The 144,179-nt window shown below is 42.8% G+C and overlaps 1 protein-coding gene and 1 long non-coding RNA gene across 4 annotated transcripts in view; one reads left to right on the plus strand and one right to left on the minus strand.

The window, feature by feature from the left end:
• LOC310744018 overlaps positions 1-11,075 on the plus strand; it is a 21,643-nt gene extending 10,568 nt beyond the window's left edge. For both annotated transcript variants that reach the window (XR_014539348.1, XR_014539349.1), the window contains one exon: positions 9,788-11,075. This is a non-coding gene — a long non-coding RNA (uncharacterized lncRNA). The remainder of the gene's footprint in view (positions 1-9,787) is intronic.
• Positions 11,076-35,006: 23,931 nt separating this feature from the next.
• Positions 35,007-91,350, minus strand: LRIG3 (leucine rich repeats and immunoglobulin like domains 3). Of its 2 annotated transcripts, XM_083574415.1 has the most exons (19): positions 90,906-91,350; positions 80,783-80,854; positions 80,369-80,443; positions 55,475-55,609; positions 54,839-54,982; positions 53,841-53,984; positions 53,444-53,587; positions 52,897-53,040; positions 52,258-52,338; positions 50,330-50,401; positions 49,117-49,188; positions 46,844-47,007; positions 42,331-42,651; positions 40,991-41,272; positions 39,686-40,138; positions 39,309-39,473; positions 37,262-37,405; positions 36,861-37,136; positions 35,007-36,390 (listed from the first exon to the last, which is right to left on the minus strand). In XM_083574415.1, exons 1-19 carry the CDS (start codon positions 91,211-91,213, stop codon positions 36,143-36,145), a joined length of 3,444 nt encoding a protein of 1,147 aa, XP_083430541.1. In that variant the 5' UTR covers positions 91,214-91,350; the 3' UTR covers positions 35,007-36,142. The 2 variants fall into 2 exon arrangements, with proteins under 2 accessions (XP_083430541.1, XP_083430542.1); XM_083574416.1 differs by lacking the exons at positions 80,369-80,443; positions 80,783-80,854; positions 90,906-91,350 and adding an exon at positions 76,888-77,045.
• Positions 91,351-144,179: the final 52,829 nt, after the last annotated feature.

A 144,179-nucleotide genomic window follows, 5' to 3' on the forward strand; every position in this document is an offset into this window, starting at 1 on the left:
CAAAAGGATTCAGGAATAACCCATGTGTGATATTTGCGTCTCATTTTCATTATTTGCTCCAGCCTGATGAAGGTCTTTGTTACTTTTTTCTATTAAAATCTGAGGGCTGGCTGGAAGTCTTTAGCACACACAGGCCATTCCTTCAGAGGCAAGAACAAAGACATTAAATGTGATTTTTTATTTTTGTTTTCACAAAATCGTTTCACTGTTTATTCTATCTCGGTGTTTTCAATGGAGCCACTCAGTCTACTGAAAGAAGGCTGCCAATTTCTTAACCATGAACTGACATTTGAAATGGTTTATTAGACGGGAAGGAGAAGGGGGGGCAGAATACTAAAAACATAGCGATTAATTTTCAGTATGTTTTAGTTAGTAGTACACCTCAGAGGATGTGCTAAAATGTTCAGCTCATAAATTTGGGAAAGGTTAATTAATATAAAGTGTCTAGGTTTGTGGACAATATAAACTTCATCAGCTAGCTGACGGTTAGCTGAAGAAAAGCTTCAGCACTAAGCCAGCACTGTCCCTTGCTTGGTGTAAAGGATACGTCTGGGGAGGTGGGGTAGAAATTAAGACACAAAGCACACCTTTCTTTTTCATTCTGTTGTTTTTAGTTTCCCTTCTCTTCCAGTTCCTTCATTTCCTTCCGGTTCCTCCACAGCAGAAATACAGTGCACCCTCTAAGCATGTAGAAAGACTCTCTGAATAGAATTTGGCTTGCTTTTTGGTGAGTTTGAACTCCTCAGTCTTTCCCCCCTGACAGCTGTAAGCAACAGTGATGAGCCTCTAGATCAGGGTTTCTCAAACTTGGGTCTCCGGCTTCTTTTTGGACTACAACTCCCATCATTCATAGTTAGCAAGAGTTAGCATCAGAGATGATGGGAGTTGTAGTCCAAAAACAGCTGGAGACTCAAGTTTTTTGGGGGAAAGGCTCTAGATCCAGGTGGCCAATGTGCTGCTCTCCAAATGTTGTTGGGCAATATCCCTCATCATCCCTGGCCAATGCTTAGGGTCACCTTGAGGGTACACTTTGTGCTATCCCTACCCTACTAGATACATGTTGCATTTTCTGGACAGGTTATTTTAGGACATCTAGAGTAGGGATGGGAAACTGGATCTAGCTAGCAGGCTAGATCCATTGGCTGGATCCCACCTGTCAACTACCTCATGTCACAATCATGTCAGGTGAGCCATTTTTGCCGACACAGCTTGAAATCAATCAGGCTAGGTTCGCAACCTCCCTTTTGGCCCAACCATAGCTTTACCTGCACCACACCCCATGTTGCATCTTGCCTCAGGTCAGTGGTGCCAGGTGTCCACTGGGACATGGGGGGGTGGAATGCATGAAGCCCAGCAGTAGGTGGAGTCAGAACCTACAGTGGGCGGAGCCAACTCTTTATCATTTTGTCCTCATTCTCCTCTGGCGAGTTTTAGAAGAGCAACGCTGAGGCTAAAGAGAAGGAAGCAGATGGCCAGAGCCAACCTCTGGACTGGTTATAAGTAAGAAAGCAGGTGGGCTTGGATGAATTAAGATGGAGGTTGGTGCAGTGGTGCCCCATTTGTCCCTTTGGACCAGCCCCCATTGCCTCAGGTTAAAGGCAGGTGGGCGTGGCTTGACAGAAACAGACTTGCAGCTTGAACAGGGAGGTCTGGCCTATAGACTGGAGGTTCCTCACTGCTGAGGTGGCAAGGCTGTCCTTTGCAGAAAACTCAATGGGAAGGCAGGGCTTTCTTCATAGCCAGGCACACATTGTACCACAAAGCCAATCTTGTAATGTTCAACACGCCTGCTTTCTAGCAGCAGATCTCATAGGAGGATAATTACAGCAAGACAGTTTGTGACTTCCTAAGCCAATGGCTTCGAGCTGTTTCAAGATTCTTTGCCAAAAGGCATTTTCACACATGAGGCTTAAAGTGGTGGTTGCCTAAACCAGTCGGTAATGCAAATGCTTAATCCTCATGTCTTTAGCTTTTTGTATTTTTTTGAAACCTACCTAAGGTTTGTTCCAAGTCGACACCACCCAAACACTTTCCACTTCTTTCTTCCCCACCCCTTTTCTTTGTCCTGGATCGATGCTTTTTCAAAGCTCACTGTATCTGAGCAAGTTAGAGCCCAAAGATAATATAATGGCATGATCCTGGCTTTGTGTCATATCTAAATGTTTCTGAAAGAGATCAAAGAAGAGTGAAGCAACTCGGCTCATTTGATCTACAGGTGATGGTGCTCTTAGAAATTAGAGCTTTCACTCTATTATCACGGTGCTTAGGGCAGCCTTCCACTTCAGGAAATCTTGGGAATTGTCTTAACACCAAAAAAACTATAACTGGTGGAAGGGTGGAGGAGACGTCAAGAGCTGGCAGGCTTCTCAGCATGCGGCTGCCCCATGTGGTGAATCACTGAACTGCAGATGGAAGGCTTCTCAGTGAAGACTCCAGAAGACTAACTCCACCCACCCAGACTGACCATTAGATCCTTCTAGGAGCGCTCCTACATCCTTGGTCATTCATTGGTCCTAACTTGTTTCAGAGCATCTGGTTCCAGCTCACAACTCATGTTAACCCACTTCTCCACCAGCAATGGAGGCAGAGGGTGGCTGCCTAAGGCTCAGCAACAGGGAGAGAGGGCTCAGTAGACTAGTCTCATTCCCTCCAACATTTTTCTAATGAAACTAGGGGTGTCGTATTCAATAACTACTACTACAACAATAGTTTCATTATTTGTACCCCACCCATCTGACTGGGTTGCCCCAGCCACTCTAGGTATCTTCTAACATATATAAAAACATAATAAACATTGAAAAACACCCATATACAGGGCTGCCTTCAAATGTCTTCTAAAGGTTGTATTGTTACTTATCTCCTTGGCTTAGGAGTCTTATAACCCCATACCCTCCAACATTTCTCCAATGAAAATAGGGATGTCTGGATAAAGGGGAAACAAGGAAACCATGGAGGGGTGAAGGGGAAGTAAAATACTGGGGGGAAACCAAATATATAATTAAATTTTGAAAATCAAAATAAAACTGTGAAAGGAAAGGAAAGGAAAGGAGGAAAGGAGGAAAGGAAAGGGAAAGTGGAACATTCTGGAATCAGATCAGAAACTGGGGCAGCTTCTGTAAATCTAGGACTGTTCCTGGAAAACAGGGATACTTGGAGGGTCTGCCTCTGGGGGGAGGGAGTCCCACAACTTAGGGGCTACCACAGAGAATGTCCTTGAGGAGGACATGGCCCATGTGCAGTTTGGGGTGTGCCCTGGGGAGCGGGCATTGACTATGGAGAATCCTGGAGGCCATATAGGGAGGCCCAGAAAGCTGCATTCATCCCTTGAGCCTGCGGCTCCCCTCCCTTGGCACAAACCCTATAGCTGCCATTGGCAAGGACACAGCGAATGGTGTTTTTGTCAAAGCATCTATATTTCTACACTGATCATTCAGTACTGGCCCTGGAGGCACCCAGCTCCTGGCACACATGATCTTTTACAAGGGGAGGGGGGAAGTATTTTGATTCATCTCCAGGTGCTGAACAAGGAGTTTGAGTTGGTTTGCTGCGTTGTCAGGCCTTTGTTTTAAAACTTCAGGTGTTTCCAGATGAATGTAGAGGCAAATCAACCAAAGGCTGGAAAAAAGAGGCTGGGGTGGGGGGGAAGCGTCAATCAAATATATAAAATATTATGATGAGCTTGGCAGACTTCTGAAGCTGAAGGCAATGAAATTTCACCACCAGAGAAATTGCATAGATCTCGATTAAAAAAATAAAATGGCTTGCAAATGGATGTGAATAAAATTATTGATTTGCTTATTTATTTAGTAATAGTTTTGCATTTGTGCCCTGCTTTTGCCATTACAGTGGTCTGTTCTTAACCTGAAACGGTTCTTAACCTGAGGAACCACTTTAGCTAATGGGGCCTCCCGCTGCCGCCGGCACGCAATTTCTGTTCTCATCCTGAGGTAAAGTAGTTAACCCAAGGTACTATTTCCAGGTTAACAGAGTCTGTAACCCAAAATGTTTGTAACCCGAGGTGTTTGTAACCCGAGGTGCCACTGTATTTCATCCTGCAAATGTAAATCACAAGCAGGTTGTTCGTTTGTTTTTATTGAATTTATATACCGCCCTAAACCCGGAGGCTGTACCAGGCCTGCTGTAAGTGGAGCAAGAGATCATATGTAGCAATGCAGGAATGAATTCTAAGAGGTTGTCCACACTAGAGTTTACTGTGTGGTTGCCCTCTCGGTTAATTTGCATAGTCCACATGACATTACCTTCAAACAATGCCAGTCTTGAAGCTTTCCCCTTGTAAATCTGAGTTTATCTGAATGGGGGTTATCCAATAAATTGAGGGAAATCAGTAGGGGAGGAATTTTGCTGCCTGAGGAGAAATGGGAAGGTGCTACCCTCGCCAAAGCCTTCCTTACCTGGGCCACGCATGGGAAATGATATAATGTGTAATGAATTGAAAATGATGTTGAAAATAATGTTTGTAAAAAAAAAAAATCAGAAGCTTTTCTTTTGGGAATTATAGGGACAGAACTACCTAAACTATATAGGAATTTATTTATGTACGCTATTACAGAGGCAAGAATGCTACTTGCCCCAAAATGGAAAGATGCAGAAGTCCCAGCAAAGGAAGAATGGATACAAAAACTGATGGGATATGCAGAAATGGCAAAACTTACAGGAAGAATAAGAAATCGAGCACTGGCAGGATTATTGTAATAACCTGCAGTTTTATAAGAGTATATATTTAAAGAAGGTGAATAAATGGGCAAATTAAGTTAATTTGGATATGCTGAAGATATTAAAAATAAATTTAAGGAACCGCAGAAGGAGGGGGAAGGAAGTCAAGCTTTGAAATGTTACAATGACTGTAAACTTAGTGAAACGTATAAAACTGAAAAGTATAAAAAAATAATTAAAATACCTGAGCCACGCAGAAGCAGAACCAGCAACAGAGGTAAAGGTGGGGTTCTTTCAGGAGTAACCCCTCTTGCAGTTCCCCTCTGCTGCCCTGGAAACCAGACTCCAAACTACTCCACTCAGGGTCACAGACAATTTTGGGGGTGGGTGGTTCACTTGTTACTTTCAGGTACTCCTCTTTCCTTGTCCACTATTTCTTCAGTTCTTTCATTTCTCCTCTGGCTGTGCTCATAACTATTTCCAGTAGACTCTTTAACTAATGTTCTCTTCTTCTTCTATCCCTTCAGATTCGCACTAATGCAAAAAACCTGCACATACAAACCAGTGGTGTAGCGCAGGTTGTTGGTGCCCGGGGCATACGTGTGTGCACAGCTCCAGCCCAAGTCTTTACCACTGACCAAGTCACAGTGGTCTGAGCCAGTGATGAGTGAGGCGAAGCAAGGGAAGGGAGAAAGAGGCTCAAAGCTGGCCCGCGGGGAAAAACTGTGTGTGTGTGTGTGTGTTGTGTTTTCTCAAACCTAATTAAAAGAAGTTTGCTAATTCCCATTTAACTATGAGCAACATTACCCCTCAACAACCACAAAAAGTGCTTTCAGGCAGTCGCCCCCTTTTAGGATATATAAAATTATAAAACAGGGTGGGCTGAACGCTGCAGTCAATTTAGACGGGTTGCTGATGCAGTCTTCCATTTGTACAAAGAGGGAATATGCAATAGGGGTGTGCTTTTGTCTGGTAATGAGTGGGACAATGAAACAATTGGGAACCATTCATTTCATTTATTGCTAGTAAAGAAATGAATGTAAGACTTTCAATATTCCATTCATTAGGAAACAAATGCCATATATTCATTTGGAACTTATTTGGAGTCACTTTAATTTTAATTTTCTTCTAGTCTCTGGAATAGCTCACAGGAGAGACAGGGGGTGGAGTGAGGGGAGATCTTTAAACCGGGATGGCAAAATTTGTGACCCTGTTGCTGGACAATAACTCTCCCCTTTCCCACTGGGAATGATGGGGGAAGTGTGATCCAGCCCAGGGGTGTCTTGCTCATAGAGGCAAATGGCGCGAGGCGCCGGGGCGCCAAGTTCTGGAGGGCACCAGGGAAGAGGCAGAGGCTGGGCCGCGGTGCCTTCCGGCATCAGCTCACCACCCTCGCCCGCCTCACTGAAGCAGCGCCTGGAGCCTCCGCCTCTTCCCCACCGGAGGAGCTGCCCTCCAGCTGCTGCCCGCCTCCTCCAGCCCTGCAAAGCTGCCGGCAGTGCCGTAAAATGTCGGCAACTGGGAAATGGGGGGGGCGGAGGGATCTTTGCACCACGGCGCCACATATACTTAAGACGACCCTGATCCAGCCCATTCTCCTTGACCTCTCAATAGTTTTCAGTACCATTGGCCACAATATCCTACTGGAGTGGCTCAGGGAGATGGGGCTGCAGGCACTGTACTTCAGTGATTGAGGGACGCGGGTGGCGCTGTGGTCTAAACCACAGAGCCTAGGGTCGGCAGTTCGAATCCCCGCAACAGGGTGAGCTCCCGTTGTTCAGTCCCAACTTTTTATCCCACTGTACCAGGAAATTGGACGCGGGTGGCACTGTGGGTTAAACCACAGAGCCTAGGACTTGCCGATGAGAAGGTTGGCGGTTCGAATCCCCGCGATGGGGTGAGCTCCTGTTGCTCGGTCCCAGCTCCTGCCCACCTAGCAGTTCGAAAGCACATCAAAGTGTAAGTAGATAAACAGGTACCGCTCCGGCAGGAAGGTCAACAGCGTTTCCGTGCACTGCTCTGGTTCACCAGAAGCAGCTTAGTCATGCTGGCCACATGACCCGGAAGCTGTCTGCGGAGAAACACCGACTCCCTCGGCCTATAGAGCGAGATGAGCACGCAACCTCAGAGTCATCTGCAACTGAACCTAACGGTCAGGGGTACCTTTACCTTTACCTTTTACTTCAGTGATTCTTCTCCTGCCTCCAGGGCCATTGTTAGGCACCATAGAAGTTGTTTGGTGACTTGCAGGATCCCACTTTCAGAGCTTCCATCTCAATCTGAAAATGTCTGAAGAGAAGCTGGTGTGAGGAACGATGTGGGGTGGGGTGGGGCTTGCATGTATGCCTCCACCCTGCTTTTAGTCCACATGCATCCAGGCAAACACTGGGTTTGTGAGTAACTTCAGAATAAATAGAATTATTTTTAGAGGCGCAATTCACAAAGACCTGGCTCTGAAAACAACAGCCACTGCCACTCATTTTCAGAAGATTTGAACATTCAGATACCCTCCCATGCATCCACCCCCACCCCTCCCAAAAAGACCTTGTCGTCCTACCCTTTTCACACTGGAGTAATAAAACATTTCAGTAGCCTTTTTTTCCAATGTAAGATTTCCAAACGCTGACTTTCCCTCCCAATCCAAGAAGAGAATGTGTGAGGCTAAAGGGTCAGACTTCCTCAGAGGACTGGAAATCCATTTCTTTGGCAGTCTTGCAAATGCTACAACCCTGTTTTCAAAAGGCTGCTTCTTCCCTTTTAGGTTGGTATTGGATTCCCCCTTTCTTTCTATTTTCTTTCTGTGCTTTCACACTCTGTTCTGTTTTTCATATTGCTAGAACCACTCGTCACTTCTCTGCATGATCTTTCTATTGGTCGTTAAGGGTAGGGCATCAATCAATCTTGAGGTCACTTCAAAAAAAAAACACACCACCCCAGCAGTCCTGTGTGGAGTTTGTATTTAATAAATCATTTACCGTAGCTGTGCCCTCAGCCACAGAGGTTCTATAGTTAGTTTACAAGCAGTAAAAAATAGTATAAAATAATCACAACAATTTTTTAATGGCTGTGTTAAAATAATTACAAATGTCTAAGGTCTCCTGCTTCTGAAAAGATGATGATGTAGATGTCATGTTCTCTTCCTGTTGAGAATATTTCAACATTTAGGTACTGCAGCTAAAAAGGTGGTCTCCGGTTGATAGCCTACTCACTTCCAATGGCAGAAGAGCCCCAGAAGATGCCCTTTGTGCAGGGATGAGAAACTGTGGCCCTTCATCTGTTGTTAGATTCCAACCCCTATCAGCCCAAGCTAACAAGGTCAACGGCCAGGAGTGATGCTCATCCAGCAGTGGTCCCCATAGTGAATGGAAAATCCACTAGTTCTGCACCTCTGCTGTAGATGCTGCAACTTTCTGGTGAGGAAGGAAGTAACCTGGGCTTTATTTTAGGTGGAGTTCATCAGGACAAACAGAGGGGAAGTTCCACTGAGGAGCCACTTCTCATGTAAATGTTTTGGGAAGAGAGCTAGCATTCTTCAGAGGGGTGTGTGTGTGTTTGTGTGTGTGTGTGAGAGAGAGAGAGAGAGAGAGAGAGAGTTCTCATTTTTATATTGCAATATACTTACAAGAAAGGGGATGCGGGTGGTGCTGTGGTTTAAACCACTGTGCCGCTTGGACTTGCCGATCAGAAGGTCGGCGGTTTGAATCCCCACAACGGGGTGAGTTCCTGTTGCTCGGTCCCTGCTCCTGCCAACCTAGCAGTTTGAAAGCATGCAGTGCAAGTAGATAAATAGGGACTGCTCCAGCAGGAAGGTAAACGGCGTTTCTGTGCGCTGCTCTGGCTTCGCCAGAAGCGGCTTAGTCATGCTGGCCACATGACCCGGGAAAACTGTCTGCGGAAGCAGACAAACGCCGGCTCCCTTGACCTGTAAAGTGAGATGAGTGCCACAACCCCAGAGTCGTTCACAACTGGACTTAACTGTCAGGGGTCCCTTTACCTTTACTATATTTACAAGAGACTTGGTGGGGGAGTATTTAATTTTTAACAATAGACCATGGGAAGCTCCAAAAAAGTAATAAATATAATTTGGATTATAATTTGGTCTTTCTTATTTTAGTTTTTTTTATTTTAATCGAAGTATTATGATTGGATATATTAATTGGATGATTCTTATAGGAAAATAAAAAAATGATTTAAAAAACAATAATTTTTAACAATAGAAGTGAAAGGAATGGTTCTGCTTCCCCCCTTAGTTATGACAATCGATTTGTATCAGTATCTGCAGCTCAGTAGAAACATTGGACCCTTTCTCTAGCTCTATTCCCATTTCTACTAAGCATGCAGGCCTTTACACCTGCATACCTGGGTAGCTGCTTAATGTGTAACAAATGGAAACCCTCAGTGGAAGTGAATGGAAGCAGGGCTTGGAGTATCTACCCATTACATTAAACAAAACACTGTTGAGAGAATTACTGTAATGTAATGGATCCTAAATAAAGCTACTGACATAATTCAGCCACTCTTTTCTCTTCCAGATTAAAAATAAACTAAAAAATAAACAACCCCTGTCCACACCTCGTATAAATGTCATTTAATTCTCACGAGGGGCACACGATGACATTGTTATTGTTTCTTTACTCTCAACAATATGCCTGGTGCTCACATCACTCAACTTGAGACATGGGCTCAGGAGTGCTGTTCTTTCCATGGGTGCAGCGTTCTCTGAAATTAACACCTTGCACTTGTCACATCAGGTTGGTAATCTGTTATTCTGGTGTCGCCTGTATAGGCACCGTTAATCACTCCCCTCCCCCTTCTTGGCCTCCATTCTATTCTTGAGAGTGACACCAAGGGAAAAGTAAGTTGTTATGGCATGACAATTCTGGGCAAAGATAAGTTATAGTGCCGTAAACAGAGCCGAGAAACGAGATTATGTTCCACACAGTGATGGATATTCTGCTCCATGTTTCACGCAGCAGGAATATCTGAAGTGCAACAAGGGTGGATGGAAAAGGCCTTTCTGTTTTGCTGACTTTAAATAACGTGCTATAAAACGTTTTCAGTGTTGTTGCTGTTGTGTTTAATTGCTCTCTCTTTGTTCCATTTGGGGCTTTAGAAAACGGGATCCCCATCTTCCTGTTTTGGGACAAGTCCAGTTTGAATGGGAGACTGATGTCAAGAATTCCTCTGTGAAAGTGTATTCCACAGAGAAAATGAAGCCATTACCTTAGCCCAATAATCACAGTACTTCAGTTGAAATACTTGTTGCATTTTCGTCCTTTCCATGGCTGATATTCAACTAAGTTTTATTCAGCTGCTAAAATTAATGGTCCTAATTTATGGTATCTTCACATTAGAAGATTGGAACTCTGTGAGGTCATTTCCTCCCGCTGTGTTTCTAAGCTGCTTTCTTCTGCCGCAGTTCACACCAGATCGGGGGCAGGGATGTCTTCACCCAGTGATTTCTTTCCCCACATCAAGCTCCAGTTCAGTGAAGATTTCATCTGTGCACGCGCCAACATCTGCACATGTGCAAAATCTTCCCAAACAGTTCACACCAAAAAGGAAATGTGGCTTCCATATTGGAAAGGAACGGAAACAGCTTTGAGCGGGGGGAAAGCACATCATACAGGCATATTTCTCTAAAAGCTATGGGATACAAACAGATTGCAACTACAGTGGTACCTCAGGTTAAGTACTTAATTCATTCCGGAGGTCCGTTCTTAACCTGAAACTGTTCTTAACCTGAGGCACCACTTTAGCTAATGGGGCCTCCCACTGCCGCCGCGCCGCCAGAGCACGATTTCTGTTCTCATCCTGAAGCAAAGTTCTTAACCCGAGGTACTATTTCTGGGTTAGCAGAGTCTGTAACCTGAAGCGTATGTAACCTGAAGCATATGTAACCCAAGGTACCACTGTAACATTGTTTGAACCCAGTTTAAAATACTGTGGTGGCAGCACACTGGAGCCACAGTATGCAGTAATGTGAACAACACCCTTAGTTATGTTCATTAATTTCAGTGGGTCTACTGTTCGTAACATTTAGTGGAATACCACTCCATGCTTTGGCATAGATCTCATTAATTTCAAGGAGAACTGCCCTGTGGATTGTACCCCTACTTTTGCAATCATGTTATTGCACAAAGCTAGCTAATATTAAGAGGGAATGGGCTGGTTCTTGTTCAACTATCCTGCTGCTTCTAGACAATTTCATTCAACTGCAGCTGTGTGCTAGTTGCCTGTAACTCAGATAACCAAGATGATTCTCTGCCACCTTTCTCAAAGCAGCTGCCACCCATCTTGCCCCTTCATGTGGCACGATGAAAACCTGTAAATTTACCCAGCTGGGAGGGGGGGTAAATGTGATTAAAAATCCTCTCAGAGACTTCAACCTCTTGAGGCAATTTGACTGCCCTTGAACAAACTGTCAGTAAGTTCTCGCTCAGAGATTACATTACACAGATAAATTACTTCACAACACATGCATCCTAGATTTTTTTTATTTTTATTTTTTGCTTGAAATAGCTTGAAAAGGGGGGCAGGAAATCAATCCTTTTCTATCTGGTTTTTTGAAAATAGCACTGGCCCACCTGAGCTCTGGAGCTGTTGTGAAAGAAGGGAAAGGAAGTGGGGGAATCAGATAACGCTCAGGCCTGCAGGTAGTGTCATTTAATTACTATTGATAGGAAAGAAAGGAGAACAGATTGCTGTGTCACACAATCAGATTTGTTCCCTCTCTGAACTGTTCTGTGGGCACCTCCCCATCCATTGGTCATGTGGAAACTGCATCCATCTGTTGGTCGTGTGTCTGAATGTTGAAGAACAACTTCCAGAGAGTGGAAATGGGACAAAATTGGATTCGGTTCTCACTTAAAGGCAAGCCTTCCTGATTCCCACTTCCCAAAACTGAAAAGCAGTGAAAACAGTGCTTTGAAATTCGCAGCCTAGTAATGTGTACAAAAATGCACACACTATGGCGACATGTACATATACATTCACATATTAGTGAAAATAACATACAAAATGCATTATATGAGGGGAAATTGATTTGCAAAAATGTATATATTAGGGGAAATTGCATACAGAATTTTGCATTAAAATGCTGGTGAATTTCCATTTTAAATTACAAAACAAAAAATTGAAACTGATACGGAGATGTGGAGAAATGAAGATGGGGAAAATGAGAAACAGAGAGAAACTGAAATTGACATATCCAATTGTCCCTCCTAAAGGGTAGTCTATGGCAGCAAGACTTTGTAGCACCATACAGAGTAACAGTGGAATTCTATAATCTCAACGCAGAAGTCCAGTGGTACCTTGGCTTTCGAACAGAATGCTCTCCCGGAGTCCATTCAACTCCCGGAACCGTTCAAAAACCAAAGTGCGGCTTCCAATTGGCTGCAGGAGTGTCTTGCAGCCAATCAGAAGCTGCGGAAGCCGTGCCAGATGTTTGGCTTCTGAAAATCGTTTGAAAACTGGAACATTCACTTCTGGGTTTCAATTGTTCAGGAGTCGATTTGTTTGGGAGCCAAGGCGTTCAGCTTCCAAGGTACGACTGTAAATCCCATTGGGTTCAGTGAGCTTTACTCCCAGCCAGCTGAGTGAGTATAAGAAGGCAACCTTAAACAACTGAAGCATAGAGTCCACCTCTCATTGGTAACTGACAGTATAATATTTACTGGCCCTAAAGGTTGTTCAGAAATCATTGCTGATATGAATAACATGAGCACTTGGCACTCATACAATAAGTTCCATACACAGATTTTTCAGAGTGTTTTATGAGTTACTTTAATTAATTCAGTGCTCCCAGCAAATAAAATGTATAGAACGAACAAATCCTGGAAAGCCATCAAAGCCGACAAAGCCAGGATTCTTTAGAATTAATTGGAACCTGTTGAAATTTGCAATTAGCCAGAAGGACTTGTAACAAAATGTTGCAGTATATTCTCATCCCTTAATAGTAGAGCTTCTTTCCACGGTCCCAGTCAGCTAGTCATGCCCATCTGCATGATACTCCATTTCATCGCTCCATGTTTTCTTTTCCCAATCTCTCTCTCTCTCTCTCTCTCTCTCTCTCTCTCTCTCTCGTATGTGTGTGTGTTTGTGTGTGTGTGTACTTCTGCAAACTTTGTGTTGTCCTGAGAACATACCCTCCAGCATTTCTCCAAATGAAAATAGGGATGTCCTACAATCATTCCATATTTTAGTTTGGATTGAGAACCTCAAGCCAAATTCTCATGAATTTTCAACTCTGCAACTGACTGTCATTTGCGGTACTAAAATCATGTTAAGGTCAAATATAGTATGTCCAAAACACTAAAAGGCCCCTCAAACCAACCATCTGCTCTTGTCTTTAATGTTCAGTCTTTTTTCATTCATCCATACTTTTGAAATATACATTTCCAATCTGACCATGCAAAAACAAAGGGTTAGTTGTGCTCCAAGAGTCCTGAACTGACCCTCATTCTGATGGGACTTTCCACGCAACTGGTTGAAGTGAGAACCAATTCCATGGATTTCCTACAGGAAATGCCACAGTACTTTGAGACTCAACTTACTCGGTTCAGGGTTCTCAAAAGAAAGAAATGGAGCAGATAAGATTTCAAACTTTGGAGCTCAAATCCAAACCACTTTGGTCTGGAACTTGAGACTAGAAATAACTCAAGCGGGATTTCTTGAAAGATTTCCAGGACTTTCTGGGGTTTGGCTTGTCCAGTAAATACTCCAGGAATAGCCTTTTGGAGGGATATTTTTCAGCAATGTTTGACTTCCTGTAGCATGCTGAACCAGAATATTCAATTTATTTTCTCTCCCTTTCTTTTCTTTTTCAAAGAAAGAACTTCCCATACTTATTTTAGAATTCTAGAGGTTCATGCTCAGTTCAGCTAGAGGTTAGGCCACAGATTCCTCTTTGGTCAAAGGAACTGGTCTGCTTGTATGTGCTGCGTGACCTGAAAGCAATTGAGAACATTGCTGAATAGTAATATTTCCAAGATTCGAGACAGGAACAGAAGTATGAGAAGGCAGCTCGGTGCACTTTTTGAATACTTTAAATATTTGGATCCACCACACAGAGTCATTGAGGGGGAGGAACCACATATCCATTTATAGAGCTGTAAAATACAGCTATATAAATAACCAGTTCATATAAACAACAACAGCATGGATTTCCTGCCCCTTAACTGTAATGATGACTCAGTCTCTAAAGCTTGTGTTATTCTGATGCAATGGGACAACTCCCACATATTACATGGTTGTAGTCCTACACCTCAGGACCGATATCTATAGGATCATCAAGGAACTTCCGCAGAAGCTTGAAGTGAAGCCCAGAACACCAATAAAGAGGACAGAAGCAGGGAATAACCAGAAGCATCCAAAATCTGAAACAGGACTACACAGTTTTGTGGCCCACCATACGCTCAGGAAAAGCCACTTCCGAGCTAGAGAGGAGGTGGGGTTGCGGGCTACACGCTGTCCCCACGTGCGTAGGGGCTGAATCACAGCTCCCACAAGACTGGGGGAATCCTCGGACGTGTAATCTCCCTGGCCAGCCAATTGGAGGCGTGGCCCGGGCTATTTAGGGCCAGCGCGGCCGAGGATTTCCCTCTCTTCTTCGCTCCAGCTGCTCCGGTTTCCCACCCCGCCCGCCCTTAGGTTTGGCTCTCTGACATTGCTATGGACTTCGGTTGGTCACTGTCAAGGGGCCTGGTAGGATTTTTTTCCACTTGGCAAATTGGCACCAGCCATTTGGTTTTTCGCCTACCTCATAGCAAATCGTCACAACTTCCTCGGCATTGGTGGTTAGGCATTGGTAAGGGTATTGTTATGCAGATGAGGGGGGGAGGAAGCGCCATCACCTTCCCCCAAATCGAAGGGTAGTCCGGTAAAGGATTCCGGGGGACATTGCCCTGTCCGAAGCCTATGGAGGTGTGGACCTAAGGCACACCCCCAAGTGCTGACCCCAGAGGAGCTCCTAGTTGATGTACATCAGCAGGACTCCCCCTGCTGGCGGTTAACGCTTGCCAGTCTTCAAGCAATCAGGCTGAAGCCCGTTAGTCGATAGGACCAATGCCTAAGCCAATACCGCTCAATTCCTGCAATCAATAAACTTGTGGCCTGTTTTCGCCCATTAACCTTAAATGCTGTCTCTTGTGTCTTTATTTTCCAAGGGGGGAGGCGGGTACTCGCCACACAACTTCCTGGATCTCATGTGCACGCAGAAGGTCCCAAGTTCAACAGCTGGTCTCTCCAGGCAGGGTTGAGAATGTTCTTTGTCTGAAGCCCTGGAGAAGTGCTGAAACTGCCAGTCAGTATCAACAATACTGAGCTGAATGGACCAATGATCTGACTCGGAATAGAGCAGCTACCTCCTTTTCTATTAGGAGGTTACAGGCAAGTGTATCGAGCTCTGTTTTCATCACTGTCACCTTTCAGGAAAATACCTTTAGGCAGCTTCCGACTTGGCTTGTTGCTTCTTCACCTGGGTTAAGCTTGTCCTCAAAGTTTGAGCAGGTCCTAGCAAAATACCTTCTGGTGGACCTAGTGATTGAGCCAAAGCATCACTGTGATCTGCTGTGGGCTGCTCAGATTATCCACAAGGCTCCTGGCTTAGTGTTGCTACCAGGGCGTTCTGGGAAATTTAACTTGCAGCCCCCTTTTGGAGGTTCTGTAGATGACTGAAATGGTGGGCAACTCACAGACTGAACTGCTTGGTGTAGATCAGGGATTGCCAATGTGGTACCCTCCAGATGTTGTGGACTCCCATCGTTTCTGACTGTTAGCTAGGATGGCTTGGGCTGATAGGTGTTGCAACCCAAAATATATGAAGGGCTATATTTGTAGCACGGGGAGCAACTCCTGTCCAAAGCTGATAGTTTGCAGTATTTCATCCATTTACGTTCAAAAAGCACCATCTTCTGCCTCTTGGGAATGCCCGTTCTCACAGAGACTTTTATTTGCACCTTGAACAACTCTTTTCTCCCATAGACTGCATCCTTCCTCCTTGTTTTAGTTTTGTACAAGAGAAGTGAAGTAGAAGCAGAAAAATTATTGCAGGTTGACATGCCTTTAGAACAGGAGGTCACCCTGCTTTTGAATATGTTCCACTGAAACCAACAGGTCTGCCTCTTGAAGGACATATATTTAAAATACCCCCAAGCAGGAAAAGCCACACACATGCATCTGAGGGCAGACTTTTTTCTTTTTCTTTTTTTAAAGCAACCCTTACCACATGAATTCTACAGCTGAGGTACCACTGAGTATTAGTCACAGGCTGACGCAATGTGTGGCATTACACATACACACACAATCACATATGTACAACCTTGGGGGTCGCTGATAGTACCCTTTCTAATTTCCAGGACAGGAACAAGAGTGAGAGAGGATGGGCTGTGCAGAGGTCTTCAGAATCAGAGCTGCTCTTTCTTGAAGTGAGCGAAGGATAATATTGGCACCAGGTTTCCTTTGACTTGAAGCTAATTAATACACCCACAGCCACACACAAAGCAAGCCTGGCAGCGGATGAGCTCATAAACCACACTCTGTAATCGACGTTGCTGGCAGCGCTTTGCTCTCGGGTTATGTTTGCAAACGGTTCTCTTGCTGACTTGGCTGAATCTTTCTGTGGCTGCCTTGGATAACATAGCGGGCCTAAACTGCTTTTATTAGCTATAGCTGCCAAAGGTCTGTTCTAAGGCTTCATACAAAGTGCATGTGTGTGTGTGTGTGTGTGTGCATATTTATTGTGTGTTTGTAATTAATTAATTTGTGTATCACCTTCTGCATTAGTGTTCAGGCAATTCCACAAAACAATGGAGTCTAATTCTAATACTATTTTAATTCTATTTGTATTTAATTGCATTTTAATGATGTATTTTCTATGTTTTTAGCTTGTTCTCTTTTATATATGCATACCGCCTGTTTTAGCTTGTTCTCTTTTATATGTGCATACCGCCTTGCGTCCAGACTGGGGAAAAGGTGGGAAAGAGGAAGAGGAAGAGGAAGAGGAAGAGGAAGAAGAAGAAGAAGAAGAAGAAGAAGAAGATCCTCCACCATAGGACAAGGAAAACTAGGTTTAAATACAATACAAAATGACCTTTCCAGCCCACTGGAAAATCATATTTATGTGCTTCTTGAGGTGATAAAGGCATAGCATTAGAAAACAGGCATGCTTTGTTGAAGATAGAGGAATAATCCAGATGTTGCTAAACCACAACGCCCATCAGCCCCATGCAAGTCTGGTGGGAATTGTAGTTCAGTGGCCAGAGGTGCTCCACACCCAATCTGTGGGATGATGAAGGAAGCAACTTTCAGGAGGCAATTGGTGGCCTTAGAAATGTCAGTGCTGTGGCAGCAAAGTATTATTTCCCCCGGCCCCCAAAGCAAACTGAAGAGGGATGTTCTCCAGGATCACAGCAGGGAAGGAAGGAGTAACTTCATGACCCATCCTTGCTGTTTATCAGTTTTCCCTCAGTGGATGCATCTTACATTTAAAATAAACACACACCCTGAACTTTAAATGCAAAACCCCACACACATTTAGCACCACATCTTTCCCCTAAAATACTTTTTTAGAAGTCCATTTGCTTTTAATGCGGCGGCGGGAGGGTGGGAGAGAGAGAGAGAAGCTTTCAGTTTTGCAGCCTTAGCAAGTAGATGAGGTGGAAAGATGAAATATTTGCTGCAGTGGCAACTTAGACTGGAGAAGGATTAAATCCAAGGTAAACCCTTTATCTAAACAGAACTGGTGTTTGATGCCATCTCCAGCAGTAGCTGGCCTAATCTGATGTGTGTGTGTGTGTGTGTGTGTGTGTGTGTTTCCTGAACTGTTTCCCTCACTGTTTCCCTCACTATCTGCTTTTGCCTCCAGAAGATTTAGTCAGTGGGTAAGTTTGGCTTTTCCAATTGCCTTTAATGACTTTTATCTTTATTTATACCCAAGAACAATCAATGGCCTCCATCCCCTCTGATTTTTCATTACAGTTTTGGAGCACTTATTATATGAGCAGTTAATGACACTTTGAAAAAGCCCCACCTGGGCCTTCAGTTCATACCAATAGAATTGCCCTAATAACAAAATATCAGCAGTGTCTGTCTAGATGCCAGGGCTAAATAGATGGCAGGCTGACTGGAGAGATAACAGGGTCAATGCTGAGGGAAGAGAGGCTTTGGAGATGACAACATAATTTGAAAAAAGTAAAACCCGTAATCCAGGATTTCTGCCCATTATTTTTCTTTCCCCTCCCAGAATGCAAGGACATTCAGCTGTCTCTCCCCTAGCTAACTTTGAAACACAGGATGACAAATAAGAATGGTGGCTGCAGAGATTTACATCGATCTCCTTACCATGTCATAAGGACACCAATCTCAAAATATAAGGGTGTCTTCTCTGCTGATCAATCGTTCCCTACTACATAGTGAGAATATGAACGTATCCCCTTACAGACATGTGTGTGAGCATGTCCAGGTCTGAGAAACACCACCCAAAATATTGCTGTGACTTTGCATACAAAAGCATGGGAGTGATGGGATCCATTGTTAAACTCCCTCTTTCTTTTTTGTTCTTCTCTTTATCTTTGTTCTGTTGCATCTCAGGTTCTTTTTATTTATTTTTAATTGTTTTTATTAGATTGGTCCAAGGTCTCATACACACCTTGTGTGTTGCTGCGGCGGAAGCCGCAAACTTCGTTTCCCACGGAAAGGTCAGCCCAAAGTAATACGCAAGTGAGCAGACCTGATGAATCTCTCGTATCATCGAACTGCAAATGAGAATTACAAATGGGGAACTGGATGTAATATAAAGCTAGCTGGCCAACCAGAGCTTTCTAATCACATATGGTTCCAACATGTTGCTCTGCGAAAGACATTTTTAAAATATAACTCATGGAGGAAATGTAATTTCCAAAGCAGAGTCCATTTTATCTACAAATCAGTGTGGCATCTCTCATGGACTACTATACAGTGGTACCTCGGGTTACATACGCTTCAGGTCACAGACTCCGCTAACCCAGAAATAGTATCTCAAGTTAAGGGCTTGAGAACAGTAATTGCGCGCCGGCAGCAGCAGGAGGCCCCATTAGCCAAAGTGGTGCTTCGGGTTAACAACAGTTTCAGGTTAAGAACGGACCTCTGGAATGAATTAAGTACTTAACCCGAGGTACCACTGTACTTAAGTGCTGGTTGACTTGAAAACATTCAGGTTATGTATCACAATTTGGACCAGGGAAACAATATTAAAACCCATTTCTATTGTTCCAGCCCCCTTCAACGTTCATGAAAAAATGAGAACTAAGCTCCATTAAGTTCCAAATGAAGATAGCATGCAAAAATAAGAGACTCGGGGCCAATGCAAGACCTTTTGCAGTCACTGACTTCACCCTACTCGTAGCCCCCTCTCCATTGACTTCCTCCCGCCTCCTTTTCTGGTCACTATCTGCAGGTGTCTTCTGGGGCCTTCCATTCAGCAATGGAAGCAGAGGATGTTTTGACTAAGGGCTCAACCACACTTACATATTGCCCCACACTTTCCAGACACAGGTCTGGGCTTTAAAGCTCTGTGTCCAAACCCCAGATCTTTCCCCATGAAACTCCACTCTTTAAAGCTGCAGTGCAACAAATGCCAATTTGGGCTTTTTGCAGATTGCAAAATTCAGCAGTAAAGAGGGGTTCAGTTCAGACTGAAACCAGGGACAATGTGTCTAATGGCTAAACTCTCAATGCCCATATGCACATAGGTCAACCTACTGGATCCTTAAGGAAGACATCAAGACCTATTCCTTTGCAGGAATCCCCACCACATTCCTTTGTTTACGGGCACAATTCAAAGTGTTGGTGCTGACCTTTAAAGCCCTAAGCGGCCTTGGTCCAATATACCTGAAGGAACGTCTCCACCTCCATCGTTCTACCCGGACACTGAGGTTCAGCGCCGAGGGCCTTCTGGCGGTTCCCTCACTGCGAGAAGCCAAGTTACAGGGAACCAGGCAGAGGGCCTTCTCGGTAGTAGTGCCCGCCCTGTGGAATGCCCTCCCACCGGATGTCAAAAGAACAACAACCAGACTTTTAGAAGACATCTGAAGGCAGCCCTGTTTAGGGAAGCTATTAATGTTTGATGTATTACAGTATTTTAATATTTTTTTGGAAGCCACCCAGAGTGGCTGGGGAGGCCCAGCCAGATGGGCAGGATATAAATAAATAAATAAATAAATAAATAAATAAATAAATAATAATAAATATTATTATTAATATTATTATTCCTGCCCATGCCTCTCTGTGCTTCTCTTCTCTGTGGCCCCAAAGCACAGGCCACATGCTTCTCAGATTCCATGCAGTCCCTGCCTGCTCCTTTCCTCGGGCCACCCTGGTCTATTTTTCTGCAAGCATTCAGGCATCTCGCTTTAGTTTGCACTCTCGACCACACATCTAGGAGGACGCCAGTTCAGGCACTAACTGCTCCTCGACATGCTGGACTGCACTCTTCCTACAGTGCGTGTAGAAATGCTAACTATGAAAAACAAGAGTTGCCCTCAGAGTGACATCACCCCTGGAAATCCAAGCCTAGCAGGACGCACCATCTGCGATTATGGGTTGCCCAGGCTTCGTGTGTATAATTATGTAACCCCGGGGTTTTCCACTGATTCGTTTTAGAATGAAAAATCCATTTTGTCACTTTCGTACCTCTAGCCAGTGTATAATTATGGGGGGTGGGGGGAGAGATAGTAGTGGAATCCACAAGCCCTACTCCCGACTTCCCTTAATTTTAGCCCTATTACGTTTCTAAAAACTCAGCAACAAGGGGGAGGGCAGCCCCCTCTGCCCCCACCTGTAATTTGAGCACTGCCACCAAGCAACTTTCTCTTTAGTCCAAAAATGTTGCATTAAAATAGGAAAGCACGCAGCCATCACTAGAAACAAATGCATGAATCTGATGGAATTGTCTAAGTTGCCATGTTCCCATACTACTATTTTATTTTTGCTATAACTGCACATATAAATAACTAAGGGCAGTGCTTTTTCTGGGGGGACGCAGGGGTATGCATGCCCCTAAACATTTTGTGAATCTAATGGGAGAAGAAACTAATATATATATATAAATTTTTAGTTTCTTCTCTAGCACAGTGAATCGTCAGTTACGTTGCTTCCCGCAATGGCGGCCTTATTTCCTGTCACAGTGTTTCCTGAGACTCACACGGAAGTGAGTGTTTAATGTGTCAGCTGTGTAATATGAGGTAATGCATGTTCTTTGTACTTTTGTCCATTTACTGTATTTATTTTTCCCGATTTGAACTATAAAATGGTGATTTTCTTCAGTCAAAATGAGAGTATCCCTAACATTTTTTTAAGAAAAAAAGCACTGATTAAGGGTATGCCACAAAATTATTGGATTAATTTTACTCTCTGCCTATAAGCTGCTGCCCATTACAAACTTAAGGTATACCAAGGAGAAGGGGGATTATTTGTAAGCTACCTTCTCTCATCCAGCAGGCACATAGCATGGTTAAAAATCTAGACGATTTATGGTCACAGAGAGACAATTGCTAGCTCAGAATGTATAATCTGGATGCCCTGTGGTATGCTTAAGGCCCATGCTTAATTTGTCGCAAGTTTATTGTAAGTAGCTTTTCCACTACCCTGCCCAATTTATCACATCCAACTACGCAGTCAGATAATGGGGAAGAGAAAAGGGGAGAAGGAAGAACATAAAGGAGTTGCAGCCCAATGGTAGTTTGCTATGTGTATGACAGTATTTGACAGCAAGGCCAATTATGTGCATTTGGTCAATTGAAAACACTGGGGGAAATATGAAAGATAATAGCAGATTTTAGTATTGTGCTAGACTCACACACACACCCCTTGCTCCACACACACTTTGTTAATTATGTACAAAATTAAAAATGGAAGACACTGCCAGAAAACATAGAGAAAATACAAAAGATGGTGTGTTCTGAAAAATGAAACTACCTTTAACGACAAAGGATATAAAAATTTAAATAAAATACTATCTTATGGAATATGGTTGTGTCAGCATGAAATATTTTATAACCAAAGAGAGAGGGAGAAATTGCCACATAAGCCAAAAGGGAGGATTTATATTTCAGCATTCAAGTCTCTTCATAAGTGATATGAAGTTGTACAAAAAGCTCTGTTAGCGACACGTGTTGATGACTTCCTCTTGGTTCCCATCATGCCCTGCTTTGCTGCCATGATGGGGTGAGAAAAATCACATGTGGGCTGGGATGGGTACAGTGGGATATCCTGCTGAGGCACTATGTAATATTGCTTGAAATTCGTTTTGGCATTTGAAATCAGATCTGGGGGCTGCACTTCAATTCAAATTAAGATATTGTTTCTAACAGCTTTGTGATGGTATCAGTTATTCCTGGTTGCTACTCAGCCTAGTGGGTCTGCTCGTGCAATAGGACCTTCCTTCCTTCCTTCCTTCCTTTTCCTCCCCACCTGCTACGAGCCTCATGTCCCAATCTGCCCCCGAGGGTTATGGGAGCAGAAATTCATTGCATTTGTGATGAACATGATTGGATGACACTGTCCTCATTGCCTTGGGAGGCATAATTAACTAACAGCTTTGTCACTGCTGTGTGTCAGAATTGCTTGAAGCAATGTATCAGTTGCTCCTGGTTGCTGATATCTAGGTCCTAACCCAAAGTCCTGCCACCTTCTTTGATAATCCAGCCCTGGCTAAAATGGCCTCAATCACCATTGAGTGAAAAATGAAACTAAGTGCAGAAACAAGTACAGTGGTACCTCGGGTTAAGTACTTAATTCGTTCTGGAGGTCCGTTCTGAAACTGTTCTTAACCCGAAGCACCACTTTAGCTAATGGGGCCTCCCACTGCCACCGCGCCGCCGGAGCACAATTTCTGTTCTCATCCTGAAGCAAAGTTCTTAACCCGAGGTACTATTTCTGGGTTAGCAGAGTCTGTAACCTGAAGCGTATGTAACCTGAAGCGTATGTAACCCGAGGTACCACTGTACAGATAATCTCAACTGCTCCTCAGCCTTCTACCTGGACAGAGAACATGGACCACCAGTGGCCCATCACCATGTGAAAATCTCTGGTCCAGAGGCATCGTTGTCATCATTGGTTGAAATCACAAACAAACCATGTCAGTGGGGAGAAAAAGCAGTGCATAAACAATAAAAAAATGAAGGCAGTATATGATGAAGTGCTAGCTTCAGAGAACAAAAAACAGGGATTGTTTCCTTCATGTCCTGCTTACAAGTTTCCCAGAAGCATCTGGCTTGCAACTGTGGGAAGCAGAATTCTGGACGAGGCAAACCTTTTCCCTAGCGCTGAGCTGAACATTCTCAGCCAAGAATTTCAGTTCTAAAGGAGAGGTGGGGGAGAGAAGAGAAGTGAAATGGCTCCCCTTTCTTCACCATTTTCATTGCAGCTAGTTTCACAGCAGCGGTTGTGACAAAGAGAGCTTTTCTTAGCACAGTGACCAGCTGGCAGCTGACATTTTCCCCACCAGAAGGACCTGAGAAGCATGTTAGGATATGATGTAGCCTCATTGCCAGTGTACTTTGGGAAAGTGTGTCTGCATGTGGTGAAATGGGCACTTTCCATCCAGTGATAATAATAACTTTCTTTTCAACCACCACCAAATCTGATATTTTAGTTGCATTTTCACCACCCACTTTGATGCCCATGAAACAATTATTTTCATAATGATTAGATTTGAAGTTGGTGGTGGTTCTTCAAGGTTTTCTTTATAGATTTGGATGCCAAATATTTGCCAGAAATTCTATGATATGACACACACACACATATACACACTGTTGTGTATATGGTGTATAATTTATAATTTAATAAGTTAATTTAATTTACCATTTAATGTTTTATTATGTTTTTATATATGTTGGAAGCTGCCCAGAGTGGCTGTGACAACCCAGTCAGATGCACAGGGTACAAATAACAACAATAACATTTTTTTATTATTAGCATTGAATATGTATTGTATATTGATTCCTGAAGTTCATATTGCAAATATTCATTTAGGGTGATATTCAATTCTGTATTCAGAATAGACCCATTTGAAATAAGTGGGACTATGTTACAAATCATTTTAATCCAATGATTTGTAAGCCATATAATTAAGCCATATAATTAAGCCATACCCTGAGTATGGCTATCATTGGCTATCATCTATGAGCTATAAGAACTGTCATTTCACAAACATTCCTTTGCCAACGTTTAGCACAGTTCTAACTTATTTAGCACATTTTTTTTAAAGGAAGGTGCATTGCTAAGCTCTGAGAAAAATATGGATTGCACCTGGAGCTTCTCCTATGAGATCAGCACACCACATACACAACAGTTTAAAGCAATCATTAAAGATTTTGACTGGAGTCATAAATACAGAGAAGTCAATCAATAATTCTAAAATATAGCGTCTTTTTCTTTTATCAGCCAAGGGTGAAACACAGGCACATCCACTGAGCATGGCTTTAATTGAATCACAGTTGCTTAAGTGTTCTCAGGAGGTGATAAATTAAAAAGTGTTATGCATGAAGGAAATAGGTTTCCACAAGGTGGAAAAAGCAATAAGGCCTGAACTTGGTAATAAATTGCTGGTTATCCACAAAAACCAAGTTGCTACCAATAAAAATTATCTGTGTACCTTTTTTCAAAAAAATGAAAAAAGAAGGCAAGAAGAACATGTTTGCTTCTGTTCTCAAATTAACAAGGTTATCTATAAAAGAGGCAGAATTATTTCCTGCAAACGAATGTTGCCTTTTCTTATCCTTTGTGTTGTTTACAAGAACACCATTTAAATCAAGCACAACAACACCATTTAAATCAAGCCATAATTCGATTCAACTGCTGTTCTTTTTCTGAAGCAATTCTTTGTTTAATGTTTGATGATGGCATTGCTGGCTAAATTGACTGGCATTTGCTATCCAAATAACGCAGTTGGTTACCAGAATCTTTTGACATAAAACAGTAAAACAAATACTAAACTATGTGTTTTTATGTTAAATTTCTGTTTGAGAAGGAAATCAGGACATACATTTCAAGATGAATCAATGCAATAACTAAAGGATCTTCCATGCTTTAGTTTGCCCTTCTACTTCCCCCAGGAATACCTGCAGTATAATACTGAATTGGAACAAACAGCAATGGGATTTTCTGTGGATTGCTGTTTGTTCCGATTAACACTAAAGAACAGGTTTTCCAGGGTAAAGTGGTGGGGCAAAGTCAAAACCACTTGAACCTGTGCCTAGAAAACCATTTGTACCCATGCTTTCTAGGTATGGGACAAGTGGAAGCGTGAATGAGCCCTTATACTGAGCAAAATTGTGTACCAAAATAAACCAATTAGGAGAAATGTACATGAAAATGAATATGAGATTTGGCTATCCTGAGGATAGAGGCAAGCTGCACTTCACTGTTATGAATAGCATCAGATCTTTCCTCACTTTACATATGGAATCTATGTACTATTTAATTGTTAAATTTGTATCCCACCTTTGAACCCAGAAGCCTACTTTTCCTCATGGTCAATGCAGGAGTTGCCTGTATGCTGGTGATTTGGAATGGAGTGAGCAGTTAAAAATTGCAGGAAAATGTCTCAAAACCGTTGCCTACTGTAGTGTGCCCCCTCCCCTTCTGGCTTAAAATACAGTGGTACCTCAGGTTACATATGCTTCAGGTTACATACGCTTCAGGTTACAGACTCCGCTAACCCAGAAATAGTACCTCAGGTTAAGAACTTTGCTTCAGGATGAGAATAGAAATCATGCTCCGGCGGCGCAGCAGCAGCAGGAGGCCCCATTAGCTAAAGTGGTGCTTCAGGTTAAGAACAGTTTCAGGATAAGAACAGAACTCCGGAACGAATGAAGTACATAACCAGAGGTACCACTGTAATCATAAGAAAAACCTGGCACTTGGAGTCTTAGGGAAGTTAAACAGAAAAAGGATCTATTTCACAATAAGAATGGTAAACAGAAATATTTTGGGAGTTAGAGACTTTCGAAGAATCAGCAAAGTGTACACACCAAACTCAGCAGATGTCACAGACTTTTCAATAAGATGGTAAGTGTACACCTTAGATTTACTTTGGTTACTTAAACTTATCACAGAGATGTTCCAGCTTAGGTTTCAATAACTTGTGGGTTCTGAAACAGGGTGGTACTTTCTGTCAGGCTAGTATTAATCTGCCTATTGTCCTTCTGATTCCCCACCTTTAGAAATCTCACACCTGAGCCTCCTCTATTTGACTCAGCAAGGTTTATTTCTTTTAGCTGGAATTCACCAGAACTCAGTTCCGACACTTCTCAGGTGGGCGGCATTGCCATTATAAGGAGAACAAGAGTGGCATTCATGGTGAGTTCCAGCACCTCTTTTTTCTAGAAAAATAGCACTGTGGCTTAGTATATTGGACCAGGGAGATCATTGCACACTCCCTTTCTAGCTGGTTTGGGATTCTTCTTCTCTCACTAGGAAATCTATCCCCTTCCTATGGAAGTGGGATTTAAGTAGAGTGTTCCCTCAGAACTCCACTTTTCTTCTCCCAGAATTCAGCTTTCTCATGTCTGTATACCCTTTGAAAGACAATAACCACTGTCTTTCAATCTAGCCCCCAGTTCAGAGACTGCCTTCTCTGGCTGCAAATATCCCCTTAGGGTGGATTTTCCACAGCTCAGAGGTTATACTGTTTTCCCAGCCCAATGCCATGAACAGAGTCCTGTCTCCACCCTCCTTCTGGCTAGCTGTACTTTCCGCCAATCAGAGTGAAGCTGTAGCTCAGCATATTCCACTCTGGTGGAATTCCACCTGCACTGCTTTTTCCTGGATATTCCATCACACCTACGCATTTGGAAACTAATGCAAACAACACCATTACCCATATGTGTTAACATGTTCAGACGTAGGAACAGAACAAACCATCTCCTTCTGTAAACGAAGAACAGTTAAAAAAAACCCATAAAAATGCATGAAAGGGTAAGTAGAGCGAACATCCCAGCTCCGCAGTAACACAACATATAGGCAACCCAAGGAACAGGGACAGCAACTTGTGGCATACTACAACTCTGGAAAACCACAAGACCACCCACAGTCATCAGCAGTGCTGAGCTTAGCACACATTTTTAAACTGGCAAGCCTCTCCTCATTTCTCAGATGGTAAGCTGGTAATTTGTATTCAGCCAATGCACCTCCCAAAATATTCTTTAAAATGCACATGATCGTATGAGCCTAGAGGAGGAATGGAAGGTGAGGGACTTTAGTTGTTTAAAAAGCAAACAGAAATTATTAAGGTTGTTGTTGATGTTGTTTTGCAATTGCCTTACCCAACTGAGGACATCTCAGTAGTTCGCTGGTAGTGTGACTGACTGGTTTGTTCTACTTTTATGTTTCCAGGTAAAGTTCAGAGAGGTGTGCATTTCTCATGTAGGGAAAAATATCTAATGCATGCATCTTTGTGGAATTGACTGAATGCCAATAATGGGGGCAAATTCACTGTTGGAACTCTTAGGTCCCATCCACATGGTACATTTGAAGCTGCATCATACCACTTGGCTTTTCCCAAAACATCTTGAGAACTGAGAATGTTGAGAGTTGTTCTGAGACACCTATTCCCCTCATGGAGCTACAGTTTTGACAGGGTTTAACAATCAATCCTCTTTTCCCAGAGAACTCTTAGAATTGTAGCTGACAAATCTCTCCACCTTTAATGAACAACAGTTCCTGGGATTCTTTAGGGGAACCCATTACAGTGGTACCTTGGGTTACAGATGCTTCAGGTTACAGACGCTTCAGGTTACAGACTCCGCTAACCCAGAAATAGTACCTCGGGTTAAGAACTTTGCTTCAGGTTGAGAACAGAAATTGTGCTCCGGCAGCGCGGCAGCAGCGGGAGGCCCCATCAGCTAGAGTGGTACCTCAGGTTAAGAACAGTTTCAGGTTAAGAACGGACCTCCAGAACGAATTAAGTTCTTAGCCAGAGGTACTACTGTACTGTTTAAAGTGGTCTGTTACTGCTTTAAATGTCTATATCAGCAACGTGACATCAGCCAACATGACATTCCTGAGCTAAGTTCAATGTATTAGTGTTAGTGTACAAAGCCCTGAATGACCTAGGATCAGGTTACTAGAAGGAGCACCTTGCCTCCTTATACACCAGTCAGGTCATTGTCATCATGCAGAGAAGCTCTCCTGAGTGTCCCACAGGTGTTTGTTTAGCAGTCAGTGGTGTAGCATGGGTTGCCTGTGTCCGGGGCATGCAGGGGGTGGATGGGAGAGAGAAAAATGGATGGAGTACGCATGCACATTCAACTGCCTAGCAGAGATTGCAGCCAGAGAGATACGAAGAGTCGTTCTGTTGTCTGAAGAGGTCACTTCCTGATTTGCAAGGAGAAGCCATTTTTAATGGAGCCCGATGACGGAAGCGCGCAACTGTATTGAGGCAGCACCGAGTGTTGAATTTTTGCACCCCCTAACAATTTTGTGCCTGGGGCAACCACCCCCTGCCCCCCCATGCCACTATTAGCAGCTTCTGCTGGAACTAAAGCTTTCAGAACAGTAGCACTAACCCTTTGGGATACACTTCCTGTTGAAATTAAACAGGCACTTGCAAATCCTAATCTGTTCCATTGTTTGCTGAAAACATTTTTGTTCTGTCAAGAGTGTTTAGAGAACGCACTTAATTGAATTCCTTGTTGGATCACTTGATCCTGTCCATTTGCAGAATGAAATGTGACTGTAGATTTTGCTTTAATTTGGGGAAACACTTCCACAATATTTTATTATAATGAGCTGCTGGTTTAGAAATGCCTTTATAAGTAAAAGTGAATATTCACATGTAATGGCGTCAAGGTAGCAGTCACCTTTCCTGTATTTGTGCATTTGGTTCTTCCTATCAAATTTCAAGTCACGTTGACACCACTTTGGATTCATAACCAGTTCAATATAAGCTTCAACATTTCTACACTACCACTACCTCCACAAGTCTTAAAAGCTTGAAAAACCTCTGATATGACAGCATGGGCACTGCCAAAACACGTCTTGTTTTAGTTATTCCATACCAGGACTAGATGTAGGTTTGATGAGGCCCTAAGCTACTGAAGGTAATGGGGCCCTTTATATGCCCAGCTGTCCTTTGTCAACAACAAATTGTCACTGTTTTTTGTGTTGAATATATGCTATATGGTAATTTATGGACCTAACAGGTATCTAAAGCCATTTGCACATAACAAAATATGTATTTTATCAAAGTAATAGTTGAACTGAAATACAATGAAGAAGTATATTAATAGTGAAATAATTATTAAGCTCTAACATAAAATGATTTTTTATTCATAACAAACTTAATAATGCAAACACATTGGCATTACATCATAGGAGCCTACACAGCACAAAACACTGTTGCTGTATGTAGGTTTTATTTTATTTGTTTTTTATTTTATATTTTGGAAATGTACATCCAGTTATTTTTCTTTAATTTTTTTTCAGGCCCACAAGAGAAGTAGGACCCTATGCCAGGCATCCTCATCCTCAGCCCTCCAGATGTTTTGAAACTACAATTCCCATCATCCCTGACCACTGGTCCTGCTAGCTTGGGATCATGGGAGTTGTAGGCCAAAAACATCAGGAGGGCCGAAGTTGAGGAAGCCTGCCCTAAGCTATAGCTTGTTTAGGTTATACGTAAATCTGGCACTGTTCGATACTACATGCACCAAATTCAAAACTTTACCCATTTCCTTCGTCCTGCAGTATACAATTCCCATAAAATGCTTGGCAGGTTAAACCAAGCTATTATTATCCTAGAATTATCAATGTCTCTTAGCACATTAAAGCCACAGACAATTGCAGAGTTTCCCCCCTTCCTTATCTGTTGGATCTGTCCCTCCTATCAAAATACACAAAGCTCTTGTTTATTTGTTATCAATAAGATTTTTTCCTGGGACACCAGTCTCCCCCAGTCTCTTTCCCATGCATGTATGTTTCTAAGCAGGGCAGTATGGATGCTCATCAGACGCCCAATATACATTGTAGACCATTTCTAACACAAAAAATGTAATTAAGATAATGCTAATGACTTTATCAGATTTTTTTCTTTTTAAGTAGTTGAATGAAGTCATGGAATTTGGCTCATAGCAAGAGATCTCTCTGCACACTTTTTATTTATGACTTGCTTTCCACCTACGCTGACACAGCTGGGAATTTACAACGGCACCAAAAGCATTACAAGTAGTAACCTCAGAAATTCCACATTTTTATCGGGCTGCATTATTATGGAACGTTTGTCATGCAGCCCAAACGCTGTCAGTTCTGTAAGTGATTTACGGCAACATCTGAAAGGAAAAAAAAAAACCGAAACAAAAAACACGGGGGAAGGGATAGGAACTCATCCCTGTATTGGACCCTACTGCTTCAGAAGATATTCCTGCCACATCACATTGAGGAACACACAGAACTAGAAAACGCAGCATGCTTACAAGTGCATATCAGGAAAATGTGGCTGAAGAGGTCTAAAAGCAAAGCCCAACTTTTTCTAAGCCATAGTCCTATGCCTGTCTACCCAACAAATTCATTGAGACTTACTCCAGAATCACAGGTTGTGGCTTTAGAAATGTCACACACTAGTCGTATAAAACATCTGTTGAGGGAAATATATTGATTTTAGGTCCTCCCTGAAAAGTACACACAAAAAAGATGCAGCCTAGGGTAATTAACAGGTGGGGCTCAATGAGCACACTGGTTTAATTTTTGATAATATACAGATGCACACAAATCAAAGCAGCAACAAAAAAAATGAAGCAGTGTCTAAGCAGTGTCCATTAAAGCTGGTGAAATTCTAGGTTGCATCCACCGAAGTATAATGTCCAGATCAAGGGAAGTAATAGTTCCACTCTTTGCTGCCCTAGTTAGACCTCACCTGAGTACTGTGTCCTGTTCTGGGTGCCACAATGTAAGATGTGTTAAGTTGTGGGTGAACATATCAGACGACACAGCGATTCTTCAAACAGCTCTTGTTTATTCACAGGCCCGAACAGAACTCAACTGAAGGGTTCAGTCAGCCTGCTTATATAGAGCTCCACTACAACGTAACTGTAACAATTTTCTAAAACTATCCGTTCACTGAACGTCACTTTCGATCCCTTATTTGCATAACTATCTACAGTACCCCCCTGCTGGCCCAGGGTGAGAACTTCAGTACATAACAAGAAGGATATTGAAAACCTGGAAAGTGTGCAGAGGAGGGCGAGGAAAATAATAAAAGGTCTGGAGACCAAACCTTATGAGGAATGATTGAGGAATGTTTAGCTGGGAGAAGACTGAGAGGTGATATTAAAACCATCTTCAAGTATCCGAAGGGGATTCAGATTGTAAGAAAAGAGCTTCTGACGAAACATTCTGTCGTTTCAAACTCATGTCCTATCACCTGCACTACACCTGTATGAATATCAAGCCACAGACTTTATTTGATATCTGCGTCAGAAGGAAAAATAGCGTAGCATAGCTCTGAGTTCCATGAGTGCAGAGTGTCAGGGTCAACTGTTTAGCCTCTTTCTAACTAATAAAACTCAGATGCCAGAAATTGTGTGTGGAAGCAAACTAAAAATATATTTTTGCAATTTTTCTACCTCCAAAAATGAATGTGTGACAACATGTACTCTGGAACTGGTTCCTACATACAGGCACATATCAGAATCAAGGGTGCCTTGTGAAGAAATCATAGTTCTTCCTTTCAAAATGTGCACAAACAGCGTATTTGTCCAGAGGCAGCCTTCACAGCCAACACAAGCGGTGAATGTTTTTTTACTCAGGAATTCCATCTGTAAGACATCTTAAGAGGTCCTCAGTGTCCAGCAATTGGGAGTTGACAATTGAAACTGGAGCTCCTCTATTAGCTGAAAAGTGTTGCAATATGCTTAACAGCATGATACACTTAACCATCATTAAGGCCCATTGATGTTAATAGGAGATTTAAGTACAGTATATGCCTATTTGCTCTACTTAAAATCCATGGAAATCAGAAGTGCCTAACTTTGGGTAGACTGGGCCTTCTGACAAGATGCAAAGCCATAATACAAAAAGCAGAATTTTACACTTGTTTGGGTCCCACCCTCCTCTATTTTGGCTTAGTGTCAATTCTTTCTCCCCTTTTCTGGAATTTCCCAGGACTGGAAAGCCAACTTGTTGAAAGCCTTCTTCTAGGAAGAAGAGGAAAAGAATCCAAAAGTCTGCCTATCTATGCACATCTCACCATGCAGATATTTAGCTCTTTAGTCTAACTCATGGGTAGGCAAACTAAGGCCCAATCGCCTTCTAAATCCGGCCCACGGATGGTCCAGGAATCAGCGTGTTTTTACATGAGTAGAATGTTCCTATTATTTAAAATGTGTCTCTGGGTTATTTGTGTGGCCTGCCTGGTGTTTTTACATGAGTAGAATGTGTCCTTTTATTTAAAATGCGTCTCTGGGTTATTTGTGGGGCATAGGAATTCATTCATCCCCCCCCCCAAAAAAATATAGCCCGGCCCCCCACAAGCTCTGAGGGACAGTGGACCGGCCCCCTGCTGAAAACGTTTGCTGACCCCTGGTCTAACTGTCTATAAAATTAAACTCTGATCTGTCATTAGTGTAATTCTAGACAGAAGTATTGAAAATTGTTGAGTATGAGCATCCAGTGAATAATGAGCTTACTCTTAGGAAAGTGAGTATAGGATCGCACCACGAGCAAGCAAATCTAATTTAGGGTTTCTTACATTACTGTCTCGGAGCAGTGTGTCTTAACCCTGGAAAAATTAATTTCTCTCAAAACACCGTTAATTATCCCCAAATGCTGATATCAGTGTCTGCCACCACATAACCACATCTGGCAACAATGAAGACAAATTAACAATAACAGTCAGAAAACCTGGCAATTTGATAAACAAAAGCATGAAAAATCCATTCTGTACAGTTAGACCACCGGTGACTGAAGATGGATTAGCTTCCTGTCTCCAATGCTAGGGCTGAAATTAAAGAGGGAAATTACACTGCAATCTGGATGCCAGGTTCCTGGATGGGGAGAAAAAGAGAGAGCTTTGACTTCACTGGGAGGGGCAATGGGGAGGGGAAAGGACCTTTTGCTCCAGACTTACTCTCTGAAAGATGCAGCCTACAGATTTCTGTTCCAACAGCTGCTTTCAATTAAGCTTTAAAAAGTCTGACAACTATATAAATTTGCACCTTCAAAGTGAAGGGATTTTTTAATATATTTTTTAAAAAGAGACTCATAATATTAGCCTACAGGGAGCCACATGGGTCTAAGCACATTGTTGAGATGAGGATTCACAACTTTCAGGAGCCCTCGAGTAATGAAAACAGATGAGGGTAAATTAGGCTTTCAATACCTTGATATACATTTCTTACCACTCCACCATTTTTGCTTAAAAATAGTGTGGTTCCCCCACTTTAAACCTGGTCTAGATGAATTGTACCATTTAACTGAAGAATACTTAAATATGTATCTTTAAGACAATAGGGAATTATGTGCTTCCTCCATAAGTTGGCCTCCAATTCCTATCAACTGCAGCTACCATGGTCAATGGTCAAAAATTGTAGTTCAGCAGTATCTGGTGGCCACAGGTTAGCCACCTCCGCTTTACTTTAGAGTAATACATGGATAACCTCCACTTAATATAGGGCTGCAAATACAATGGCTTCTCTGTAATATATGAACTTTGCACATGCAGGGAGAGTAGAGAACGTTTTCAAGTAAGCCCTCTACTGTGTGCATATTTGGAGGTGATGAAAATTGTATCACACACCCTGAAAAATATTTGAGTCCCCCTTAACGCATTATACACAGGGACGTGGGTGGCACTGTGGTCTAAACCACTGAGCCTAGGGCTTGCTGATCAGAAGGTCGGCAGTTCGAATCCCCGCCACGGGGTGAGCTCCCGTTGCTCGGTCCCAGCTTCTGCCAACCTAGCAGTTCGAAAGCATGTCAAAGTAGATAAATAGGTACCACTCCGGCGGGAAGGTAAACAGTTTCTGTGCGCTGCTCTGGTTTGCCTGAAGCGGCTTAGTCATGCTGGCCACATGACCTGGAAAAACTGTCTGTGGACAAACGTTGGCTCCCTCGGCCAGTAAAGCGAGATGAGCGCTGCAAGCCCAAAGTCGTTTGCGACTGGACTTAATTGTCAGGGGTCCTTTACCTTTACCGCATTATACCCAATCATTTTTAGCAATATACTGAGTGCGGGTGGTCAAATCCACAGGCATAGGATGTGGAATACCTGGCTTGGCAATGCTATATGAGCAAAGAACCTTGAGCTTGTAGTCTCAGGATGATCATGCCAGCAGTGTTAATGTGGCTGCAAAACACAATTTTAGGTTGCATTAACAGAACCATTGTTTCCAAGACTCAAAAAGTTATACTTCCAGCCAGACCTTGTCTGGAATACTGCATAAAGTTCTGGTCACAGCATTTTGAGGATATAGACAAATCGGAAAAGGTTCAGAGGAAGGCAACAATGCTAGTCAGTGGTTGTAGGAAGTAACTTAAGTCTCTAGAGTAGCACCGAGGAATCTCTGGCCTGCAGGCCAAATGAAGGCCTTGTTTGGTCCATGAGGTTGCTTAGGCCAAACCATGCTCACCTGTCCTGCATGATCTCAATGGGGGACAAGTAAAGATGCAGCTCCCTACCAAAAGGGACCAGCTGACCATCATCACCTTCAAAACCCTGTGCTTTTGCCCTTTCGGTTTGTGGAAAGGTACTTTCCCCAAAGGTATTGGGACCTGTGATTTTTAACTTGTAACCTGGAATGCACTGTGGACATCAAAACTGTTCTGGGTCTTCCCAAACTGGGAAGCATTGAAATGGCAAATGCAATTCAACATAAGCAAGTGCTAAGGGAAGTACATCAGGGCAAAACAGTCTAACTTTCCATATACAGTGGTACCTTGTGTTGCGTAACCTCCAGGTTCGGGTTACGGGTATACGTCCAGGTTTTGCCACTCATGCATGTGCAGAAGCACTCTATCGCGCTGTGCATGCGTGCAGAAGTGGCGCCTCTAGTTAAGGATTTTTCAGGGTGCGCATGGCACCCCGGAATGAATTAAATCTGTAACCAGAGGTACCACTGTACAGCTTTGGAGTCTGAACTGACAGTGACTGATGGCGAAAGTGTTAGGATATGTGCAGTGTAGCCCCACCACAAGTACTTTGCCCATCAGAGTGTTTTGGCTCAAACAGAGCAGGGTGGCTTTTGCTGTTTTCGAGTGAGGATACGTAAGAAGTAATGTTCCCAGTTACTTCTTTACAATTAGAAGACTTCATCAGCTGTAAGCTTTGTTCCGTTCCTAGGTAGGTAACCTTCTGAAAGTGTTATGAAAATACTTTATTGGGGTATGTTTTCATAAAGCAGGGTTAACAGACTGTTGAATTACTTGGTAAACAGGTTTTTAAACTATTTTTCGATCTTTGGCAAAAAAATAATAATTGGACATTGCTACATTTTGAGAGATGATTTTGTTTGGGAAACTGAAATGGTAAAATAACAAGCATAAAATGATTAACTCATATTCGTTTGGGAATGTTTTCCAGTGGCACGCAATCAAAGATTCAAACAAATCAAACATGTCTGCCTTAAGGAATGCATCACATGTGGATGGGCTGTTCCTTTGCATGTGCAAAGCTCTACATACAACTTGGAATTAGGCCAATGTATGGTGGGTTTGAATATGCTGTTGCTCATTTCGCTCTGCAGAACTGTGATGCACATTGGCGAAGCTGCCTAAATCAAAAGTAGCAGCTCAAGTAAAATAATGAACGCTATCTTGCAAAGGAGACTCACAAGTGCCTTTGTTCAGATGCCAAATATTCTGCTATGGGCGCTTATGCACTGTACTGCAGACAAATTGGTGAAAAGATGGTTGGAGGAGGGAAACGACTTTTTCATTTCTCTGAACATAAAAAGCCGGCTGTATTTTTCTTTTTATTACAGTGCACAAGGCAGCCCAATGTATTAAAAAGTGATATGAAAATATGACCATTTTACCTGCTTACAACTTTGGAATGACCATTAAATGCGTGCACACACACACACACACACACACACACACACACACCCCTTGGAAACAAAACATGTACATATGTTGGTATTCCTTTAGAACACTTTAGCACCCATTTCAACAAAATGAAATCTGTCTTAGTAACAAATGCATAGTTATTATTCACACCATTAATTTACAAAAAGGTACCATTCAGTTAAAACAAAGCTATAAAATTATTAGAAATATATTCTATAAGGAATGTATAATCTGCATAAAAATGTATAATGTTTTGGCAATAAAACTGCATCTGTATAAAAAAAATGTATTTCTTTCTTTCTTTTTGAATCATAGCCCTAATAAAAAACAAGTATGGAGTGTCTTCTTTCCTCTCCTTTTTTAAATAATGTCCACTTTGAGGTAGTATATTCCTTTGGTTCATAAATCAGCTTGCAGGGTAGAGAGGGAGCTATGTATCCAACTCAGAGAACCGAAAAGCAGAAGTCCTAAAATTTTCAGCAGCCTGTTTGTATATACAATTACCACTGTCCCCTTCATGAAACGTCCGGTCTTTTCTGTTATCATCCTCAGACTCTGAGTCAAAATTCAATGATTCACGAGGATGACTTTGAGAAGCTCTTGGCTGCCAAATTGAAGGCTGCCTACAACTTGAGAAGGAATCAAGCTGGTGTCTCCATATAGGTTTCCCAAACGTTCCTGAAAGACACACAAGAGAGAAAATATGTTTGTCAAATGCTCTCCATTAAGAAGGGACAAAAGGCCACCCCACAGACCAGTGAAATGTTCTTAAATCAGATTCACCTTTCTACCTCTGCCTTTTGACACAGTTAAATGTTGAAGTTAGTAACAAGATGCATTTTTAAAATAGTCAACTCCCTGAGTTTAGCCAGAGGCGGTATACATGTGGCTGCAGATTTTCATTCAACACTGTCGCCAGCTGGTTGGGGAATTCTGTGTGCAAATGGGTGCTGAATGCTGAATTTCCCAACCCAATGTTGAAATAATAATAATAATTTATTATTTGCACCCCGCCCATCTGGCGGGGTTTCCCCAGCCACTCTGGGCGGCTTCCACAAAGACCAAAAATACACTAATAATGGAGACTGCATGCCCATGGTTCACATTTATTTGCTTTTTCAAAGCTATTTTAACCACTGAAAGCATACCCATGAAAGTGCCGCTTGTAGTAAGAGGAGGAAGCTCTTGATTTCTGCTAAATTCACATGCATCCAAATTCAGATGCAAGCTTCTTGTTCCACTGTCTTCACGCTGAGTGTAAGCAGAGGGGAGCAATTTACTACTTGGAGGGTGTATTCCAGAAATGCTGATATACTGGTCAAAAGGATCTTCAGGCGGGTGGGGATAGGGGTAGCATTCCTTTTCCTTCAAGCAGCTTGAGTCATACAGGTCCGCACACACAGTCCTTTGCTCTGGATTGCAGCCTTAAACAAACACCATAAGCAAAAAAACAAGGTTGGGTTAGCTTCGCTAAGCAAAAGAGAGCCTTCAAAAAGAGACAATGAAATGCAGCAAACTATTTTATATATACATATGGAATGAAGATTACCTGCGTGGTATACATCAAACATATCTGGGCCACATATATTGCTTTTCAAATATATACTTCCTGAAGTTCCCAGATAATGACATAAGAATGGATCTGTTACAGCTTCCAAGTCATTTTCGCTGCAGTTATCTGTATGACAAATTCCTTCAAAAGAGAAATGGTGTATAGGTCAGGATCCCTTTAACAGTTATATATGAATACATATTATAAAAAAGCTATGCAGTGAATAATTTTTTATTGATTTCAAAGCAATATTATTTTGAGGTACAGTGGTACCTCGGGTTACATACGCTTTAGGTTACATACGCTTCAGGTTACAGACTCTGCTAACCCAGAAATAGTGCTTCAGGTTAAGAACTTTGCTTCAGGATGAGAACCGAAATTGTGCTCCGGTGGTGCGGCAGCAGCAGGAGGCCCCATTAGCTAAAGTGGTGCTTCAGGTTAAGAACAGTTTCAGGTTAAGTACGGACCTCCGGAACGAATTAAGTACTTAACCCGAGGTACCACTGTACTCGTTTATTTCTTTATTAAGTGTATTTAGAGTCCACCCTTCACCCAAAGGTCCCAGATATCATACTAATTTGAGAACTTAATGAGATTTTTCAGAGTTAGTGGTTTCCAGTGTTAAGAGTTGTGCACCCTTAACATCCAGTTCCCCAGAGTCTATTTAGATGGTGTAGCACTGACCACGCTGTGGGACATCTCAGCTTTCTGTAAAAATGCCCCTAAATTCTAGAAGCAGCTTGTCAAAGGTATGGAAAAGCTGCTGCTTGGGCAGCGTGGCAGCGGAGAGGATCTCCTAACAACATTCGTTATAAAGAACTGACTGTGCAGCCCTCTAGATCACAGTCATTGGCAGGGTCACTGTCATAATGTTCCTTGTCAAGTTAGGTGCACTTATTCTGGCACAAGATTTCCTCAACAGCGAGAGCTAGAACAAGGGTGGGGAATCTGTGGCCCACAAGCTGTTGTCCCATCATCTCTGATCATTAGTTGAGGCTGATGGGAGTTGCAAGATGATGATGATTATTATTTACAGTAATACCTCTGTGAATGTCCACCTTGTCTAGCGTCCATTCCAGTGTATGTCCGCAGCAAACCCGGATGTACCAGAATGGGTTACTTCCGGGTTTGCCGCTTGAGCATGTGCAGAAGCTCTAAATTGCGCTTCGCGCATGCGCAATAGCGCAAACCACACCATGCGTGCGCGCAGATGTGGCGCTTTGCCCTGTGTCCTTTTCGGTTAGCGGCCGGGGCTCCGGAACAGATCCCAGCTGCAAAACGAGGTACAACTGTATTGTTTATACCCTGCCCATCTGGCTGGGTTTCCCTGGCCATGCTGGGCAGCTCCCAACAGAATATTAAAAACACGATAAAACATTAAACATTAAAAACTTCCCTAAACAGGGTTGCCTTCAGATGCCTCTGGGGGGGCCACAGTCTCCCCACCTCTGATCTACAGCGTTAAGTAGGGCACAAAATACAGCTGCCACACCAAGTCCTTCTGTTGCATCTCACAGAAAGAACCAGTGGATACAGACTTTGCCTTCTGGATATGGAAGACTTGGGAAAGTACTAACTTGGAACAAAAGCACCTCTGCATGATGCTGGGGAATGGGGAAAAACTGAACTTATCCTGTCAAGACAGAAAGGTCTCAGCTGACTCTCTTGCTGAAGACGCTTGGTAGCATTCGGATCACTACTGTATTGATGTCCTTGGCCAGTGGTTGAAAAGCTTGGCTCCAGGTGGAAAATAAAATGAAAGAAAATGCACAAGAAAAATCTCCAAGCCATTTCCTGGAAGCACTCCTCAGCAAGATAAAAATGTATGAATTTGCATCTGTATACACCAATGATCTACTACTAAATGCTAAAAGATGGCAAGTGTTTTGATATTCCAATACCCTTTAAGGGACCATAGCCATTGTTGACAATTTTCTCATCAACAGAGTCTATCTGTCGAAGAAGCTACCCTCCATGAATTAAGGACAATAGTGATTGGATCTCTAGCTTTCGGATGGTACACTTCAACATTTTGAATGCTTACCGCCGCTGTCTCTTTGTTGTAAGAAATATCCTCCCATGGATGAGGATGAAGATACAAAATGATGTTGACTTCCATTCTCCAATGACCCATATCCATCTTGCCTTTCAGCTAGAGTTCCTTGGGATGACAGATAGCTTGGAATATCAGCAGGCAGATTTGTCTCATCTGCGATTTAAGCAAACACACGGAGCTATCAGCATCGAGATTCTTTGCTGCATTTTAAGGCTAATGAGCAACAGAGGGATGTATTTGAAAAGCTATTCGCTCTTCTGAATCGGAGTCAAGAGACACAAATAAGCCTGGAAGAAAAACCTCTGTAGGTTAACCACAAACATATTTCAGTCTGCTCTTCCAGTGCCAAGTTTCAGTTTACACACCTGTGTTTGTGATGCTGCAATCTTCATTTCTCCTTCTTGTGTGGTATATGATGACCACCCACACGAGGGAAGTGCCCACCACGCAGCACACCACAGCTATGATCACAACGCCCACAGTGGCCCATCCATCATCGTCCAAAGACGGGGCAGCATTCTGAGGAGAGTCACAGGTTGGCGTGGGAATTACGCTGAGGCGGATGTTGCCTCTCTCTGTCCCAAGAGTATTAGACATTTCGCACGTGTACTTCCCAGCGTCTTCAAAATCTGTGTCCACAATGATGAGCAACTGGTTTCCTGCTGCAAAGAAATGCCTCTCCGTCACCATCAGAGTGCTGTCGTCTTTGGTCCAGTTAAGCCGAGGCGGGGGGCTACCACCAGCGATGCACTGCAAGACAGCCGTTTCACCTTTCGTCACCGTCCGGTCCAGCAAAGGCCTCAAAAACGAGGGCGTTTCTGAAGGAGGGGACGGGACAAATATATAAATGTTACCAAGAATGAATCTTTATTTGCGTCAGCCATCAGTAATAAAACAACAATATGATATACAAAGAATAGAAAGAAAAAGTCAATTATATAAAATACATTTTAGGGTTTTGAATCAATAGCCAAATAGTGGATCTTATTCTGATTGCCCAGCTAAAAACCTTGCAACCTTTGCTGTCACCTGCTCATCTTGATCTGCCAAGAGAAAGGACACTGTGGCAGTGGTTGGGCGACCCGGAATGGACAATAAAAGAGGGGTGATAATCTCATTCCTCAAGTCTTTATAAAGAGTCAAGCCAGAAGGGCATGTACCACTGATTCGGTACTGCCATCTCCACAAGGACATAAGTGTTTTTCGTGTGGAATCTGTTGGAATCGTCCTTCAAGTACAGTCAAGGGCAATACATTCAATCTTGAGAGAGTAAAAACGTGTCTATATTTTAGAATTGCTAGGTTATGCAGATAGGGTGCCAGAGAGTCGAAATGGGAAGGTGGAGAATAGTCAAACCATGGGCAAAATTTCCTTATAGTGGCCAGGTTGTTCTGACACTCAATATCATTTGGGCGCTGACAAATTAGACTGTTTGCTTTACTAAAACCCAAAGTGAGTAGCTGTTGTGCTGATAAACCACAAGAGTGAAGTTTTTGACAGACAATTCTAGTCCAGGCGCTCTTGTGACAATCTTACAGCACTAGGGATATTAGACTGGGGGGGATTTGAGTCCAAGTCCTAAAATATCTCTAAAACTTTAATCATGTTACCAGCAAGCAAAGACAAAGGGGCACCCCCAGTGTTCAGTTGGCAATCACATTTTATCTTACCTAACACTGTTAACGTTGCATTAGCAGAGATGCTCCCAGCAGTGTTCTGAGCTGTGCAGCTGTAGACACCAGTATCTTCGATTTTGACATCCACTATAAAGAAGACATCGTCCTCGGGCATCACGTGCATGCGTCTCTTACGTGCTGCAGGAAAGTCAGTGCCGCCATCTTTCTGCCAAGCGATCTGGGGCACCGGGTGGCCAACTGCAGCACATTCCAGCCGTGCCATTGCCCCTGCACGGATGGTGAGATCCATGGGCATCTTGGTAAATGAAGGAAGCACTACAAAAAACACGAAAGATGCAAAGAGATACAAGTGAGTTTTCTTATTAGATAGCGTACAGACCACAGTTTTCAGTATGCCCATACAATGTAAGTGGAATCGGTGTCACCACTGATTCATGGACAATTGTTTCCCCTGCTCTCTACCAGCTCAACTGGGTCTAGATTTTTTAATGCCCTCCGAAGGAAACATCTGCAAGCTGCTTTTGAAATAAAGACTGATTTCAGGGAAGCACATACAGGGCAATCATTTCCTCACCCCAAGCACTAGCAGCATAACATTACGAAGTGGCTGCTTGCTATGCTATCAATTCCGTTGCTGATTCTCTAGTTTATTTGGGGACAGATGAACCTGTCAATATCAGTTTCTCTCGGTGTGCCTTGCTTCTTCATCAGATTTTTTTTTTATTAAAAAAAAATGTCTGCATGAATATCTGTATGCAATTCCTGCCGATATTCACATTTTGCATTCATACTGTGATTTGAGAAAGGCATCACAAAATTTGTAGATGTGCATATTTTGAATGATTGCTGCCTCCTGGTTTACGCATTAATTCTGGGAGTGTGAGTTGTGTGAATTTCTCCCCCATGATACTGTATTTCATTTTACATATTTGACTGAATGGTCTCTTTAACTGGGTATATCTTGGATGGCAATTCTTTGAATCTTTGATGAATCTTTGAATCTTTGATGAACCAAATGCAGTCTACTTTATATAAATAATTTCTAAAGAATCAAATGAGGTTTAACAGGTTGTGACGTACACAACTCGGGAAAACATATATATGAATTAATCTTATTTTAGACAGACCGTATTCATTTACATTTCACTCCAAGGTTAATTCTGGGACAACTTTGTTGGATATACTGAATCCGAGATATATATATGGTTTTGGTGCATTCAAATATAATGTACTTTCACATTTGTTCCCCATGTGTCCAGAGAAGGCCGCTAACAGCATCTCAACTTCCAGTATCCAAATATTTCGGGTGATGCCTTTTGGATTACATATCATATGATTTTTGTTTAATATACAGATAATCTCAAGATGCTTACTGTTCACTGTGAGTTTAGCTTTGACAGAGTAGGATGAGCCAAAGTGATTTGAAATAACACACTGATATTTCCCCTCGTTGCTGAATTCCACATTGCGCAGCCTAAGGATGGTGGTATATTCCATCACTTCGCCGCCCTGTGCCCTGAGATGTGCGTAATTCTCCATTTCAGCATCATGCAGCAATTCATTGTCCTTCTTCCAAGCAAAAGTCATCGGGGAATCGCTGCTGCTGGCGGCTGAACATATAAAACTTAAATTGGAACCTTTGATTGCTGACTGAGTTTCAGGCTGTACAGTTATCTGTGGCTTTGGAAAATCATCTGTGAATATAAGAGCAAAGGGGGGGGGGGAGAGAAACGAATTGCAATAAGCTCAGAGACGAAAGTGAGAGACCAGACTAGACCTTTAATTATAGGTATGGAAGAATCAAGTACTTAAAAGAGATATGATGCAGATTTCCAATCAGCAGTCTAAATCATGGGTGGTGAACCTTTGACTCCAACTCCCATCATCCCTGACCATTTGCTACAGTGGCTGGGGTCTGATGGGAGTTGCAATCCAACATCAACTGCAGGGCCACAGGGTCCCTCATCCCTGTTCTAAATGAGGGAGTACTCTTGAGGGAGGTTCTTTTACCAATAGCTGGGGAAGCAGGTGACACTAAACCACTGAGCCTCTTGGGCTTGCCAATCGGAAGATTGGCAGTTGAATCCCCGCGACAGGGTGAGCTCCCGTTGTTGCTCTGTCCCAGCTTCTGCCAACCTAGCAGTTCGAAAGCACACCAGTGCAAGCAGATAAATAGGTACCACTGTGATGAAGATAAACAGCGTTTCCGTGTGCTCTAGCTCCTGTCACGGTGTTCCGTTGCACCAGAAGCGGTTTAGTCATGCTGGCCACATGACCCAGAAAGCTGTCTGCGGACAAACGCCGGCCAACAGCGTCTGGTGGAACACTAGTTCCGCATCTCAGGTCTACAGAGTAACTTTGTTTGTACTTGAGTTCATCTCAGAAACTGTGTCCGCCAAAGGCACCACCGTTTCCCAAATAAGGAAGCAGCACACATACACAAATGGATCCTCTGTTTCTTGTCTACAGAAAGAGGACGTTGCTGGATTGGCTCGGGCAAGCAAGCTCAGGCCTCCCATTCCCTCTGATGTTTGGCCATGCTGCTTTCGCATGTGGTTGGGGGTAGGTGGGGCTAAGAGAAGATAAACAGGGCTCTACTGAATCCCATCAGGAAATTGTTGTACTCTGAAAACTATAACATTTTGACCAATCAACTCATGTTTAACATTTCACTCATGAAGCAGAAGTACATTCCAACTGCAATTCTCTATGCATTTATCTGGCAGCTGAGTCCTACTGAACTCAACAGAGCTTGTTTCTGAATAGCCTAAGATTGTGCTGCCAGTTTCCACCGCTTGTCAGCTATTGGCTTTGCCACTGTCAAGGGAGTAAGAGGTGGCATGTTAAAAATCAGGTTCCTGGCCTGGTGTAAAATTTCATTGCTTATAATCGCAGCAACTTCCATATTGCCTTTTCACCTTTTGGGTTGTGCAGCTTTGGCCCAGGGAATACCAGCTGACAACTATTGCATAATCAAACTATTGCATAATCATATGATGATCATACACAACAATGGATCACCAAGATTATTTTATATTTTAAATCTCATTTTCACCTTCTTCTTTTTTTGAAAAAAAATGCCTTTAGGTCTAAAATTTATCATCTTTTGATAGCTGGGAGAAGTACAAATTACATCAATTTCAAATTATAAGGACAAAGGAACCGGTAAGCACACAATTTCATTTTGTTAAAATGCCCCGTTTCTGTTTCCTCTGTTTCCTTTCTTCCCAGAACTTTAACCTGGCATGTTGAATTAGCTTCTAAAACCACATACACACAGAGAGAGTTGTTTTCATTAAATTTAGAAAGACATGTGGTATTTTTCTCCTGCTGAGCAATCATTTTAATGAATGCAAGGATGAATATTTAAATTACTGTCATTCAGCTGCAAGTTCTGAGAATTAAGGAGCACAATTCTTTTTGACTGAAAATATATCTTTAAGCAACATTTCCCACTGAAACATTAACGTGATAACTAGGCTATGGAGATCAAAAAGTGTTTATTCAATTCAATTAATGTGTTTAGTCCATTAAAGAAATTTTTGTCCAGTTCTTGGTATATGCTGCAAAGAAAGTTTAATTCAAACAGTAACTCTCTCAATTAGACATGAGGGATTTATTTTAAAAGTTATTAAGAAGCCGTATTGCAAAGATGCTATAGCATATATATTTGTAATGTACTGCATTTTGGGGCTTCCCAGTTGAATGCTTGTAACATTGGTTCAGCTGAAAGCATGTCTCTTTCTTGTAGAAGTGATTTTTGTGGCTTAATTTCCCATCTCTAATAATGGGGTCAATTATGCTTTTGGACCTACAGTTTCATTAGTTATATTTTACAGCTCTTCAGAGCAAGCCATGGTAGGTTTTTCTTTTTACAAAAGCTGCATTTCTGCTGCCCGTTATGCATTCATAAATCATTTTCTTTTAATGCCAGTGTTAACTGTGTACAAAACTCCAGCCCAAGTTTGCTTAGGGCCACCAACTATGGCCATTAACTGTGGCTATGAAAGAACACTTTTGACAGTGGTTCAATGAGCAGCACATTCATGAGCAGCACAAAAATAACAGAAATCCTAGACCTGAACCTTCCTGCTATTCAGTACTGGTGTGTTTTTCACTGTAAGAAAGATAAACCAGAGTTAACCCCTCAAAAATCCACAATGCATGGCAGAGTGTTTGCTCTTTCTGGTCAGTTCCTGTTACCACAGGCTCCCTGCTTCTTTAAAACATGCTCACATTTCATTGGCTGTCAGGGTTGGACAACCTCTCTCCCTTCCATTGTGAACCGAGAGATGCAAAGATATTCTCACTGTGAGTGAGGTGATGCAGCTGCCCTCCAATAGGGTCTAATGAGGAAAGTGCCCACATCATTAGGGCTGGGCGATATATCGTCCAAAATCAGTTTGAAGTCCATATTAGGATATCCGTTTCATAATTTTTGACCTGGTGATATATCGCGAATCATGATGTGTGTGCTATGCCAAAAACGTAACTTGAGAAAAACCATGAAGACAGCCAATGTCTCCACATAAAGGTAAAGGTAAAGGGACCCCTGACCATTAGGTCCAGTCGTGACCGACTCTGGGGTTGCGGCGCTCATCTCGCTATATTGGCCGAGGGAGCCGGCATACAGCTTCCAGGTCATGTGGCCAGCATGACTAAGCCGCTGCTGGCGAACCAGAGCAGCGCACGGAAACGCTGTTTACCTTCCTGCCAGGTATTTATCTACTTTATTTATCTATTTATCTACTTTATTTATCTACTTGCACTTTGACGTGCTTTCGAACTGCTAGGTTGGCAGGAGCAGGGACCGAGCAACGGGAGCTCAGCCCCTCGCGGGGATTCGAACCGCCAACCTTCTGATTGGCACGTCCTAGGCTCTGTGGTTTAACCCACAGCGCCACCCGCATAATTCCATCCTTATTTCAGACACTGTGCTATATCAGTATATTGTGAAGTTTAGCTGGTGATATATCAACAATGCTGAAAACGAGATACTGCCCAGCCCTACACATCGTTTTGTGGTCCAATCTCTTTCTACTCTCTTAGAAATGAAACTATGCCCAAACAAAATTGATCGTGGAAAAGACATTGGAATTCCCTAATTTTGGGGGGTGGGGTGGGTGGAATAATTGTGCTGAGTTGCAAACACAGAAAAGTGAGTCTGTGAGAAAATAATTCCCTAAAGATCGTGAGCTCAATAGAACTTTCTGGGCAGCTGCTAACATGCTGGTCAAAATAGAACGGATGCCTTTGTCCCACCTCTGACTCTTCTCTTTAGGAGGTGGGAGCCAGGAATGTGAGAGCTTTGCTTGAGCTCTCAAATGTTCTTAAATGTAGGAGTGCACAAAGGCCATAAAAATGAAATATTGTGCTTAAAGATGACTATGTGGATTTTGTATGTTAACAAAGCTACTGAAGAACATCTTAACCTCTGCACAATGAAGGTGCTATTTATATTATACATATTCCTGGATTTTTGCATTTAAGAACACTAAGCATGCATCTGTCTAAACATTTCACAGCATGCCAAAATATTTAGAACAATGCTTACCTAAGTGGCATTCACATTTTAAGCCTACCAGCATATATGCATTTGCCACCACAAACCACTGAGCCTTCTTTTGTACACAATATGCAACTATGCAGTACACAAAACCTAATCCTAAACTGTCATTCCCCATCTGAAATAAAGCCACAAACTTGAAATATCTGCAGTGCAGAGCTCATGAACAGTGGAGGGTGGGTGGGAGAGAGTATTTTAAACAAACAAGCAAAACTATTAACCCTCACAGTTCAGGTAATAAAGCTAAAGGTGTTTAAATCTGCCCTGAAACATCAATCTAGACGGCAATGAAAAAGGATTACAAAAAACAACAACCTTACCACACACAAAATCTTCTAGGCTGACAGCAAGCACATTCCTCCCTTTTAGTATCTGAGGGTGGGCACAAGTGGCATTGACGAAAGCCTGGAAATTGTTGTCCATCAGCCATTCGGGTAGCCATTTCAGCTGGCAGTCGCACAAAAGGCTAGATGTGTTTAGGTACCTATAAAACAAAACAGGAGCAGATTCCATTCATAGGAAGCAGAACTTCACAGCTTCCAGAGCAGGAAAGCAGTATTATATCAAACTCGAAGATAAGTTAAGCACCAAAACTGATCACAAAAATCAACGGCATTGCACTGATTTATTTATTTCGTTTGCAGCCTGGCCGGTCTCAACATCTCAGGGAAGGTTCATGGATAGGTGGGAATCATGGGCTATCAGGTGTGCATGTGTTGGAGGGAACATATTACAGGCTTCTTCCTCATTCTGGTCCAACACATACATAAGAACTGAGTGTGTCAGTGTGTACAAGCCTCCTGCCTCACTCCTAACCTACCCAGATGTGCTACAAAGCCAGCATAGAAGGATTAACTTTTTATACGAACATAGAAAGCTGCCTTATACAGAAGCAGACTATTGGTCGATCTAGTTTGTATACGCCTGTATACCTGAAGGAGCGTCTCCACCCCCATCGTTCAGCCTGGACACTGAGGTCCAGCTCCAAGGGCCTTCTGGCAGTTCCCTCATTGCAAGAAGCGAGGTTACAGGGAACCAGACAGAGGACCTTCTTGGTAGTGGCACCCGCCCTGTGGAACACCCTCCCATCAGATGTCAAGGAAATAAGCAGCTATCTTATTTTTAAAAGACATCTGAAGGCAGCCCTGTTTAGGGAAGTTTTTAATATTTAATGCTGTATTGTTTTTAACACTCGATTGGGAGCTGCCCAGAGTGGCTGGGTAAACTCGGCCAGATGGGCGGGGTATAAATAATAAATTGTTGTTGTTGTTGTAGCTGTTGTTGTTGATTGTCCACACTGAATGGCAGTAGCTCCCCAGGGTTTCAGACAGATGCTAGGGATTGAACCCGGAATCTTCTGCACGCAAGGCAGATATTTTATGGCCCTTTCCCTATACTTAGAGGAGAATGAGGGGGACAGAAACAAAACCTTCCCCTACCTTACCTCACTGAGCTAAATCCTGTGCTGGCTCCCTGGTATCAGAACCAGGGTGGTGGAGGAGGAAATGACTTAAAGAAGCAGAGCCCAGGGTTTGGTTTTGTGTCATGTACATGCAGCTGAACAGGTAAGTGTCTAGTATAGTCAGTGCCGGATTTACATATAAGCTAAACAAGCTATAGCTTAGGGCCCCACTTGCTTGAGCCTGCCAAAAAAATTAAAGAGAAAAAAAACTGGATGTACATTCCAAAATATAAGATAAAAAACAAATAAAATAAAACCTACATACAGCAACAGTGTTTTTGTTGTGTAGGCTCCTATGATGTAAGTAATGGGCCCCGCCTGCTAGCCTATTCCCTAAAAATATCACTGGTTTGCTCCTTTCTATATATAGGGTGCCTACATTCTGCATGTGCAAATGGCTTTAGATACCTATTAGGTCCATAAATTACCATATAGCATATATTCAACACAAAAAACACTGACAATTTGTTGTTGACAAAGGACAGCTGGACATATAGAGGGCCACATTACCTTCAGTAGCCTAGGCCCTCATCAAACCTAAATCCAGCCCCGGGTATAGTTCAGAGTAGCCCTCACTTTAGGTAGGTAGGGAAAGAATTTCTGTCTTATAGGACCAAAACAGAGTATTATTACTTGTTGAGCACGAACATCTAGAATTATCCTTGCCTTAGCTGTATCCCTCAAAATACGTACAGTGGTACCTTGGAAGCCGAACGGAACCTGTTCCGGAAGTCCGCTCGACTTCCAAAACGTTCAGAAACCAAGGCACAGCTTCCAATTGGCCGCAGGAGCTTCCTGCAGCCAATCGGAAGCCACACTGGATGTTCAGGTTCCAAAAGAACGTTCGCAAACAGGAACACTCACTTCCAAGTTTGTGGCGTTTACGAGCCAAAACTTTTGAGTCACAAGGCATTCCAGAACCAAGGTACAACTGTTATATCCTTTTTCAGATCCACAACACCTTTTTTCTTAACTGTGCCCTATGTTGTTCGACAACGACGTGGGGAAGTTGCTAAAGGTACTGGTTTTCAAAATAAATGCATTGTCATTACTACCAATGTCCATTGCTATGATTATCTGATATATTCAAACATAACGCACGTCTCATTTGGGCAAAGTAGAGACACTTACAATTCTTTAAGTTTCTTCATTTGTGAAAACGTGTTTCCTTGAACCGACATGATGGCATTGTTACTTAGATCTCTGCGGGTGGAAACAAAAGGAAAAGGCAAAATGTAGGATCACAAGGCAAACAAAGTCAAAGCAAATTCTCACATTCTGCTAAAATAAAACATGAAAAAGAAGCAGCTTGTACCATATAAGTACCACTACACAGAGGCTCATTTAAAAGATAATAAATCATAGAATTGTAGAGTTCGAAGGGACCGTGGGGATCATCTCATTCAAGCCCTGCAGTATAGGAATCTTTCACCCAACGTGGGGCTCAAACCCATTGGGTCTCATGTACCACCTGAGCTACCCCAGTTGTATGATTTGACTATATTTCCTAGCTACAATGCAATTTGGCAGGGGAATGCCATCTATAGACCCTATGCTGCAACACAGAAAGTCGTCTCATACTCAAACCATCTCTAGCTCAGTCTACACTGATAGGAAGCAGCTCCCCAGGGTTTCATAGAGGGCTTTCTTCTCAGCCCTTATTGGAGATTGAAACTGGGATGGCAACTGGGAACTTGGGTGTGCAAAGCTGTTCCTTTGGAGGAAGAACTGTGAGGGGAGAGACTCCATCAGGCAAAGCCTCTTTCCACCTGCCTTGCCCCACCCTCCGGTCCAGGGTCTCCTCATAAGGAAGCTGTTCCTGGAGGAAGAACTGTGAGGGGAGAGACTCCATTAGGCAAGGCCTCTTTCCACCTGCCTTGCTCTACCCTCTGCTTCTTAATGTGTATTGTATTTTTTGATGTACTGTGGCTTGCTGTTGTTTTATTGATTATAGTTTAGATATTATTGTAACTGTTGAGTGGATTTCTGTTTAACTTTTCTATGTTGATATTATTATTTTATACTATTCTAATGATTGTTGAATGTTACTTTTTTGATGGAGGTTGCCTATTTTAAAGTTATGTTTTATTATCACATTTCTGTATTGCATTAGATTGTTATAAGATGTACATTTTTTGTTTCTTCAGCTTGTAAACCGCCTTGAGTATTGTCAGATAGAAAGGCGGTATACAAATTAAAAATGATGATGATGATGATGATGATGATGATGAAGAAAGCAGGAGCTCTACCACTGACCTATATGCCCCCTTGAAGGTTATCATTGAGTTGGCATCATAGCATATTTTAAAAATTGTCTGGTTCAATGTGATTTTCAACTACTTACAGGTGTTCAAGTGCATCCAGACCAGAAAACGCTTTCTTAGTAATTGACCTAATCCGGTTTCCCTGGAGTAGCCTGGAAATATAAAACACTTAACATGTAACAGATGAAAATGAAATAGATGCATGATTTTTAGAACCGTTAGGAGAGACTCTTGATAATTGCTTTTAAGGCATGTTTTACTGCACTGTGTCTGCCTACCTCTCAACACCTTCCTCTCCTAAATATATACAAGTATTCTGCTTCAGTTACTGGAGAGATGAAGGCATGTTCAAAGCCTTTTAATGTATATAATTTGGTGAAGCTTTTTTTTTTTTTTTGCAAGGGCTGTCAGCCAATTTATTTCTACATCTGTGCATTGTGAAGAAAATATCTGCATTCTAACAGAGCCATTGCCTCTGAATGCTGGATTGCCCTGCCAAACATCTGCCACTGCCTGCCTTATGTAGCTTTCCACTAACATGACTGCCTCTAATTTTGACTCTGAAAAATCCTGGGTCTTATGTGAAAGGTATAAGGACTGATTGCACGACACCATGCATGCAGTTAAGATAATCAAGTCTTTTCAACCTAAGAGTATTTGGAAACTTTTTTTGTATTTAATGAAAAGAGAGGTGTACTGAAAAAAAAGGCACACCAAGGAAGGCCAGGTTAAATTAAGGTGACTCCAAAGAGCAAATCAAGAAAAAATCCTGGTCTTTCTGGACTTTTGCTCCAAGGTTTCATAGGATGTGTTAATTCCTACTCTGCCTGCCTCCACTTTAGCTACCTTTGTCTTTCCTGATTACCCTTCTCCCTCCAACTATAAGCTAAACAAAGCAGATTAATATGAGAATCAAGCTTCTGGTAGCTTTGTACTGTTGCAGCTCAGACCTCAGCAGAGAGGGCTGTGTCAGGGAAGTACAATGGTACCCTGGAAGTTGACCGGAATCCGTTCCGCAAGTCTGTTCGACTTCCAAAACCTTCGTAAACCAAGGCGTGGTTTCCGATTGGCTGTAGGAAGCTCCTGAAGCCAATTGGAAGCCATGGAAGTCATGTCAGATGTTCAGGTTCCAAAGAACATTCACAAACCGGAATACTCACTTCCGGGTTTGCGGCGTTCACGAGCCAAAACGTTCAACTCGCAAGGTGTTTGGGATCCAAGGTACGACTGTAACTGTTAACGTACAGTCAAGCACCCTAGTGGCCAAATCCACCTTACAGATGACTTCCAGCTTCCCTCAACCACCAATACTAGCAATCTTTTCTTTTTTTTTTTATAAATTTTTTATTGGTTTTTCAACACATATTAAAAGACAAAACAACACAATACATTAACAAACAAACAAACAAACATATAAACACGTATAATTTCTTAACCTTTCTTTCCTAAAACCTTCTTTCACCGACTTCCCCATACCTCCCCTTTCTGCATCCCTGTTTTAAATTCTTCCAGCAACCCCTAATTTCAATTTCTCATAAACACTTTCTTTAACTCTTTTTTCTTTTTCGTATCCAATTGTTTGTCACTGCAATTCTATTTTGCATTACCCAAGACATTTTAACATTCATTAATTTTGCAACAATTCTTAAGATAAACTTTAAATTTCTTCCAGTCTTCTTCCACCGTCTCTTTCCCTTGGTCACGGATTCTGCCAGTCATCTCCGCCAGTCCCATGTAGTCGATCACCTTGGTCTGCCATTCTTCCAGTGTGGGTAGTTCTTGTGACTTCCAATACTTTGCTAAAAGTACTCTTGCTGCTGTTGTAGCAATACTAGCAATCTTTTCTTTCCCACCCTTCCTGCCTGGTCCTTCATTAATCTTTACTTTTGCCTCCACTGCCTCTCTCTAATGTGCGAAAGCGGAAAGAGATCTGGAAGGTCAATAGCAGCTGGGGTGGGATGGGAATACAGAATCTGCATTTGAAGATAAAGCAGTAAGTTGTACTTACAGCCACCTAAGTTTGTCAAGTCCGGAAAAGGCACCATTCATATCTTCAATTGTCCAGGAGATTTCATTGTTTTTAAGATCCCTGTTGAAAGAAATAGATAAGTCAGATCCAGGGTCTTCAAAGTGTACAAGAACGTTTAAATCACAAAAGCAACTGATTCCTAGAAGGAAGCACATTGGGAACCCAGCGGCATGTTCACCCCAAGCCTAAATGTTTTACCCAACTGGAAACCCAGGAAATTGGTTATACTTTCCACACACGGTGCTTAGAAGCACCCTCTTAAAAGTTGTTTTCAAAAGCAGCAGCTGCATGTCATAAAATCAGCAAAGTAAAGCAGCCCTGCTATGCCATGATTTTACTTTTTGTTCAACTGATCGTATGACGTTTTTATTTTTTTCAGGCCTGTTGTGAGGAATTATTCTAAAATGTGAGGTGTGTGTGTGTGTATGAAATAAAACTGAAACAGTTAAAGTAGCTTCAACAGTTGTTGTCAATGCATATCAATGTCAGCAGAGACGAAACCTTCCTTATATCAAGATGTATTCATCGTTTAGAATTCCTTCACATTCATCTACACTAAGATAGTCTTGCTACTGTAGAGCTTTCTGAAAGAGAGAAAACCCCTACTATGAAACTTACAAAGTCTGCAAACTCGATAGCCCTCGGAAGGCACAATCAGCAATGTAGCTCACTCTGTTGTTCCCAACATTCAGCCTCACAAGTAGGCTTAAACCAACAAAGCTTGAATCGTCTAGCCGGGTTAAATGATTGTAAGTTAAATCCCTGCAAGTTTGAGAGGGGGAGAAACGTTTGCTTTAATCAGAATTCATAAGGAACCCAAACCCAATTCACAATTCGTCCCCTGATTAATTTCAGCCTAATTATTTTTGATATAAGCTTGCACATTATTTTCCATTGCACAGAAAATAGCAGAATGGGTTTCCTTATTTAAAAAATTACAATAACAAAAGACCAAACACAACTTTTACGAAGAGGGGAGGAAAACGCAGTTGGCTTCAGCTCCTCACAACAAAATATCATTGCATTAACTAACACACAAACAGCTGTTGCCACCTTTAGAAATCTTGTTACAAAAAAATTCACAGCTCGCTGGTAAGCTGCTCATGCTTTGGCTTGTACCCTGCTCTTAAAAATGGAAGGGTTTAAACACAAAACTACTACTCACAGCTCACTGAGTTTTTGGCAAAACTCCCAGGCATCAGGGCTGATTCTGCTGATAGCATTTTGGCTAAGATGGAGCTGCTGCAACATCAGCAAGCCATAAAGCCAGCCTTTGGTAATCTCTGTTAGGTTGTTATGATCCAGCTGCCTGTACACACACACATACATACATAGAAACAAAAAAGGGGGGGAGACCTCAAGTTTCATATGAAAACTTAAAAATCAATACATAACAAGAAGAAATTAAGGCTCTTCCTACTGGAAACAGAAGCCAGAAAAGTTTTACAAGTTGGTGGGTTGTACATTTATATATTGTTAGTATCACAGTTACTCAAAATAAGCAATGAACTAAGGGATTCAAAACTGGTTATTTTTCGAAGACTATGGAAGCATATACTTACAGGATTTCCATGCTACTTAATCCCCAGAAAGCTCCATCCATGAGCCTAGCTAGCCCATTTCTTTGTATTCTTAAAGATTTCAAAGAAGGAAGTCCTTGAAATGTAAGCCCATCTATTTTTTTAATTTTGTTACGGTTCATTTCTCTGAGGGGAAAATAAAAGAGTTCCAAGTTAACTAAAATAAGCTCAGACTTCCCAGCATATATATATATATATACTGAGGTCCAGCACCGAGGGTCTTCTGGCGGTTCCCTCACTGCGAGAAGCCAAGTTACAGGGAACCAGGCAGAGGGCCTTCTCGGTAGTGGCGCCCTCCCTGTGGAACGCCCTCCCACAAGATGTCAAAGAGAACAACAACTACCAGACTTTTAGAAGACATCTGAAGGCAGCCCTGTTTAGGGAAGCTTTTAATGTTTGATGTATTACAATATTTTAATATTTTTTTGGAAGCCGCCCAGATGGACAGGGTAATAATAATAATAATAATTATATATATATATATATATATTCTGGGCTGCTCCTTTCTTGGTACAATCAGAACGTCAAAGTGTGGCCCCACAAATTGTTGATTATGTACGTTGCTTGTAGCGAGATGGAACAGTAACAAATAAAAGCCAGATCTTCCTGATGTACCAGGATAACATTGTGAGCTGCAACAGTATGTCAGCATTCTGAGGGGCAAAGCAAGCAGATCATATCAACATGAAACCTTAGGACAGGGATGGTGGAAAGTGTGATCTCCATTGTGTTGTTGTTCTACAGGTCTCAGCATCCCTGACAACTGGCCACACTGACTGTAGCTGTTGGGAGCTGGTGTCTAGCAACATCTGGAGCACAACCAGTTCCTCATCCTCGGTTTAAAACATGAATGCATCATGAGAACTATGCCTCTGTTCTATCTAAAGCTCTCCTGCCTTTATGTGGTTACTACTGAGGTTGATGCTCAACCGCTGCCAGAAGCCTGCAAGACTAATTTAAAACAGTTAGGCTGTACTCACAGATGCTGGAGATGAGGGAGTTTAAACATCTTCTGTGGGATGGCTGAAATTCGGTTCCTGTTCAGCTTTAATACTTGAAGTGTGCTAGACAGGTTGTCAAAAGTGCCTGGTTCCATGGAGATTATTCGATTATTATTAATGTGGCTGTGGAAACAATGACAGTTAGCAACTATGGAAATTGTAGCAGAATTCGTACCAAGACCTCATTACCGACTACGTGGTAACTGCTAATCCTAACTTAAGAACTTAATAATCGCTTTAAAATATCCCCCACCTCTGTCAACCTCCAATCGGTGGTTAAGGGGAACTTTGAATGGAAACATACGTTTTGCCTTCAGCCAAAGTCTATGGTTCCTAGCAGACAGGAAATAACCAGCACTGATCCAATGGCAAATAGAATTTAAATTCTCAAAATAATATTTCAATGACTGAAAGATATTCTGTCCTTCCACTCGTCGAAGGGACCATTAGATTCAACCCATTGTCTTTATAGGACTAGTTTTTAAAAACAAAACAAAAAACACACATACTGAAAGGGCTGTTTTTACTTTAGTCTACTATCAGACAGTAAATTAATATATGATTTTAGAACTCAAGATGTAATAAAAGCCTTGTCTTAAATAAAGTTAAACTTACATGTACTTGAGCATCAGAGAAGGAAACGACTCCGCCTTAAGCACAGAAATATTGTTGTTGCTCAAGTCCAAAGTTTCTAGAGACTGGAATGGTTTCAGGTCTTCAGGCAAGATGTCTGTAATCTTGTTACTTGTCCTAAATTAAAATTTACATGTCAAATTTAAGGCAGTTTCCAGACAAGCAATGAAATGATTGCACTTCCCAATAATTTAAGGAAAAATAAAAAGTTTTGCCAGGATGAAGGTAGCAATCCTATATTCATGCTCCTGGCCATAAGTCCCATTGAACTCCACAGAGCTTATTTCTGACCAGACATGGAGAAAACTGCAATGTCAGAGCCACCCATGAAAGGAAAACAACATAAAGATTATGGAGGGTTGGTGGAGTCTCTGGTGCGCATTGGGGCAGGAGGATGCAGGGGAAAATGAATGGAGGGGGAGTCTCAACATTTCCACCCCCCCCAAAAAAAATCACATACAAGGAACCATGAGCAAAAGAGGCATAGCACACAAAAAGAGAAGAAGAGGGAAGTCAACTATTAAGATGCAGAAAGCTCTGAACACATGGAAAAGCCAGAGAAAAATGATAAAGACATGACAGAACAGAGCAGCTAGTCAGACAGATGAGATTAAGCAATGTGCAAAGAACAAAACATGGGGAGGAAATCAAGAGGAGGAGGACAAACAAAACATGAACGTCTTTGGAATTAAGAAATTTATAATTAATTCCACCAGGAAAAGAACAAAAAAAGGAAGAGGTGATTATAATGTGAGACAGGAGAACAAGTTAAGAAGCATAATTCAGGAGCCAAAGAAGGGGAACACTGTGAACTTGGGAGCCAAAGAAGAAAAACAGCCAAAACCTAAACACAATAAGAATAAGGCCTTCCATGTACATATCTAATAACAGGGTATGTGATCACTGGAACTTTGCCGTTCTGCTACAGTGTTCATTGGCATCATAGGTAAAGGTAAAGGTACCCCTGCCCGTACGGGCCAGTCTTGCCAGACTCTAGGGTTGTGCGCTCATCTCACTCTATAGGCCGGGAGCCAGCGCTGTCCGCAGACACTTCCAGGTCACGTGGCCAGCGTGACAAGCTGCATCTGGCGAGCCAGCGCAGCACACGGAAACGCCGTTTACCTTCCCGCTGGTAAGCGGTCCCTATTTATCTACTTGCACTTAAGGGTGCTTTCGAACTGCTAGGTTGGCAGGCGCTGGGATCGAACGACGGGAGCGCACCCCGCTGCGGGGATTCGAACCGCCGACCATGCGATCGGCAAGTCCTAGGCATCATATCTTAAATTAAATTTTAGTTCTTTTGAGGAAACAAATTATTCATAGTTTCCTAATGACTATTTCTTTATTTGCTTCCTTTGGGATAGTTCAGTTCAGCACAATAATTGTAGAGCTGACCCGGGAGGTATCTAGCACTAGGTCAGGCACAGTGTCAAACATGCTGCTCTTATTCTGTCAAGAGCACAATTTAAAATAACACAAGCAAAGCTCTCTTCTCCTCAGCTCTCAACCCAAGAAAACGGCCACCAGTCGCCCGCTCTGAACAAAATTATAACAATTTGATCTCATGTTTGTGTGTAGGACAGGGTGACACCAGCAAAAGAGATACAGTGTGTCATGCTTAGGGAAATAGAAGATGCTTTAAAGTTTTCATAAAGACTGCATCGTTTCATTCTTCCACATAATTTCAGGATGTTTTTCTGCATTCAGGATCCAACCACGACCCTCTGAAAATTCCTGCCCAAATTGGAGAAAGTCACATAGCAGCAGCTATTCCATCAGGCAACAGAACAGATGGGGGGAAATGGAAACACAGCTATTCCATTGCCTCTGGCCTACCCTCAACAACAGCCAGTTCCATCCTACTTCCACTGCAGCTGGTCGTCATAAGAACTGTGTCTTCAAAAACTGGTACTCGAGTTTGCTACCAACCCTTACATACATACATACATACATGCATTCCTTTGTATGTCAAGCCTGAAAGCAGCAAGGATGACCTTACTATTGATCTTGGAAGCTACTCTGGGAGCCTTTTCAGCTAAAGAATGAGGGTAAAAATGCTTGAGATCAATAAATGATTGGCAATCCTTGTTGAGATGGCTGCCAGCAGAGCCACCTCCAGGTTTGAGGGAGTACTAGGCAAAGAGCTTTCTGCTGGGCCTTCTCTTACATCAGGGACGAGGAGTTTGTGGCCCTTTGGGTATTGTTGGGACTCCCAACTCCCATCAGCCTCGGTCAGCATCACCAATGCCCAGGCATGATGCGAGATGGAGTCCAACAAACATCTGGAAGACCGCAGAGGTTCCTCACTCCTGTCCTTCATAGATAGATTGTTGGACTTCTGAGGCAAGATGCCACGAGCTGCCTCTTTTAAATTGCCTTCAGTACTCTGGAGCAATGCAGGAGCCCTCTAGTAAATTCAAAATGGTGGTTCAGAGCCCTAGCTGCCTATAGCAAGAAACCCAAAGCAGGCATTGTTGCTGGCGACCCAGTTGCTGGGCACTGGGTTACTAGAAGTTGCCGGGAGCTGCCAAGTGCTGATGCCAGGCCCGTCAGGCTAATTTATGGGGCAGATTAGAAAATATGAAAGGGCAGAAATGCAATGTGGTTTATCATGTTTTAAATGATAAAGGGAGAAGCTGGCTTGCCCACCTCAATTCTTCTAAAATTATACCATTTGAGGGTACTCTGAGCACATCAATGGGACTGTTCCTTCAAAATAAGTTGTTTCTATTTAAAACAGGATGTCTGGCAACTGAGGTACCCATATAAGCGCTTAAGGGAAGTTAGAGGCTGAGATTAATCACCACTCATTAAAACCAAGAAATTGGCTAAAAAGAGAAGCCAGAAGTTGTGGATTAACTAGCCCTCACACCAGATGTGTTAAAAAGAAGTGATATTTTGTTACACCTCAGACATTGTTCTCACTCAGCATCAAGTTTCAGCCCTTGGCCTGTTGAGTCTTGGCTCTTTAAATTTAACTCTTAGCTGCAAGGTCTTATTTAAATCTTTTTTTAAAAAAACAACCCAATGGATGAGCCATGCGGCAGATTTATGAGCGAGCAAGACAAAGTTAGATAACAAGTTTAAGAGGCTTTAGTTTAGACGTTAGTGTTCATAAGGTAATTACTAATAAGGTACTAAAAACTGCCAATTACTTGAGTGACAAATAAAATTTTCCTTGCAGTAAAACTGTGCTTCAGCCTAAGCCAGCAATTTCCTGAACTGCACGCCTCCTAAATTGCAGTGTGAAAGTATTCAGTTAGGGAGAGCGTACACACTGCAGTCTTTGTGTCACCATTGCTTCATAAAAGAGAAATTTCTTACAACTGGCTGGATAATAGCCCCCCCCCCCCCATCATGAATTTCAGCTGTTCCTAATGGATCTGAATAATCTCACCTTCAGATCAGATGTTAACTAACTGGCAAATTACTCCAAGGCAGCCTCCTTTACAGATAAGGCTTGCTGGAGCTTTATTGTGGGAATACGGGAAGAGAAAGAACATTCGTTTGTTAACTAACAGCGGGCAAGACATTAGTAGTTTAATTACATCTCAATATAGTTCAAAGGCAGAGTAAGTAATTAAACCACACTAAATTTTTGGTGCTGGTTATCTGAAAGATGCACTTGAAGATAAAGCTCTCTCATCTCTGCACCGAGTGTTACACTGTCTTAAAGAACATCATACCTTCAGTCAGAGGTCCTCAATCTTTCTAGGCCCACTGGCCCACATGGAGTTTTGAGAGCAGGTCACAGGCAAAACCCCCTTTGCTCCCTTCTGTTCTCCCTCCCCACAACAGGCAAACTATCTGCCCCCCTTTTTTCCATGGGGTCTGAATAAAAGTCAAATCCAGAAAAATGAAACTGGATTTTAGTAAATTCACATAATTCTATATCCTCCCCTCCAAAAAAAGCCATAAAATTAAATCTTATACAGTGGTACCTTGGGTTACATACGCTTCAGGTTACAGACTCCGCTAACCCAGAAATAGTACCTCGGGGTAAGAACTTTGCTTCAGGATGAGAACAGAAATTGTGCTCTGGCAGCTCAGCGGCAGCGGGAGGCCCCATTAGCTAAAGTGGTGCTTCAGGTTAAGAACAGTTTCAGGTTAAGAACGGACCTCCAGAACGAATTAAGTTCTTAACCCAAGGTATCACTGTACTGGTAGACTGCACCATTAAAAAATGTGAGTAAACCACAAATCTAAAGCTTGCCAGAACCACAAAAACACTGATCCAATGCAGAGATCCATATGTGTCATCATGATTTATTTATTTATTTTGCAAAGGATTACAGCAAAACCTCCAATGAACTACAGAACACATCTGTGGACACAGAGGTAACCTATAATTTGATGACAGTTTTGAGGGGATCCCCTGAAAAAACGAGGAAAATTCAAGCTCTCGCATAAACTAACCTGAGTTAAATTAGATCTGAATGTCTCTTACTAGCAGGAACACCAACAAAACTTTGAAGTTTCCTCAGACCTCAAATATTTCCTTATATATAACAAGTATGTAAGAGCGTTGTCATGCCGTAGTTTGCATAAGTGTCAACAGGTGGTGCTACAAACTACAGGGGGCAACAAACTGGACTGTCAGAGCTGTTGAGCCATCACAGCAGAATCAGAGAATGAGGAAGAAGCTTGAGGTACAAGGACAAGACTATCAGGACAGGGCAGCTTCCCAGCAACCACTGAGTTCGGCTGCTGTCTGTCTCACACCGATGACGCCTGTTAGTGGGCATCCTATGAAGGGACAGGGTGGTTTGGTTGAGCTGTAGGTGGGAGGGTTGGAGATTGTGAATGGAACAAGCACAGATACGGCTCTTGGGGCTCCCAGTATCTACACCAGTCTTTCTCTGCCTTGGGTCCTCCAATGCTGTTGGGCTACAACTCCCATCACCCCTAAACTAGCAGGACTAGTGGTCAGGGATGATGCAATCTGTAGTCCAACAACACTGAGGACCGAAGGCTGAGAAAGGCTGATCTGTACCGAATGCTGATCTTGCTGGGAAACCGGGGGCATCAACTGAAGTCAACTGGTGAGTGCAAAGGAGGAGGAACCTGAATGACGGACACAAATCCCCAGATACTCTGATTTAATTGTATACGTTTTGTATCAAAATTAGCATTACATCTGAAACACAAGAATGTGCCAATCATGGCTATAAATCACATCAAAGCTCAGAAAGATTATGTGACAGTTGTGACCATTTACAGGATGTCTATCATTACCTTGAGCTACCTTGAGCTTGTAGAGAGGAAAAAAATGATTTGCCTAACATACGAGAAATAAAACAAATAAACAAATTAAAACATCTTTTAAATCAGGGTTGGGCAACCTGAAGTCCAAGGTCCTGTGAGGCCCTCTGTATTGTTCCATGAAGCAGAAAGGGCAGAAAAAAACTTCATGAAAGATGAGTGGCAATAAACAGAATATATATACTTAAAAGCAAAACTAAAACCACACAACTATTATGAATGTGCTGATGGTTACTGTATCCTTAATGTGAGCTGGTAATTTATCAGTAGCAGATATTATTTCTTTTCCTTTATTTTTTGTAGTTGGTCCTAACAGGTTACTCACACTTTTTGATAAAGATCAACTCCCTTCTTATTGCATTACGTTTTGCTTGGCAGGCATTCAGATTTGATGCCAGAAAATTTGTGGCTTTACCTATGCATCTTACTGAGAGAGGCAGTGTTGTATATTTTTAACTACTGATTTTATTTATACTTGGGTTTTTGTTTAGGCCAACTTGTTTTTAACTTCTGACTTTTACTGATAATTTTAATGTATCTTTTTTTGTTTCTAATGTATATTTTTGTTCTACTTTTTGTTTAATGTATATTATTTTTGTTCTAAAGCTTAGAGATTTCAACAATTAAACAGTGTATATACGTTGTTGTTGTTTTTTTTAAAAAAACCCTTAAAAGTAAAGTCATACCTTGGAAGTCAAACGGAATCCGTTCTGGAAGTCGGTTCGACTTCCAAAGAATTTGGAAACCAAATTGTGGCTTCTGATTGGCTGCAAGAAGCTCCTGCAGCCAATCAGAAGTCACGGAAGCCCCTTCGGATGTTCGTATACCAAAAACCTGAACAGTCACTTCCGGGTTTGCTGCGTTCGGAAGTCAAAACATTCGAGAACTAAGCTGTTCGAAAACCAAAGTACAACTGTACAGTGATTAAAGAAATAGAAATTCCAAGGTCCAATAATCTATTTTGTTTAGGACAGTCTTTCTCAACCTGTGGGTCCCCAGATGTTGTTGAACTACAACTCCCATCACCCCATCTAGCAAGGCCAGAGCTCAGGGATGATGGGAGTTGTACTCCAACATCATCTGGGGACCCACAGGTTGAAAACCGCTGGTTTAGGACATTGAACATCTTCTATTGGATTGTTTCTCTTGGCAGGGGACTCTCACTATTGTGCAAACAACTAATTTCGCATCTTTCACCTCCACTTCTCTTAAATGCCAAACGGCCCTAGCCCTTTGACAAGGAAGACTCCAAGCATGACTGGATCTCTTTGTGCCTGGAGAAGGGAAGCAGCAGCAGAAGCAAGAGGAAATGTCAGGAGAGACTGCCGCTGTCTCCTTTCTCATCCAAATTATAAGAGAATCATAGAATGAATTGTAGAGTTGGAAGGGACCCCAAGGGCCATCTAGTCCAACCACCTGCAATGCAGGAATATTCAGTGTCCTACACAGGGATCGAACCTGTAACCTTGGTGTTATCAGCACCACTCTCTAACCAACTGAGCCATCTCTCGGACTCTCTTCCAGGGCTTCTATGTTTCATCTGCCTAAGTCCAGAGAACTGCAGAAACTATAAAGTGGACCCCAGCTATATTTTTTGCCTCCACCAACTTCAGCACAAATGAGAGATGCTCAAATGATAAAAAGAGGAATCCTGGTGGACCAGATCAAAGGCCTGTCTGGCCCAATAGCCTTTTTCCCATGGTGGCCAACAAGCAGGACAGGAAGCCAAGAGTTGTTGCTCAGTAACTGGTCCTCAGAGGGACATGGGTGGCGCTGTGGGTTAAACCACAGAACCTAGGACTTGCCGATCAGAAGGTCAGTGGTTCGAATCCCCACAACAGGGTGAGCTCCCATTGCTCGGTCCCTGCTCCTGCCAACCTAGCAGTCTGAAAGCACGTCAAAGTGCAAGTAGATAAATAGGTACCGCTCTGGCGGGAAGGTAAACAGTTTCCGTGCACTGCTCTGGCTTCACCAGAAGCGGCTTAGTCATGCTGGCCACATGACCCTGAAGTTGTATGCCGGCTCCCTCAGCCAATAAAGCGAGATGAGTGCCGCAACCCCAGAGTCGGTCACGACTGGACCTAATGGTCAGGGGTCCCTTTACCTTTACCTAACTGGTCCTCATGGCCATACTGCCACTGAAACCAGTAGGAAGCATATAGTTGTCATTCCTTACTGATGAATCTTCACTTCCTTCACAATCCTTTACACTTCCGTGACCTCATCTATTTGGCATGTGTCATACACATTGGTACTCCCAGATCATCCTTTGCTTTCTGTTACCATTTCCCCTTCCAACTTGCTCTGCCACAGACCAAACATTTAACACGCAGGCGTATTCTTCAGCTTTACCGTGAACCACATTTAAGAGCTTGCAGAACCTGCTCCTTCCTCCCTCTGTTTGCAGTCCTTTGTTTGCTGCCTCCCCCCACAAGTAACATTTTACCACAATTTTCATTCCTGGGCCTGATTCCAAGTGGATTCCAAGAACGAAACCTTGCCTGTAATTCAATAGGTCATGCCTGCACCTTCGTCTCAAGTTCACAACTTCTTTTTCAAGGCTCACATACCCTTAAGCCCATCACAACAAGTTGCTAGTACATGACAATTTAAACATCTGATAAAAACAGTTTTGCTAGTTTCAGATATAAAAGCTTATACTTTTAGACTTGTGGTCTGAGATCCCACCTATTTCTCCCACCCCAGTTAGCCCAGAAGACCAAAGCACTGGTTGTGTTCGCAACACTTGTACAGCTGCAAGAAATGTGACTTCCATATGTGTCACAGCGAACATACAACTTTATACCTTCTCAAAACACACCGGTTGACAAGGGGTGCAGGTTATATCTTATGGCTCAAAAAAACCCCCAAAGGAACGAGAAACCAAGTTTATATATATGAAACAAGGGACAAGCTTGTATGTGCACATTCATCACACAAAAACCATGCCATCAAGGAACGACTAACATGTGAAAAACCATCAACAGATCAAGCAACACAGAACGTTTGTGCTAACATCATTTCACTGGGGGTAGTTCATATATTCATCTCCAACCCATCAGGTGGTGAATAATTAAATGCTGCATATTTTAGGGTGTGTGTTTTTAATTTGGGGGGGGGGGTGGAGAGGGATAGCAGCTAGGAGCAACCTGGAAATTGCTGAGATTTGCCCAGTGCTCATAACCAATGATTGTACATAGCGATCAATATCCACACAACACAACACGTCATCTGGTCCCCTCCCAAAACAATTTATAAGCAAACACCAGAAGTAAGCAAGGTGCCACATCAGATAAGCTCACATGATTAAATAAATTATTTGAGAAATAATTTAAACAGCCTAGATGGTTGAAGTGACTGTGCCAAACTTTGTATTGTAAGGGAAATAAAAATATTAATTATTGGAGGGGGCATTATTTTTAGCCTCAGATGTGAAGGTTATTTAAATATAAAGTAGTATGCATTTGCACCAATGCTCTGGCACAACTGCAGGTCAAGGAGTGGCTGATCTTAAGTTGTGACTGGCTGCAGCGCACAAAGGGAACCAGAGTAGCAGTTACACGCTTCCAACAGTAGGGGAGCTACGCTCTCTGAGATGGGCAAAACAAAAAAAATTTTTTTCTTTCCAGTAGCACCTTAAAGACCAACTAAGTTAGTTCTTGGTATGAGCTTTCGTGTGCATGCACACTTCGTCAGATACACTGAAACAGAAGTTGCCAGATCCTTCTATATAGTGAGAAGGTGGGGAGGGGTATTACTCAGAAGGGTGGTGGGAATGGGTGGTTGGCAGATAGCTGAGATGAGCCTGTTGACGGCTCTTAACGACTGCAATAGGGCTTACAGGAAAAAGACCTTACAGGACTTACAGGAAAAAGACATCGTCTAACATTGTATATGCCATCAAATGCCAACAGTGTCCCTCAGCTCTCTATATTGGACAAACAGGCCAAACCTTACGCCAAAGAATAAACAGACATAAATCGGACATCAAGAATCACAAGACAGAGAAACCAGTAGGAGAACACTTCAATCTCCCAGGACATTCTATACAAGATCTCAAAGTAGCTGTATTACTACAAAGGAATTTCAGAAATAGACTGGAAAGAGAAGCTGCTGAATTGCAACTCATTACCAAACTTAAAACCATGGAGAGACCTGGTCTGAACAAAGACATTGGATTCTTATCTCATTATACATGACGAAGCCATTTTTCACCTTCTCACCCCTTGCTTTTTCCTGTAAGACCTATTGCAGTCGTTAAGAGTCGTCAACAGGCTCATCACAGCTATCTGCCAATCACCCATTCCCACCACCCTTCTGAGTAATACCCCTCCCCACCTTCTCACTATATAGAAGGATCTGGCAACTTCTGTTTCAGTGTATCTGACGAAGTGTGCATGCACACGAAAGCTCATACCAAGAACTAACTTAGTTGGTCTTTAAGGTGCTACTGGAAAGAAAAAATTTTTTTTTGTTTTGACTATGGCAGACCAACACGGCTACCTATCTGTCTCTGAGATGGGGTGAGGTTGGGAAAGCTCTAGTTTCACAGCGGTGGCACCACAGCCCTTCCACCCACGCTCTCATGTACTGCTGTTGGTTGTGACAATCTCCCAATATCCCACTGGGGATAATAGGAAAACAAAGTTATGAGGATGAGGAAATGGTTGCTGAACTCCTCAGGTTCCAACTGAAATAGAAAGTCAAAGAATGCCAATCATTAACCAACTGGGCCAGTCAGCTCAACAGCCAAACTCTTGGGCACTTTCTTATTTCCAATGCAAGGGGTTCTTCCAGTTTTTTCTAGGACAAAGTCTGTCAGGCAAGAATAGTCTAACATCTTATTTCCGTACCTGGTGCCCTCCAGCTGTTTTGGACAACTTCCTTCAGTCCCAGTTGTAATCCACAACAGCTGTGACACCATGTTCCCATCGTTCAGCCCAGACACTGAGGTCCAGCTCTGGCGGTTCCCTCCCTACAAGAAGCAAAGTTACAGGGAACCAGGCAGAGGGCCTTCTTGGTAGTGGCGCCTGCCCTGTGGAACGCCCTCCCACCGGATGTCAAGGAAATAAACAACTATCTGACTTTTAGAAGACATCTGAAGACAACCCTGTTTAGGGAAGTTTTTAATGTGTGATGTTTTATTCTGTTTTTAATATTTTGTTGGAAGCCACCCAGAGTGGCTGGGGAAACCCAGCTGGATGGGTGGGGTATAAATAATAAATGATGATGATGATGGTTTACTCTATACAGAAAGGTGTCCCAAGGTAGCTGCTGCCTCCCATCATGCAAATCTTGTATCAAGAGCAAAGTTAGGATGGAATTGCACAGCTATTTACAGCACAAAGTCCCCTTGAAAACTTAACATGTGGTGACTCTAATCGTGCAACAATCCGATCACTTCTAAACTTCTATAACGTTCAGAGGCGACATTCTCATTCTGGATGAGGCACGTGGAAGTGCAGGAGACATGGCAATACCCCAGCCCTCAAGGCGTGAGGATACAATGGACTAACTCTACGCAGTTATCACTACCATGCAGAGAGTTTCGGCAACCATCAAATTATAGCCATTATATGGTCTGCTTATCTTAACTCTACCACCACAAGATAACTACCAACCGTATTACATGCCTTTCTCAGACATTCATTACCAAGGCATACATTTCATCCCATTTATGACGGTTAGCAAACAGTAAACCTCACAGAAGCTGTACCTGCCCTCCTTGAGAGAGTATCACCAAAGTACCCAGGAGCAGGAAGACAGCCAGGAATGTATGAAGTGTTTTACGAAATACTTAAAACACCTGTGAGGCCATCTGTTGTGTGGTTTTGTTTCACTCATCACCGTTCTTATTGCAAAACTCCCTTTGTTCATAGGCTTTGTTTGCCGACCATTAGGTGTCTAGTACACACGGTAAGACTCCGACAAACAATATCCTATTACCTCACAGTCCTCCCTCAGGCTTGTATAAGAAGTAGACTGGACACAAAAGCCAAGTGGGCTGAAATGCTGAGCCCCTGCTACGTCATTTTCACAGAGTAACCTTGTGCATGTTTATTCAGGAGCAACTCCGGCTACATTCAACAGGGCTTGCTGCCTAGGAAGTGTAGGACAGCAACCTCAGTTTTAATGGGTCCTCTCATACAACACATATATTCACATCACATTCCCAGCTCTAGCAAGAAGTCATGGTGCAGAAGAAAGTGCATTAGACAACCTAACCAACCTGTGACAAACAGGTCTAATTTATGCAAACACTTAAGAAGGAATTCCATCTAAAGCAATCCCACGGATGATGATAATAATTATATTTATATGCCACCCATCTGACTGGGTTGCCCCAGCCAGTTTGGGTGGCTTCCAACCAATTAAAACGTCAAATGCAGAACAACACCAAACATTAAAAACTTCAAATGTCTTCTAAAAGTCATATAGTTGTCTATCTGTTTGACATCTGACGGGAGGGTGTTCCACACGGCAGGCACGGCTACCAAGAAGGCCCCTCTGCCTGGTTCTCTGTAACCGTATTTTTTTGCGAAGAGGGAACCTCCAGAAGGCCCTTGGAGCTGAAACTCAGCATCTGGGCTGAACAGAAGATACGCTAAGATTTCATGATATGGCAATTTGTAAGTCATTCATTCACAAGGGAGTTATTTTAAATTCAAAAATGGTTCTGTGCATGAAAATGGAATGGCAAAGACACTACATGAGGACCTTAACAGAGTCAAAAATAAATGAGTGGATTGACCTTTAAATTGGTGATTAACTTGCACAACAGATTGTACTATGCTGCCTATTGAACCACTCGTTGACTCCAGCTTATCTACAGCAATCAGAAGGTCAATACAAATGTTAAATGTAAGGCCCTGGAGCCTTATTAGAACCTGTGGGATTCCTAAAACAAGTGTCCACTCCTGTGCTGCCTGTAACACACAATTCAAGCATGTAAAAGGCTGTCACATGACATGTTTGAGGTGCCCTTGCAACACCTTGCTTTCCTTGTACTATGAACTAAGTCAACCAGATATCACAAATCAGATTTGATAGTGGACTTATTTCTAAAGCCTTGTTGCTTCCCTACCTTTGTAGGAGTATCTCTTCTCGAGATATACAGTACTCCAGGAAGAGAAAAACTTTCCACAGTTAACAGCAAAAAGAGAATTTTGGGGAAATGCTTTCACCAAAAGCGCAATTGATTTTTTTTTCCATAGCAAAAAAATACAGTGCCACTGAACATCTGTCAGGTACAGAATTCTGTTCTTATGAGCATCTGTGTTTTACACCCTACTCCAGGGTGTAAATCCTTTCAATGGAAAAAAAAAAGGTCCTAGAGTCATCAAAACACAGCGGCTTTGATTGTGAGAATATATTATCTATCTTGAGTTGTTAATTTACTGCTGCTTAATTGTTCTGAAGAAACGCCATGCGTTCAGATAGGCAGACTACTCCTCTGGCAGGAAAAAATACTGTGCGCACTAATTTGAATGAAGATCTTCTATACCAATAGCATACTCCATGTGTGGGTCATTATCAGCCTCCATCACAGGCTGAGCGGGTTCTAGCTGCTCAGCCCCACTCCCTTGCCTCAGAGGACCTCAGTGGGAACTGCTGCCTGCTACCCGCAGAACAAGTCTTGTCTCCATCACCAGCTGAGTGAGTGCCACTTATTTAGCATGACTCTCTTGTCTCAGATGTCATCAATGAGCTCTGTTGCCTAGTAGGAAAGACCAAGGAGGAAGACAGGGAATGCCACCTGCAACCAGGGCCGGATTTAGGTTGGATGAGGCCCTAAGCTACTGAAGGTATGTCTAGCTGTCCTTTGTAAACAACAAGTTGTCACTGTTTTTTGTGTTGAATATATGCTATATGGTAATTTATGGACCTAATAGGTATCCAAAGCGATTTTATTTGTTTTTTATCTTAGCTTATATTTTATATACATCCAGGTTTTTTTCCTTTAATTTTTTTGGGGTCCCCCAAGAGAGTGGGGCCCTAAGCTATAGCTTGTTTAGCTTATATGTAAATCCGGCACTGCCTGCAACACTCTCTTGGGAATCTCACTTGCCCTACTGATTTCAGTAGCGCTAACCTCCAAGTTTAGCAGGCCTGAGCTGCAAACTCTCTGCAAAAGTTCCTAGGGAGTAAGTTGCATTGAACCAAGTTTGATTTAGGCATATTTCTGCACAGCTCAACTCTAAAATCTGTTTTTATCTGTTTTACATTCTTTATTAGCTACTCCAATAAGAGCCATACTGAAGGGCATGGTATATATATATTTTCAAAATAAATAAAATAAACAAGTACTCTCACTTCAAAGTAATCTACCATGTGAGGAAGATAGCGCAGTAATTACTTCAGACTTAATGAATGCTGGCAGCTTGTATCAAATTCATTTGTGTCAGTATTTAACCCCAAATCTCTGGGTCATAGTGTTAAGATACACAAATAACAATAACAACAACAACAAACCCTAAATTGCTCTATTTCACTGAGTCATAAAGTGGAAAATGAGGGTGTTTTCTTTTTCATATTGCACCAGATTACAGTAGCCTTTTTATTCTATATATAGTTATTCCAGTCATTTGCAGCCTAAAAGCAAAAAGAGCCCATTTCATTCTGAAATTCAGCAACCTTTGCCACCTCAGAATTGGTGACCCTGGCTGCAAGTTACACCCATATCTGGCAGAGAATTAAAAAAAAAGGTCACACAGACACTGCTTTTAAAGCTGTGCTGCATGAAAGCTCCTAGATGTATCTGCCTACAATCTGGCAAGCTTCATCCACTCTGGAGGGGAGGCTGTGCTTGCAAATTTTATCCACTCCTATGAAAAGTTTTTCAAAAAGTTATAACCATTTTTAGATTCCCTGTCATTGTATATTGGGGGGGGGGGGGAGAACAACTTTGTTTTCAACATATCTAATTCTGTTCTGCATGAGTCAAAATGGAAAGACACAGAGCAGCCCCAAAACAGATTGGGCTGTTTCCCAAAGCTACAGATATAGATACAAGTCAAATCTTGTTGCTGGTGCACACCCCTAGAGAATATTGTCAAAAGATAACAAACTTTCATCCTTATGATTCATGTGCAGTCAACAATAAAGAGATATAATTTAAAGTAGCCTAAGCCACTGAGAAGCATATTACCAGGAACTAAGTGTGTATGGGGATTTGCTCCTGCCTCCAACATTTCTATCAAACAGCCTTTTGCAAAAACCTCCTTGGAGGGACAGGGCCACACATGGGGCTCCTCTAGCAGCAGCAACTTCTATGAAATTACTTTAGCGGAAGAGAAAGCTCCATGCCTCGTGGGGCAACTCACAGAGAGTTGACATCTTCTTGCAGTGAATTGGAAAGCACACTCACTGAAAGCACCTCTGGGTGTGAACATCAGAATGCACAGCAAGTTCCATGTCAAGTGTCCAGAAGCAGGGAAAAAGTGGCCTCGCCATTAATATAACTGGTATGTGCATGGAAGAACAGAGTGTTTATTTTACCATTTACTCAACAATGTCAATCACACATACCGTTGCAAGACAGAAGGCAATGACTCCCTCTTATGCAGTGAAATATAGCACGGATCTGAATGAAAGCCAATACAATCAAGAAGTCAAATGCTCTCGGAAAATGACAGCCTATTGGATGTATTGCAAGGCTTTCCATCATTCTTCACATATTGGTTGGCTGTGTCAAAGCTGAAGGGTGAAACTTATTCACTGGTGCCCTCCAACTAAAGTATGAGAAGTAGCAGCCAAACTGCACGGAGAAGGCAGAAGGATGATCTTGCCAGGCTCTCGGCAAAGCACACTCCATCACTTTCTCTGTAGGACTGTATGAGATACAGCACTATTGAAAAAGTGCAAATTTTCATATAGAAATATAGAGGCCAGCCCCCATTTACGCAGGGGTTACGTTCCGAGGCACTGTGCGCACCAGTGAAATCGCGCATATTTGAAACACCACTGAAAAAGCCTGCAAGTGCCCTGCTCCACACTTGTTGAAATATACTCGGAGTCGAGAGTGGATTTCATGCTCTTTATTCAGCTCATAGTGGTGAGGAGGAATGTCTGCTTTATATACATTATTTACACAGTGGGCTTCATGTGATTGGCTAATTCCAGAATTCTCCTGTAGGCCAACCAGGTTGTGGATTCACTTCCATCTGGAGCTGGATTGGGTGGCTCCTGCAGACCAAACAGACTGCTGCATTCTGAATCCTATTGTTCTAGGACCAATCAGACTGCTGCATTTTGGATCCTATTCAACTCAGTACATAACACTTGTCCTGCCTCCACGCCACTCTAATAGTATAAGAGAAGGCAGGGAACATCTCCCAATCCACTTTCTCCCTACCACACATGATCTTATAACACCTCCACCAAAAAAGCGTTTCTCTTCTAAAACTCGCACCATTTGTAATCATGATTTCTTCAGTCATAATGCCGAGGAGTTGATTAATGGGTTGGGAGTTGCCAGAGTTCTTATCACGACACTGGGGCATATTGCATCCCATTCTCATAGAGGCTGTCTGTGTTATGAACCCTCCATGCATCTCTAATGGTGGATGGCTTTGAAAGCAGGTGGGGTAATGGCAAGAGAACCCCTCTCCTTCCACCACTCTCAGAAATTTATTGTGTCCAGACAGAGAAACCTTTCCTGAAACTTTTTTAAAAATAAAAATAAAATCGGAGCATAACTTAGGACTGAAACCACACTTACAAAGGAAATCGTCATGGACCTTCACTTTTAATGAAACAAAGGAAGTGGCCCTCATATTGCCAAAGTATAACAGAAACCAGGTGAGCATCATTCATCTCACATCCACTTCTCAACTATAGGACCAAGGGAAGCCTACAGAGCTGGAGTCAAGCTTGTCCACATTCACAAAAAGTGCCTTTTCCCCAATTCAGAGATTTCCATTCAAGCACAAAAGTACAGAATGGAGAGAGTGAGAGCCTGCTTCTGTGCAGAGAAAAGAGCGTAATGTGCAGAATCTGTGGTCACACTTCACAAGTACAGAATTAAGTACCGGACACGGAATTTCTGCATGCTAGAAATCTGCGGATATGTTTGTTTACAGCAACATAGAATGGAATGCAGGTGGTGAGGGCAGGATGGGGTTTTACTGCCCAACATAGACCTGAGAGCGGCAGAAACAGAATTATGCAACAGATGCATGCGCAAATTGGCTTTATTTCCCTAACTGATGCAGGCCACAGACTCCAGCGCTTCTCGGCACATTGTTTGGGGTATCCTGCTTCAGAATCTGGATTTTTCTTATTAGAACATATGCCACGCCGGTAATGGCAGTCTCGCCCCAGAGTCAAGCTGCAAAGGTGCCAGCTGCACTCCTATCCTGCTCCAACTCATCGGAGGGATTAGTAGTAGAGAAAGGAAGAAAGAGAGGCTGCCAGATATGGAGACAAAAAAGAAGTCCGTCTGCTTTCCAAAATAAGCCAAACGTGCTCTGGGAACGGGAAAATCTGACACAACGATGGCAGGCAGCCCAATGCTCCACCCATTTTGAGGAGCAGTTATAAAAGCTCACTCAGTTCAATTCCCAGCCCGTATTTACCTTCCTCCCAATTCAAAAGGCCACTAGTCGGACTGGGTTGATACAAGCCATGCAGTTTTGAGCAGAGCGGTCAATGTGCTTCCATGCCAATTGACAGGGCAGCGCACACAAGAAAGGTCAGACACAGGCATTGATTGGAGCAGCATTTATCTGGTTCAGTCAGAATTTGTGGAAAGGTGCTAATGCAGTTGTTGCAGTTTGGCCAGATCACTAGTACAGTGGTACCTCGGGTTACATACGCTTCAGATTACATACACTTCAGGTTACAGACTCCGCTAACCCAGAAATAGTGCTTCAGGTTAAGAACTTTTCTTCAGGATGAGAACAGAAATCGTGCTCCGGCGGCGCGGCAGCAGCAGGAGGCTCCATTAGCTAAAGTGGTGCTTCAGGTTAAGAACAGTTTCAGGTTAAGTACGGACCTCTGGAACGAATTAAGTACTTAACCTGAGGTACCACTGTACAGACTAATAACCTGCGCTACTTAAAATGAGAAAATGGTTACACAATACTGCTAGTTGCCCGATGCTTTGCACCCCTACAACCTGAGAATCCTACTGCAGCAAGTTCTGCTCCTGAGCATATTTGCTATGGGTATAATATTCTGCTCAAGACAACACTGCCACAGAAAAGGTATATACACACACACACACACATACACACACTAGGCAAGAAGGAGGTCAAAGGACAATTCTACATATCTGTTCCAAGAATGGGACAACATTGAGTTCAAAATGTTATCTATTATGAAAAACTAGCCTGTTATTCCAGGCAACAGCCAAAGAAAATCCACATGCTTCTATAGTTTTCTTTAGGTTGCCCTGATCTATGGCAGCAAAGTGAATTAAACAGTTTAGTAGAAGCTCTCTTTTTCTCTGGAACAGATCCTCATCTGGGAAAACACTGCGTGCATTCATCATCCATAAGGTACTCATGGGAAAGTCAAGGTACAAGCAAGTCAAGCTAGGACACAGGTGCCATTGTTTAGACTATTACAATGCACTCTACATGGGTCTGCCCTTGAAGGTGGTTTGAAAGTTGCAGGTAGTGTAAAATGGTACCGCCCAAGTCTTACTGGGTCTGGCACCTAGGGATCATATGACACGAGGCTTCAAAGATCCACATTGGCTGGCATCAGCTATTGACCCCAATTCAGGGTTTGGGTCTAGACATATGAAACCCAAAATGACTTGAGGCCTAGTTACTCAAAGCGGTGACAACCCATCCATTTTAACCTGTCCACCATGATTTGAGATCTACTGTTAGATCTCCCAGCTTTAAGGGGAGGTGTGGGGATGTATGTGCAAGAAAGAGAGGTCTATTACTTGTTGAAAGGCCTTTATAGGAACAGCACCCAATTTGTGCAATGTGCTCTCCCTAGAGTTTCAACTGGCATCAACATTGTTCAACGTTAGGGCAACTGTATCAGTCTTGCCTAGATCTCAGACAAGACACAGACTGTGTTTAACTGTGTTTCGGATACTGTATTTTGTTTGACTATTTTTTTATTGTTTAGCCTATTTATTGCTGTAACCTGCCTTGGGAGGTCATAGGACAAAGGTGATACAGTCGTACCTTGGTTTTCAAACAGCTTAGTTCTCGAACGTTTTGGCTCCCGAACACCGCAAACCCGGAAGTGAGTGTTCCGGTGTGCGAACGTTTTTGGGAAGCCAAACGTCCAATCAGAAGCCGCACTTTGGTTTTTGAAAGTTTTGGAAGTCAAACGGACTTCCAGAACGGATTCTGCTGGACTTCCAAGGTATGACTGTATATATAGACATTTAAAATAAATCAATAAATCTCAAGAATGTTGACCATAATAGCAAGTTCTGGATGGAAGACCCAATTCTCTTTCATTGTGGGGTTTTTTTTGGGTGGACAGGTGATCAGACACCTGTGAAAGATGCTGTCAATCCAGGTCATTCATCCCAAACTCTCATCACTCAAGTCTCAAAGACTGCAATATTGTGTTGTATGCTAGTAACACATGTTTTAAGAGAACTTAAAACTGTATGAAGGATCACTGTATATGGTCCTTCAAATATTTAAGGAATGCAAATAAGCAAATATTTTAAATATCTGTGTTTAGGGATACAGAATATGGCTACTGATAGTCAGCACAACCATTTATAGCAGTTTAAATCCAGAATCCCCAATACTGAAGGGTGTGGGGGACTGCATTCATTCCGTGCTAATTTCTCCCAAAACAGTTTTTAATTAAATAATTAAATGCTCATTTGTCAATAGTTGAGTGCATAAAAATGAATGGGACTGTGCTGATCCAAAATCTTTTATGGCTAAATTTTAAGTCAAGCAAGGCAACACATTAGTATTTCCTTTAAAATTCCCCCATGAGGTCTAAGAGAGGACATATCCACAAGTACTAGTCAAATAGAAGATGTGGGTACTCTGCCTTGAAAGTAATGCTCACTTTTCAGCATTCCCCCCCAAAAAAAACTCCCTAAAAGAAGGTACCTGCACTGCCAAATAACTGCACTGATTATCTACCCCAGGGGTCAGCAACCTAAGGCCCATGGGCCGGTAGTGGCCCTCAGGGCTCGTCTATCTGGCCCAGGACAACCCCTGCCGCCCCCTACTCTTACCGGCACGGGGACCGACTTCCAGGTTGATGGCGCCTGTGTGCATGCGCACAGGCACTCCTCCAACCCAGATGTGTGCTGGAAATAGCATGTGTGCATGCATGTGGCATGGAGAAGCACCCATGCGCACACGCACAAGCTATTTCCGGAGCACATACAGGTCAGAGGAGCGCCGGAAATAGCGTGTGTGCACACGCTCTGGCCCATCCTCCAATGGACAGAGCGTAGACCACCCCATCGTCCAGTAAGCTTGCTGACCCCTGATCTACACAAATGCCCAGCTCTGGGAACCGGAAGCTGGGTATATTTTTGCCTAGCAAAGGTCCCTTGTGAATTGGTGGCTGGGCAATCCAGAAGACAACTCACAGAAGAATTCAGTGTGGCCTCCCCTCAACTAAGTGGGGTACGGCTTTGTCATTTGATAAGCAGAAAAGCCATTTGCCATTTTAATTTTTATTTTGAAAAATCACCAGCATCTATTTTTGCAGAATCGTGGAGTTGGAAAAGAGACCATTTAGTCAAGCCCCCTTCCTCTATCTGCAATGTAGGATGTTTCTATAGCATCTCTGTCAGATGGCCACCCATCCTCTTCTTAAATATCCATAGAAAAGGAGATCCCAGAAATTCCTGAAGCAGTCTGAGGAAGCCTCACCTAACATTTAGCCAAAATCTGTTCTCCTGCAATTGCCACTCGTTGGTTCCAGTTTTGTTCTCTGCAGCAAGAAAGAACAAGTCTGTTCCATCTTCTACTATTCAAACACCACTGTCATATCTCTCTTAATCTTCCCTTCTCCAGACTAAATATACCCAGCTTTTTCAACAATTCTTCATAGGATTTACAGTGGTACCTCGGGTTACATCCGCTTCAGGTTACATATGCTTCAGGTTACAGACTCCGCTAACCCAGAAATAGTACCTCGGGTTAAGAACTTTGCTTCAGGATGAGAACAGAAATCGTGCTCCGGCAGCGTGGCGGCAGCAGGAGGCCCCATTAGCTAAAGTGGTGCTTCAGGTGAAGAACAGTTTCAGGTTAAGTACGGACCTCCAGAACGAATTAAGTACTTAACCTGAGGTACCACTGTAATTTACATACCCCCCATGCCTCCCTAGTCCTCTGGACACATTCCTGTTTATGTAGTAGCCAAACAGAGCACAGATTGACCAATGCAGAATAGAAAGAACCTGCAATCTCGATGATACTGCTTCTGTTAACGTACCCTAAGATTGTCTTGGTTTTTTTAAAAAAAAATCTGGAGCATAAAACATTCGCTCAGAACAGCAGACAATACGTGCTGACTACAATTCACTGCAGAAATTCCTAGGCACACAAGGTAAAAACTTAAAGCCTCAAACTTATACAAGGGTTACTCTTGTATAAAAGTGGGGGGGGGGGGGACATTGCCATAATGCAGCCACACTGATTCATAAGATGTCTCTTCCAAAGTGCACGACATCAAAATCACTTCCAACTTGCTAGATACTAACTTGGCACAACATATGGAAAATTTAAGTTCTGCGGTGTCAGGAATTTCACAGTTCAATCCCATACATGTCTAATCAATAGTAAGTACCGTCGATTACAACAGTTCCTACTCCCAGGTAAGCAGGTACAGGATCACAGCCTCAGCCATTCTTGCACATTCCAAGCTGTGAGCTCTGGGAGAATCAGCTTCGTCCTGGCAGGCCACAGGGTCGATTCTGCTTTGCAGGGGGTTTTGTGTGCCTGTGTGTGGCGGGGAACAGTTAGCTTGAAGAATGTAGAGCGAACATCCCTGATTACATACTCAACTGCCACCTGATCCCTGTCCTTTGCCTTTATTTTATTTTGTGCTCATCCCAAAGTTGGGCCCATGCTGTGCTGACCTAAAGGTGGCTTTCATGTCAAAGCAGCCATAATAAATTGCTACTATTTCTAATTCCAGTCATTCTCTGCAGAGGTCAGGAGGTGGATGGTACATACACTTGTAACCTCAGCCAAGTTCTGCTGAGCATAATCAGAAGCCTTCGGAGGCCATTCAGAGGCACTGTGTGAGTTTCAAAGGACAATGGTAACAAGACACCTCTTCTCAAGCAGCCCAACTGTGCCGCATAACAATTCCACATCTTTTCAGGAAACACCTTAAAAGAAATGTGTACTTTTATTTTATTTATAAGGGGGGAAAACACCATACACACAACCAAAATCAAATAAAGATCTTTATATTTGGCCGGCTGGCTAAACTAACATAAACTCACAAGTTCAAGATTGTGAGACTTGACTTTTGAAGTCTTTTCACAGCTGCAGAGGAATATTTTTAGGTTTTCCTGAGCTGCAGTGACACTTCCTTGGAATGTAAAAAGTAGAGGACACAACAGAAAGCCGTGGTGGCTGGTGCTGATTGAGACACGGTAGGGTGGAAAACAGGGAAACCAACAGTGGATGGAGCCAGCACCAAACGAAAGGCAGAGCCAAGCAATTCAAGTTTTGTCCCTCATCTTCCTCCTTGTGGTGTTCTGTTGCAAGGGCAACTCTGAGAAGGAAGCCAATAGGCAATGCTATTCACTGGATTGGTCATAAATAATGAGGTAAATATTTGAGGCCTTGCTAAGGGCAGATTGAGGTTGGTGGGGCAATGTCCCATTTGCACTAATGGAGCAGCTTCCACTAGCAGAGATAAATACAGTGGTACCTCGGGTTACAGATGCTTCAGGTTACAGACTCCACTAACCCAGAAATAGTATCTCGGGTTAAGAACTTTGCTTCAGAATGAGAACAGAAATCGTGCGGCGACCGCGTGGTGGCAGCTGGAGGCCCCATTAGCTAAAGTGGTATCTCAGGTTAAGAACAGTTTCAGGTTAAGAACGGACCTCCAGAATGAATTAAGTTCTTAACCCGAGGTACCACTGTAATAATACTAATACTACTACTAAAGGTAAAGGTAAAGGGACCCCTGACCATTAGGTCCAGTCGCGGTGACTCTGGGGTTGCGGCGCTCATCTTGCTTTATTGGCCAAGGGAGCCGACATACAGCTTCCAGGTCATGCGGCAAGCATGACTAAGCCGCTTCTGGCGAACCAGAGCAGCGCATGGAAACGCCATTTACCTTCCCGCCGGAGCGGCATCTATTTATCTACTTGCACTTTGACGTGCTTTCGAACTGCTAGGTGGGCAGGAGCAGGGACCGAGCAAAGGGAGCTCACCCCGTTGTGGGGATTCAAACCACTGACCACCCATCTGACTGTGTTGCCCCAGCCACTCTGATGGCTTCCAACAAATCAAAACATCAAACATTAAAAACTTCCATATACAGAGCTGTCTTCAGATGTATTCTAAAAGTTGTATAGTTATTTATCTCCTCGAAGTCTGATGGGAGGGCGTTCCACAGGGCAGGCGCCACTACTGAGAACGCCCTCTGCCTGGTTCCCTGTAACCTCACTTCTCACAATGAGGGGAACTGCCAGAAAGCCCTTGGACCTCAGTGTCCAGGCTGAACAATGGGGTTGTGATAAGATTTCATGGTATGGCAATTTGTAAGTCGTTCATTCACAAGAGAGCTTTATATATATATAAAAATGATTCTGTGCATGAAAATGGTAAGGTAAAGACACTACATGAGGACCTTAGCATAGTCAAAAATAAATGAGTGAATTGATCTTAAAAATCTTGATTAACTTGCACAACAGCTCAGGCTGAACGATAGGGGTGGAGACCTTAGAAACCGAACTTTTACGCCACAAGTTGATATTTCACCTATGGAATTCTATAGTAATTGGCTGTTGTTAATTTTATGGACCAGCTCTCCACTTCTTCTTCTTTCCCTCCATAAACCATCTGCCTTTCCTTTTCAGTTCTCTCCTCCACCCAGCCTAATCTATAAGAAAGCCACACCAATATCAAATGTCATCCAGCTCTTTCTCAAATAGGAGCAGAGCAGACACAGCGGCTGCAACCAGCTGACTTAGCTGACCTAAGCTCAGAGTAAAAACAGCAGGATAATAAGTCACCAGATGTAAGCAATTGAATACTGATCACTTTCATTAACTGAACGGCTTCCCAAAATTTACCATATTATTTTAACCCTTTAGCGTCCTCTACCAACAGACACCGTGCAACTTGTACTTACCGTATTTTTTGCTCTATAAGACTCACTTTTTCCCTCCTAAAAAGTAAGGGGAAATGTGTATGCGTCTTATGGAGCGAATGCAGGCTGCACAGCTATCCCAGAAGCCAGAACAGCAAGAGGGATTGCTGCTTTCACTGCACAGCGATCCCTCTTGCTGTTCTGGCTTCTGAGATTCAGAATATTTTCTTTCATATTTTCCTCCTCCAAAAACTAGGTGCGTCTTGTGGTCTGGTGTGTCTTATAGAGCGAAAAATACGGGTAAGTACAGATTTTCACTGTTAGAAAAAATGAGACAACCATGAAGCAATCGAACGGCACTTCCAAATCACACAAAGAACAACATTTCTTAAGGATCAGAAAACTTAGACTGAGAAGTTCTTACAAACATTCCATTTCACAGAAATTTAGTGTAATGTATGATGTTGGTCTTTTGTTTTATTTTGCTTTGGTTCTTGTCTGTTTTTTGTAAGTTTTGGCGGTTTTAAAATTGGAGTTTTAAGTACATTATGTTGGTATGGGAAACTGTTGTGTGATGGGCCAATGGCCGTAATAAAGTTCAATACAATTCCATTTCACAGGAGCAAAAGGTTGTGAGTTGGAAAGTTGCCAAATTCTTGAGAAAAGGGAAATTATTGTGATCAATATTCAGAATTGGATGTTCAATTCTGCTTTTCTTAATTTCTAGCTAAATATACAGACCTAGAATTTTAAAAACAAAAATATGGATCATTAGAAAAGGTAAAAGTCTTGACAAAGAGGTGCTCTGTTCAAACACTCAATTCAACTGGTGCGAGTTCAGCCTTTTTTTAAAAAAAAAGAAGTACTTCATGTATGCAAATCCATATGTTCTGTTGGACTGAAGTCTGCATGTTTCCCATAATCTCTATCTATGACATATTTTTGGAAGAAGCCACTCTACGAAAGCCAGCAACCAACTCCAGGCAAGCAGCAGCATAGGAAGCTAACTTACACAAAGTCAGAATGTTGACTCCCAGGCACAGACTATACAAGTGTAGGCCTGGCTTGCACACAATGCTAAACCATAGTTTAGCTCTACATGCACAAGTTTGAATGAGCCCAAGCACACCCAACCCTCCCCTCTCCTCCCACGCAACTAGAAGGACTTCTGCAGTATTTAGTTTCACTTGTTATGAATCCTAGAAAGCGAAATTAAGCTGTACTGAAGTGCTTCTCCTAGTGGTCCAGAAAGGAGAGGGAAGTGTGCATATTCAATGTTTCATTCACTTGAGCTCATTCTATCTTGTCTGCATAGTGATAAATCATGGTTAAACATTATGTTTTCAAATATGAATAAAAATATTTTAAAAATCGACTTACAAAGTCAGGAGAGTGATGTTTGCTGAAACAGGTCCCAAATTTGGTATGGCTTCAAATTCATTACTGTTTAGTTTTCTGCCAACATTAAAAAAAACAAAAACACAAGTCAGCTGACACAGAAACAAGAGCCGATTGGTATTTTCTGATTTCCACTTGGCCATTTTAACCCATTGCACTAACTTAAAGTAGCCCCGCCCCCCGCCAAAGAGAAGTGGGGACAACCTACGGCAACAATGACGTACATAGATACCCTCTGAAACGCCCCCCCCCCCCCCGGTAAGTTATAGTTTCATTTCACATTGTATAATTTTGTGCCCATGCATCGCTATGAATACCACCACTCAAAATCATTTAAAGGAATGTATCTTACATCATGCATATTATAGTCAAACAGAAGAACATGCAGCCACTTACATTTCTCGCAGTTTACCAAGGTGACTCAAGGAACTAGGCTTGATTGAAGACAATTTATTGTGGCTCAGATCTCTGCAAGGATAAAAGAAGAAAAAAAGCTCTTGTGTCAACTTTCACCAATATCAGGTACATTTCAAAGAGAACAAGCAAGTAGCTTGCACAGAAGGAAACTGGATCATATATTGAAATATAACACATAAAAAGCACACTGGTTTTGTTGTGCTTCTCCCCTCCATCTATAGATAACCTTGTTATTGTTCTTCTAAGGCAGGTGTGAGGAACTTGTGGCTCTCCATAGGCTGTTGGACTCCAACTCCCATCATCCCTTACCAGTGCCTTTTCATTCTCCACCATCTGATCCAGGGGTAAGGAACTTGTGACTTGCCCAACGTTTCAGGTCTACAAGTCCCATCACCCACAATCACTGGCCACGCTGGCTGGCTGACTGGGGAGTGTTGAAGGCCCACAGGAAGATACTTTTGCATCCGCTTAAGTTGGTTCAATTAATTGCCAATAAAACACCGTCACAGTTCTACATCTCCTATTCAGTATATGAGCCAAACTCCCCCCCCCCCCATAGAAGTCTAGGGGGCCAAAGACTGTTGTTATAGTCTAGCGACATCTGGCAAATCCAACATAAAGCTGTTGCTCAATTTATGGCTTTCACCTGGTAAGTCTAAATTTGCAAAGTCTAGGTATATTGACGGCTGGGTGGTACGGAAACCTCTCCTCTCCTGTGTTCACGTGTCTTTGCACCATTAATTCTCACACATAAAAATGTTAATGCAAGCCATATGTGAGTAGTGGAAAACAGGCCTGGATAAACACTCCAGCCTCAAGACATTTCGAATGCAAAGCTGAACGAAACAGCCCCATCTGCCACAGATGTGTCTATCCTGCAGCATCCTAAGCCCGCTTCCTCATGTGCATCAGCCATAATGGATGGAGGCATAAGTCTTTCCAGGGCACCCTTGACGGAACTGAAGAGATGTAGGCCAACTAATTCAACAAGACTGAAACGGTGATCTGAATTAAGCTCACTTTAACACAGAGAGAGGCCTTTCTCCTGCCTCTGCACCTCATCTGGAATATTTGGCCTTGGCTCACAGGGATTAGAAGAACTATGCAAAGCCACAGCCAAAATGCTATGAAGTCATGGCTGTTAAAAGTCTAATACATTACTGTTCATCCTGCATTAGACAAGAATCAGCAATTATTTCAACAAAGAGCTTTCAAAATCCTGCTGCAAAAAAGTGCTGTTTCCAACAACCTGCCTTTCTTCAGTTCACCTAAAAAGTAAGAAAGCAGGATGGGGGGGGGGAGAGACACCCTATGAAAATTTATTTAAAACATGCTTGTTTGCCTTAGGACCTACCAGACAGTATCAGACATGAGTGGATTTGTTCTGCTGTAGTTATAACATTGGGGCGAGGAAGGGGGGGGAGAGGGAAATCTGGCAGAGCCTTTAAACTATAAAAATCCTGCAATTACAACCATTGCTGTGCATGATCACCAAACTGGAGCCAGACACTTTCACTCAGAGCTCAAGCTCACCATCCATCTGGAGTCCATCAAGGCAACCATAAGCATAACAACTTGCATTATGTTTCAGACTAAATTTGTGTTTTCTGACACTGCCGATATCCACAGATTTTCCATGCACTGTGCTGCTTTAAAGCGGGGTGGGGGGGTGGGAGGAGATGCAAATATCCCTCAAAAAGCCCTTAAGGTTTTCTTAAACCTGATTCGGAAAATTATGACTCCCATCCCAAAAAAATTACAGTGTGCCTTTATTGCTCAACAGCTCAAATCAAACAATTACCAGCACTTTAATAGGTCTTCTATTTATAGCAATTTTTTACACTATCTAGAATCATCAAGGAGAAGATGACTCTTTTGAAGAGATAAGCATTCCTGCAAAACTGCTAGAAACAGGATGGGAGCTGAAATAATGATATAATCCTTTCTGAAATCAGCTTCTCCCCTGATGTAATAGGTTTTTAAGTGTGCGCATTTGTCTTTTTAAAAGGGCAGGAGAAACAAATACAATTTCTTAAACCAGTAGAAAAAATAATGTGAACAGACCTCCTCCTTATAATTTAGGAGCAGAAGCTGGAATCACAAAAGTGGTGGAAACACATTTTCCACTCCCAATTGCCTCCCCCCTCTTTGCCCTTCCCTTAAACCACAGTACATGGAAAGAAAAATCTCTACAGTGGTTTAAGCTTACTAGTAGCACTTTGAAACTTATAAGGAGGCTGGATTCAGGCATTTCAAGTGCAAGCTTCACTTTTGAAAGCAGAGCACATTTTAAAATGCCATGCTGTTGGTACAAACTCAAAAGTGCAGCTTCCACACTCTTCTCACCTTAGAAGACACATAGTGGACTGCTGGCTTGGAAGCTTTTTCCTGCAAATGGAAAGCTCAGGAAGACCTTCTTGAGGGGGAAGCTTCTGCACATGAAACTTCTGGTGCAGTTTTGCTTTCAAAACAGAATTCTCTCTGTGTATAACATAAACTTAAAGGACATTTTAACAACCCTCTGCTAAAAGATAGCAATACTTGCTGCTTTAGTATATAAATGCAGAATTTAAACTCATCAGTTAACATTTTTTTCAGTTCACAAATGAACAGAAATAAATATTTATCTAGAGTCGACACTTGAGTCTGATTGAGGGAGGGATTGACATTTTGGGGGGAGGTACATCAGATAAACAGAAGGGTGTTGTATGTTTAACATCTCCCTTCTCTACTGCATTAGCAAGGAGGAGAGCATTTGCTTCCAGTTTCAACTAACTATGGTTTGTTGATATGTGGGGATCTGGTTAGTCTTCAAACTATGGTTTAGTGTAGCAAGTCATGATCAGAAGAACCAAGGTTTGAACTCTGCTTATTTCCCAAAACTGTGGTTAAGGCAAACCACAGTTAACCTGGTTTCAGAAATATCGATAAACTTCAGTTAGTTCAAGCAAGGGCACTTTTAAGAGATAGGAGGAGGGAAAGTCAGAAAGCAGGACAATCAACATACGCATAAGGCACCGAAGTATTCCACAATTTCAACTTTTAACAATCCTTGGTTTGTGGAATGGTACTAAGCTGTACTAAATAAGGTCTTCCAAGCCTGTGTTCCTGTGTTTGTCCAAGTAAGTGCTCACCATGAAGGATGGTGTTATCAGCAATAAGATTCACAATTAATCTCAACAAAGTGAAGTGGTGAAGAAACAGCTCTTCGGACGTTTTATAAATGTGTATGTTAGGGATCAGCTCCATGTGTGCCATTTAGGTGCAATCAATATGGTCTTTCTTGGAAATGCCTGAAACTTAATTCAAAATTTTAAAATGCAAATCCAGCAGCAGCTTCTTAATCAATTCCCATTGGGGCCTTTATAGCTGCTAATTCAGCAAAAAGAAGGAAAGCTAAAAAACAAAGAGGCAGGCTGTAGCTGTTTTAAGACACAGATCCAAAGTGACTCATAAATCAGCATGCTATGTTCAGATTTTAGTCTGGAAAATGCTGAAGAACAGCTGTGAAAACTATCCAAACTTTTTTCCTCTGGCAATTCTGGTAAGAACTGGAAGGTTTAGAAAATGTAAATACCAAGATGTAATACAAACATTAGCAGAAACCATCCTTTAGATTTCCCCCTGTCTCAGTGACAGCTTCAACATTCCTAGACAAACCCTGGTAAAATAATCTAGAATTCCAAAGAGAACTGAAAAAACAGCAAAGATGTATGGCGACTGTTCAGAGTCTCTCTTCCTCTCCCATCCTGGCTGCTAAACTTTAAACCTAACAAAAGCGAAGTTCTTAAACTGTAGAGTGTTTCTCTTGAGCGACTAGCCTCCTGCCCTGAAAGCAGAGGCAAACCGTAAAGAAAATTTGTTGATAAATTATTACAAACACTCACAAGCTCTGAACAGTCTTGGTTTTATTTAAGTCTGTGAATACCTCTTCAGTGAAAGCCTGTAGTAAAAAACTGTGTTAAAATTGGCCACTTTCCCTCACTTGGAGACTTTTGCTATGTCAACTGCAATTACAAGAGTAACCACAACTCAGACAACACATACAGATAATACAATTTTGGTCCTCCATCAGCCAGTTCAAAAAACAGGTCTGGGATTCGCAGTTGCATCATTTGTTCCAACCCACCACCCAAAATCACATCCAGCAAGAAATCTGAATGTAGGGGGGGGGGTAGGTTTTTCACTCAGATGGCTACCAGTGTTTAAGATAGCAAGAAAAGCCTGCTGGATAGCCCATCTAGTCCATAATCCTATTCTCACGCAGACAACCAGATGTCTGTAAGCAGCATTTGTGCACAAGAGCACTCTCTCCTCAGAAATGGGGTGGTTGCCTTGAGTGGGAAGAACTAAAGGGACACATGCGATAGGGGAAAGCTCTGGTCAAGCGAGAATTAATCAGCATCTCTCTACAGCACAGATGAAGCACTTCTAGCCCTCCAGATGTTGTTGAGACTCCTATCAGCCCCAGCCAGCATAACCAATGGTCTATGAGAGGTTTACTCACAAAATCATAGAACGTAGTGTTGCAAGTAACCCTGAGGATCATCTAGTCCAACCCTCTGCAATACAGTTGTCCCATACAGGGATCAAACCTGCAACCTCAGCATTCTCAGCTCCACGCTCTCACCAGTTGAGCTATACTCAAGCAACATCTGGAGGATCCTCACCTCTGCTCTACAGAAGGACCTAAAATTCACTTCAAAAATTTGCACTGCTTAGGGCAGGCATCCCCAAGCTCGGCCCTCCAGCTGTTTTGGGACTACAATTCCCATCATCCCTGACCACCGGTCCTGTTAGCTAGGGATGATGGGAGTTGTAGTCCCAAAACAGCTGGAGGGCCGAGTTTGGGGATGCCTGGCTTAGGGTAATTAAGTCTATAAAAAATCTTACAGGAGTTAGCCTGCAATCCCCCTCCCCCTTGAAATAAATTATAGTAGACTACACTAAGCTTACTTCTGAGTAGACACGTATGGGGTTGCACTCTTAGCATGCTATTTCGATCATTTTTACATACAGCCTATTCCTTAATATGTTTGCTCAAATGTAAGCTGCATTCTGGGAAAGCAAGCATAGGATTGCTCTCTTGAAGTCCACACCCCAAAACTGCATTCCTTACACATTTGGGAGTAAACACTACTGAACTCGTGTGGTTTGCTCCCAAGTGTGAAAAGGAATGCAGTCTTGGGCCGAAATGCTAAGCACTCTGGAAAACACATTCCTCTGCACAGTTTACTCAGAAGCAACCCTACTGGAACTTACCTCCCAGTAGATGTGTTTAGAATTACAGACTTTCTGGAAAGTAAGATCCTCTGAAATCAGTAGGAACTCTTCCCTGGGAAATATATTGGTGAGGTGCCAGAGATTTAAGATTTTTGAAGCAAGTAGTTTTGGTTATATAATCAACATGAACTCCCATCACGAATATTTCGGCAAACATGCTTGCAGCCTCATATTATTCACAGACAAAACTATCTGGGACAACAGTGATCTATGCTAATAACAACTATTTTGTTTCCTTATTGCCCCTTAACTGCCTAGAGTTCTTTAGCAGTCTCAGTTCTGCTGCATAAGAACAACAGGAGGCAGGAGAAGAAGGCCACATGTCTGCCTGCACGCTTTTTAAGGGGGGTGGAAAAGCAAGTAATGAACAGGAACTTCTAAAGGCATTTAACTCAAACAAAAGAAACATTTGCACAAAACCTAGCAGACCACATGGTCTGGTGACACCTACAAAGATGGTAACCCTGTGAGTTTAAGAACAAGTGACACAGCTGCCCAATGAGTGATCACAGCAGGGTTCCTTACAAAAGGCCAAGTGCTTATTTATACAAGTGGAGCCCATTTTTCACACTTCTTTTAAAGGAATGCGAATGTACATATGGACAATTTACGTCTCCAGGGGAAATCCAATTAGAAAGCTTCCACTGTGCTAACTGAAACAACAAAAGATCTGTTTGTTTTAGTGGCCACTAAATTAACTGTCACAGAGATATCTTGCTATTATTTCTGTTGACCCAATATCCGTTTTAGAAAAAAACCCTTTAAAATCAGTTTTAATTCCTAATTAGCATTTTTTCTATAAATTACTTGCTAGGATTTCCTGTAGTTCCACTCATTTGTTAGATCCGTACTATTGCACCTTTAACTGAGTGTCCTGGAAAACTACCATCATATTTGATAAACTTTTGTTGAAAAGTTTACGGGATTTTTTTTTTGTTTAAAATCAAATCTACAAATAAAAATTGTGACAAACGTTTCTTGTCAAATAATAGCTTGGCCTTTAGATTATTCAAATATTTGTGGCTCCAATCTTATGCACAACTTAAAGGTAAAGGTACCCCTGACCATCAGGTCCAGTCACTGACGACTCTGGGGTTGCGGCGCTGTCTCGCTCTATAGGCCGAGGGAGCCGGCGTTTGTCCGCAGACAGCTTCTGGGTCATGTGGCCAGCATGACTAAGCCGCTTCTGGCGAACCAGAGCTGCTTCTGGCGAACCAGAGCAGCACATGGAAACGACGTTTACCTTCCCGCTAGAGCAGTACCTATTTATCTACTTGCACTTTGACGTGCTTTCGAACTGCTAGATGGGCAGGAGCTGGGACCGAACAACAGGAGCTCACCCCGTTGCGGGGATTCGAACCGCCGACCTTCTGATTGGCAAGTCCTAGGCTCTGTGGTTCCCAACTTACCTGGGAGTAAATGCCATTGAACTCAATAGAGCTTACTTTTGAGTAGGGACTGTTCTGTTAATGTTCCACAGAGTCAAACCCAGGTGTTATGAATACAACAGTCACTTTTTCTCAGTAAGGAAGACCTCCAGAGGAGGCAATTGAACAGAATTAGCCAGAACTAATTCAAAGACTTTAAAGTTCTTATCTGCACTTGCTTCTGAAGTGCAACAGAAAATTAATAAACCAATTGAGATGTGATTGTAACGACAAGAGGTTAAGCTCAATCACACTATTCCAAAGTTTTTCACCTTCTTTCTGACTTTAGAAAATTTCCAAGTCTTTGTGGAGGAATCAGTGTGGATACTAGATAAGAAAATACCAGCTCAATCATGTCCATCTCTCATGCTTGTGTTGATGAGTTAATTTAACAGCCAGTGGAATCAGTAACTTAGCATAAGAGACTGAAACCCACAGCACAATGAATGAATGCTTGTCAAGTTACAACTACTTTACTGTGTCAATAAATCATCACGTGAACAAAAGCACAAGAGACCACAACTTTTCTAAAACTGCTCTCAGCTTGGAGGAATGTTGCTCAGGGACCATACTGGGTCCCATATTTGCTTAAACAAGTATCAGCCAGAGCAGTTCTCAAAAATCCACGTTTTTTATACAGCCAACATTTGGAAAAAGTGGAGTTGGAATGTAGGATGCCAGAAACCCTTGTTTTAAAGCAACATATTTAATATACATTTAATTAGCAGAGAGTCAGAGTCCCCTGCCTATTAATACAATGGCATTTCAATACATATTTGTATTGCTTTTAATTCTCTATGAAGTCCTGTATTGTTTCCAAGCCATATTTCTGCATCATTCTCCCGATAACAGAGACTCCCAGGGCAATGGTTTCTGCACATGCACTAAAGATGTTACCAACTGTAGATCAGCATCCTCCTTGAGTAAAAAGAAACTATGTTTGGATGCTTCCTAGTGAACATAGCAATTTTCATTATGCATTAGGCTCATCATACATTAAGTTATATGTACATGATATAATAATGAAAATTTCCACATGAAAGTGCCACCCATTTCTTTGACTTTTTGATGTGTCATTATAGGATAACGGCATTGAGGAAATGGAAGGGGGAACAAAATTGCATCATTTTTTTCCAAGGAAAGGTACAGATCAGTGTTAGAAACTGAAATATGAAAGCTGGGAGCTACATGGCACCTTAAACCTAGGTTATGGGCGCAACAACGGAATGTCTAGGCGCACTTTTTTATAACAGGAATACAAAGCTGAAAATGAACGAACTGCAGCTAAAATACTATGTTCATTTTTCACATCCTTCCCCTACCCACCCCCATAATATTCTTAAGAGGGTCTCTTCTTCAGTCTTCAGAGAGTAGCTGGAAGCGGGGAGGCAGAAAAAGGTCCTCCTTTCCTTCCACTCTGCAGTTTTAATCTGAAATCTTAGGCGCAATACTGCGCCCAGAGCTCAGAAACTGCTCACGCTGATGAAATTCCCTGTCGCAAAATGCGCCTAGAACAATGGGAGTTTCAGACAGAATAGGCCTGGGATATTAACCCTGCCCACTACACTCCTATATGATGTCCATTCTACACAGAAGAAATCCACTTTGCCCTACAGACACACAACTAACCACATTTACACATCCCTCTGCCTCACATCCCACCCCCCACTCAGAAGTTTCAAGTTGATTACTTGCGCCAGTCAAGACTGACATCTGGAGCTGGTACCCTTAGGCAAGGCTCCAGCATCTCACGGCCCCGGCACCTGCCAACATGAGAGGTTTGGACCCGCCTCAAGAAGATGAGCTTCCACCCTCTTTGAAGCAATCGTTCCTCTTCACCTCCTCCTCCTCAGAGGAGGAGGCAGAAACCAAAGCAAGTGGGAGGTGCAAGGGGCAGCCACTTTCCCTCTCTCTCTCCCCCACCTTTCCCTCTGCACAGCAGTGGGAACAGAACCTAGCCCTGCTTCCAGATGGAGCACCTAGGCGAGGGGGCTGGCCTGTTCAATGCCACCCTGGCTGCTCCTTCACCCATCCAAGCCCTCCCCTCAGGACCACAACCTTCAAAGGAGCATTAGGCAACTTTGTGAAGGCAACCAGCAAATTACTAGTTACGGCAACCGTGCGCTACCTCCAGGAACAGAGGCGGCGGCAGCAACAGTAGAGAGCTATTGCTTTCCTTCCACGCTTAAGGGTCTCCCAGAGGGAGCTGATTGACCACCGCAGGGAACAGGATGCTGGAATACATAGGCCTTGGCTCTGAAGTTCTTACAGTGGGTTGGAGTTGCCCCCACCAGGGCCCAACTCCACATGTTGGCCCAAGAGAAGCAGTGGTATCTGTTTTGCTCACTGATGAGCTCCCCATGTGTAGTGCAGCAGCTTGGAGGCACTCCCTCTAGGAAGGCCCAGCAGATTCCACCCATACCTCCCTATTGCGTGAGAGAGAGAGGGTAGGGCAGGGCCTCTGTCTTATCTCTCACCTGCTCACTTTGTAGCTGGCCTCTGGGCAACGCAACAGGCTGAGATTGAGTGCAACAGTCCCAGTTCCACGTCCCAGAGAGAAACAAAGCGAGGGGATTGTGTTGAGGGGGTGGGATTCCTCAAAAGGAGAGGTGGCTCTCCATTATGCTGGTGGGACTCCCAAGTCCCATTGGCTCCAGCCAGCGTGGTCTATGGTCAGGGTTGAAGCACTGGTTTTCCACCTCTGCTTTGAAGCCATCCCTGTCACCTGACAGCTCACCCGCTTTGGAGCCAGGAACTTCGCTTGGACGCCCTGCCATTTGGGTGGGTTCATCTTTCCCCCCTCCTCTAGTGGCAAAGCACAGACAGTGTGTGGAAGCCACCAATCTCTAGGAATCAGCTTGCTAAGAGAATGGGGAACACAAGGAGGGTCACTCAAAACATGCCACTGCCCCTATGTGCAGCTCAGGGGTGCAGCATCTGCCTTGCCCACCACACAAGGTCCTGGGTTCAAACAACCAAGTTTTATTGGCAGACGGAGAAGACAGGAATATATGAATCGAAATGTAGAATTGGCATCTGTTCACAAGGAGGAGATGCTTCGAGATAAAACTATACAGGCCTAATAAGGTGAAAAAGCACCACTCAAGTCTAAGTCCTGGGTTCTCCAAGAGGCCCAAAATCTTGGCGAGCCGCTGTCAGCCCGCGCAGACAACACCGAACTAGATGGGACTCTGCAAAAGGTTCGTCCCTTCCACACTCCGGCCCATTTTAAACTTATTAAGCGGCGCAGAAATCAAATGAGAACAGGAATAAGAGCACGCGAAAGAATAAATCAAAGCCATTCGCTCCTGGGACGCGGGGAGCCCGGAGCGCCCCCTAGCGCCCCCAAGCCCGCCAGGAGCGCAGCCCGCTCGCCCGCTCTCGCTACTCACAGCTGCACGACCCAGTCCGGGAGAGGCTCGGGCACTCGGCTCAGCTTCAGGCGGCTGCAGTCCAGCAGTTCCCCCCGGCAGCGGCACGGCAGCGCCGGGCACCCTTCGGCCAGCGCCGAGGAGGAGGAGAAGAAGGCGACCAGGCAGCAGCAGCGCAGGAGCAGCGGCGGCAGCAGCGCGGCGCCCATGGCCGGAGCTCCCTTGGCGCGCGTCGGCGCGGCGCGCTTTCCGACGGGGCTGCCGGGCGCGCTCGGGGGGCGCGGAGCGTGTCCCGTTTTGGGGGTGCTGGGCCGGAGGCTCCCTTTCATGGCCGCCTGCCCCCGCTAGACCCGCGGGCGAGGCTCCGCCGCTGCACAGCCAACTCCAGACGCCTCGCCAAACTTTCCGCCGCCGCCGCTGCTCCTCGTCGCGGCAGCGCCTGCCTGGGCCCGCCCCCTGCCATGTGATGACAACAAGGCGGAGGGCGGGCGCTCGGGAAGAGATGCTCGACGGCAGAGGCGAAGCAGCCGGCCTCGCCGACGGAGCTGCGCCGCGCAGACGAGGCCAGCAGCCCCGCTGTTGGAGGGACGGGGGGCCAAGACCTCCAGGAAGCGCTCCTGGCTTCCCCCTCTTTTCTACCCGCCTTCGAGGCTTTCTACCAAGACCCGTCTGCAGAAAAGAAACGCGCGCAATTTCAAGAAGTCTCCCAGTCCGCAAACAACTCTCTCTCGCAGCACAGGAGCCAGCTAGCAAAGCCCAAGCTATTTTGCTAGGAACTCACCACGAACGCCTCCCTTGTTCTCTTAACATGGCATTGGCACCCATCCGGCTGGAAAAGAAGAAAAGCCCTGCAACAACGGGTGCCATCAGTGCCGGATTTACTTATAAGCTAAACAAGCTATAGCTTAGGGCCCCACTCCCTTGGCCTCCCCCCCCCCAAAAAAAAATTAAAGGAAAAAACCCTGTACAGTGGTACCTCGGGTTACATACACTTCAGGTTACAGACGCTTCAGGTTACAGACTCCACTAACTCAGAAATTGTGCTCCGGCGGCAGCGGGAGGCCCCATTAGCTAAAGTGGTGCTTCAGGTTAAGAATAGTTTCAGGTTAAGAACGGACCTCCGGAACGAATTAAGTACTTAACCCGAGGTACCACTGTATGTACATTTCCAAAATATAAGATAAAAAACAAATAGAATAAAATCTACATGCAGCAACAGTGTTTTGTGTTGTGTAGGCTCCTATGGTGTAAGCAATGTGCCCCGCCTGCTAGCCTGCTCTCTAAAATATCACTGCTTTGCTCCTTTCTATATATAGGGTACCTTCATTCTGCATGGACTGGTTGCATGGCAACATGGGCAAATGGCTTTAGATACCTATTAGGTCCATAAATTACCATATAGCATATATTCAACACAAAAAACACTGACAATTTGTTGTTGACAAAGGACAGCTGGACATATAAAGGGCCCCATTACTTTCAGTAGCTTAGGGCCTCATCAAACCTCTTTGAAGACTTAGGGACAAAGTTTCATGGGCATCTACTGCAATTTGGGGGGGGGGAGGGGTTTGAAGTAAATTTTTCCAAACAAAATGATTCCTCTCACCAGCCCAATCCTGTTATGCTCTTACGGCCTTATTACCAGGTCACCCTTTTAGCTGTGAGCAGGCAGTGGTGCCACTATTGAACAGGGGCTCCCACTCATCGCCATTTTAATTTGCCCAAATTGCAATGCTCCAGCTCATAGATCTGTGAAATACGGTGTTTACTAGGCGTAAACCCTGCTGAACTCAATTTGGTTTACTTCTGAGTAAAATATAGATTAGGATTGTACTGTTAGGGGGACATATACACCCATTTTTTTGTCATGCATATGAACAGTAAACAGTCTATAGAATGCTCTCCCCAGCAAGGCCTGCCTGGCACCTACATTAACATCTTCTTGGTACCAGTTTAGACTTCCTTTATTCCCAGGTATTGATGGCACCTGTTGGGTTTTAGAAGTCTATTGGATATTAGCTGGCTCCTCTGCTGAGAGATAGGTATTTGTAGTGTGGGATATTGTTCTGTTCCTGTTGCTCTGCTTGAAATTGAGTGTTACTTTTCTGTAAGTTGTCTTGAGTCAGTCTTGATATAAAGCATATAAAGCATCTAAGCAATGTAATAAATGATACTATGCAGCAATGAAATGAAATTATGAAATGCAATAATTATTATTTGTTTACATTATAAAGTGATGCAAAAGCATGCAGTACATGTTCTCTTTATATCTTAATTGGATGAAAATAGCATACATCAATGAAGAAAGGCTAGCCTACTGACTGCATAATGCTCCAATTCCTGGAGTTCATAGGAAACGGCTTTAAAAAAACAAAAAAAAACCCCACCATTTTTTCCCTTCTTATCTAGAGTGTTGGCAAGGGCAGTGACTCATATGCAACTGTTAATAGAGGCATTAAGCTTTCAGCTTTCACTTTCAAGAAAAAGAACAGAAACAGAAAAGCTTGTCTGAACTTATCATGCCGATTGAAACATTTTGCATAAGTGTAAACTATAAACGGGTGGGAAGGTTTCAGAAATAAAGAATAAGCATAAACAAACTCTGATCTTTAAGGATCATTTTATAATAACAGGGGCTTAATAAAGCGATATATGCATTACAGATATACTATTAACAAGGCATAGAACTCTTTTAACGTGCTTAAGAAGGAGTGGGAGGCAGCATTGGTAGTTATTATACACCCAAATTAGTGGCTTCAATAAAGTACAATGAAACCCTTGTGCTAATTCAGTTCATGCCCCCCTGATGGAATGACAGTACCATAATCTACAAAAAGATGCAGGGTGGGGTTCCTGTTTAGCAGCCATGAACCATCTCCATCACCAGATAATACAATAATTGTTTCATGCAAAAACTGTGTGGCCCAGAACTGGGCAAATACTGGATGTGTTTGGAACTTGTAACTATTTGTGTTATGACAAAATACGGCATATTCTCATGTTAATTCGTATCGAAAGCTGTGTTTTGGTGTATGGGGGCAACATCTTCATTCGGCCTACCAAAATGTCCACAGAGTAATGTGCAGGTTTTCAAGTGCGCCAGAATTCTTCATCAGGCTAGATGTAATAAATGTAGTCGGGTAAGGGAGGAGAGAGAAAGGCTGTTCTAACCATCTGGAGTGAGTCTTTAAGATTGGGCGTGGGAGGAGGTAGCAAGCATTCAAAGGATGCTTTGCAGTTCAGGTGGCACCCACGACTCCCAGGAAGGATAGAAGATAATGGCAGGTCCTCTCTGTAAATACAGCAGCCGTATGTTAGTTCTGTATCCATTTAGGCAAAACAGAAACATCCTTTTGTAGGTGACAAGCAGGAATAAAGAGAAACTGGACTGTAAAGGTAGCCATATTCACCCATAAGGAATTATGGCACACAACATTTTTGTCATTCTATCACAGGTATTGGCCTGATGATGCATTTTGGAAGTTATCTCGTGTCTCAACATAGCTACTTTTACCTTTTTTTGTAGCATGTAAACTGCAGGTGGTGGGAGCAGGGGCAGAGGAAGGGGAGTGCGGTGGGGGCAGGCGTCCCGGGTGTCACCACTGAGGGGGGTGACAAAATAGCGGGTGGCACTCACCATGGGGCCTGCAGCGTGCCCGAGCCATGCGTCTCTCTTGGGAGTGACACGGTGGCTTGGGCGCCCGCAGGCTCCGCGCTGCCCCAAACGGTCAGCTGTAGGGCAGCTGAGTGGGAGGAGGCAGGCAGACTCCTCGAAGGCCCCACCTTGCAGGTGGCTGGCTGGCCCCGCCCCCACAAGTGGCTGGCTTTGCTCCTGGGCGCAGTATGCACGCGCCACCCCAGGCACCTGATCGAATTGCTCCGCCGCTGGGTGGGAGGTTAGTGGGATGTGATTTAGAGAAGCAAATTGCCTGTTCGGGGGATCACAATTTCACAAACACAAAACCATGAAATCAATATAAGCAAAGGCTATTTCGTAATCATTTCTTTCCTGGTTGTTTCACAAGAAACAAATCAAATTTAAGCTGCTTAGGTCACCCAGTGTGCCATGAGACACAGAATGTTAACTTATGTTCTGCAAAAGCTGAGTTCAAATCAGTGGAAGATCATGGGCTAGTTGATCTCTCTCAGTCTATCCAGGGTAGGGCACCTCAGATCCAGCTGCCAAGTGTGGCCCTCCAGGCCTCTCTACCTGGCCCTCATAACTTTCCCCAAAGCACCTAAATATCCTCCTTAAATGATTTTGCTTGGGTGCAATGGCCCTTGATAATGACTCTTCCTTGCCTGGATGCAAGTTAAGAGGGGTGTGTGTAGAAACTAGCCTAGTGTACAGAGGCAATGCCCCTCCCAGAATGCAGCCCCTGAAATGTTGTCTGGAAGGAAAAGTGGTCCTCAGGCTGAAAAAAGGATCCCCACTCTGGACTAGCCTATCTCACAGGATTTTGGTGATGATAAAAAATAGAACAACCTCCATGCATATCCATTCTGAAGTCCTTGAACTAACAGGAGTGAAAACACAGAGCAAATTATGTACCAATTTGTTTGGAGAGGATTTAGTTCCTTATTCTACTCTTGAGAAAATAAGTCATTTCTATTTGAGTTCAACAGGAAGCTTGAATGCTATGAGAGACAGGCATGGAATATAGCACATTCCTAGAGCAATCTACAGAAATGAAAGCTAACTACAAGCTAAGGATGAAACAGCCTGTCTCAATCATCTTCAGAAGGGACTTCTACATGCAATAGATGGACTGACTTTAATCTTATATGATAGACTTCTTTTAAACTAGAACCCCTGTCCTAGCTCCCACCCAAAACATGACAACAGAGGCTCTTACTTGCGAGTAAGAAAGATAACTTTATTCAGATAAGTAATGGTCCAGGCTCAACAGCAGGCTTAGGAGTCAAGAGTTCAGGAGAAGGGCAAAAAGTTCAGAACTGAATGAAAGCAATAGAGATGTCCCAACAAGTTTCCGTGCTCCTCCCACCAAACTTTTTAAAATGTGGGAATGGTGAGGATGTAGATACACATTGCATCTGGGCAGGTGACTCATGTCCCACCTATGGAGGCAGTGCCTCGATCTTGGCAACAAAGCTGAACCTTTGCCTTCTGCTGCTGTCTGCTGCACAGCCCTGCCCCCACAGTGGTTGGTTGAGGTCCTCCCCAGGCCCCCATGATGCTCTGCATTCTGAAGGAGTGGTGGAGGGATGGCCAGGGTTCCTGCTCCACCTTCCATGGTAAAGGTAAAGGGACCCCTGACCATTAGGTCCAGTCGTGGCCAACTCTGGGGTTGCAGTGCTCATCTCGCTTTATTGGCCGAGGGAGGTTCTGGGTCATGTGGCCAGCATGACTAAGCCACTTCTGGCAAACCAGAGCAGCGCATGGAAACGCCGTTTACCTTCCCGCCGGAGTGGTACCCATTTATCTACTTGCACTTTGACGTGCTTTTGAACTGCTAGGTTGGCAGGAGCAGGGACCGAGCAATGGGAGCTCACCTCATTGCAGGAATTCAAACCGCCGACCTTCTGATTGGCAAGTTCTAGGCTCTGTGGTTTAACCCACAGCGCCACCCACGTCCCTCCCTTCCATGGTAGCTGGAGTCAAAAGGAAAGAGCCTCCATTTCCCAATCCCAGTTTCCACAATTCACCCCCTTTCTCCCTCACTCATCTGCATCTGAGACTGCCAACTCATGCCCAGTCCCAAAGAGGCCACAGGGATCATGACAGTTCCCTAGGTCCATTAATGCACTTGGAATTTTAAAAGAAACATTAACAACCTAACAACTATTTTATTTAAAGCCTTAGGCATCTATTGCTTTTTCCAGGAAAACAATATTCTCTGTTACTTTCTAGTTCCTTATCTATTACTTTCTCCAAGAAGCACCCACAGCCGTTCCCATGGTGGCTCTCCATTTAAGTTCTGTACTATCCAGAACCAGATCCCGTTAGCATCAGAAGTTCAACTATATCATGTGCTTTCAGAATATTCCCAGGGACGCATTTAAATTAATAAGTGACCCTGAGTATATACTCCTATGTAAGAACATCCCAAGTTCCAGATCCCACAATGGTGTCACTTAACTTGCCAGGATGTAGATGAGGCATGGCAGGGTGGCAATGAGATCAGAGCTGTGCGGACACTGGTGGAGTCAATCCACTATTCCCACAGGTGCACCAAAATAGACCTGTCACCCTTTGCCACAACCCTGACCCAAGCCAGCCCCATAAGCTGTAGCAATAGCAATGCTGGGAGGTTAGCTCCATGTCTTCATCACCCCCCGCCCATCTTCTTCTTTTTCTTCTTCTTTGGCGATCACTCGTAGCCAAGTACAGTTTGGTCAGGCTCATGTTTGTAGCTTCGAGAACACTGTCCAACCATCTTGTCCTCTGTCGCCCCCTTCTCCTTGTGCCCTCCATCTTTCCCAACATCAGGGTCTTTTCCAGGGAGTCTTCTCATGAGGTGGCCAAAGTATTGGAGCCTCAACTTCACGATCTGTCCTTCCATTGAGCACTCAGGGCTGATTTCCTTCAGAATGGATACGTTTGATCTTCTTGCAGTCCACGGGACTCTCAAGAGTCTCCTTCAGCACCATAATTCAAAAGCATCAATTCTTCGGCGATCAGCCTTCTTGATGGTCCAGCTCTCACTTCCATACATCACTACTGGGAAAACCATGGCTTTAACTATACGGACCTTTGTTGGCAAGGTGATGTCTCTGCTTTTTAAGATGCTGTCTAGGTTTGCCATCGCCTTTCTCCCAAGGAGCAGGCGTCTTTTAATTTCGTGACTGCTGTCACCATCTGCAGTGATCATGGAGCCCAAGAAAGTAATATCTCTCACTGCCTCAATTTCTTCCCCTTCTATTTGCCAGGAGGTGATGGGACCAGTGGCCATGATCTTCGTTTTTTTGATGTTGAATTTCAGACCATATTTTGCACTCTCCTCTTTCACCCTCATTAAAAGGTTCTTTAATTCCTCCTCACTTTCTGCTATCAAGGTTGTGTCATCTGCATATCTGAGGTTGTTGATATTTCTTCCGGCGATCTTAATTCCGGTTTGGGATTAATCCAGTCCAGCCTTTCGCATGATGAATTTTGCATATAAGTTAAATAACCAGGGAGACAATATACAGCCTTGCCGTACTCCTTTCCCAATTTTGAACCAATCAGTTGTTCCCTATCCAGTTCTAACTGTAGCGTCTTGTCCCACATAGAGATTTCTCAGGAGACAGATGAGGTGATGAGGCAGTCCCATTTCTTTAAGAACTTGCCATAGTTTGCTGTGGTCAACACAGTCAAAGGCTTTTGCATAGTCAATGAAGCAGAAGTAGATGTCTTTCTGGAACTCTCTAGCTATCTCCATAATCCAGCGCATGTTTGCAATTTGGCCTCTGGTTCCTCTGCCCCTTCGAAATCCAGCTTGCACTTCTGGGAGTTCTCGGTCCACATACTGCTTAAGCCTGCCTTGTAGAATTTTAAGCATAACCTTGCTAGCGTGTGAAATGAGTGCAATTGTGCGGTAGTTGGAGCATTCTTTGGCACTGCCCTTCTTTGGGATTGGGATGTAGACTGATCTTCTCCAATCCTCCGGCCACTGCTGAGTTTTCCAAATTTGCTGGCATATTGAGTGTAGCACCTTGACAGCATCATCGTTTAAAATTTTAAATCGTTCAGCTGGAATATCATCACTTCCACTGGCCTTGTTATTAGCAGTGCTTTCTAAGGCCCATTTGACTTCACTCTCCAGGATGTCTGGCTCAAGGTCAGCAACCACACTACCTGGGGTGTACGAGCCATCCATTTCTTTCTGGTATAGTTCCTCTGTGTATTCTTGCCACCTCTTCTTGATGTCTTCTGCTTCTGTTATGTCCTTTCCACTTTTGTCTTTTATTATGGTAATCTTTGAACGAAATGTTCCTTTCATATCTCCAATTTTCTTGGTTTTCTCTGGTTTTTCCCATTCTATTGTTTTCCTCTATTTCTTTACATTGCTCGTTTAAGAAGGCCTTCTTGTCAAGAAGGCCTTCTTGCCAAGTAAGATGGTCCTCCATAAACACGGTTTTAACAATGAGTCCATAAGTGGCTGTGGAGGCCAATTCTGGATCCACACGTCCTTCCATAGTGGGAACATTTGTTTCCGGGCGGGAGCTGATCACGGTGTGGATTTGCCAAGCGTGCCTTCCTCCTAGCACGTTTCTCCCTTGCATCCTGAGTCTGAGCATCTTCAAAGTCCACGACACCTTTGGCAAAGGCTGTTTTCCAACTGGAGTGCTTCCAGGCCAGTGTTCCCCAATTGTCAGTGTTTATTTGCCTTGAGAGAGTCTTTAAACCTCTTTTGTTGACCACCAGCATTATGCTTTCCATTTTCAAGTTTGGAATAGAGTAGCTGCTTTGGAAGACGATCATCAGGCATCCGCACAACATGACCAGTCCAACGAAGTTGATGTTGAAGAAGAATGTTGATGCTGTCTTGGGAAGACAGGCGAACTATTATCAGTGTACTGGAAGAAGCAGAGATCAACCCCCACACATAGGATGCTACTGGCTGATACTAATTGGTTCACTATAAACTGGATAGCAACTCACAGGTTAATTGTTGTCTACCACCAATAGATACTCTCTATACCATCTCCCTCCATTTCCCAGAAAACGTGCCATTGTCTTCACAAAGCCTGAGGTGCTCAGACACGGAAAGTTGTAAGGGGATCATAAACTCTACGAGATCTTGCTATCTCAGTTAGATGAAGAGTGGCACCAGGATCTGAGGAAGTGCCTTTCACAATTTATTTACCCTTGCATCTACAGTCTCCTGAAAGAGATAGCGATAGCAATAGACACTTGAAACAAAACAAGACTGGTGCACTGAGCCAACTTCAACAGCAGTTTTTTTCTACAACATATGTGGTATATAATCATTTGTCAGAACCATTGCTGTTGTTCATTCCCCCCCCCCCCATAAGAAATCTTGCCTTAGAAACTGGAATATCTATGAAACTATCCTTTTACTCATATATACTCATATATTCTCTAGCCAGAGCAAGGGATACTTTGCTCCTCCTGTTATTCCTGTCCCCTCTTTCCTTACCCTTCCCAACATCTTTTTATATATAATCAAAATAATGCTTTTGCCCCTGCCAGGCATGAAAATATCAATTGATAATCCTTTTTATTTTATAATAACACTAAAACCTGATGACCGTTTACCACAGTTCCTGTGATTACTCATTGCAATTTCACATGCCTTTGAGGAAAAACAATAAAACGTATTTAAATAATTTCCCAGTAATTGCAGTTCCTTTTCGGAGTGTGTCATAGGTCCACAGTGAATGCCCTGAAATGCCTGTAGAATTCTCCTTTGTGGTAGTAATTATACTTGACTTTATGTGATCCAAGACCCAACCGTGAAAACCAAATTATGCATAATTTGAGCTGGGCTGATTACAACTAGCAAAACCATATGAACTCTCTCTGAAAGATTTGCCTAGGGCACCAAATATTCAGCCATTTGTAGCGTTCGCCCAAATGTGGAGTGTTTGTCTCCATTACAAATAAACTCAAGTATCCTTCTGGCAATTCACATTTCATAATGATTGCTAATGTCTTCAAGATATGTCCTGCATATGGTAAATAGCAAGCTAAATGTAAGCTTGTGAGGGTGCTGCAGAGGGAGGGGCAGTCAATTAAACATTCATCATTTAAGATTATGTAACCATATATATTTTTTAATATAGGTCACAGTCCTAAAACCAGGCCCTTTCAACAAGATGCACTGAATTTGTGTGTGTTTACTTTCTGATCCTATAAAGATTTCTTGCAAGCGAGACCCATTAAAATTGGCAGGTTTATGAAAAACAGCAAGATGCCATGTTTTTCGAGACACATAATTTAAATGCAATAAACTTTATAATGCTCCATGGCAAGAAGACACAAATAAGCTCCCATTAATTACAAACATTGTATTATAATTATATCATGTCCTAGCTCTGGTTTTTGTGATAGGTAGGTTGACTTCTGGGTCCCTAAATTTTACCCCTCCTCATCTCCAGGCTGACAATTTCTCCTCCAAAGTCTCAGATCATTGCAATACACTGAGCAATTGGGAAAGAACAGGGGCCTTCTCCAGGAAACCGCAAATGCAGCCATGGTAGAGACACTTGTCAAATTTTGAAGCAAATTTTGGGCTAGACGGAAAACGAAGGTCAACGAGATTTGCAGACTCATGCGTGTGTTGGGCACCTCAGCAACGACCAGTTCATACCCCGCAAATGTCCTGGAAAAACCATGCCATCCTGTTTTGTTGTATCAAGAGAACAACAGCCATTTTGGTTGCTGTGATCCTGCATGATTTTTGCAGTGTAATTCCCCCTCCCCGAAAAGCACTTTTTCCAGGGCTGTGATCTCACATGGCACCCCAAAACACATGCTGGGAACTGCTGGGCAAAATTGTGCGAGATTACAGCTACCAATATGGCTGCAGTGCACTTGCAATTAAAAAAATGGGAAGATGGCGGCAGGGAGATGGCGTCCTGAATTTGGACTTCAAAGGGTTGTAGGGTATGTCAGTTAGGTCAGGTTCACATTGGTGGCTGGTGGCCATTGAGGATGGTGGAGCAAAGTTTGGGAGGAACCAACAGCTGGTGCAGCCAGAGCCAATGAGAGGGAATGCCAACTGGTTCTAATATTATCCCCATCCTCCTTTGTGCTGAGTTTTACAAGTGCAACACTGAGACTAAGGAAGAGAAGGAGGCTGACAGCCAGTGGCACCCCTGGGCTTCTGGAAGTAGGAAGGGAGAGCAGGTACGGCCTGGCTGTGGACAGACTGAGGTTGATGGGGTGGTGCCTCATTAGCCCCAATGGACCAGAGAGAAAGTTGCTTTCGGAATTACCTCTCTCATAACCCAAAGCAGAATTATACTTTGCAAGCAAGGTGGTACCTTGGTTCTCAAACTGAATCCATTCAAGAAGTCCGTTCCAAAACCAAAGCATTCCAAAACCAAGGCGCGCTTTGCCATAAAAAGTAATGCAAAATGGATTAATCCATTCCAGACTTTTAAAAACAGCAATTTAATGTGAATTTTACTATCTAGCGAGACCATTGATTCATAAAATGAAAGCAATAATCAATGTATTGTACTATAAAATAAATAAGAAAGTATTGTAGGTGCTAAAAATTAAAATTATTTTTTTCTTACCTGCACTGATGATAGTTATCGTTTGGATGGGGTGCTTTTATCCATTTCCACAGTCATCCAATCAATCAATCAATCACTCAGTAGCTGAACTGGGTTCCACACAGTCACAAAAACAAATTAACCGAAAAAGCCTCAAAAACAAAAAGGCTAAATAAATAGCGAAAACAAAATCGTGATACTTAATCCGTTCCGGAAGTCCGTTTGACTTCCAAAATGTTCAAAACCAAGGTGTACCTTCTGATTGGTGCAGGTGCCCCGGAAACAATAGCTGACAACTGCATCATATGTTCGGCTTCTGAAAAACGTTAAAAACCAGAACACTTATTTCTGGATTTTCGGCGTTTGAGAACCAAGGCGTTTGAGTACTAGGGCGTTTGAGAATCAAGGTACCACTGTACTGTGCCTTCCTGTATCAACATCAAGAGGTGGGGAGGAGGGAGAGACTGGTCCATTGACTTTCATGAAGCACTACAAGACATTACAAAAATCTATTTTGGGAAAAAATATGAATTCCAATTGATCTGGCATACAGAACAGAAGCAGAGTGAAGAACTGCAGATAAAAGGTAATGGGTCACAGGCGGGGGGAACAGAGCTTCAGAGAGGTACAGTAGTAATTAGTACAATAAAAGATTATTTGCTTTAATTGTTTCGTTCATTATAAAAAAGGATAAGCCACAAATTGCATATCTAATAATGGAACATTTTATAAATGTGAAACAGCAGCTTTAGTAATACTAATACAGGAAATAATAAGGGGCATGCATCCTGTCCTGGAAAATTAATTAATATTATTACTATTACATTAATTACCCAACACTTCAGTAGCAGGTTCCAGGATGGGTTACAACAATTTAATTTTCAGAAGTCAAAACAGATTACAGTTGTAGGGATACGACTGGTTCTGAAAAAACACAGGCTAGGGTATGTATCTGCTTCACATACATGTTGCTTTGACCTACGGTCAGCAGATTGCAATGGCAACAGTAATCCTCTGGTTTTGATAGTTGTTTGAACAATAATTTCAACCAGAGCTTTCCTCACCATCATAGCACCATGACAGACAAGCTACACTGGCCAAAATACCGTAAGCATGTTACTGCAGTTACTAGAAGACAGGAAAGTTTCCCTCATGGTTCTTCTTTGTTCTTACACGTCAACTGAGCATATTTGTACTGCCATGGCTTCCTTCAAGTAACCTTGATAGTTTTGTCAGGGTATTCTGATCTCTGTGTTATGGTTTGCTAACACAGAACCCTCAGAATAATCCTGTAAGGTAGGCCAGACTGAGAGGTAGTGAAATGTCTACTATTATTCCTGGCTTTTCAGTCCAACACTTCACCAGGCCCTTTGCAGAGAAGCCCCAGAGACAGATCAGGCGGGGAAAGGCCTGCAAGGTTTTGAGGATGTCAGCACCGAAGGTAAAAAAAAAAGTATATTAAATGATCCAGCAAGATTGGCAACAATTTGCAAGTGTTCCATGGAGCGGGGGAGTGGTGGCTGAGTTTGAGAATTGCTGTCCAGAGGTAGAGTATGGCGCTTAAAAAAATTCAACCTAGAGAATCTTTTCTCATTCTGTGGTGCTGTCGTGAAATATAACATGAGCGTATAATTTCTTACATATTAGCTTAAATGCTCACTTTAAGTCTAATTTCAGAGCAAAGAGTGAAGTAGGAGTAGGGTGCTGCTACTGAGAGTTGACTGGGAAGCAGAAAGCCCTTACACTAGGGGTGGCTAAACTGCAGCCTCCCAGATGTGGTCGCAACTCCCATCAGCCTCCGCTAGTGTGCCCTATGGTCGGGAATGACAGGCGTTGTCATTCAATGACATCAGGAGGTCCACAGCTTAGCCAACCTTGCTGCAAGAAGCAAAGATCACCACTGTTGAAGCAACGATTCTTCAACATCAACTTTGTTGGACTGGTCATGTTGTTCGGATGCCTGATCATTGTCCGCCAAAGCAACTACTCTATTCCAAACTTAAAAATGGAAAGCGTAATGCCGATGGTTAACAAAAGAGGTTTAAAGACTCTCTCAAGGCAAATAAACACCGACAATTGGGGAACACTGGCCTGCAAGTGCTCCAATTGGAGAACAGCCTTTGCCAAAGGTGTTGTGGACTTTGAAGATGCTCAAACTCAGGACGAAAGGGAGAAACGTGCTAAGAGGAAGGCACGCTTGGCAAACCCTCACCATGATCAACTCCTGCCCAGAAACCTATGTCCCCACTGTGGAAGGACATGTGGATCCAGACAGTCACTTACGGACTCAATGTTAAGACCGTGTTTATGGAAGACAATCTTACTCGGCTACGAGGGATCAGCAAAGAAGGAAAGACACCCTTCCTGTGGGAAAATGTGAGGTGGCATTGGAGCACCTGCCTGGGTCTGAGCTTCTCTATGCTCTGTGTCCACTATCACCTTGCATCTCCAGCCTATGAGAGCGTGAGGGCTCCCATCCCCTTTGGTCACCACTCAGAGGCAGAGAGGTACCTCTTCTGACCCCGAACCTCAACTTACCATCAGTCGCTACACTTCTAGATACTTCCATCTTTCAGTAGCTAGTCATTAACCACACACTTCTCCATTTCTATTAACTTGGAGAGGCTCACACAAGCATAGTTCCCAGTTAAAAGCTGATTAATCAGCATATTACAGGGGGATAATATTTCTTTTAAAGTGTCCCTTTGTAATTACTGTCTCATGCTGTCTTCTGGCAACGTTTGCGTCTGTTTACTCCTGCAGTTTGACACATTGGGAAGAGCTTTGCGGAGCGAGGGCATTTGGCGCTCTTTTGGCCTCTGCATATTTTCATGAAAGTAGCAATAAAGGATGTGTTATGACTAGATAAATGAGAAATTGGTTAACGAGTTTCAAATTGCTTATTGCCTCAGGAAAGCTTTAAATAAACCTTCCTTAGATGTTACTTCATTTGTTAGGATTCCAAAATCAAGTTTAATACAAACAGTGGAGTGGAGCGAAGAAAGTACAGCCGAAAAATATTTCCTTTGAAGCTTAAAGAACATATGAAAGCACATATTAAGACAAATATTTTTCTTTGATTTGCGCATTCTTTCATTTTTAAGATGGGGGAAACAGTCCTATGAAATAAGAACAAGGCCAGATAGCAAAATGTGAAGGCCTCTGCTGAACCCCCCGTTTCCCTATATGTTCTTAGTTTTCAGTTTTCTAAACAAGTAAAATGTACAGTTTAATTCTCTCTGTCTTTACTCAGGAGTAAAACCCCATTGTTCTCAATGGGTTTGCTCCCTGGTAACTATTGTCAGCTTGCTGAAAGTCGCTAGAGTATGGTCTTCTTTAAAACATTATACTGCATAGCAGGGGCTGCAGGACCTCAGACCTGGTGAATGAATGTGGCCCTCCACAACACTCTACCTGGCCCTTGAGACTTTCTTCGGGCCATACCCACTCACCAGTCTACTTTGCACCCTCACTGAAAGATTCTGCCTGACTGGAATGTGCCCTTAAACTTTGATAATGATTCCTGTCTGCCTTGATGGAGGTAGAGGGGTGTGTGCATGTGCATAAACCAGAGAGCCTCTTGGGCTTGCCGATCGGAAGGTTGGCGGTTCGAATCCCCACAATGGGGTGAGCTCCCGTTACTCAGTCCCAGCTCCTGCCAACCTAACATTTCTAAAGTGCAAGTGCAAGTAGATAAATAGGTACCACTGCGGCGGGAAGGTAAATGGCATTTCCGTGCACTGTGGTCTCCATCACAGTGTTCCATTGCACCAGAAGTGGTTAAGGCATGCTGGCCACCCAGAAAGCTGTCTGTGGACAAACGCTGGCTCCCTTGGCCTGAAAGTGAATGAGCACCACAACCCCATGGTTGCCTTTGACTGAACTTAACTGTCCAGGGGTCCTTTACCTTTACTGTAGTGTCCCCGAAAAGGTTGCTCAGAATGCACTGTGGCCACAGGTCAAAAAAGGCTCTCCACCTATAGGATATATACTATAGTCACATGAACGTGAGGAGGAATTAAAGAACCTCTTAATGAGGGTGAAAGAGGAGAGTGCAAAATATGGTCTGAAGCTCATCATCAAAAAAACTAAGATCATGGCCACTGGTCCCATCACATCCTGGCAAAATAAAAGGGGAAGAAACGGAGGCAGTGTCAGATTTTCTTGGGCTCCATGATCACTGCAGATGGTGACAGCAGTCACAAAATTAAAAGACGCCTGCTTCTTGGGAGAAAAGCAATGACAAACTTAGACAGCATCTTAAAAAGAAGAGACATCCCCTTGCCGACAAAAATCCGTATAGTTAAAGCTATGGTTTTCTCAGTAGTGATGTATGGAAGTGAGAGCTGGACTATAAAGAAGGCTGATCACCAAAGAATTGATGCTTTTGAATTATGGTGCTGGAGGAGACTCTTGAGAGTCCCATGGACTGCAAGAAGATCAAACCTATCTATTTTGAAGGAAATAAGCCCTGAGCACTCACTGGAAGGACAGATCCTGAAGCTGAGGCTCCAATACTTTGGCCACCTCATGAGGAGAGAAGACTCTCTGGAAAAGACCCTGATGTTGGGAAAGATGGAGGGCACAAAGAGAAGGGGACGACAGAGGACAAGATGGTTGGATAATGTTCTCAAAATTACCAACATGAATTTGATGAAACTGTAGGAGGCAGTGGAAGACAGGAGTGCCTGGCGTGCTCTGGTCCATGGGGTCATGAAGAGTTGGACACAACTAAATGACTAAACAACTACAAACTATAGTCACATGGACTCTTGCTGTAGCACGACAGGAAGGAAAAGAGCTTCCAATTGCATGAGGGCCAATTCCAGGATTTTATAGGTCATGTGAGGCAATGCCAGGGGACTCCCTTAACCTACAATGTACTTAGAACTGCCTTCAGCTTTGTCAAGTCAGACACCAAGCCAGTTATGTGGTTGTTTGGGAGGGGTTAGTGGGCAGCCAGTGACCAACCATGCTGCCTTCTGTAGCCAGCCATGCCCAGAGACTATGCCACATCTATATCTCTAGGTTTGCAGTCAGTCTTAAAGAAACACAGCCCCTGCACCCCCTCCAGGGAACGCTTGCAAATATGTGGATCATTTAATATACTCTTTTTTACCTTCAGGGCTGACACTCAGCAACCCCCTCTGTAGCGACAACCAAGCAGTCAGGTACCAGATTCAGAGCCAAACTTTACCATAATAAGCCAAACCAGGCAATAAATGCAAGACCTTACAACACTAAGCAGAACTCTTTAACCTAAAAATTGCAGGAGATACAAAGATGCCTTTGGGAATTGAAGTACAGACCAAAAATAGCAAGAGGTAGTTTGCCTCACCCTAATACCAGCCACAGACCCCACCAGCAAACTGCATCCAGGCATTGTGGTTGTTGCAACATCCAAATGGGGGTTATTAGACCCAGGTCAAAGACCAGTTTTTATACAGAAAGCCCTTGATACAGGAGGGTAGATTTTCCTTTAGCCAATCTGGGTTTAGGGCCTGTCTCCCAGCTCTAGTGAGTGTTCTTGCTGGAAGATCATGCAGCTACTAAGTGGATTTCTACACTGTCTCTGCGACCTTGACACAATATTGCATCAAACACCCCACACATTGGTAAGTTGTACTAATTAAATGAAACTTTTAATTAAATGGAAGACCATAGCCAGAACCCTAAGTAAAATGAACCATAGAAATTGGAATTTCTTTACAAAAGCAATGTGGTTTATTTACATTTTTTGCTATTCTTTTTTTTACTTGTGTTGAAATAAGTTACTCAACAAAATCAAAAATCTCTCCCACCTCTTGCATGGTAAAGGAGCACTACAGAAAACTTGGTTAAATTTAGGGCCCACTGTGGGGTAATTTGAACTTGTCTCATAATAAAGCAGCAATTTCCATAGCAGGGACTGAATCTGTGGAAATACTTTAAGGATTTAAGCTGTCCAAAATGTCTGGTATTTTGAAATGTCTGCTAATCATTTTGCTTTTCATAGTCCTACTGTCACCTTCTTTCATGAAAATGCTTTTTTATAGCATTTTTCTCCTGCAGCTTTTTATATCAATTTTGTTCTCAGTGTGGAATAAAAGTGAATGTCAGAATGCCATGCACTTTGGAAATTTCTTTCTTTCTATCTGAAGCACACCTTTCAGCAATGTACGATATTTTCCAAAGACCAAAATTGCCCATGAATCAGCTAAACATGCAGCTACTTGAAGAAAACTTCCTTTCCAGTATATTCAGTAAACATATTGCAAGATTGTACAGGGTTTGTTCTAAGATGTTTGGCAGTAGAGGGGATGTGTTGAAAATATTAGTTCAGAAAAAAACAACCTCACAAACTTCTCCATTTCCCCTCAGGAGAAAATTTGATGCAAAAGTGATCCCATGCAGAAACGGGATTCTATTCATTATTTTAACCTGTTGTTAGGAGGGTGAAGAAAACTTGAGGAACAGCTACAGGGCAGTGTGATAGTGACTTTCTAGAATTGTAAAAAGGCCTTATGTTCTTAGTGGAGGCCTTTTGCAACCATTGAGGCTTCTTGGATGCAAGACCTGGACCCACAGTTAAAGCAGTATCATCCCACATTAAACATCTGCAGCTTCCCCCAAAGCATTCTGGGAAATGTAGTTTGTTAAGGGTGCTGAGAGTTCTTAGGAGACGCTATTCTCCTTGCAGAGTACAGTTCTTAGGGTGGTTTAATCACCAATCCCTCTTCCCCAGGAACTCCAGGAAATGTCACTTTGTGAGGGGAATAGTGGGTGTCCTAACAACTCTTAGCACCCTTAACAAACTACAATTCCCAGGGTGCTTTGGGGGAAACCATGATTGTTTAAAGTGATATGACGCAGCTTTAAATGTATAGTCCAGATGGGGCCTTAAGATCTGAGATAGTGGCAAGACCTGACATTTACTTTGCAAAGACTTTAAGACTGAGTATTTGTTATTTATTGTTATTCATTACATTGATATCCTGTCTTTCCTCCAAAGAGACGAAGGCTGCGTATGTGGCCCCCTTTGCCAGTTCCCAAACACAACACAACAAGTATGGCTGCTGCTGGGATGCTGTCTCTAAAATGCCTTGCTGCTCAAAGGAATGACACCTTCCTGGTCCTTTCTCAGAGAGAGCTGAGGCAAAATATTACTGTTATTTATTAAATTTCTATACAGCCCTTCATCCAAAGATCAATATACAGTGGTACCTAGGGTTAAGAACTTAATTCGTTCTGGAGGTCCGTTCTTAACCTGAAAGTGTTCTTAACCTGAGGTACCACTTTAGCTAAAGGGGCCTCCTGCTGCCGCTGTGCCGCCGCTACACAAGTTCTGTTCTGATCCTGAAGCAAAGTTCTTAACCCGAGGTACTATTTCTGGGTTAGCGGAGTCTGTAACCTGAAGCGTCTGTAACCTGAAGCATCTGTAACCTGAGGTACCGCTGTAAAAACAAAAACCCCACCAAAACAAACAGAAATAAAACCCTCACCACAGTTTAAAAGGCCATACATTAATTAGCCAAAGGCTTTGGAGAAGAGGAATGTTTTCGCCTGGTGCCTAAATAGAGGAGGAAGACAGCTTGTTGGGTGTTTCCATCACACCAGCTGAACCAAAAGTAAGCAGGCTCTGATAACAGGTCAAGAGGGAGCTGTAGCAAAGATGAAAGAAGCCATGGGGCAGGTGGAAGGAGGAGGCAATGTGGGGGGAAGAGATAGTGGTGGCAGTTACAATGCACACAAGTGAGGATGGAACCCACTGCTTACAACCCATAGTATATAACATATATTTTCATGGATCAGCTAGAGGAAATGTGATATGACTTATAGTCTGACAAACCATCGCCTTAAAATCTGCCTAGGATACGAAGAACTGCTGTATGGTCTCCTTTTCTTTGTGCAGCAGTGCAGATCCCTGAGCCAAATCACAAGCTGCTTTTCAGTTTCAAAAAAAGTTGTTTGCATGAAGCATGGGCAGCTGCTGTTCGAGGAAGACACCCTCAGAGCTTCCTTGCTGCCATGGAACTAGATGTTTTGGATCCTGGCCTAAATCTTTTAACTTGGACAGTATGGCGATGGGCAGCCATTGAGAGACTTGCCATCCACCCGAGCTGTTTTTAAATACTTGCCAATTTAAATGTTAAGCATTTTGCTTTCTCTCTCTGAAGCGGTGGAAGACATCCAGATGATATCCAGATGATTAAATGTCTTTATCCTGTTAAAATCAGTCTGAAGCTCAGCTATAATTTTCTAGATATCCTTTCAGCTTTTCCTGTTTATAAGCCTTTCATGTCCATTCTGGGGAAATGCAGAACACCTGGGATTGTTCATTATTAAAATACTTAATAAAATACATTTCTAAAGTTCAGCAGCATTAATCTTCCAAATGACTAAATTCAATAATTTCCTTGACAGGGCAATCAGCTACTTTGTTCCCAGTGGGTGAGTGTTAATGATTAAAATAAAGACATTTGCAATAATATATAGTTTGTCAAATAAATTACCCCAAATAATTTCATGTAGAGACAAGGTATTCAGCCCAGCAATGACCAGCTGGGTGCAAGAAGAAACCTTCCTCTTAGGGTGAAAACAGACATGATGACAAACATGGCATTGGCTTTGAAACCAACAAACCTGTGTCAGGTTTGATGAACTTAGCACAATGATAAGTTTTACTTGCAGAAGGTTCCAGGTTCAGTCCTTAGAGAGAGTGGGGAAAGCCTCCTTTGAAATGTTGGAGAGTGTAGACCAGGCATGGCCAGACTTGGCCCTCCAGCTGTTTTGGGACTACAACTCCCATCATCCCTGACCACTGGTCCTGTTAGCTAGGGATGTTGGGAGTTGTAGTCCCAAAACCACTGGAGGGCCGAGTTTGGCCATGCTTCGTGTAGACCATCGGTGGCCAACGTGATGTTCTTCAGATGTTCTTGGATTCCAGCTACCATCAGTTCCAGCCAATATGGCAAATGATCAGAAACAGTGGGAGCTATCATCATCATCCTTTATTAAATCTCTATACCGCCCTTCAGCCAAAGATCACAGGATGGTTTACAATTAAAAAACACACAAAAACACATAACACTATAATTACAAACTAAATCAACACCACCACCCCAAGCTTAAAAGGCCATTGATTTTTTAATTAGCCAAAGGCTTAGGTAAAGAGGGATATTTTTGCCTGGCACCTAAAGATATCCAACAAAGGTGCCAGGTGAGCCTCTTTGGGTAGAGCATCCCACAAGTGGGGAGCCACCGAAGAAAAGGTCCCTTCTTGTGTTGCCGCCCTCCGGACCTCTCGCAGAGAAATGAGTGTAAACAATTATGTATTTCAGCTTGTGATTATTATTTTTAACTCACACCCTAATAAATATGAAATGGCGAGTGTGATTCTGGACAGTATCCAAGTATATCATCCCATCAGAACAAGGATTGTTATTGGAAAGACAGAACTTTCCCCTACCCCTGCTTGCCCTGAATCTGTTCAGGGCTCCCCACCCTCCTCAACACTCCAGAGCAGATTTGGGGAGCACATGAGGTCTGCATGGAGAGAGGAGAGTGGAAGTGTAGATCCTTTCTTTGATGTAACCACCCGGAAGCACAAACACCATTCCAGATTTATTAGAAGCCAGTTGGGAAATCACGAGCACCCAAACATTATTGCTTATATTCATTCATTCATTTATTTCCAGCTTGTCAGTTCACCATAGCTGGAGAATCAGACTCTTTCCCTTCTGCATTGCACACCAAAAAGTTTGGAGCCCTTAACAGATGCTTGAAGCATTTTTTTTTTTTAAAAAACGGCCTTTAATCTTTCTTATTTCCAATGTAGTGAATTGAGTTTTAAACCAAACTTTAAAACCGTCCATTTTACGTAGGGGAAATTATGCTTGCCATTAACATAAATAATAACATGCATTTAGGAACGCTTAACTTTTAATGATGGTTAATTTGCTCTATCCTTTATTCTGACACATTTCAGTGTCTCTATCATTGTTATTGATAGCGCCATTGTTCTGAGACATTCAGCAGTCAATCAAGGCAGGAAACAAAGACTTGAATATGTTTTTTTTAAAAAATGAAACATTCTTCTCATTAACTGAGAGACTTTCACACATGAAAATGCATTGGATGAAGCTCACTGGTTCATTTCAGACCTGGGAGAGCAAAGGTGATAACTAGATTGCAGTCAGAAATGAGAGTTGGGTTTCACAATGAGCTTCGACTAATTTGTAAACAAACACAAACACAAATCTTTTGGCAGCCTGCCGGAGGATGGGGGAGAAACTGTTCCCCAGCCAACCATCTCATGAGAAATATAGCTTAGCTGATCTTGAGATAAAAAGATTTTTCCAAACATATTCAGCATTGATTGCCACCTCTCTCTTGGAACAGAACCAGGCAGTGATCCTTGAGGAACTTGCAACACGGTAACTCAAGACTGTCTAATGTTTATGAGTGTAGTGGTTCTCCAAAGACCTTCCTAAAGGAGCTTAGCAAGAAAAAGCTGCCTTTGCTCTAAGCGTCAATCCAAAGACTTGACCTGCAAGTCACTTCTCCTATGCAGCACAATCTGTGACCTGGTGAAACTGGAGCCGTTCGATTTATTATACCAGTGTAGTCAATACAGTTGTTGTTGTTGTTGTTGTTTAGTCGTTTAGTCGTGTCCGACTCTTCGTGACCCCATGGACCAGAGCACGCCAGGCACTCCTGTCTTCCACTGCCTCCCGCAGTTTGGTCAAACTCATGCTGGTAGCTTCGAAGACACTATCCAACTATCTCGTCCTCTGTCATCCCCTTCTCCTTGTGCCCTCCATCTTTCCCAACATCAGGGTCTTTTCCAGGGAGTCTTCTCTTCTCATGAGGTGGCCAAAGTATTGGAGCCTCAGCTTCAGGATCTGTCCTTCTAGTGAGCACTCAGGGCTGATTTCCTTCAGAATGGATAGGTTTGATCTTCTAGTCAATACAGTGGTCGATAATAATTCCTATTTTATTGTTGGCTCATATTTCTTCATTGGTTTGGTAAACTCTTGTCTGTTCATGTATCTGCCACTGTGAAACCGGGAAGCAAATGTATTGACTTCTTATTCGTTTAGAGCTATATTTAGAACTATGTCGAGCTATCTACGCACATCTGAAAGAACAAGTTGGACAACTCCCTACCCCAAGGAGCATACCATCTGAAATAGATACAATGGAAGTAAAGCAAGCAGGGATAGGCAGAGGAGGAATATGTGATTATTGCATCATTTCAGCCTGCATGTGCTACTAATGCTATAACACCAATGAGCAGCAGCATCTCTCTCTCTCTCTCTGTGTGTGTGTGTGTGTGTGTTGGGTGGGATGGAGGCATAGCAGTGCCAGCCTGCGACAAAGTTGAGGAACCTCTGGTTTGTATCATGGCAAAGGCAGCACCATCACTGGGAGCTGGGCTTTTTTTCAGGGGGCAATCACAGGAACTCAGTTATGGCACCTCTCAGGTGGGCGCCATTGCCATTCTAAGAGAATGAGGGAGGTATTCATGGTGAGTTCTGGCACCTCTTTTTCTTGAAAAATAGCACTTACTGGGAGGTTGCCATTGCCCCGGTGCTCTGCCATCTGCTGCCACTGCTGGTAAATGATAGGGGTTTCGTGTGAGTGTGTGGCAATTCCAGAGGGAACAGGAGAAGTAAAGTAGTGGTGATAGGGGGAAGAGAAGAAAGAGAAATAATAATAATAATAATAATAATAATAATAATAACAACAACAATAATAATTTATTTGTACTCTGCCCCTCTGGCTGGGCTTTCCCAGCCACTCTGGGCGGCTTCCAACAAAGATTAAAAATACATTAAAATGTCACACATTAAAAACTTCCCTGAACAGGGCTGCCTTCAGATGTCTTCTAAATGTCAGGTAGTTGTTTATCTCTTTGACATCTGATGGGAGGGTGTTCCACAGGGCGGGTGCCACTACCGAAAAGGCCCTCAGCCTGGTTCCCTGTAGCTTTGCTTCTTGCAGTGAGGGAACTGCCAGAAGACCCTTGGAGCTGGACCTCAGTATCTGGGCTGAACAATGGGGTGGAGAAGCTCCTTCAGGTATACTGGGCCGAGGCTGTTTAGGGCTTTAAAGGTCAACACCAACACTTTGAATTGTGCTTGGAAATGTACTGGGAACCAATGTAGGGGAGAGAGAGAGAGAGAGAGAGAGAGAGAAATGAATAGGAATGAGATTAGGAGAAAGAGGGTAGGTAGTTACATTTGAGTCAGGTAAAATCAAGAGTTCAAGCTGCCAGGGCAAAGCAGCTCCTACCTGATGCTCTTCCTTGTGTATTTGTTTTCGTTTATTATCCCCACCCCCCACCCCCCCATTCTGCAAACAGCACTCAACGACACTGTATGAACGTACAGTAAAAATTCTATACGTGTTAATAATACTGATAAAGGAGCACATAAAAACTAATCAAAAGGCTGGTTCATAAACGAGCAGTAAAGCCTTGAGACAAATTGGTACATAATGTGTGGAGGAGAGTGGGGAAAGAGACCTTCTTGGAGGCTTGATTTGGTCCCTGAACCTGAATTTGCTTCTCCTCAGAGTACAGCTACCACCCCAAACACAATTCCCGTCCCAAAGAATTTACTGAATAATCCTCAAGGCATGTTTCTCTTGATTACAGCTCCTATGGTTTTATAGAGGGGGCCACTTTCCGTTGTCATCAAGCAACAGAAAGAGCTAACACGATTATTGTGCCATTAAGTGTTTAGAGAAAGTCCTAGAACAATCAAAACGTGCTTAGCGAGACAATTTGCACTTACGCAATGTGTCTGCCTCAAGAATGTGTCCTTAATTTGGCTCCTCTGTGATGATCGGTTCACACAATGTGTTTGGCATGGTGAAATGAGGGATGTTTACCCGTTGTCTGCTCTGTTATTCTAAGTTACCTCCCACAAGAAAGGCTGTGTGGCGTAGTTAATGGTGTCACAAAACACTTTTGGAAGAGTTTTCAGAGTCACAAATCCATCAATTAATCTGAAGTGCGTCACCATGGCATCACAAACAGTTCAGTGGTTTTTTAAAAATATTGTTACACAGCACCCCAACCTCCACAGCAGTGTGAGATTCCAGTGGTCCAGGCACTTACCCGTGGTGTTTCCTTTGTCTCGCACACTTATGAGTGTGCTCCACCTGAGGGAGGTGCAGAGAGTGGCCAGGGGACATGCCTAGTGCCATTATTGTCAGTCTTTTGCCACCAGTCTCATATCTTTCTGTTCACTCAGTTGCTTATCTTTTAATGGGGTCAGTTGTCCTTATTAATAAGTTTCTGGATGAGCATTTTATGTATTTTGCATTGTTCATGGTTTTTTAAAAATCCTGGTCTTAAATTGCATTTATTTATTGTATTCTGCCTTGTTAAGTTGCTATGAGAATTCTTTTCTTTGGCATAAAAGCTAATGACAAGCATAATAAATACAAATTGAATGTGTGCATGAAAGGGACCAAAATAACTCCCAGGTCCCATTTTATCATGTAACCTTTTCTTTTTGAATGGGATTCTGGCACCAGAAGTTCCATGTTGCCCCCAAGATTGAGGGACAACGGTGTGCATTGCACATGTGTGACCTCACACGCATCACATGTGTGATGTCACGTGTGTGATGCACACACAACATCACGTCATCTGAAGGAGGCCAACCACTCCGGAGGAGTCAGCCAACAAAGCTGTGCCATGCTTGGCTCCCTACTCAGTCTCCTCTGCCCTCTCAACAATGAAGAGCCACAACCCCCTTCCAACAAATTTTGAGGGGGCTGAAGACTCTTTGGCTCCCAAGAGTTGGCACACCTGTCTGGCACCATTTGCCTCCTGCAACCAAGGGGAAGGCCATAAGGTGTTTGTTTCCTTTGCTAATTTATGAATGGATCCGTTGACAAATTTTGACTTGCTTGATGGCTTCTCCCCATGTCTAAGCAACCTTAAAATCTCTTGAATTTCCACGAAACTTGCTCCTTTAAGAGGAAGAAGTGACTCTCCTCTGAGTCTAGGCCAGTTCCTTGGTGCCTGTAATGTCTTCTCTTCCAGTCAGCCTGTTACTCTCCATCTGATTTTAATAGGAAAGACATCTCTATCCTCCCCTCAAAAAAAGGAAATACTTCTTTAATGTTCCTCAGCAAAGTCAACATTTATATTTCCAGACTTCATTGCACACAATCCAATGCACCCCCCTTGCCACCGCCCCACCATGCATGCTTTAAAGAATCACCCAAACGGTTTTGAGTATCCTACTTCAAACAAGATACAAAGCTGCATAAATGGGTCACCGCCAAAATTATTCTTACAAAATAAAAACCCAAGAATGCCTTGGAAAATAGTGTGGTTATTGCCTCATTGTTCCAAGCAAACAAGGCATGAAAACATGGATCAGGCCAAACCGGGTGGCAAGGACCCACAACTTCCTGCTGGTGCTGCTGCTCCTGCCCTGGGCTCCCTTTGGCGGTACTCACTTGTAATTGACCACAATGCCCCGTAGTAATGCAACATCGATTGGTGCCAATAGAAGCTTCTTTCCTGTGGCTAATAGCAGTATTGGAGTGTGTGCATGATTTCCATTAAGACTCTTCAGCAGGAGGGAAAAGGGTTTAACATTCCTCCTGAGATCTTACTGTCCCAATGTTGATTGCTGACTCACCCAATTGTCCCAGAGAAATATCTTATATGCATCCATACATTTAAAATCATATATAGTTCCTTCCCCCCCAAAAAACCACTGTCTTAGATGCAGAACAACTAATGATAACAACAACATCATCATCATCAACAACAACAACAACAACATCCCTGCCATCTGACTGGGTTTCCTCAGCCACTCTAGCTGGCTTCCAGCAAAATATAAAAACATATTAAACCATCAAACATTAAAAACTTCCCTGAACAGGCCTGCCTTCAGATGTCTTCTAAAATTCAGAATGTTGTTTATTTTCTTGACATCTGATGGAAGGGCATTCCACAGGGCGGGCACCACTACCAAGAAGGCCCTCTGCCTGGTTCCCTGTAACTTTGCTTCTCGCAGTAAGGGAAACTGCTGGAAGACCCTTGGAGCTGGACATCAGTGTCTGGGCTAAACAATGGGGGTGAAGGCACTCCTTTGGGTATACAGTGGCACCTCAGGTTACATACGCTTCAGGTTACATACACTTCAGGTTACAGACTGTGCTAACCCAGAAATAGTGCTTTAGGTTAAGAACTTTGCTTCAGGATGAGAACAGAAATCGTGCTCCAGCGGCACAGCAGCAGCAGGAGGCCCCATTAGCTAAAGTGGTGCTTCAGGTTAAGAACAGTTTCAGATTAAGTACAGACATCTGGAATGAATTAAGTACTTAACCCGAGGTACCACTGTACAGGACCGAGGCCATTTAGGGCTTTAAAGGTCGGCACCAACACTTTGAATTATGCTTGGAAACGTACTGGGAGCCAGTGTAGATCCTTTCAGACCGATGTTATATGGTCCCGGCAGCCATTCCCAGTCACTAGTCTAGCTGCCGCATTCTGGATTAGTTGTTGTTTCCGAGTCGCCTTCAAAGGTAGCCCCACGTAGAGCACATTGCAGTAGTCCAAGCGGTGGATAACCAGACCAATGTTATCTGCTCTGCATGCAAGTCAGTCCCTGACATCTCCAATTAGGACTGGGAATGTCGCCAGGCAGCAGCCCTGTAGAGTTGATGCCAATCAGTGTGGACATTACTTAGCTAGACAAGTTTCACTCAGCATAAGGCAACTTCCCGTGTTCCTACAGTTAAAGCAGTTTTATCTGTGGATGGCTATTTTTGAGTCCATGATCAAAAGATAAGGCCCAACCACCCACTTCCTCCTATTCCCACCACCACAGGTATTGAGTTCCATGTGTCTAAACTTTGGGAAGTACCTGTATACTGCAGAACCACATTTTCCTGCTTCCTCCATCTGTTGCATTTACTTTTAGACTACGGGAGAATGGATGATGAAAAGACCATGCCAACACTCCCTGCTGCCTGACCGAATTTCTGTATAGAAATCTCACCATGAGCTATGTTAACACCCACTGTTGCCGTGTCATGTCTATCACTGAGCGCCAGGAAATGGACTTCAGTGGCAAACCATATTAAAGCAGTTGTTCAATTTATTCTGAACTAAAAAGGAAGGGGGGGGAATCCCTCCATTTCAAATGAATTGCAGCGCAACCCGGGAGTCGATCAACATTTGTCACTGTGGGAAGCGTGCCACCAAATCAAAGTGCAGTCCCTGTTCCTCTGAACAACGTCCTGCTCCTTTAGCAGCAAATCCAGCAACTCTACCTCTGAGCTAGACTCCTAGTTAGAAACATGTCTTTCATTTGTGGGAACTAAGTCTGTTATTACACAATTTAGCCCCAGAAACAGAAAATAGGTGAAGCAAGCTGTAGCTCGTTTGAACATGAAAGAAGAAATCACCTATTGCTAACCAAGAAGATTGATAGCATTTTTATTTTTTTACCCCTGCAGAAGTCTGTATTTGCATAAAAATAGTTTCTCCTTTCCTACTGGAGGAAATAATGAAGACTCTAGTAGTCCCAAAGAGATCTGTAAAAGAATCTAAATTACAGCCAGCTGATGCCGTGGAAGCCTATTTTTCTGAACTTTCAGGATTGCACAGCTTGCAATTCCACTCTGGGTTCATCTGTCATGATGAACGACACTGCCAACAAGTGATTTTTATAAGAAAGGAGGGAGCAATTCAGTGTATATCCCACTGGCAGCCTCTCCCAGTCTGGTGCCTTTGAAATATTGTTGGACTCCGACTCCCATCAGCCCCAGCCAGCGTGACAAAGAGTCAAGGATGGTGGGAGTCATAGCCCAACAACATTTGGAGGACTCAAGCTTGGGAAAGGCTTTTCTAGACCACTGAGCAAAAAACCCCATAAAGCATGGGAACCTGTGGAAAGACAGCTTGTTAAATAATCCTTTCCCCTGATACTTTTAGTTTTAAAATCTTGAAGTTCAGTTAGGGATTAGACAAATCCGTCAATTTCAGTTTCCCTCAGTTTCTCATTTTCCCAATCTTCAGTTCTCCACATTGCTACATCAATCTGCATTAAAGGGGGAAAAAAGTCTTCATGAAAATCAACCAGTGTTTTATTGCAAATTTCTTCAAATATACACATTGCTTTAAATATATCAGCTGTTTTTTTGTGCTTTTATTTGTTTTCTGCAGGTTTTTCTTGTGCATTGCCTCAAAACAATCAGATTCTCAGATTCTCAAACCTTTATTGGCATATATACAAGATTCCAGTAGGGTTCAATTAAAAAAACGATACCTCAAAAAACAAACAAACAAACAAACAAACAAACAAACAAACAAACCCTTGCATTTAACACTTGTATAGCATCCATGAATCTTCACTGCATGTTGCAGAAACCTGGCTACTATCTCCATCATATCCACATCCTGAGTAAACATAAGGAAGGATTAATAAACTTAGATCAAATTGTCTGATACCAGGGGCAGTGCAAAAGAACATGGATGACTGATGCCTTGAAACAACCATGTAGGTGAGGGTGATGATGATTTGAATGAAATTTTGTCTAATATAAACATTTTTTAAAGCACTTCCCATTATATAATGCACTTTTATATACGTATCATTTTCCCTAATAACATTTCTAGGCATGCTTTACCTCCACATTCACATTTTTATATACATTACTTGGGCTTGAAAGCTGCTTTGCAAAATTCAGAGGTGTGCGAATTTTGAAGGATGGCTGCATTTTGGGTGTAATTTCAGAAAGTGAACATGAAGTAGATTCCGGTTTCAATGTGAACAAAATTCCTCTCCAGTCCCTAGCTTTAGTGCAGGATGGTTTGATACCAGTTATTATTATTATTATTATTATTATTATTATTATTATTATTATTATTAATAATAATAATTCCCCAGCCACTCTGGGTGGCTCACAACAGAATATCAATGATAATAATAATAAAGCGATAAAATATCAAATATTGAAAACTTCCCTAAACAGGGCTGCCTTCAGATGTCTTCTAAAAGTTAGATATTTGTTTATTTCCTTGACATCTGATGGGAGGGCGTTGCACAGGGCGGGCGCCACTAATGCACACAGCACACAGAACCAGCAGTACAGTGGTACCTCTACTTACGTTCACCTCCAGTTACGTATCCTTTGGGATACGTACACAGCAAACCCAGAAGTATTTTTCTGGGTTTTGCCCCGCGCACATGTGCACAAGCGCTCTACCACACCGCGCACGTGCACAGAAGATGTCCCTCCAGTTGCAGAAACCTTGGGATCCGACTGGAGCTCCAGAACAGATCCTGTCCACAACCAGAGGTACCACTGTAGTTCCAACCTTCCAACTGTGCTATGGAAGTTATTAGAACAAAAAGGCAGAAAATGCAGACATTTATGTTTAACCATTTTTTATATTTTATATTTTTTGCAGGACATTTACAGAGTTGAGTGTGCATGAGGGTGAAGACACAATTCTGCATCAATGTATAATTTTCAGCTACTGGACAAAATATGTACCTGAGTGGGGTCTTGAGCTCTGCCCATGTGAAAGTGTGAAGGATGTACAATTTGTAGACTGTTTCACAATGTCCCCTAACATGCCTATGTGCAGGTGGAGAGGGATCTACATTCATAAATGGGCATAATCCTGCTATATGCACATTCACTTGGACATGTGAAAAGGCTCATAGTTTTTGAGAAGTGTGTGTGGTATTCTGCTAAGTTATAGTCAGAGTGGACCCCACTGAAATGAATGACTATAACTACGGTAAGTTAGGTCCATTAATTTCAATGAGTAAAACTTGGCTGAATACCATTCTATGTGGCACCAAATTATGGCACTCATACTGTTTTTATGCAGTTTTGCCTGCACGATTACAGCAAAATATGTACTGAAAAGGCCTCTCCCGTCTTATCACGGTTATTAATAAACCACAACACAAGCCTTAACCTTTCTGTAACCCAGAATATCCAATCCACACATTTCCTTTCTTAAGTGTTTTAATGAGGGAAATTAAGTTGTTGCGAGCTTTCAGTAAATAATGGCACATTTTAATTTCATAATTGCGGGGCTTAATTATATCATTACTGTTTGTACCTGCAGTTCAGCAAGGAGCACATTTGATGTTTTGTTGTTTCTGTGCAATTACAGGTGGCATAACCATCGGAAATAATAATGGGCAGAGGAGCAAAGGACTCTGGCAAGAAAGTTGCTTCTTCAGAAGTCAGCGAAGCCATGGAAGAAAAGTATGTAGATGTCCCTGCATTTCCGGTTCTTCCCTGAATAAACCACTCACTTTATAGTTCCTCTATCATTTCTTTGGAATTCCTCTGTCAATTGTATCAAACACCCTTGACTTGTTCTATGCAAGAGCTTTTAAAATAATGATTCATCATACATTTTGTCTATGATTCTGTTGGTTCTCAGGCCTGCAAGTAGTCCAAAATCTCAGTGGACACCAGCTGTCACTGCCTTACAAACATTTTTCTGTATCCTCAGGCATTTCAGTCTGTTGCATATGCTAGTCTGTTTTAAGGATTTTATCTTCTGTTGTTTTTATTATTATTATTATTGCCTCCCACAGCTCTCTAATTGATCGCTAATGACAGGAAGTATCCTTCCAGGAAGAAAATGAATATTTGCTAGGATGTGTACTGTGAGCAGATATTTAATAAAATACCATGTTAACAGAAAACATCGAAAACAAAGGCTTGACAACTATGGATTCCAGTTCTGACTAATGACTCTATTTGCATTTAATTATGATTAAGAAAATCAAACTTGCTGTGTGAAAGAATGACTTGTGGGACCAAGCCACAGAGTAATACTTTTCCAAAGATGCAATGAAGCCTTATGCAGGTGTAAATGAGAACAATCCTTAATGCCTGTGAGAATCTGGTTCATAAAATAGATGAATATTTATTTGGCAACACAGAGCCACACATTTAATTTTATTTCAACCATCTACCTGAAACACTGATTTACAGGACAGTTCTGCAGTCTAACATTGTTGGAAGCTGTCACACCAGGACTAATACTGATGTAGATATAAGTCCACACTAGCTTTCCCAACCTGGTGCCCTTCAGATATTTTGGACTACAGTTCCCATGACCCCAAGTAAGCATGACTGTGGCTTCTGGGGCTGATGGGGGGTTGCACTTCAAAACATGTGGAGGCCACCAGGTGGGGGAAGTCAAATCTACGCACTTAAGGCTCAAAGAAAGCACAAGAGCCAGATAAATATAAAACATGAAAATACAAAAAGAAAGGTTCTTTGGTAACTGCCATCAACCAACTGTGAGAAGATCATTTGTTCCTCCTCAGACACATGTCCACACCTGATATCACATATGTTGTCAACTGTGGGGCAGGTGGACATGGAATAGGGAAAATGGCACAAAGGCCAAATTAGGACCCCTACTGGGTGTAGTTAGGCTGGTGGACCAGAGATCCCCCTCTGCTGATTTAAAGGCACACAATTCCTGTCAGAAGTAAGGTGATCAAACATATAGTATGAGATTATGATACTGACATCTGGTAGTGCTTGACTGTGAATAGGCAGTAGTGATTAAATGTATCCATGTTATGTTATCTTGTTTATATAACCCTAACAGTTAATGCATGTGCATCATTTGCCTCAGACACCATTTTTGATTTATGGTGCCCCCCCAACCTCCCCATGTGATGCACCAGTAACTGTGCAGCAATTGCGAAACAACCCTATGTTGTACCCCATTCTCAGTACAGTGGTACCTCTAGTTACAAACATAAGAACATAAGAAGAGCCTGCTGGATCAGGCCAATGAACCATCTAATCCAGCATCCTCACAGTGGCCAACCAGTTGCCTATGGGAAACCAGCAAGTAGAACATGAGGACTCTCCCCTCCCATGGATCCCAGCAATGTGACCTATTTCACACTGAAGAACAGGTAGCAGTGATTCTGCGATGCAGCAGAATATGGTGACTGGTTCTAGATAGTACTGAGGCTTGTGATGCTATCTTCAGAGCCCTGAGAGGCCTGTGTGCCATTGCTGCAGCTATGGCACTTTTCAGTAACATCAGAAAGTTTAAGTCACATGGATACACAATGCAACATCTTTCCATACCAGTGATAACTCAAATTCCAGAATGTAGGGTGCTACTATGAGAAAAGAGCCACAGCATTATCTCTTCCCATGTGACCTAGATCTCCTAATGATGCCAGGGTGGCATGATACTGCCTCTTATCACACCCAATGCCAAGAGGCACAAATGTTGGCATGGGAAAGAGCCTTGGTGTGGGCTCCTCCACCATGACCTACATCTTCTGACAGCACCAGACATCAAAAGAGGTCCAAGGAAGCCTTTCAAGTAATCATCAAAGAGAAGGTCATCAAAGAACATGCCCTAGCTCAGTGGTAGGGCATGTTCCATGCATGTAGAAGTCCCATGTTCAATCCCCAACATTGCTAGTAGGAAAGAGTGAATGGTGATGTAAAAGACCTCTGCTCAAAATCCAGAAGAGCAATTGTTAAGGTTTCTCTGCTCCTAGATCAGTTATAGATGAATCAACCTGAAATACTGGTACATTCTCAAATACTTAGAACAGAGATATCTTGGCATCCACAACTGCTTTCATCAGTTTCCTACGAAACCTCGACTCTTGTCATTCCATCTTGTATACAAAATTAAAATATGTGAATGATGTGCATTTCAATTGCAATCAGTGGACTTAAACTGCACAGTAACACGCTTAGGAGCACAACCCTTTATGTATTTATAAAATAATTTATTTAGCTGGCCATCAGTAAATATTCCCTGGAGAGCTTGCAAACAAGGCACTATTAGAAAATACAATATTTATTAATTAAAATCAACAAAAAGCAATAAATGCCAGTCCTCATCTAAATCATTTCCTTGCAACAGACAGCATAAACAGAAATGGCTAACACCCTGGATTTGAAATGAAATGTAAAAGCCTGGATGAACAAAATAGTCTTCTCCTATACCTGTCTATTCAGAAGTAAAGCTGTGTACACACTATACTTTTAAAGAACATTTATCTGAAGCACATTCTTTCCCTCAAAGAATTCTGGGCACTGCAGTTAGCATTCCCAGCAACCCTTAACAAACTACAGTGCCCAGAATCCTTTGAGGAGGGAATGTGATTTGAATGTGTTTTCAAGGTATAAGCGTTTATGCAGTGTAAGTCTTGCTAAGCTCAATGAGACTTAACTTTTTAAAAGCCTGCAGCCTAAGTCCCACTGATTTCAGTGGGATATAAGCATGCCTGCCTTTTGCAGAATTTCACCCAGTCGTTGCTTTCAGGATCACAGCAAAGAAAGTAGGTTAGCTGACTTTGAAGATTTATGCAGATCTTTGAAGATTGTTTATAAGGAGCTGGTTTCGTAAGGCAGTTATTTGTTGATCAAGATCTTCCTGCCCTTATGGAAGAACTGCCAGCAGTGGGCGTGACCTGCAATCCAGATAGCAAAGGAAACGGGTGTTTTCCTTATGGGATAGGAGTTGATATAACCTGGCACTTGCTGAGAACAGCAAATTCCTTTTGCAGATAATTTGACCTTAGGCGTGCAGGTTCTATGGATGAACCTTATGTTTTTACTTCTACAGCTTTATGCTATATTATTATTATATTATATTATATATTATATATTATATATTTTATTATTATTATTATTATTATTATTATTATTATTATGCCGCCACCCATCTTACTGTGTTGCCCCAGCCACTCTGGGCAGCTCCCAGCAGAACAGTAAAAACACAATAAAACATCAAACATAAAAAACCTTTCCTAAACATGACTGCCTTCAGATATCTTCTAAAAGTCAGATAGTTGTTTATTTCCTTGACATCTGACAGGTGGGCACCACTACCAATAAGGCCTTCTGAAACCTCACTTCTCGCAGGGAAGGAACCAGCAGAAGACCCCTGGAACTGGATCTCAGTATCTAGGCTGAACGATGGGGGTGGAAACGCTCCTTCAGGTATACAGGGCCAAAGCCGTTTAGGGCTTTAAAGGTCAGCACCAACACTTTGAATTGTGCTCGGAAACATACTGGGTGCCAATGAAGATCCTTTAAGACAGGTGTTATATGGTCCCGACGGCTGCTCCCAGTCACCAGTCTAGCAGACTTTAGAGTTGGGATGGGGAACCCTTGGACCTCAATACATTGCTAGACTCCAACTTCCACCCTCCATGGGATCGATAGGAGCTGGCGTCCAAAACCTGTGCAGAGTCACAGGTTCCCCAAACCTGTTTTAATAGGTAATTCAGGATCTATTCTTGAGTACTCTCAAGCTATGTAACATTCAATTCTATGATGGAAACTCACTATGATATATCTGCTCTTGTCCACCTTTCCGCCTGATCTTTTTTGATACCCCATCCACTCTTCTCTGCATGTTCACTGTATACTCGACACATGCTTTCGAACTCCAGCACACCTGTTTACCCCAGCCTGAGAAACAACAAAAATGAACATACTGAAACGAAACAGGATGGGGAAAGATAAGTTTCCTATACCTGCTGCTGCCACTACTGTTGTACACAGCGAAGGGCAGTGCTAAACTGCTTTGTTGCATGTAGTATATTATGCTCTTAGCCAAATATTTGGTAGCCAGTGATGAGAGATACGCAGTGTCAACTGAAGCTAAAAGCCAACAATATGTAGACCTGAACCAAGAGATACTGGGGAATAAATGGTATTACTTGCTGATACTTTGAATTTAAAACATTTTGCACCATGTTTGTTTGATTACAACATACGCAACCCACTTACTCTGGTCTAGCAAACAGTTAACAATCTCCTTGTATCTGCAGACCCAGACAGGAAGGAAAAAGCAGAAGATTTCTCAAACACCTAACAGGCCACTGTAGACAGCTGGTGTGCTGCATTGGGCTTGGCGGGTTACAGTTTTTCTAAGCTTGTAGTTGTGTGTGTGTGTGTTTTAAATAATAATCCCTTCTGCATGTTTTTCTGCAAAAGAGGTTCTCCCTCCCTGCTATATTCAACATATTAGCGAAAGTTAACTTCTGCAAGTGCCTGATTAAAGAAGTGCTTCCACTTAATGTTTGCTTGTTCTCCCGACAAGATCAAACATGTCTGTGAGAACTAATAACAGCAGTTACATTCCAAAAAACACAGATCTAAATTTTTCAGGCGCTTGCAATGTGTTTGCCTTGGCTCGGCCAACGTGGCATTATAGTCTATGCCGTGATGGAATGATAATTGGGTTTTGATGAAAAACATCAATCGCCATTGCATTGTGATTCGCGTTATATTTGCTTTAAAGTGAAGCTCAAAGTTGTTGTGAAATAAAACCATTTGGTTTTGGTGATTGCATTTTAAAAGCTTCATCTTTTTTGCTTACAGGGGCTGTATGTGAGTCATGGCTCGAAATCAATAGAGTTGTGGGGATTATTATTTTTTTGTTTTGTTTTGAAAACACATACACATACAGAGTGGGATTACCTGGGGGAAAAACTATCAAAGGGTTTGTCATTAAAAGAAATATAAAAAACCCTGTTCTTTGTCATTCCTACCCCCAATTTCATTTCACTCTTAATCCTAGTTACAGCCATTGCTTTGCCAGGACTGCTGCCAGGACCAGGCACCTGATTTTGATGAACATTTTAACAAAATGGTTTACCAGAGTCGTTCTCCTATCTGCATGAGGAATGATTCAGCTGCGGTTTGTGGCGAAATGAAATTCAAGTAGAACTTGCCCAGAGTGGTAGAGCTGCCTTTGGAATATATCTACATACATTATCCCAGCCAGGTGCAAAGACACCCATCTTTCTCCCATGGTGGAAAACAAATGTTCAATTATAAACAAACAAAGGGTGTGTGTGAGAGAGAAGGAAGGCGAGCTGGATACTGTTTGAGCATTTAATCTCACTGCTAGCAATGGCAAATGACTTTGAGCAAGAAGCAATATGGAATTAAGAAGGCTAATGTTCCTACACTACTACTAATACCAGTCTTAATAAATGATGTGTCAGTTGTACAATAAGCCCTAGTCATGCATTCGAAGGAAGGTGTGGGCATAAAATGTGGCTGGGGAGCAGACTCCACTCCTAAGGTCCCTGTTCCCACCTGCTCCATCACCCACACCCTTCCTGTGTTGAAAAAGGAAGTTTCTAAATGGATAGAGAAAAGTTTCTCTCCTCTCTCTTTCTCTCATAACACTAGAATTTGTGGACATCCAATGAAGTTGAATGTTGGAAGATTTGGGACAGATAAAAGGCATTGCTTAGTTAGTTAAACTATGGAACTCATTGCCACAGGAGGCAGTGATGGCTACTAACATGGATTGGACCCATAGGAACCAACTCCTGGGGGCCGAGGTCCCTTCGCCCTGCCAATAAAATATTTGAGGGGGCTGGGGCATTGATGGGCATTGCCCTTCAAATGGTGTGTGTGTGTGCCACATCGTGGGATTGATTATGCAGGGCAAGGCTTTGCATTGTCAGGGGTTGGACAAGATGGCCCTTACAGTCCCTTCCAACTCTACAACTCTATGATTCTGTGATAAACATCTACAAGATTCCTGTGTGTAACAGTACATTGGTAACCTTAAAAGGCAATCAGAGCAAAAGCTGCAGGAAATGGATGCAACCTTTTTGCATTTAGGCATCAGGATCGGAGGAGGCTGAGTCAGACCCTTGTTCCTTCTAGTTCAGCATTGTCTATATCAGGCATGGCCAAACTTGGCCCTCCAGATGTTTGGGGACTACAACTCCCATCATCCCTAGCTAACAGGACCAGTGGTCAGGGATGATGGGAATTGTAGTCCCAAAACATCTGGAGGGCCAAGTGCAGCCATGCCTGGTCTATATTGACAGGCAGAGCATGTCCTGGGTTTCAAAAAGGGGTGCTTTTCAGCTCTACCTGGAAATGCAAGGGGTTGACTTTAGGACCTTTTGCATGCAAAACATCTGTTCTCCCAAGAAGGTAAATTCCGGCACTTTACTCAAGAAGTTTGTATGATCAGACAGGGCTTTCCCAAAGAAAACTTTAGCTTCTCACTCTAACTGTTGTAACATTCCTGTTTGGCAGTATTGTTAGTTTTGCCCAAGAAGGTGTGAGATGGTTGGCATCACCCTTCCCTCAGTGACTGTGTCATGGAATATTTTTACTCTTCTGCAAACAACTCATATTCAAAAGAAAAATATTTCTCCAAAGGCTTTATAACTTCTTCTAGTGCTATAGAAATCCCTCACAGAAAATAAAAAATGGGTTGCTGCTACCCAGAGGCACAAAGAGTCTTCGTTATTAAAAAATGCTTGCCTAATTAGTTTTTCTTTCAAGTCGAACCACTTTCTTAAGCAACAACTTGGCAAAGCGGCCCACATGAAAATGAACAGAGATCATTGTTTTCACACCACCTTTGTAACTAAGCGAGCAGCAAGTAACTCTTAATTATTTAAAAGTTGCTCCCTTTTTTAAAAAAGGAATCTCTCTTCATAATGGAAGTAAGAATGACAAAAAGCTCTGCAAATCACACTTTTCAATGCAAAGCACTACCTTAATTAGCATCAGTGCTGCCTGTGTTACCTGTAACAGTTAACTTCTTTTTAAGTTTCAGCAAGACATTACACACACACACACACACACACACACACTATCTGTGACATTCTGGGCTACAAACTACTGACTTTATTGCTGTTTCAGCAATACTTGCTGTTTCAGCTGTCAAATGATAAAATTATACATCCTTTGTTTTAGATTTATTCTCTCACATTATGCCTTTACTGCAAAAAAGGGAAAAAAGGAATGAAAAACCAGCTCCATGCTGTATTAATGATGCATCTTTAAGAAAGAAAGGAACTAAACAAACTTTAAAAGAAACCCTAAAGTATACTTTCTGGCACTTCTATCCAGGGGTTGCTCCTGGCTTGAGAAGATGCTGGACAAAGTCCGCAATTATGATGATGATAGTGATTTAAACTTGTCAGTTGCTTGTTTGTCTCTGAGTGACTTAGAACACATTGCTATGGGTTTGTGGAGGGGCAGGAATCCTCCAGGTCCATTGATGCTAGATTCTTGGATGCTGGGCAGTGCTGGATTTATGGATAGGCTAAGTAGGCTGAAGCCTAGGACCTCTAAATCTAGGGGGCCTCAGCAGCCTGCCTGCTCCCCCATGCCGCAGTGTCCCCTCTCCCAAAATTGCAAACCCAAGACTTCATGCGAGGGCAGGGCAACTCAAGCCTCTAAATCTAGGGGGGCTTGCCAGCCTGCCTGCTCCCCAGTGCCACAGTCTCCCTTCTCCCAAAATTGCAAACCCAAGACTTCATGCGAGGGCAGGGTAACTCAAGCCTCTAAATCTAGGGGGCCTCGCCAGCCAGCCTGCTCCCCAGCAGGCAACCTCTCCTCTCCCAAAATTGCAAACCCAAGACTTCATGCAAGGGCAGGGCAATTCGGGCCCAGCAACTATGAGACTCAGGGGTAGCCAGTGGGGCCCAACTTGAATTTTTTTTGTAGGGCCCCAGTTCACAGCCAAAGTCTGCAAAATCTTAGAGATATAAATAAAATCCATCTAGATTGCCCTGGTGAGAGGGCCCCCTTAGGAGCGGCCCAGGGAGCCCAATTGGCCCAATTGCTCCAATTGCCTTAAGGCCAGCCCTGATGAGACTGTGCAGGGGTTGGACTGACAAGCCCTGCCCCTTCTAGGTCCCTGGTGTCACTATTCAAAGTATAGACTCAAGGACTTGTTATGGAAATAAAGGGGGGGCACTTATTAGAAATCAGTTTTGTCACTACTCCCCCTCCCAAACCCCGGCACGATGAGCCCAGCCACCTTTTATTCATAGTCGCATAAGCAGTACACTACAGCATAGCCATAAACCCGTACGTATACACCCAATATGTACCAACGGAGATTTATGTTACTGCTTTATGAATGAACACTATATTTTATGAATGGACTCTGTATTTTGTGAATTACTTAAGAGCCACCAATAGGGAGCTTTAGAATCTGACAGCTAACCAATTGGGTACTACCAAAGAGCAACCCCTATTGCTGAAAGCAGGGAACGCTTCAGCTCAGCCTTTGCACTGTTGACTGAACACCTCCTGCCGTGCAGATAATGGAGAAAGCTCGTAAATTGTATCCCTTCTGGTTTTGATTGGCAAAACTTGTTGCATTGTTGCAAGAAAGTGTCAAAATTGTATCCCCTTGTACTTGACAGTGCTGATGGACTACTAACCTTTGAAAAATCACATAAAATCAATGCCATACTACAACTCCCGGGTAAGCAGCAAGCAAGTGTGTGCACTCATAGACTCTAGAGAATCTACAGTTGTTGATTGGTGCCTTCCCTGCTCCAAAATACAGGCCAAAAGAGAGCAGGTCAAAAGAGAGCCATACAATGGGCACCATCAGTGAAAAGGCCCTGCTCCATGCAGCTCCTGCCCTGTCATTTGATAGGGTGCCCACTTGCCTTCCTTCTTCACATGGAATGCTCTCTAATGGAGTCTCCAGTATAAAGACCATAAGAAGGGAGAGGAGGGACCTTGAAGTTCCCAACAGCTGTTAATCAAGCAAGCAAGCACACAGGTCACCTTTGTCATAGCCAGGACGCCTATGTCCTGGCCAGGCCTGCCCCCAATCTTGTTTTTGTACAATCTTGTTTGTCCTCAGTAACCAAAATCATCTTATCAACATATACAAGCAGAAAAGTTGTTTTCCTTCATTTCCAAGGAATTGTACAAAACAAAGTGGCACTAATAAAGAAAAGTTCCAGGGTAGCAACAGAAAGCAAACTAAAAATGCTTTTGTAGTTCATCAAAACTATCCAGCAATATCAAGTTATAGGAAAACTGGTGCTATTAACAGTAATCCTTCTAGCTGGTTAATTGGTTCAGCAACTTCCATGCACATGACGTGTGATGCTAATTATTTTCCCCAAGAGTTAAATGATAACTAATCAGAGGCAGCTACAGTTGCAAATGGCAACAAAATATCTGTGAAAGGAAGAGGAGCAGGTTTGCTCAAGTGTGCTGCAGGTAGAAATACTGTTTGTAATGAAGTGAGAGCCGTAGTTTACTTGCTCGAATTAACAAATAAGAAAGTTTTGAGAATTTAAATTCTAGATTAAAATTGATTACTTCATTGAGAAGGGGATTGTAAGAAAAACACTGGGGCCTAATTTGAATAGTAGAGTGCCTGGTATCTGGTGGGCCATCTCATCCTTTATTTCCACACTGTGGCTGCAGACCAAATCACCTGTCAGGAGAGTTATGAGATTCAGGTGAGGATCAGATGCCTTGTCAATCCCAGCAGGTATATTAGAGGATGACCGCCCTGGCCAAGCCTTCGCCTCCTCCTCAAGAGAGATTCAGAGGGTGGCAACACGAGAACGAGCCTCCTCTGCAGTGGCTCCCCATCTGTGGAATGCTCTCCCCAGGGAAGTTCGCCTGGCACCTTCATTATATACCTTTAGGTGCCAAGCAAAAAGGTTCCTTTTTAACCAGGCCTTTGGTTGACCTGACTGACATCCTATACCCTTTTAAAACGTGGCTCTTTTTTCGGGGGGGGGGTGTTATTAGGTTATTGTTCTTATTTTGACTTAATTTATTGTGATCTTTTCTGTGAACCCCCCTGAGACCTCCGGGTATAGGGCGGTATATAAATTCAATAAATAAAATAAATAAAATGGCCGTCAGGAGTCTCCACAGTGACTTGCCACTATTTCTTTATTTCAAGGGATGGTCCCTTATTTAGCAACAACATTTAGCCTTGCGAAATGGGGAGCTGTTGGTTGAAATTGGTTGAAATAAGGAACAAGGGGGCAAGCCAAGCTGGAGTTGAATTCTTCTAGGAAGTTGAACTGGTTTTGTGTCACTTGTTGTTTACTGATAATTCCCCCACATACCCCACCAGCCACAGGAGGGACACTGTGTATTTAGGAATTATTATGATGGTTAATTTCTTCTTTCCATGTTACGTTTACGATGAAAAAATAAGAGAAAATAAATACAAGCAGTCCTGTCCTTTTGAGACATAGGTAAACACTCTTAAACAGCTAGCATACGCGTGTGCTTGTATCTGTCATTATTTTAAAGAACCGCTGTGTAATATATTCACTTTGTACACATGCATAGATATTCTGCAGCAAGAAATATGGTCACGGGAAGAACTTATTTACGCTCCAGCTTGCATTGGCCGGGAAGCTCCTCTGTCGACTCCTGAGCTGAATCAACAGCTCCCTCCCCTGTTAATTTATGCCGAGTTAGAAATCAAATTGCAATAAAGTTGTGCCTGCAATAAAACAAGTGTGTGTAGACTATAACTGCTGCATGATTGATTTCATGATATATAACTCCTTTCATTGTGAGCCACGGAACAGGTAGAGGCATGGTAGACTAATTTGGTTTATATATACAGCTGTAAGGCTAGACACTGCATCATTCTTTTCGCAGACCCATGACTCTAGGCATGTGGAACTCGTAGCCATGACAACAATAAAGCAGTTCTGAATTTGAGCCTGAACTAAGAAACTCTGCTTTGTCTCCATCACTTCCTGTTCATGACCTGACTTTCCAAGCTCCCTCTCTCTCTGGGCTGAAGCCATATGAATGATCTATTGAGTAGAGCGACTACTGCAAGCTGATCCTGGAACACACGGGCTGATCTTTTGAGTTTCTCGCTGACATGGGCTCTGCTGTCAGAGCTGGCTGCAACAATATTTGAACAGTTAAGTTCTGCAAAGGGCCCTTGGCTGCAGCAGCACTTGGCGCGGGTCTAAGCAAGGCAGGATGCTGAGCGAAGCAAGTGTGGCAACTTTCCCCCTGAAGCCTGTGCCTTCTGAGGGTCTGGCATTTGCTGGGTGGTCTCCCCCCCTTGCCTTCATGGTTCAAGGACATGTGGATTCACACACCCCAAAAATACACAGAGCAGGGGTGAGGAAACCCTTTTCAGCCTGAGGGCTGCACTCCTTCTTCATAGGCCTGCAGGCCAGGAGTGGGAGGGTCCAGAAGACAAAGTGGGCGGAGCAAAAGGTATGACTCTTAAAATTTGTACAGTGGCATACCCTCCAACTGTCCTGATTTTCCAGGGACAGTCCCAGAATTACGAAAGCCAACCCCAGCTTCTGATTTGATTCTGGAATGTCCCTGTTTGCCCCACCAGCGCTGCTGATGAACTCATGGAGGAGTATGAGCCGGCTCTTGTCCCAAGCAGCAGCCACCACGAAGAAGCATCCCATTGCCTCTCCATGGCCTTTCCATGACTACTGCTTCTGGCCTCCACCTTTGGGCAACTCATAGTGGCTGCTGGAGAGTGGGCAAGGGGGCAAAGAGGCTGTCACCACTGAGGCCCAGCCCTGTGTGACATGCTAGCTCTGAGGGGCAGGCAGAGGGGAGGGCACCCTGGGCAGGAGAAAAAGGGGGAGTGAAGCAGAGCACAAGGAATCTTGATTATTAATGTTTTGTGCATCCATGTCTCCTCTTGCCCCTTTCTAAAATTTATTTAATGGTGTATGTTTTTCTTTTTGTAAATCTACCAATCAGGATTAAGGGGGGTTTCTCAGGACAGTGGAGGACGTGTCCTGTTGGTGTAGTGATGGTGGCATTTGCCCTTCTTCTGAAAGGAAATACTCTGAGGAGAGGGGACCAAAAAGGGGGGGGGGAATCAAAGAGTGTCAGTTGGAAAGGAGTGAGAAATGTCCCCATTTTCATCTGAGGAATGTTGGAGGGTATACAGTAGGCTACATTATGTCCATGTAAAAGTCAGCTTTTTCCTCGCAACCCATCTACTCCCCAAGCCTCCCCACTCTAAGCAAGCAAGAGAAATTATCACAGTTCAGGAACACATTCCAGCTAAGCAAATGCATTCAAGGAGAAAAGGAGGGATGTGGCCTTGGAAGGGCTGTGGGCATGCCCTGGACAGGGTTCCAAGAGCCCATAGGTAGCCTAGGCAGACAAGTCGTAGATGTCACGTTGGTGAATCCTGCTTTAGCATGTCATCTCTTGAACACCCAATTGTCACCTTACAATAGACTACCAAGCTGCACATGGCTTGTCAGCCATATGCAATGATCTATAAGATGCCTATCAACCCTTTCTGATTTGCACAAGCCTAGCTAGTCAGAAAAAAGGGAGATGTATCAAGTTCCCATGTATGGAAGTGAGAGCTGGACCATAAAGAAGGCTGATCGACGAAGAATTGATGCTTTTGAATTATGGTGCTGGAGGAGACTCTTGAGAGTCCCATGGAATGCAAGAAGATCGAACCTATCCATTCTTAAGGAAATCAGCCCTGAGTGCTCACTGGAAGAACAGATCCTAAAGCTGAGGCTCCAATAATTTGGCCACCTCATGAGAAGAGAAGACTCCCTGGAAAAGACCCTGATGTTGGGAAAGATGGAGGGCACAAGGAGAAGGGGACAACAGAGGACGAGATGGTTGGATAGTGTTCTCGAAGCTACCAGCATGAATTTGCCCAAACTGCGGGAGGCAGCGGAAGACAGGAGTGCCTGGCGTGCTCTGGTCCATGGGGTCACAAAGAGTCGGACACGACTAAACGACTAAACAACAACAAGATCAAGTTCCTGGTGGTCCATCAAACATGGCTGGTAGGTTGTGTTTGGCTTTGTGGATCTTCCTTTTTCCAGCTGGCTCAGGTCTTGTGTCAGCATTCCTAAGCCTTGTGCATGGCCCTAACACCTTAGCAACATCCATTGCTGCATTAATCACCAGCCCCGGTTTGGAGCTGCCATTAATTTCCCACAATGCCCTCTGATATTGCTCTGGAGTAATGAGGAAAATGTCCATGGTGGCCCACCAGAGAGCACTTTGCCAGGGGTCCCCTCAAGTCAGCCCTGATCTCTATTCTCCTTTGCAGTAGTTGGAATCAATGCTTCTTTCAAGTGCAAAAGAAGAAAGTTCTGCTAATTGTGTGTGTGTGCGTGGCAACAGAAAAACGAGAAAGCTGCTTCATTTTCTTCAATGCAATGCTCATATTTCTAAGGATGAGGAGCAGATCAACCACTATCTTTACTTTGCTACTTCCTAGCTGTACGGTAATGATCATTTTCAGGTGTTTAATGGACCGTAAGAAACATATGTATTGCTTTTTTATAATTTGGAACAAAGAGTGGAATTGTGTTTGGATTACTATGCTAGCAATTTATTTTGGATAGAATTCAGTGCCTTCGCAGTAAACACAAATGTCTGAAAAATCCACTTTTTACTCAGTAAACAAAAAAAGATTGAAACCTAATTTACTGAAACATACCTTGCGCAGGATACTGAATCAGCATCTCCTGTCAGATAAATTTGGGGTTCTTTTATTAAGTAAAGTGAAGGTGTAAAATATGTTACATTTCAGAAGAAACGGAATAATTTCTTGCATAATGTAACTTGAGCTTTTCTTTCTTTTCAGGAGGAATAGTTTATTCTTGTTTATGATAACCAGAACTGAAGAGAGAGAGAGAGATGTGAAGGGAGAAATACAAGCTGCAGAGGAATTCCTGGGCTGGCTTATGCAAAATGACCTGGCCAAGCTAGGGCCATTAAAAAACAATATGGGGACCATTGGGACCATTGGCAATACAAGAGAACTGTCCTTTCCACCACCTGAAAGTATGAACAGAGACTGGGGATTTGGAAGGATGCCAGGGTAACTGGGTGTGAGGTGACAGGACAAAAGGAGCCTTAAGCAAGGGTTGCTGGGAAGAAGAAAAACTGGGATCCATCTTGGGCAGGTTGGCTGAAGTCTGGCTGCACTGTTGTGGAGGACAAGCCCTTCTTGAAATGACCATGCTGTAATATCAGAACTCCCTCCTGTCAGGAGCTCATCCTACACTCGAGTAGGACCCTGGCAGAGACACATGCCCGATTGGCATGTTCCCTCCCTCCTGGCCAATCGTTTGGTAGCTTCATTAGCTTTCTTCAGCCCGAACATCACAGCGACCGATGCCAACAGACAACGGCACACTTAGGGATCCGCAGAGTCTTCGCAGTTGTGTAACAGAAATCAGCAACCCAGCATTTTGGCTAATCTACTTTATTTACATATAAACACACATGGAGCACTGAAACATGGCTCCCTCTCTCTCTAGCATCAGACAGCAAAGAGAAAAAGAACAAAGGACAATAGTCCTACTTCACAGAACACAGTAACACAAACATCCTGTCTGTCACTTCTCACTCTGTGGAGTCAAAACATATACCGTCATGTGAAAGACAAAAAATCCCATGACTGCAATCATGGAGCAGGAATTCTAACACCTCCATGCAGACTGAAGGTGTAAATAGGTGAACAAACCACATTTCTTAAGCTACAACAGTCTCTACCATGTATCAATTCTCCAAAGGAACACAGACCCTAGGCGAGTACCTGGAACCCCATGGGCTCTTGCCATCGCTCGGCAGAGAGAGGAGGAGGAGGCACCCAACTTTTGTACCAATGACTTAGCCATAAAATAGAGAAAAAATAACAAATACAGCAAATAATCCAACCACAGCCATTAAAAAATGGAACAACCAGTTATGCTTCCTAAAAGGAAAGGTCTTAAGCACGTTAGAGAGAGGGGCTGAAAGGAACCAGGACCAAGTGAAAGATATTTATGACGACAATTTTGTTTTTACCCTTGGCCAAGAGAACTGGCACCCAAAGCTATATAGTCCTTGCATCTATTGTTCTGCCACTATCTGGACTACTATTAGGACAAGCCTTTACCATTTGCTAATGACCAAAGCAAATGAAGGCACTGGTTCCTACAAATTCTTACAAATACATGGAAATCCCACTTGAAACAATGGGGCAATGTGCACCTCAACTTATAAATGGCTCCAGGCCAAAACTTTGATACAAAAGGTTATTCATTCCAGTCTAAGCTGATTTTGTAGGCTTCTCTCCCCACCACAACACCCCCTCCTAAGAAAAAGAAAACCCAGGAAAAAAAGTATGGCTGGTACAGGAGAATAAACACGGAGAAAATGTGTTTAAATCAATAATAATGCGGGGAATTGGTTTTCTATATATAAAGATAGAGCTAAAGATAAAGCATTTTAAAATTAAATTCTCTGCATGGCAGGAGATAAAATATAATTATTTGGCATGAAAGGAAAATAAAGCCATTAAATACATTTTTGTACACAGCTTCTATTACTGGGGGGGGGGGACTTAATATTAAGACACATATGAAATTGTTAAAAGGATAGAATTAAAGAAAAAAGTATTGTTTTTGTACATCAACACCATGCACTGACAATACCCCACTGTCATTTAATTAAATTGAGATTAAAATTTTACGAAGCCCACGCTACAGAAAAGAACTGCATATTGTTTCATGGCAGTAAATCACCCAAATTTCATATATATTTGTACAAGCATTTTCTAGAGTGCTACAGATAATTTTATTTGCACAGATCACATTTTGCCAAGATAAGAAGTTTTGATTTTCAGTGCAGCTCAGGATAATATACTTTCAGACCATTCAACAATGTTCAAAAAAGAGCACTGCATTTTTGGTATTCAGAAATGTTGCTGATAAAGCTTAGTGTGAAACAGCAGAACAATAAATGCAATTCTTAATGTGTAACAATGTTTTCTTCCAGTTAGTTATTGCATAACATTAAGATTTGTGCTGAGTTGCAAAATGTTTAAGCTAAACAGGTCGTTTAATGGCTCAGTTTTAAAACTTGCCACATCAGCAAATAAATGCTTAGAAATGGTCATACCAACCTTTGTACTAGCACAATATCTTGCCAGCTTTCCCAGGGTGCTGTTTGATGAAACAAACGTTTGGCGTTAATATAAATAAAAAAAATAGTGAATATAGTTGTACGCACTTGGGAGTTCAGTTATATAGTGCACAAAGCTAGGCTTGTAATGTCAACTTCAGGGGGTTGTATCGATTTCAGTGGGTCTACTCTGAGTAGGACTAGCATTTGATACAGCCCAATACATCTTGCTTCAGGGCCTGATGCACATAGCTTTTTAGCTCATTAGGGCTGCCTCCATTTTGTTTCATCTCTGCAAACCTAAGAATTGCTTTCAGGCTCAAAACATCCTGCTACTTTTCTAGAAGCCGGTTTATGTTTTGTGAAAAATCACAGAAAATGCGGAAACTATCAAGTAAGGAAACACTGGGTGAACTGAATAAAGTGCTGTCTGAATGCAGCCAATGTCTGCTTGTGTGCTTGCATGTACAGTGGTACCTCGCAAGACGAATGCCTCGTAAGACGAAAAACTCGCAAGACGAAAGAGTTTTTCGTTTTTTGAGTTGCTTCGCAAGACGAATTTCCCTATGGGCTTGCTTCACAAGACGAAAACGTCTTGCGAGTTTGTTTCCTTTTTCTTAAAACCGTTAATACCCAGGGTATCCGTGCTTTGCAAGACGAAAAATTCGCTAGATGAAAAAACTCGCAGAACGAATTAATTTCGTCTTGCGAGGTACCACTGTACAGGCAACCCCACATTTACGTGTTTTCAAAGCACGTGTTGCAGACCTGGAAGTGGTATGAAAAGGGGCAAAAGCAGTTCTAAAAGAGCGCAAAAATGGCAAAAATGGCACGAAAACAGTGTCTAGCAATCCCACAAGACTTTGTAAATGCAATCCCAGGAGCCCTTTGAGGCCTGTGGATAGTCAGATTTTCAGCAAACAGGTTTGGAGGGATCGATTGTGGTTGAGTATGGCAGATCTGTTGTTTTTTCAAAAGGGTTTTCAGGGGTTTGCAGGGTGTTTGCAGGCTTTTTCAATGGCGGTCCAAATAAACACGTGGAATGTAACCCCAGTGTAAATGGGGTATGTAAAGTCAGATAGGCCAGAAGGGGGTTACTGGGTGTGCCTTAACTATCACTCTGTAGTCATGCCATCTGAAAAATGCTTAACATTTATCTTTCAGAGTGAATAGATGCATAAACATTCAGAATTCACGCATTTCCTTTGGAGGAAGGGGATAGAGAATGAAAGGTGCATTTCACACACAAGCAGGAAATATGAAATATTCCTACTTCCTGTTTCCTTGTATCACTATCACACTCAAAGTTACTCTATATGTGGGTAGCTGAATGTCAGTTGCAGTTTCTTGTCTTCCCATGATGAGCAGAAATGTGTCACCAGAGAGCCTGGGTGTCTGTGTGTGTAGCAAAAAACTTTATAAGCTGCAATTTACATTTATTAGTTTTCCAGGCAGAGAATACAGAAATGGGAAAATATCAAATGCAGAATAAACTTGGAAAAACACACACATATATATATATATAGTTCATCATTATTTTTCAACCTTCTCTGTTCAAGAACAAACTAAAGTCATGCTTAAAAAATAAAATAGACCCTTCTAGTCATGTGATTATCAATGTATGGTGAAGGCTGCTCTAGGAAGGGCTGAAACCTTGGTAAAATAACTATGTTGCATATGTAACTGGAAAATATTTCAACTTACACCCTAGAAAAATGCTGTCAATTCAGACAGATGCTGATACGCTATGGATAGGTCACTGAGCTAAGTAATGTCAGGTCCTTTTTATTAATGGAAAATGCTTCTTCAAGTCAACATTAGATCCAATTCATCAGCGCAGAACAAATCACGACTGTGTCACTGTATTGTCCTTCATCCATAGTGAATAATCAAACTATAAGGCTATTTAAGGCTGCAATCCGAAACACAAAGAAACTTGCTTCTGAGTAAGCATGCACTGTTAGATGTGCAGTCTTTATATGCCAGCCTTAAAACTCTGGAAAGTTGCCTTGTTTAGAATTAAACTTTTATTCTCTGCTATACATAGCAATGTCTTTTAAAGGCTTCCTTGCAAAGAGTCATTGATGAATGCAAGCTAGGCTATCTGCAGTGCACACACACTATAGAAAGCCATGCATAAATGGTATGATTTGCTTGTGACTGACTGTTTATTTACTCTTTCTTTCCAAGGGGTTTGCAATCTACTAATTGCTTTTCTTTATGCACCCTTAAAAGGTTCCTTGTAACCTAGCATCTCCCGAGTCCCCTGAAATTGGTCATCTGTGTTCCTGTTATAGCAGAAGTTGTGCAGGAACAAATCATTTTCCATTGGCTTTTGGCTTTACCTTTATACATCCCCTCTTCTTTAGTCTTGCTCTCCTAGCTGGGGGATAGATGTAAAAGTGATGAGAGTTTGGTTTATCCTTGGCCTTTATTATCTGATACCCACGCAAAAAAACCAGAGCTTTGATCTACTTCCTTAGAAAGATAATCCGAGTGATTATGTGGCAATGTGCTCATTGGTAGCTATAGGGATATACCTCTTTAATCTCTTGGTGTTGAATACTTAATCCAGTAAGGACTCTTGGCAGGGAGATTTAAAGAACAAAATAATTAAACTGTTCGCAGGCATTGTTTCCAGGAATGCCGATGTCTGGTAGCTTTACCACTGCTGGGTCTCACATATAGCGGCTTTGTAACGGAATACTTTCTGCAAAAGCAACAATGCACTTGTGCATTCCAAAGCGAAACACAGCAGAATGGATTATTTTCCTTGCCACCATACGAAGTCTAGGTCCCTCACAACAGAAGCCTAGAGAGTTAATTTCTGCTATGGCTGGAATCAACAGTGTTTATATCAGGCAGTTCTCAGTTAAAGCTGGCCTCTGGCCAATAATCTCTGCCCGGGTCAGAAATGTTGGGAGACGTGCCTAGAGACCTTCCTATTACTTTTCAGCTCTAGAAGATCCTCAGGGAGACAGCCATCTGCAGAGAGCAGGACATTGTCTGGATTGTGTCTGCTAGCTCTTCAATAAAGTTCAGATGCGGTTCATTTTAGCACCTGTCTCAAGAGGTTATTGCACCCTGTCTGAACACAAATCATAAATCAAAGCAGGCTGACTCTGAGCTGGGGCACAGGCTCACTAGAAAGGTTCATAAAGTTTTTAATGATTCCAGGGTGAATTTCACCTTGAACCTACGCATCACAATGAATGTGCTGCAAGCTGTAATCATCATCTTGCTGCTGTGCAGATTTCTTAACAAATGTAATGGCAATAGCTCGTCGTTTTGACTCCCACCTGAACAAGCCTAATGGAAACAACATCCAGTACCTGTTCAGTTTTTGTTTTAGAGACACAGCGATCAGGTTAACAGCTAGAATCTGTTGGGAAGTATGTCTTTCCCCAGTCCCGATACAACAAATTAAGATTCACACAGTTTCTGTGCAATTCTTACACATTGACCAGATTTTGTGCAAGGAATCTTCACAGTGAGCTACACCCAATATTTGGAAGTTGTCATAGTGTGCGAGTATCACACACTTCCGATTTCAATAATTATCCCTCTTACGCGGAAGGGCAGTGCTGGATTAAACCCGGTGGAGGTCCCTGGGCAGCTGAAATCTCAGGGCACCCCTTGCGAATTATCTTGAAGCTTCTACTCGGTCACCCACAAATATTCTACTAGGACCTGGAGTCGGTGGGAACTTGCAACACACCTAACTCACAGAAAGCTTTGTATCTGGAGGTTTCTTATGCGCAAGCTCTAGTGGGATAACATTGAACTAAGAAAGTTTGATTGTAATTTTCTCTCAAGATCAAATAAATATTTTTCTGATCCATTGTTGTGGGCCCCTAAAAGGTGTGCCCTCCTCTTCCTATTTGGTAATCTGGCTCTGTGGAAAGGGAGTATATGAAACACTTCACAGATCCTCTCCTGCTGGAATGAGTTCCTTTTCTTTGTGGGTTGAATTTAATCATCAATGAATTAACCTGACCCTGTAGGCTGTCATAGAGACGCAAATTCATAATGAATGGAAGTGGCATGTGGATCTGCCAGCAATGCATGATTCAAGAGACCACAAAGTATGGTGTTTTCTTTTTATTGATAAGAGGGCTACAAACACTCAACCCTACCACTAATTGTGTGAGTTGTAGGCAGCAAGGAGGAGCAGGCCCCTGGTCCCTCTCTTTCCTTTAAAGCATCAGCAATGTGGGAGGATTTCCACCTCTGTCACCACAGTTAGTGACAACCCATGCCTGTGGTGATGTTACCATCTTTCCACATGTCAGCTGCAGTTACAACTTTTCCAATTTACTCCTCTGGAAGTGCACTGTATTATCCATTCATTTCTTCATTTTCATTTCATTTATGAATCTCTTCTCAAAGCAATTTCCCAGTACAATAAAAACACACATGAAACAATGGCATATATAAAAACAGTTAAAACAATAAAAACAATTTCAAATCAATCTCCCCTTAGAAGGCTCATTTAAAGAGGTGAGTCTTCAACAGATGTCTGAGATGTAACAGAAGGAAGTTCCAAAGGGCAGGAACTACATCATATGGACTTAAACTCGGATGAGATGTTACCTGCAAGAAGCCCACTTCTACAGGGTGCGGTGATTGGCTGGCTACATAAAAGGGTGAGATAATCTAAACTCATGGAAGTTTACACCATCCTACACATCCACAAAGCCAATCTATCCTAATTCGTTAGGCAGTCTATGAAGAAGCTTGCTTACTTCTATGGTGTTGGGGTCAATCACAGCCTATTGAGAAGCTTCACAGTGCTTGGGTAAATGGCCAAGGAGATAAGGAGGCATCAGTTTGTGCAAATGCTGCTCTCATTGAGAGACTCAGGGCGAATCTACACTCATTGGTTATAACCTCAGAAATGCGTTATAAAAATGTAGAGCAGTGAAACTTTGACAATGGAAAACTGCATTGAGAGTTATGTAATGTTATAGTTCATAATGTTTTTACATATCAATGTAGATCCAGCCTCATACTGTACTGGACAGGGCAATGGCTTTATCCCATCAGATTTGTTGATGTGTAGGATGGTACAAGCCTCCATCCCTCAAAATATGGGCAATCAGAAGGTCGGCGGTTTGAATCCCCGCGACGGGGTGAGCTCCTGTTGCTCAGTCCCTGCTCCTGCCAACCTAGCAGTTTGAAAGCATGTCAAAGTGCAAGTAGATAAATAGGTACCGCTCCAGTGGGAAGGTAAACGGTGTTTCCATGGGCTGCTCTGGTTCGCCAGAAGCGGCTTAGTCATGCTGACCACATGACCCAGAAGCTGTACACCGGCTCCCTCGGCCAATAAAGCGAGATGAGCGCCGCAACCCCAGAGTCAGCCACGACTGGACCTAATGGTCAGGGGTCCCTTTACCTTTATTAATAACACAGCAAATGATTGTATCCAGCATGAGCTTGATACCTTTCATGCTTTGGGACATAAAAAAAAGATACTATAATAGTATAATAATATTGTTGCAACTTAGTTGCATATAGTTATCTATAGTTACCTTATCATGTGGTGGGCTGTGAAAGCCTTTAATCACAGATACGTCATCTCATGCACTACAGGAGTTAGATCCAGCTAGTGGAAATAAATACTGTATGTGTTCCTCATATGTATATTCCTGCTGCTGCCAAGCACTGACAGTATTGATGGTTCTAGACCACCAGCACTGCCTGAAAATATCTGTATATTTAAAGCTCTTCTATGTGATGGGGTATTCATATTTCTTCTAATCCCCCTAATAGTTAACTCTGTATGTTTTCAATGTTTCTTTTAATATAAAAACAGACTTATTTTAATTTGTTTTCAATTCTGCAAGTTGACTTTACACTTATTTCCAGACCCTTCCCCCACAAAAAAACCCACATTTACGCTGAAACTTTGACGCAGGCAAACAGAGACATGTCTGGAGGGGGCCACTGATGGGGGAGCAGAACATTGGAAGACAAAATGATGAGAATTATTATTTTTTGCAGCTGGGCAGAAGAATGTTGTTTCAGAACTGAGCTTGCTGGCAAAGCCCCCAACTGTATATAAATGGTTTGCAGCTGGTTTAATAATCAGTCTAAGCCTCTGGTAAATGGAATAATTGTTATTAATGTTTGTAATGTTTTTTTGAATAGCATGAATCATCGTAATCAGATTTCCTCCCCCCCCCTCGGTTTCGTTTGTAAGTATATATAATGGTAAAAGAGTTGGACAATATATAGAGTAGCTGGATTGTATAAAATGGGCGATAACCATTGCCTCACAGTCTCGAATCCAGACAGTGTGGTCTGTTTCTAAATTTGCATCTCTAATAATAGCCTCGTTCAAAATAATGTAGGCATTGTGGAAAGAATTAAAAATAAATAGAGCACTTACATAGACACCCCATT

The sequence above is a fragment of the Podarcis filfolensis genome (assembly GCF_964270895.1).
Source record: "Podarcis filfolensis genome assembly, chromosome: 10".
Taxonomy (NCBI): Eukaryota; Metazoa; Chordata; class Lepidosauria; order Squamata; family Lacertidae; genus Podarcis; species Podarcis filfolensis.

Coding starts and splice junctions, on each gene's coding strand:
- LRIG3 (XM_083574415.1), bottom strand. CDS start 91,213: ATGAAAGGGAGCCTCCGGCCCAGCACCCCCAAAACGGGACACGCTCCG. Junction 80,444..80,782: donor CTTGGTAAACTGCGAGAAAT/GTAAGTGGCTGC, acceptor TAATGTTGGCAG/AAAACTAAACAGTAATGAAT. Junction 39,474..39,685: donor TTGCAGCATCACAAACACAG/GTGTGTAAACTG, acceptor CTTAAATCGCAG/ATGAGACAAATCTGCCTGCT.